This window comes from Oncorhynchus kisutch, linkage group LG29, assembly GCF_002021735.2.
Source record: "Oncorhynchus kisutch isolate 150728-3 linkage group LG29, Okis_V2, whole genome shotgun sequence".
In the NCBI taxonomy this organism is placed as follows: domain Eukaryota; kingdom Metazoa; phylum Chordata; class Actinopteri; order Salmoniformes; family Salmonidae; genus Oncorhynchus; species Oncorhynchus kisutch.
Window position 1 is genome coordinate 11987040 of NC_034202.2, and position 144179 is coordinate 12131218.

At 43.7% G+C, this 144179-nt stretch overlaps 1 protein-coding gene and 1 non-coding gene across 23 annotated transcripts; both read left to right on the forward strand.

The window, feature by feature from the left end:
• Positions 1-3802: 3802 nt before the first annotated feature.
• LOC109873668 (formin-binding protein 1) lies at positions 3803-101721 on the forward strand. Of its 22 annotated transcripts, none has more exons than XM_031809250.1 (18): positions 34047-34470; positions 39097-39212; positions 48227-48283; positions 48440-48587; positions 64171-64233; positions 65810-65914; positions 76081-76209; positions 76824-76970; positions 78522-78725; positions 81372-81467; positions 85357-85449; positions 88422-88436; positions 93885-93994; positions 94285-94417; positions 94768-94898; positions 95015-95169; positions 95384-95542; positions 97527-101721. In XM_031809250.1, exons 1-18 carry the CDS (start codon positions 34441-34443, stop codon positions 97532-97534), a joined length of 1899 nt encoding a protein of 632 aa, XP_031665110.1. In that variant the 5' UTR covers positions 34047-34440; the 3' UTR covers positions 97535-101721. The 22 variants fall into 22 exon arrangements, with proteins under 22 accessions (XP_031665104.1, XP_031665106.1, XP_031665126.1 ...); XM_031809255.1 differs by lacking the exons at positions 85357-85449; positions 97527-101721 and adding exons at positions 87728-87736; positions 88708-88743 and having other exon boundaries at positions 34049-34470; positions 95018-95169; positions 95384-95562; XM_031809244.1 differs by lacking the exons at positions 34047-34470; positions 85357-85449; positions 88422-88436 and adding exons at positions 3803-4089; positions 88708-88743 and having other exon boundaries at positions 81279-81467; positions 95018-95187.
• A 4245-nt stretch (positions 101722-105966) lies between these two features.
• Positions 105967-106094, forward strand: LOC116358359 (U6atac minor spliceosomal RNA). The gene has a single exon (XR_004206258.1). It is a non-coding gene; the product is annotated as a U6atac minor spliceosomal RNA (small nuclear RNA).
• Positions 106095-144179: the final 38085 nt, after the last annotated feature.

Consider the following 144179-nt stretch of genomic DNA (forward strand, 5'->3'; position numbering starts at 1 on the left):
CTCTGTTTCCTGGCAATAATCACACTTTCCCCTTGGATGCTTTCCGATCACATTTAAGGTCGTATTCAACTGGCTGTGTCCCAGCCTTAATCTTATGTAAATACCATCCTCTCTTCTGTCCCTTCCTGCCATCCTCCCCTCCCTGACTTTCCTCTGTACTAGAAAAAATGCCTGCCCTCCACTGCTCCTGCCATCTCTGCACCATCACTGTCCATATCAGAATTTTTGTATCTTCCTTGTTCATTGAAACTAAAACCTCAACATCCCCACTACTAAGTGCTTGTTTAGCCAGTAGATCAACTGCCTCGTTCCCCTCCACCCCATACGGGGTGGGGACCCAAGAAAATCTTATCTGTATACAAATTTGACTAATCCTACAATGGGTTTGTAGCACCTCATAAAGCAGGTCTTGTCTGCTACGTGAGCTAAAGGACTGGAGACTCATCAACACTGCACATGAATCAGAGCAAATAACTACTCTGTGTGGCTTGACTTCCTCCACCCACTGCAGGGCCAACAGTATGGCCATCCGCTCCACCGCATATATAGCCAGATGATCTGTAATACGTTTCCTGACTGCCACCCCACATTCTTGCACGACAAATGCTGACCCAGTATGTCCTGTCCTTGGATCTTTTGAACCATCTGTGTAAATGGCCACAAAATCCTGATACACAGTATCCAGACTTCTCTTAAACAAATCAGATGGATCAACACCCTCCATATCTTTCTGCAGTCTCTCCAAACACTTCTAGATTAACTACTGGAGGCGGGAGTAGCCACGGTGCATTTACAGGAATAGCTACTGTTGGACTAAAATCCCTTCAATACAGTCCCATCTCCTTCAACCTGGGTATTACCCACCCACCCAAAGCTTGTGTTCTGTTTTCGCTCATGTTCCCAGCATTCCTGTAAAATCCCTTTTGCAGAATGAGACACCCCATGTCCCTGTAGGTTGTCCCAATAATTCATTGCCAGCTGCTGTCTCCTAATCTGCAATGGCATATCCCCCATCTCCACCTGTAGTGCAGCCACTGGGGAGATCCGAAACGCCCCACTACATACTGTATGACATTTAGCCTTTCCAATGAGGCCAGGGCTAACGAACCATACGCTATACTGACATAGTCTATTACAGATCGAATCAATGCAGCATACATGGTCCTCAATGAGGAACGCCCAGCTCCCCACTCCTTCCTCGTCAGACAGCGCATCACATTTAGCACCTTTTTACACTTTCCCACCCCTCTCTCTGCCCAGGTCAGTCTACTGTAAGAGTATACCCCAAGGAACCTGAAGGCCCCCACACTCTCCAAGTTTCTCTCATATAACATCAAACATACCTCATCTCCCACCTTCCCCCTGGTAAAGAACACTGAGTTTTCTCTACAGAGAACCTGAATCCCCACATTAATGCCCACCGCTCTACCTCATCAATTGCTGCTGTACCTTCCTGCCTATGTATGGCACATGTCTTCCCCTCTTCCACAAGGCCTCAACATCTGCAAATAACGACATCCCAACATCTGGCTGTACCTGAGAGTAAACATCATTTATCATGATTGAGAACAACAGAGGACTAATCACGCTTCCCTGTGGTGTACCATTATCCACCAGGTAGCTGCCTGATAGAGACTTCCACACCATCACCTGGATAGACCTTCCAAACAGGAAATCCTTTATCCAGTTGTACATTCTTTCTTCTATCCCCATAACATCAAACTTGATTAACAACCCCTCCTTCCACATCATATCATACGCCTTCTCCACATCAAAAAAGGCAGCTACAACAGTCTCCTTGTTCACCTGAGCCTTCCTGACCTCTGCTTCTAAGCAGAGCGCTGGGTCCATAGTTCCCCTTCCCTTCCTGAACCGACTCTGATGTGGCGATACTAGCTCCCTGCTCTCCAGGAAGTTAGCCTCTCTGTAATCATATGTTCCATAATCTTACATTCCATAGTCTTACATACATGTGATGTTAAAGCTATTGGCCAATAGCTTGTTGGCCTCATTGGGTCCTTCCCTGGCTTCCGGATTAGTACCACTACTTCCAGCTGCCTTGTAGTTTCCCCTCCTCCCACACTGTGTTGTGCATCACCAAAACCTTATCCAGTGCCTCATCACTAAGATGGACCAACATAATATAGCACACCTCATCTTTTCCAGGTGAAGTTAACCCAGCCTTACCTATTGCCCTGTTCACCTCTGCCATGGTAAATGGTGCATTCAACGCATTATTTACATCCTCCCTCCTATCCAGCACTCCAGGATGTTCCTCTCTCTCCCCCTCTGCCCCTCCTCTGACACATTTGCAGAGCTATGCCTTGGACAAACGCTTTGGCCATCATCTCTGCCTTCTCCTCATCTGTTACTGCCACATCTTTCCCACTTGTTAACAATGGATAATCCCACTCCCCTCTGACCCCACTCATCCTCGTAATCATCCCCCACACTTCTCCCACAGGTGTCGCCCTTCCAATGGTGTCACAGAACCGACGCCAACATGGCCTCTTTGCCTGACAGATAGTTCTCCTCACCAGGGCCTGCTTACGCTGAATCAGATGTTGAAAGCTATGCATCCTTTTCAGTACTCTAAATGCCCTGTTCCTACTCCTCACCATTGGCCCACACTCCTCTGTCCAGCATGGGACTGCTTTCCTCCTCGTCATTAGCATAATGTTTTTTTATACGACTAAATTACAAGGTAGAATACTCTGCTGACACTGACACACAGATCAATAAAACAACGTTGTGTGATCCATATAGTAATACAACAAACCCAACCTCCATGCCCCAAATCCCCTCAACCTGCCTCTCTGAACAGATAACTTCTGATCCCCAGCAATAACCACGATAACCACTGCCAGTAGGAGATGGCATAGAAAGCTTTTTCACAAAAATACTTTAACACCAGGGAGCAGTGTTGTCTTAATGATTCATCACATTCATCCTGTTTCAGAACAATGCACCCAAATCACACTTCAACATCCAAGACAATACATGTAGGTCTACATTTGAAGTATTCTTTATGCCTCAAATCAAATCAAATCCAATTGTATTGGTCACATACACATGGTAAGCAGATGTTAATGCGAGTGTAGCGAAATGCTTGTGCTTCTAGTTCCGACAATGCAGTAATAACCAACGAGTAATCGAACCTAACAATTTCACAACAACTACCTTATACACACAAGTGTAAAGGGATGAAGAATATGTACATAAAGATATATGAATGAGTGATGGTACAGGACGGCATAGGCAAGATGCAGTAGATGGTATAGAGTGCAGTATATACATATGAGATGAGTAATGTAGGGTAATGTAAACATATAACAGTGAAATTGTTTAAAGTGGCTAGTGATACATGTATTACATAACCTTTAGAACTTCGATAAAGGCCATAATATGACATGGCCCATTATTAATAGGATGATTTGTTATTAGCGTTACTCCATTTGAGTATCATGGTTAATTAATTCAAAACACGGACGGTTGAGGAGCAAATCGGTGGCAGTCACCGCAGTGTAAAAATACATATCATAATGTGATTATCAATTGTCACACGAATCAATCCAATTCAATTAAAGGGGCTTTATTAGCATGGGAAACATGTGTTAACATTGCCAAAGCAAGTGAGGTAGATGATATACAAAAGTTAAATAAACAAAACAACCATCTGTGCCCCCCCCCCCCCCCCTCCCGCGCGCACACACACACACTCACACAACTACGCAAACTCTCGTGCGTTTTTCCTGAGTGCACGCGCCTCTGCCGCTGTCATTGCTGTTCCCGCCCTCAGCACGGAACAGCAGCACTACATACTCCGTTTGAAGATTATGCTGCGGCTTCTGGCCATTTTGTAGAAGGCAGAATGAGGAGGTGAAGAAGAAAAAAAATTACGCACTAGGAGGGAAGGACAAATTCGGAGGGCGCTCACGAAGAGACAGTCAGCCTGAAAGCAAGATAAAAAAAAGAAGATATAGATATATATACCCGCCTCAGTGGTTTACCATCGGTACACCCCGTCTGAATCGTGGATTATTACGAGGAAATCGCATTGGAACCATGAGCTGGGGGTCAGAGCTATGGGTAAGTACCAGCGCTTTATTTATTAGCCCAGATAACGGTCTATCAGTGGCTATCAATAGTAGGAAATATCCCGAAGACTGCTTGTAAACCAAGCCTGAATGTTTATTAGCTTACATTGCAACAACTGCTATAAAAGCCACACCATCGTTCCCAGTAGTCAATCAGCTCATTCCAACGAAGGCGAATTCAAATTGATCATGTTCCCTGCCTTGACTGACATGTAGCCTAGGCTATTGTATAGATGTGGTCAATATGTCCAGTTCTAACTGGGGCAGTTAGGTTTTCCAGACCGCTGTGCATGTGGCTGTTGTAGATTGTACATCATAATGATGATCTTCACTGAGCTATTTCACAATGCATCCAATTCAACACAATTCAACATAACACTAACATGCGTATCTGAAACACACCCCTTTCTTCGGGTTTCCAGGCAGTGCTTCGGCTATTTCACCGCTATTCCATTCCTGACCATATGAATTGGTCTCTCTTGTTATGAGAAAGCTGAACACATTGTAATAGCCTACATATTGACACATTATTCTATGTAAATGAATGCTTGGTGGTAGTGGGGTACCTGTAAACTCTGAAAATACCTAATATACTCAAATGCCTACATTGTGTGAATATTTAACATAAAAAGAGCAGCAGGTATATGATGGATTCTTATCAGTGCTTATGGATTTTGTTTTAGATTTAAGCGGCCTACACATTTCCTACATATGGTTTGTCTTGGCAACAGCGGAGAGTCTGAGTTGACGGTTGGATGTTGAACAGGATATACCAGGGCTGCGGTTTCTCAGAACCGACACTGACACAACTCACTTACTCACTGGGCTGTATGACAGTTAGTTCTCCTCTCATGTCTCACACATAGAACCAACAATCAAGCAAGCACCCTAATCAAAACTGGTTGTGCAATGCTGGATCGTCAAAACTCACTTGATTTAGCGAAACCAAACCATGTGATTGCTGTCTGTCCAACTTTATTTTAAATAAAGAGGAGGAGGAAGAGGGTGAGGAAGTTAAATAGAAGTAGGGGGAAGAGCTGAATACCACTGCAAATTCCACAGCTATGATACCACATTTCATCCACCCACTCATGTGCCCTGATACCAGAATTTGAAGAAAAATGTAAGCTAGTTGGTTGACCTACAACAGACATCAATCACTGTATAATAGCCTTGAAGAAAGGCTCTCACTTATTTCAGCTTGTCTGCTTTTGGTGCCCAAAAGAAAGCAACTTAATTCGATATTCGAAGAGGGGCTTCAGATGTGATGGATTCCAAGATACAGGCCTACAACAGACCACACACACAAAACCCAAATCCCGCATAATGTGTCATAAACTCCGGCATGAGAATGAAGAAGATTACAGGACTGCCACAGCTATTTTTACGGAGCCCTAATAAGCAGTCACAGCCTGTAGAATTCCTATTGTTTGCCTTTTGTTTCAGAAGTAGTTGTTGTGCTGTAAAATGAGACACTGGTTCCAAAGTTACAGTGTGGGATGCCATGAGAACCTGCTTGATTGCCTGCGTACTTCACATCTGAAACATGCTTCAATCTCAGTGATAGGAACAAGTGGGAAATCTTGTGTGTGTGCTTGCGCTAAGTTCCCTGCCTCCTACAGATGAAGTCCGTTTTAGCAGATGGAGAAACAGCGGGGTCTGAAGATGGTTAAATCTGGTACGTGTTTCTCCTCATGAGAGAGACGGAGGTAGAGAGAGAGGTGGGGAGAAGGAGAGGGCTACAAACGGGTCAGTTCTCCTGAGTTCTTCTCCAATAATTTCCCTGGTCCAAGTTTATGGAGAACACTTAGTGCTTCTGAGGCCTCATATTTGTGCCATGACATCAGCCCTATTTTTCTTACTACAGTTTAGTCATTTAGCAGACAGATGCTCTTATCCAGAGCATCCTACAGGAGAAATTAGGGTTAAGTAACTTGCTCAAGGGCACATCAACAGATTTCTCACCTAGTCGGCTCAGGGATTCGAACCAGCGACCTTTCGTTACAGGTCCAACGCTCTTAACCGCTAGATTATTGCTGAACCAAGATGCAGTGCTCTGCTGGCCAGATAATGGTGATAGATAATTGCCCCAGGGTGTTCCAAAACGCTTTCCTGTCTGCTTTCTTTCAGAAAAGCATACAGTGGTAGTGTTCACAGTGGAGGCGGACCGTTTGCAAATAATGTATTGCAACTACATGCTCAGTGCTTTGATGGGGCTGAATAAGAACCAGACACTCTTTAAACAATTTTTTTTACAACCAAACAGACTTCTACAGGTGTGAGCTGGGGATGTACTGTAGCCTAGTAGTGGTAAAGCTGCTAGTGTGTTCGGTGTCCCTTGCTGTCATGCAAAACCCAATTTAAGATTGGGGTAGGCACTGTCTTTCGCCCTTTGTCCTGTGGTGACATCTCTGTGCTGTCATTTGTAGAGCAAGTGAAGAGTTTATTTCCAAAACGCTATATCCACATTTTTCACAGCTCCTTTTTTCTTCTGAAATGATTGCTTATGGGTACCCTCATGTGTGTTTAAAATATTAGCGTTCTAGGATTTTTCATTCATAGATTTTAGATACAAAACACTATGTAAATTGTTTAGCTAGAATGGAATGTTCATATCCTGTATATTTGATTGTGATATGTGGTTGTCTCACCTAGCTATTTTAAGATGAATGCACTTACTGTACGTCAAACGTAAATAAATGTTTCACATACATATCTCATATTACTGTAGTGAATAAAAACATTTTTTTTCTAAATATTCATGTCACAAATGTATTATTTGTACATTTCGTTATAAAATGTTTTGTCATTTGTTACAATTTGATTGTAAAAAACCTAGCAGTACTACTTATATCTCTGAGAGTGAGGCGGATATATAGCATTTTGCAAAAAAAAACATTATTATTTGTCTCTCGAAATTAAACCATCAAGTGATAGATTTTAAACATTTAACAACCCCATGCCATAGTGGGGAAAATACACCAATCACTTTCATAATTTCTTTAAAACAATAAAATATTAATTCACCAGCATTTCTGAAAATGATTATATAGCGTTTTGGAATGAAACTCCTCAAGTGCATCTTAACTTACGTTTGTAGGCCTATGTCTAGAACCAAGATGACACGAGTGGACTACCTTGAGTGGCAAATAAATGTTTCCAGTGTTACGTTATTTATTGCTTTCTTCAAGGCCAGTTTTATCCATTTTAAATGATATGTGACAGAAAGGGAAGGAATGGTGTGTTGCCCCATGGGTCTTATCAAGCTCAGCTCGTGGTGTTTTCTGCCTGAGCACACACAGAGAGTGAGGAAGTGATATTTCAGGAAGTGAAGTCAGTGTCACAGTTAACAAGCCGTGTTTCTCAACCACTCGAGAAGAACATCACTGGAGAGAGTTATAGACCTAGTGGACAGACTTCTTGTGATGTGACGCTCTCAGATGTTTCTGCTGGTCTTGAAAAGAAAAGGCGGGGAAAGACCAGAATAAGCCTCTTTGCAGGCTAAATCATGTGGTTAGGTTACCTGTCGTTAGAGAGAGAATGTTCCATTTAGGTAGTAATGGTACAGTTTTGGTTAGTTGCTCTTTTCTGTTTAATTGAAAATCGTTCTTAGTTACTATCTGTTTTCAACTCTGGCTTCACTGTAACAAAGCAGCAGCTCCCCAATGCTTTTTTTGGAGTGGTTGTGAGAGTGAATTTGACACACAACTGTGGTCAACAAGAGTTGCTGTAGGCCTATGTGGTCATTCAACTTATTTATGTTTCTCATCAAACAGATACCTTTGGTGAGGTACTTGTGTGTGTCTGTCTGCGTGTGCGAGCCATTGCGAGTGAATAATACCAGTAATAGGCTACCGATGGGCTGACATAAGAGGCTTAGAGTTATTGCATTCCATATGAGTAGAATCACTTGTGGTAGTTTATAGCCTACCCCCACGTAATGATACTGGGGATGAATCTTGTCATGTCTAAATGAAAAGGAATAGGTCCATGGCTAGGTCCATCGCCGCATTCCTTCAGCTAGTTGTGATGTCGTCCATAGGCTACTCCTACACTGCACACAGCCTTCCACTGAGATAAAGGGAGTCTCAGTTAGACAGTTTATTGGAAAATCCATTCGGGTTCTCTCTCTCCTCTTGCATGAGGTTGACTTCAGAAATAATCTGATTTCTATTGACCTGCAGACAGGCATTTTCCACTTGACACAGAGAGCAGAAAGTTCTGAACAGTGTAGACCGAACTCAGAAGTGACTCAGTAAATCTAACTTGCATTCTATTGGCTCTTAGTTCTTTTGGACAAATCCTTTCTCTTGGCCTTGCAGCTCCGAATTCAGTGTTCTTATATAGTAGGCCTAGCTGTCGTTCCTCATTGTTATAATTGATGATGCAAAATGACATTCAAATAAATAGGCAGATTACTCCTACCTGTTCACTAGGTTTGCTTTGTTTTTGTTATGAATACCTTTTTCTCGGAGCTAGTACTAAATATAGGCCCACTGGTGCCATATTTAATATGTCATGTGTAGGCCTAATCTCTGTGGATCATTCTCTGGTCCAGAGGGCATGTAGTCTCTCCTGAGGTGTCTGTGTCCCTCTTGTAACCCAGCAGGAGGTATGAACACTGGACCTCTCCCTGCCTCTCTCTCGCTCTCTCTCTCTCTTTGTGTGCTGCCACAGATCTCTGAGACTACTCTGGGACACCCCGGTGGTGTAGGCAAAAATCTTCCCTGGCTTAATTTCATCAGCCTCAGATATGCTAATTGTTCTTTTTTTTGTTTGCGTAAGTTGAGTAAGGAGACCAGTATCTTGAGTATGCACAGCTTTAGCTTTAGTCTCTCTCTTCCTTCTCTGAAGCTCTGCTGCACACAAATGCTGCTATTGACGGAGAAAGTCAAGGGTGGTGAACTGTGATTGGTTCGCAGTGGGGACCGGGCCAGGAATACATTTTGTAACTACAGAAGCACTGAACTCTACACTGTAACACATTGCAGCAAGTTTGTCACAGTTAACGACTGTAATTCTATATTACAGTACAGTACTGTAAAAAGCAATGCATCATGGGGGCTCAATGGCATTCAGTTACACTGCTGTAGAATTACAATGAAACCTTGTTAGAGGCTATATTTGTTGCCCCCTTACAGTACCATACTGTTTTGTTTTGTATTTTTGAATCTAAAAACATTTTCCTGTAAGTCTACAGTATTTTACTGGCTATTGTGCTGCCAGTAATTTACTGTAATTCAGTACCACCCCCACAGAATACAGTACCATACTGTAATTTTGGAACACTTGGTATTGTTGTGGCTCATCAACACATTTGGAGGCGTGCCTTCTAAGAGGCTATACTTGTTGCACCCGTAAGTGAGAGTGCTGTACCAATTGACGTGATATGTGGTAGTAGTTCTACCTCATTAATATTAGGACCCAAACAACATCTCATGACCATCGGGGTGGTAGGGTAGCTTAGTGGTTAGAGAGTTGGACTAGTAACCGGAAGGTTGCAAGTTCAAATCCTCGAGCTGACAAGGTACAAATCTGTCGTTCTGCCCCTGAACAGGCAGTTAACCCACTGTTCCTAGGCCGACATTGAAAATAAGAATGTGTTCTTAACTGACTTGCCTAGTTAATTACATTTCTCTCCACATTTCTAAATGTAGGTGTGTAAGATGTTCACTGAACTAATTCTGCTTTGGGAGTGTTTCCTTTGTTTAGACTATATGTAATTATGTATTACAGCACCAATTAATAGTTAATAGTTGGTGTTTTATATCACTTGCACTTGTAGAGACCTAACACAGGCTTCTAAATTGGCAGTGAGTGCAGGACAAAACCGATCAAAAGGACATGGCTAAACACTCAACCATTAAAGGTTTGATACTTGCTGCCACTCTGATCTATTCACTATATTGCATTTCTTTATTTTTTTACTATTTTTACTTCTTTTTTGTATTACTATTTTCTACATTGTAGAATAATAGCAAAGACCTCAAAACTATGAAATAACACAGATGGAATCATGTAGTAACCAAAAAAAAAGTGTTAAACAAACAAGTTAAACAAGTGTTAAACAAATCACAATATTTTATATTTGAGGTTCTTCAAAGTAGCCAACGTTTGCCTTGATGACTGCTTTGCACACTCTTGGCATTTTCTCAACCAACGTCATGAGGTAGTCACCTGGAATGCATTTCAATTAACAGGTGTGCCTTGTTAAAAGTTCATTTGTGGAATTTCTTTCCTTCGTAATGCGTTCGAGCCAATCAGTTGTGTTGTGACAATGTAGGGGTGGTATACAGATGATAGCCCTATTTGGTAAAAGACCAAGTCCATATTATGTCAACAATAGGTCAAATAAGCAAAGCGAAACGACAGTCCATCATTACTTTAAGACATAAAGGTCAGTCAATTTGGAACATTTCAGTGCAGTCGCAAAAACCATCAAGCACTATGATGAAACTACCCATAACATTAATCTAAAACAGGCTATAAGCTACATGTGCACCACCAAGTCAGAACAGTAGGCTAAGTTATGAGGGGGAAAGGGACAAAATGATTAGGGTGAGGCACATGGGCTACTAACAGCTTACTACACAACATACACTCAGTATTACTTTCTTAGCTATGGTATGCATATCTCCCTGGCATATTACATCATTTATACAGCAGCATGCAAGAAATTTTTGGAATCACTGTTATGCTGTGCTCACTTGAACAGGAAGGTGGCGCGGCGGTCCTTCTTGTGGGCAAATTTGGTCATAAAACTGTGTCATCAAAGTCTGGCATTCTCTGGATTTATGCTGCTTTCAAGACAACTGGGATCAAGGTAGAATCCTGACGTCAGTGATCTTCAGGTCGGAGCTCTGCTCCACCTGCCCCGAGCGACGGATCGCCACTCAGCATGGCAACATTCCATGACAGAGGGGAGCCTAATCATTTACGTTCCTATAATCTTAATAAAGCTCTTAATTCAGTTACGCTAGAGGGATCATAGCAAGTAGACCGTACACATACTACACAGTACACTGCTCAAATCCCGGCTCTGAAAGGGAAGAACGTTCCCGGGGTTATTACTTTAACAAGTTCAACACTCCGTTTAGTTTTTCACTTCTCATAGGAGTTTGGCCAGGGTTAGCACGAGAAGGAGACAGACAAACACACATAGACATACAGTACCAGTCAAAAGTTTGAACTATTTGAACTATTTTCTACATTGTCGAATAATAGCGAAGACCTCAAAACGACGAAATAACACATATGGATTCACGCAGTAACCAAAAAAGTGTTGGAGATTCTTCAAAGTAGCCACCCTTTGCCTTAATGACAGCTTTGAGTAGGTGTGTCCAAACGTTTCATTGACACTGTAGATACTCTCACTTATACTCACACATTCCCATACACACATTGAGGCAGCTCTCACTCTCTCATTGACCGGCCAATGGAATCAGGGAGGGCGACACTGCTCAGAGAGCAGCAACTGAAAGGGAGTTTTTTTTTTTGGCTCAATCACAACTCCACAACAAGAAATTGAACACATTTCTGTGCCAGTCTTGGCCCTTAATAGCTGCATGTTTAGCTGACAGGTTCGATGGGGACAGCAGCAGCGGGGGAGCAGAGGGAGGAATGTTAGCCTGGGTCTAGTGGTTTAATTGTAGCCACATGCCTGTCTGTTGGCCCGACACCCGTTCATTTAATAGAGAAGGGGAAAGTGGTTTGTCGGGGACTCGAGGAGGCCCTTTGAAAGTACCTCAAGTTGCTTTTCTCTCACACTGTTTTAGTGTAGTGTAGTGGAGGGTTCCAGACTGCAGCCACAGGGCAGGGCTGGAGTCCCAGACTCACTGAGATTAATCTAAACCTCATGGGCTTTGTTTGTTTGACTGGCGCTCATGCATCGATAGTTGTAATAGATACAGACAATGCCGAGCTCTTGTTGGGTAAGTACTGAGTACAGTACTGGGCTGTGAATGGCCCAGGGTTTTAAAGTTTGAGATGTGGCTTTCCTCTCTAGTTTCCTGAGTTCCTTCTCCTCCGCTGTTCCGATCCACACACCTGGTCTGGCCCTGGATTCCCCCAGGGTCCCTGTCCCTTGCAATGTACCCCATGCTGTTCATTTGACATTCAGGGCACTTCCAGGGCTGAAACCAAAGCCTGCTTGTTTCCTCTCAGTGAGAGAGTCTTAATGGAAAAATCCACCCCTCATTCCTTTAATTTACAGTGTTAAATAACACTAATATTTGAGAACAATATTCTTTGTGAACAAATGTTTAATTTTGGCATTATAATAAAGTTGGTAGCAACATGTAAAATCATTGTGGCTCAAGTTCACTACAAAATCCACAATGCAATGCTCTCTCTATGGGCTGGATAGCTAGCTATCTAGCAAACGTAGCTACACTACAAGACGCAAAGTATGTGGACACCTGCTCATCGAAAATCTCATTCCAAAAAAATGGCCATTAATTTTGACTTGGTCCTGTCTTTGCTGCTATAACAACCTCTACTGTTCTGGGAAGGATTTCCACTAGATGTTGGAACATTGCTGCAGGGACTTCCTTCTATTCAGCCACAAGAGCATTAGTGAGGCCAGTCAAGTTCTTCCACAGTTACAGTTGACCGGGGCAGCGGTAGCAGGGCAGAAATTTGCCGAACTGACTTGTTGGAAAGGTGGCATCCTATGACAGTGCAACATTGAAAGTCACTGAGTTCTTCAGTAAGGCCATTCTACTGCTGATTTTCTATGGAGATTGCATGGCTGTGTGCACGCGATTGGTCGACAGTCTGCTGGGGGGAGGGGTGTGTGATACGCTCCTTCATTCATTGGATTCCTATCTCCTTTCTATAATATCTCTGGCAACTGCACCATGATATGCACCCTGGGCTAAAGAGGCAGACAAATAGGAGAAATGTGATTGAGCCTCCGTTAAATTAAACATTTCTCGAGGTAGGAATTTCGTAAAAACATGATCAATGGCTCATTCGAGAGCAATATTAACATTCCTAATGGGTGAACCTTTCCTTTAATGAAGTGGGAGGTCAGGGGACTGGGACCCTAGTGGGGGAGAGAGGCCCAATGTCCCCTTTCCCTGTTGGGACAGAGGGGGTTCCATACTCCTCTTCCTCATTCACCCACCTGCCGAGTGGCAGTGTTATTAATGTCTCCCCCTCCCCCTCCTCCCTAACTCCCTCTCTGACCCTCAAGGAGGCCTGAATAGGTTCACCGCCTGAATAGGTTCACCTCTAATTCTTCCACATGACTCCAAGGATGGAAGGAAGGACAAAGGAGAAAGAGCTCAGGAGCATTGAAAGAGATAAGGAGAACCAATTTTCTCTACAGGGGAGGAGGAGAGAAGGAGAAGAGTGAAGGGTGAAGGGGAGAAGGAAAGAGCGAAGGCATTAAAGGGTGTGCAGTGTTTTAGGGAAATAAGGGAAAGTGTGAGAAAGACAGGGAGAGAGATGTAGGGATATGCAGATTTTCCCCAGGCATGATATAGCAGTAGCCTAATGATTTGCATGATATGATGTGTTGCTTTTCATATTGCTTCTGCCTTTCTGTCATTGTGTGGTTTCACGGGATGTGCCTCCTCAGTTTCTCAGTCTCTTTCCCTAAAGGGAACTGCTCTCCTGAAACCAAACCAACTCAACGACAAGCTACACTAAAAGTAAACTTTTATTTAACTAGGCAAGTCAGTTAAGAACAAATTCTTATTTACCATGACGGTCGACACCAGCCAAAGGGTGCTGGGCCAATTGTGCACTGCCCTATTGGACTTCCAATCACGGCCGGTTGTGATACAGCCTGGATTCGAACCAGAGTGTCTGTAGTGATGCTTCTAGCACTGAGATGCAATGCCTTAGACCGCTGCGCCACTCGAGAGCTCCACAGGGGAGGAGGAGGAGGAGGAGAGAAGGAGAAGAGTGAAACGTTAAGGGGGAGAAGGAAACTACTCAAACACGTTTTCAATGACAAATAGCATAACCTTGGCTCTATGATTCAAATGGGTTCTGTTTAATCTGGTTTAGTCTACCACACACACTAAACTTGTTTAGGACAGGTGACGGAGTGTCTGGTCTCCCCCCACTCTCCCCTACTACTGTTGGGGACATGTTTTTGTGTGGCTCCCATCCCTGTGTTCCTATGGGAAGGACTGAGGTCTTCCTTCTCACTGTGCTGTAGGACCTGTAATCGTCAGGAGACGTCTCTGTCTTTGTAACCCTCTCATCAACACCGTGAGAGAACACGAGTGCAGCCTAATCACAGTAGCCCTGGCCACCTGTGTGAATCACCTGTGTGAATCAGTGTGTCACCTGAACCTGGTCCCCCCCCCACCCTCTCCGCCCCTAATGCTGTCTGTAATTTGATCCCCAGTAAACAATAATGGGGAACAAATGACTGTCATTTGTCATGTTTTGTGTCTGCTCCCTGCATACCTTGCTGTGCCAGAGAAGACAAAACGCAATGATCGCTCTCTTCCTTAACTTGTCACACACATCTCAAGGCTCATGAAACAACAACTCAGATTGTAAATTAGCTACTGTAAGTAGCCCAATCAAAACCTTAGATCCAGTCCAGTTAAGTTTTTGGCTAATGGTCTCCTTTAAATGGTTATCTTACTGTACTTTCAGTTGGGGATGAAAAGAAAACAACACGTCTTGATTAATGCATTATATCCTGATATTTTCACTTGCATTTCATAGTTGGGGTGAGTTGAAGATATGTGTAGGCCGGACTATGTGCTTATTAATAGCTTGCACATCTCTCAAGTCAAGTGGGTGTGCTCTACAGTCAGTGTTTTGTCTGTGACTGTTTGAAGCTACAGGCTTCAATAGTTAAAATTAAATTGAAACATTCACCACAGGTTTCCACAGTTTAATCAGTGATGTAGGCCTACACACGATGAGCCTAGATCACAAGCGCAGAGAGAGAAGTCAGAACAAGTGAGTGCTACCAATGTTTCTCTGAAGCAGAAGTTGACCCTGGGCCTCCCTCATGCAGATTATTGGCTCTTGCACCACACGTGTTGCTTAGCAACCTAAAACATGAACTGAATAAATATTTATCTGGTTTGAGATTGACTCTTGAGATGCAGGCAAGACGAAAACACAAACAAACCAAGATGTTGTTGACTTCACCGTTGATAGATAGTTGAGATGAACAGATGTTTTGGAACAATATAAAATATAAATCTAGCAATTTCTTCTTGCAAACTGTGTATGTTTGCTTGTCATATGAGAACAGGATTTCCTCCAATGTTCCAACTCATCTCTGCGTCAGACCACAGAATTGTCTCTCTCTCTCTCTCTTTCTCTCTTTCTCTCTTTCTCTCGCTCTCGCTCTCTCTCTCGCTCTCTCTCTCGCTCTCTCTCTCTCTCTCGGGGCAATGTGGAGGAACTAGCCCCAGCCCTGTCCCCATGGGTAACGGTTTGTGACACGTGCCAGACGGGTCCCCTCTGTTCTCTCCGTCCCCTGTCTGACAATGATGATGTCACAGTGTGTGCCCCACTTGCCAGGTCCCGGGTTAAACTCATCCATTTAGTGATGATGACCCAGGATATCTATGTTTCCCCCAGGCCTAATGTGTGGTCTGTGGTGGAGTCTATCTGCTGCTCTGGATCAAGATATCTGACATGATAGATCTATGCTCATGTTGGAAACATTCGATTGCTCTTGCCTAGAGTGATGAGAGGCAAAACAGGCCTAGACTTTTTACTCAAGATCTCATATCCAAAATGAACTTAACCTGCACTGTATCTAGGCAATAATGGTGCGTGGTTGTTTATAAAGAGGATTGATCTGTATCTAGTGCAGCCGTCATGGTTGATCACTCCTGACTCGTCATTGATTTGGCTCTCTCTCAGGGCAAAGGCAAATGACTGGCTGATGATTGCATCATTCAGTTCTAGTGTGTCGTGCATCCAACAAGGACGATCGCCGCAAGGTCGACCTATCCTATCTCATGCTGTCAGATGCTCTTATGGAGGACTTCTTCTTTGGAAGACAGAGAGACCGCATCACCATCCTCTCACTAATGTAGTCAAATGGTCATGCAAGTACAAGAGGTCGACCGATTAATCGGAATGGCCGATTTAATTAGGGCCGATTTCAAGTTTTCATAACAATCGGAAATCTGTATTTTTTTTATACCTTTATTTAACTAGGCAAGTCAGTTAAGAACACATTCTTATTTTCAATGACGGCCTAGGAATGGTGGGTTAACTGCCTCGTTCAGGGGCAGAACGACAGATTTTCACCTTGTCAGCTCGGGGGATTCAATATTGCAACCTTACAGTTAACTAGTCCAACGCAATAACGACCTGCCTCTCTCTCGTTGCACTCCACAAGGAGACTGACTGCCTGTTAAGCGAATGCAGTAAGCCAAGGTAAGTTGCTAGCTAGCATTAAACTTATCTTATAAAAAACAATCAAAATCACTAGTTAACTACACATGGTTGATGATATTACTAGATATTATCTTGCGTGTCCTGTGTTGCATATAATCTGACTGAGCATACAAGTATCTAAGTATCTGACTAAGCGGTGGTAGGCAGAAGCAGGTGCGTAAACATTTATTCAAACAGCACCTTTGTGCGTTTTGCCAGCAGCTCTTTGTTGTGCGTCAAGCATTGCACTGTTTATGACTTCAAGCCTATCAACTCCCGAGATGAGGCTGGTGTAACCGAAGTGAAATGGCTAGCTAGTTAGTGCGTGCTAATAGCGTTTCAAACGTCACTCGCTCTGAGCCTTGGGGTGGTTGTTTCCCTTGCTCTGCATGGGCAACGCTGCTTCGATTGGGGCTGTTGTCGTTGTGTTGCTGGTTCGAGCCCAGGGAGGAGCGAGGAGAGGGACGGAAGCTATACTGTTACACTGGCAATACTAAAGTGCCTATAAGAACATCCAATAGTCAAAGGTTCATGAACTACAAATGGTATAGAGGGAAATAGTCCTATAATTCCTATAATAACTACAACCTGTTAATCTTGAAGACTCATGTTAAAAGGAACCACCAGCTTTCATATGTTCTCATGTTCTGAGCAAGGAACTGAAACGTTAGCTTACTTACATAGTACATATTGCACTTTTACTTTCTTCTCCAACACTTTGTTTTTGCATTATTTAAACCAAATTGAACATGTTTCATTATTTACTTGAGGATAAATTGATTTTATTGATGTATTATATTAAGTTAAAATAAGTGTTCATTCAGTATTGTTGTAATTGTCATTATTACAAATACATTTTTTATTATAAATCGGCCGATTAATCGGTATCTGCTTTTTTGGTCCTCCAATAATCGGTATCGGCGTTGAACAATCATAATCGGTCGACCTCTAGTAAGTACCATACGTTTCAGTAATGTTTGATTTTCTCCTGTCCAAATACTCATTTTTCGCTTCACCTGGCTAACACGAGGAAGAAGATCGCCTCCCAGGTCCAGTAGGCATAGCTCCATGTTTCTTCCTCGTAGAACTTTGCATTATTTCCTCTGTACTCTAAACTCAGGTTTCACTACTGTTCTCCCTGTGACCTCAACGAGAGACCCCAGTAGGGAGCTTTGGAATGTACTGACCGGCTAATGTCAACGTTACGTCTGGTGAATTTAACGTCTTTTCCTCCGTAAATTGAAAAGAGAGTGGTATAGAAAAAAGTGGTGGCTGTTGTAGCTCTGCTAATATAAACAGACTTGCCAGTGCTGATCACAATCTTCTCATTAGAAACCCCTTTGAGAGAAATCTTGGAAGAGGTCTACGAATGAGCTCATTCTAGTGTAACACATATGACATGAACAGTGTGCCTCTCGGCCTGTCTGTTTTCTTATATCTCCGCCATCAGGTATTCAAATCGTTCCTGTTTTTCAATCACCGTGGGACAGCAGTTCATTATGCCAGGTGTTGTGTGGATTTTTTTTTCTTTTCAAAAGGAAACAGGTCCATTGATTGGTCCCCTGGGTAGAAGTAACTGTTGTTTCTTTGGAGAGGAAACAGACCTTTTGAAACAGGAAGTTGTTGCGATACCCTGATAGTTCTCCATCGTTTTGCAGAGTCCTGCATTGAGTCCTACCTTGCAGTGTAGACTATGTGTCTATAAATGTATTGTGAAGGATGTTAGGAAAATGACAGAGAGAGAATCAAACTGGCCACAGTATAATATGACAAATCCATCCACCACGTTGTCCTCCCTATCCAGTGATACAGAATGCAGGGAAGTGGTCCGAAAGCTATTCACAAACCTCCAGAAACAAATTAGTCTCAGGGACCAGATCGAGAGGGTATGCCACAAGTCACTCTCAACAGACGTGTTTGTAAAGGGCTCTACGGCTGGCAAGCATGTCCAGCGTTCCACTGATTTCACAGTAGAGATTCCTCCCCCACACCCCCTTTTATTTTGTCTTCCAACTGCACGGATTGTTGTTGAAAAATATGACCCGTAACCTAAAGCAGCAAATGCATACAAGAAAATTCAAGTAGAAAATAGAAGTCGTAACAACAAAAACAATAAAACATTAGATTTTTTTGGGGGGAGATAATATGCAGACCAGATGTGCTTACACAGTACATGAAAGAGCGAGGATTCTGTGCTTTGGAAGGCAGGTGCTTTTAATGGCCGTTTGATGTCAAGTGATTCCGATGATTTAACTGATTGGCCCAGGCCTATCTCTTGTGTCAGTTAAATGAATATGTATCTCACTGGCTGCTAGCCTAAGTAGCGGAGTAAGAATGAACTATAGCCTTTTAGGCAGATCCAGCCTACATTGCTTCACTCGCTCACTCACTCGCTCACTCACTCACTCGCTCACTCGCTCACTCACTCAATCACTCAAACTGTCACGGATCTAATCCTCTGAAGAACCGAAGAGATCGTGTGGTTCAGGGGGTTCACTAACAGCAATGCAGGGATTCTTTTTTTTGTTGTGAGGCGAGTCTGAATGTTGGTGAGGACATTCTAACGCTTGTCTCCTCAAATCCGTAAATTCGTCACATTAACTTTCAATTGCTGAATCAAAACTAATAGCCAGATGTCTGTCCATGTTAGATTGTACAGCAATGTAGAAGCCTCACCATCTCCCCAAAGTGCAGTCTCTGTAACCCCATGTGGCCCTAAGCTTTCATGTCATCGTCACTGCAGAACATCTTTGCTCTTCCATCCATAGCAGACTAATTAACCAGTATGTCCCTGACAACATCCATTCCCCCAGAAGGACCATCTGCAAGGGCATACCATTTCATCCCCGTCCACAGGCACATTCTCAGTCCGGGTGATAGATCTGTGAAGTGTCATACCTTCTATTTTTGGGTTTGAAATGGAGGAAGGTGCATAAGTAGGCTGACGTGTCTCTCTCTCTCTTACGTAAAACCTGGTTCTCATTTCCACAATGGCCTACTTTGATACGTACTCATGCATGCAGCTCGCCTCCGACTAGCCCCATGGAGGTACAGTAGAGTTGGACCACACAAACATAATGCAATCTTATCCCTCACTCCACATACCCACCATGCCTCAAACCATATATGGATAGACACGGTGTACTGCCAGATCATCCAAAAGAACTTGCCAGAGTGACAGCCAGGAGCCAGAGCAGTAGACGCAACCAAAACAGCATTCCTTTATTTGGTGGTTTAGGAAATATCTCTAATCACAACTGACTAAATGACTAATAAAATAGAAATGTCTCCAGTCCAGACTACATGAAACCCTCTCTGATGGTTGGAGAGAGAGAGAAAGGGTCACTTCACAAAAGGCTTGAGGGTTGTTTCCTACTTCACACAGAGTATGTCTATACTGCCCCATCTCTACACTTTAACCTTTATGGCCAAATTGTTGCCCTTGCCATTTCTGTCTGTGTTTATGTCTGTACAGACCATGAGGTCACGGCCTTTCCGGGCCTCTACGTGATGTAGAGAGAGGTACTATGTCATTAGTCAAAGATTTATGTACGATGTTGGAGTGTTGACTAAACGAAAACACGGGAACAGACACCATACACTGTTGTGTTTACCTGGAGGGTGTGCGTGCCTGCTTAAAAGACATGCGGTACAGGCAATCTGAGCCCCCCAAAATAGAGCGTTGGGTGTATAGTGGCTGGCAGGAGGTTGTGTTGAGGTGGATTCCTACTAGGGGGTGATTTGATCCTCCCCCTTGTGGTGTGAACGGACCCTGGTGGTCTTCCTGGACTGTGATATGAAGCAGTGCTAACTAAGATTGGGAGGGCCACGGTAAAACGAGAAGCCCTTCTACTAGAGTTACACTACCCTCCTTCCTTTAGCCTTCAGTGAAAGGCTATGGGCTATTTATGAACAGAGGTCTTTGGTGAGTCGTTCCGTGTCATTTCAGCAAGCCATGACACCCACCATCTCAGATTGTTCTGAAATTGTTTCTGGAGTTAGAAACAGGTATGATTGGCATTCCTGAACAATTATTTTGTAGAAATGTAATTGTATCTCAGCTAAACTAATTGATTGCACCCAAATTGGTAATTTCTTTCAATAAATATGGTATCCAACATCCGATTTGGACCAAACTTCTTCCTACCAATGAGAAAGACATGAGAAATCTTTCATTTTTTAAGCCACCCACGGAACCCACACCCATGCCAACCCCACCTCGACAACCAGTATACAGTATCATCAGTTCTCTATGTTTGACAAGTAGTAGGAAGCTGCAGCCTTAAGTATTGCTTACATAGCCCATACTATGTAACGTATTCCCTGTGAATCTAGTGATGTTTTTTTCCCCTCCCTGTTCAGAGCAATTAGTTATTGAAGCCGGTTGCATTATTTACCGTAAAGTAGTGTGAAAGTAACAGGTTCTGACCAATAGATGCCGCTGTTCATGCTATACCAGCACACTTGTTTATCAATTTTTGCATGTATACCTGCTGGAGCACGTGCTACGGGTGGGTGCTACTATGGTGACCAGTGAGCTGAGATGAGGCGGGGCTTTAGATGAGGCGGGGCTTTAGACGAGGCAAAGACTTATAGATGACCTGGAGCCAGTGGGTTTGGTGCCGAATATGAAGCGAGGGCCAGCCAACGAGAGCATACAGATCACAGTGGTGGGTAGTATATGGGGCTTTGGTGACAAAATGAATGGCACTGTGATAGACTGCATCCAATTTGCTGAGTAGAGTGTTGGGGGCTATTTTATAAATATACAGAGAAATATAGTATACAGAGAAAAGTATACAGAGAAAAGAGTCGGCCCAAGAATTGAACCCTGTGGCACCCCTATAGAGACTGCCAGAGGTCTGGACAAAATGGTCGGTGATCTGTTTGTTAACTTGGCTTTCGAAGACCTTAGAAAGGCAGGGTAGGATAGATATAGGTCTGTAGCAGTTTGGGTCTAGAGTGTCTCCCCCTTTGAAGAGGGGGATGACCACAGCAGCTTTCCAATCCTTTGGGATCTCAGACGATACGAAAGAGAGGTAGAACAGGCTAGTAATAGGGTTTGCGAATTTCAGCGGATAATTTTAGAAAGAGAGGTTCCAGATTGTCTAGTCCTGCTGATTTGTAGGGGTCCAGATTTTGCAGCTCTTTCAGAACATCAGCTATCTGGATTTGGTTGAAGGAGAAATGGGGGAGGCTTGGACAAGTTGCTGTGGGGGTGCAGGCCTGTTGACCAGGGCAGAGGTGGCCAAGTGGAAAGCAGATGTAGAAAAATGCTTATTGAAATTATCAATTATCGTGGATTTATTGGTGGTGCTCTTGTTTTCTAGCCTCAGTGCAGTGGTCAGCTGGGAGGAGCTGCTCTTATTCTCCATGGACTTTAGTGTCCCAGATCTTTTTGGATTTGTGCTGCAGGATGCAAATGTCTGTTTGAAAAAGCTAGCCTTTGCTTTCCTAACTGCCTGTGTATATTGGTTCCTAACTTCCCTGAAAATGTGCATATCACGGGGGCTATTCGATGCTAATGCAGTACACTACATGATGTTTTTGTGCTGGTCAATGGGGCATGCTTATTTAAGATGAATTGAATAAAAAAAACAGAAGGGGGAAATACGTTTGTTACAGGTTTTCCCCTTAAACAGGGTTGGGAAAGCACTTTTAAAGAATAACCAGGCATCTTCTACTGACGGAATGAGGTCGATGTCTTTCCAGGCTACCCGGGTCAGGTCGATTAGAAAGGCCTGCTCGCTGAAGTGTTTTAGGGAGCGTTTGACAGTGATGAGGGGTGGTCGTTTGACCGCAGACCCATTACAGACGCAATCAATGAGGCAGTGATCGCTGAGATCCTGGTTGAAGACAGCAGAGGTGTATTTGGAGGGTAGGTTGGTTAGGATGATATCGATGAGGGTGCCTGTGTCTACGGATTTGGGGTTGTACCTGGTAGGTTCATTGATAATTTGTGTGAGATTGAGGGCATCAAGCTTAGATTGTAGTATGGCCGGGGTGTTAAGCATGTCCCAGTTTAGGTCACCTAACAGCATAAGCTCTGAAGATAGATGGGGACAATCAATCCCCATATGGTGTTCAGGGCACAGCTGGGGCAGAGGGTGGTCTATAGCAAGCGGCAACGGTGAGAGACTTGTTTCTGGAAAGTTGGATTTTTAAAAGTAGAGCTCATATTGTTTGGGAAAACTCCTGGCAGACTTATTATGTAGTGATGTAATTCTTCACTGGAGTTGTCTGAAACTCTGCACACACACTGATGCCATCTGGTGGCCAAAATCTAAATTACACCTATACTCTTATCTGAATGTATGGCCTTTCTCTTGCATTTCAAAGACAATACAAAAAAAAATGAAACTGCATGTTTTTTTGTTTGTATTATCTTTTACCAGATCTAATGTGTTATATTCTCCTACATTAGTTTCACATTAACACAAACTTCAAAGTGTTTCCTTTCAAATGGTATCAAGAATATACATATCCTTGCTTCAGGTCCTGAGCTACAGGCAGTTAGATTTGGGTATGTCATTTTAGGCGGAAATATAAAAAAAGGGTTCGATCTTTTTTAACAGAATAACCACCATTCAGGAGGATACAGACAGATCAAGGTGCTATCTCGAACCTAAAAGGGTTCTTCAGCTGTCCCCATATGAGTACTCGTTGAATAACCCTTTTTGGTTCCAGGTAGAGGGTTCTACATGTAACACAAAAGGGTTCCCTTATGGGAACAGCTGAATGACCCTTCTGGAACCCTTTTTTCTAACAGTGTATGCTTAGATATGCAGAAAAATAAACATATTTTTGACATAGAACTAAGCACAATGACTATGGCTCATGTTTGCTGGAAATAGCCATCCTCACATCCTTTATGCCCCCTCAGATTTTGGGGGTGCATGACACCCCTGCACGTTACGATAGCTTATAACTGAAATGCTCTGAAGAGTTTCCCTAGGCTTGCTGTGGTCTGGGCCTGCATAAGCCTAGTGTTGTGGGCCTTGGAGAGGGATTGAGTCTTGCGTCTGAAATGGCAGCCTAGTATCTAATGTACTTAGTGCACTACTTTTGACCACTACTATGGTCTGAAGTAGTGCACTACATAGGGAATATGGTGCCAATTTGGATTCAACCACAGTGCTATCTCTGGACAGCTGGTCCTCTGGGCAGGGGTGCCATTGTCGTGACATTACATTCACTGTTAACTGCTCGCCCTTGCCCATTAAACACGCCGATGCTCAGCGTGAGTGCTAGTCTGTGGCAGGGCATGGAGGCTGCCAGTTGGCTGTATGTTTGGGGCTTAAGGTTGATTCGTTGATGTAAAGTAGTAGGACCACTAGCTAGCATGGTAAGGCCTACAGTAACAACAACACAGGGCCTGCACCGTGCAGCTGGGAAGATGTGGACTAATCGGAATCACCCTTCCATGTCACCCAGCCACCCAATGTTATCAAGGTCTAGCACAGGGTTGGGCAACTTCTATCCTTCTATCCTCAATTCATTATCAGGTCGGTAGAGAAAATCAGCAGGCTCTGGACCTTGTAGGGTAAGAGTTGAACACCTCTGCTCCAGAGGGTCTCTGTTCAGGATCTGATCTGGTCTGGGACCAGGGATGGGCAACTCCAGTCCTCAGGGCCTGATTGGTGTCACACTCCCCCCCCCCATCCCTAGAAAACACAGCTGTTAAACTAATTGCGTTCTAAACTGAAGATCCTGATTCGATTATTGGCGTTGGGTGTGTATGCTGGGGCTGGGGCAAAAGTGGGACACCAATCAGGCCCTGAGGACTGGAGTTGCCCATCCCTGGTCCCAGACCAGATCAGATCCTGAACAGAGACCCTCTGGAGCAGAGGTGTTCAACTCTTACCCTACAAGGTCCAGAGCCTGCTGATTTTCTCTTCGACCTTATAATGAATTGCACCCACCGGGTGTCCCAGATCTAAATCAGAGGTCCATAGTTGAGTTTGAGGGCTCTAGAGTATTGGAAAGCTGTATGGGTTCCAATTTCCTTATACAGTATGGATGTGTTCCAATTCCCTAATATATTATACCAGCAAGAGCCTATAAGCCTATAGTTCAGTATGCTTTAGGCTATATGTTTTTCCACCCACTCTTCATCTGCATAGCTCTATCACATGGTTGGTTAAATCCTAGAAATCTCTCTATTTTCACCGTTTTGCCTTTTATTCTAGGCAAAATGCGATTATGTAAGAAATAAGACTTTGATCTCTTTCAAAAATAACAAACTCTGAAAAACAGCTCTAAGAACAATGGCTGACGTGTGTTCATTGGCCCGGTGTAGTAATCTCAGAGAGAACGGTGACATTTGATTGGGTGGTGGGGTTTCTGGGTGAGGCGAAAGGGTTTGTAATCAGATTAATAACCACGTCAAAACCAGGTTTCTACTGAGTCATGTCATGAGTCGTGGGCATTCTGGGTAAAGGCTGGTAATGTTCTAGACTGGTTAGATTGGTTCTGGAAGTCTCTCTTCATCCTTGGTTTCTATCTTTGTCCCTTTTGGTTCTTTCATCCTTTTTTTGTTAGAATCTTCGGTCTGTTGGAGTTATTGTTGTGATCTACAAAGGCCATCTTGGTCAGAACGTGTATTATTTTCCTCCATTGTGTTTTTCACCTTCTGAAATGGATTAAAGTCCTTGTCTACCCTATACCATTCTCCTAAATTGGTGTGCAATGACCATGAGCATGTTGCGCAGGCGGAGTGAGTTCTTTGGACTCCTGGACACTGTGTGCTCGCCCAAAACAGACACGATGAAAACGGATGTGCTGAGAAGGGCCTCGGCGCCGAACCCGGGGATGGGTGCAGGGACGGGGTTGAGCCATGAGACCCAGCAGCTGACCCCGTCTGAGGAGTATCTGCAGACCCTACTGCAGATGAAGATTACCAGCTCTGTGAGTGTACATCAGTAACTGGTGATTCTATCCTCATCTTCAACATCTCCGTCACAGTTAGGAGACAGTTACGCACCTGAGCGCCACAGTCTGTACAATACCGTTAGTCGGAATTTAATCTGCAATGCATTACTTTAAAAAAAAATACATGATACAGTATCTGAAGGAACCTTACTTGGTTTAAATTAAATGTTGGCTATGTAACACTAGCACAAATCTACTGTCACTTGGTGTCAGTTGAACTTCGGAGCTCAGGGACAGGGCGTTTATTTGTCACATGGAGGCGGTTAGCCTAGTGGTTCGAGCGTTGCCAGTAACCGGAAGGTTGCTGGATCGAATCCCCGAGCTAACAAGGAATACATATGTTGTTCTGAGCAAGGCAATTAACCCACTTTTCCCTGGGTGCCGTGGATGTTGATTAAGGCAGCCCCCCCGCACCTCTCTGATTCAGAGGGGGTTGGGTTAAATGTGGAAGACACATTTCAGTTGAATACAATCCGTTGGACAACTGACAAGGACTTTCCCTGATGAGCAAAGCCCAAATGATTTCTGCTGTAAAGGCCTCAATGAATGAGTTATTACCACCCTTCCAGTTACAGTGACTCACAGCCAGGGATCTAAATTAACATGTTTTAATTGGTAGCACTGGTGCTCCAAACTTAAACAAGGCAACAATAAACATGTTGTTTCCCACGATTTAGGCAGCAACCCCCCCGCCCCCCAATTTGTGATTTATTCAAACAATTAAGTATTTTTTTCCCTCGCCGGAAATCCGCACTGATAGCTCACAATGGATGGGATGTCAGAGAACGGACTCGACTGCTTGATAGAGAGATGCATTGAAGTTTTCAGTTATTACTATAGCGCCTCCCTTTTGCCAATCAGTGTAATTTTGTGAATGTCGGATCTCCGTGGCGAGACACATCATTCACCCAAGATTCGTCAAAATAGGGCCAGTGGTGTCTGAGGTATCGTGTGTAACTAACGCACGGCGATAGATTCATAGTCCCACCCATTGCCAACGTTAATACATTGTTAGCTGCATCTGTATAGAATTACAGTGCCTGTAGATAGTCGACACTCTCTTTCAAAATGTTCACCATTTGTGAATGGGCGGAGCTTCTAGATCCTTATAGGGAACTTATTTCTCATGAGGAGATGCATATATGTACAGTGGCTGGCGAAAGTATTCACCCCCCCCCCCTGGCATTTTTCCTATTTTGTTCCCTTACAACCTGGAATTAAAATAGATGTTTTGGGGGGAGTTTGTATCATTTGATTTACACAACATGCAAAATATTTTTTTTATTGTGAAACAAACAAGAAATAAGACAACAAAAACTGAAAACATGAGCGTGCATTACTATTCAAACAGATTTCCCTCAAGAATTTCCCTGTGTTTAGCACCATCCATCATTCCATCAATTCTGACCAGTTTCCAAGTCTCTGCCTACGAAGAACATCCGCCTGGCATGATGCTGCTACCACCATGCTTCACTGTGGGGATGGTGTTCTCTGGGTGATTAGAGGTGTTGGGTTTGCAACAGACATAGCGTTTTCCTTGATGAACAGCTGTATATATACTGAGATCATGTGACACTTAGATTGCACACAGGTGGACTTTATTTAACTAATTATGTGACTTCTGAAGGTAATTGGTTGCACCAGATCTTATTTAGGGGCTTCATAGCAAAGGGGGTGAATACATATGCACGGACCAATAAACATTTAAAAAAAATTGAAACAAGTTATTTTTTTCATTTCACTTCACTAATTTGGACTATTTTGTGTATGTCCATTACATGAAACCCAAATATAAATCCATTTAAATTACAGGTTGTAATGCAACAAAAATAGGAAAAACACGAAGGGGGGTGAATACTTTTGCAAGGCACTGTACAAAATGTCATGACTGTAGCTCAAACGGGACAGGATATATGCTTGTTCAAAGTTTGGTGGGGAACAAAAAAATGCAGGAAATATAATGAGCTGAGCTTATAGGTCCTTATGAGGGTTGAATGTTTTTCCAGTATTTTACAAATGTTCCATCCCAAGAATAAATCACTGTTCTCTCGGGAAACCTGGTATTTCCCACCAAAACCGGAAGCCATTGAAAAGCATTATAAAGCATATAAAGGACATTCGGCAAGTATTCAGACCCCTTAACTCTTTCCACATTTTGTTAAGGTACAGCCTTATTCTAAAATTGATGCAATAGTTTGTTTTCCTCATCAATCTACACACAATACCCCATAATGACAAAATGTAAACAGGTTTTTAGAAATGTTTGCAAATGTATAAAAAATGTAAAACAGAAATACCTCACTTACAAAGTACCCTTTGCTATGAGAGTCGAAATTGAGCTCAGGTGCATCCTGTTTTCATTGATCATCCTTAAGATGTTTCTACAACTTGATAGGAGTCCACCTGTGCTAAATTCAGTTGATTGGACATGATTTGGAAAGGCACACACCTGTCTATATAGGTCCCACAGTTGACAGTGCATGTCAGTGCAAAAACAAAGCCAGACGGAAGTCACTCCTCAGTGAAAGGTCCGCTTGGAGTTTGCCAAAAGGCACCTAAAGGACATTCAGCCCTAGTCCTTATGGGAAACATGTTGCTTAAGAGGAGATGCAAATACTGTATGTACAAAATGTCATGACTGTAGCTTGTTCAAAGTCTGGAATTTTAGTCTGAAATCTAGTTTTTTTTGTTTATTATAAAAAGCTAAAATGTTGATACTGCAAGCTGAGATCTACTGCTCAGATTTAAGACTATGCAACAATAACCTATTCAAAACAGTCTGTAGCAATGAGGTTTGTGCATATTGGCTATGCTTGAATTGCCTTGCTGATGTTGTTCTTCTCAGACCATTTCCAAATTATATTTCAAAACTTAAGGTTTATGATCACACCGGAAATAGATCAGTCGTTGTATTGCTTGTGAGGCACAGCTGAGTGGGCATAAACTTTTTTTATTTTATTTCAATTTACTGACGATGCCTGCATCTGATGATCAGTCTCAGTGGAGGGAGGGAGGGAGCAGCCCTCTGCTCTCTCACTGTCCGCTGAGACTGACCATGACCAAAAAGGGGACACCGTCTTCCAGCTGATGGCGAAACTTGAGTCACTCTGCATTATTTTGGCCTCATCCACAAATTCATGTTACTCCTATGACCAGAGAAAGTGAAGTATTTCCACTAATAATAACAATGCAAGCCTTTTGATACACTCGTTCATTGCAGCTGCAGTGCTGGTTGAAGTGGAAGAAGGGAGAAGCTCGTTTTATGGCGTATAAAAGTGTTGAATAAAAAGGGGGTTGACAGAGCTGAATGAAAACGTAAACATGAACAACTCACTCATAAAAACAGCAGCTCTTTGCTGTATTCGTCGACAGTCTCTCTTTTAAACGTTTGGAACTCTCACAGTATCTATTTTGCTGTCCTCTCGAGGAAGCTGCAGACACTGTAATCGTAGGGCCATCTGATTGACGAGCTGTAGGCCTATAGGTGCACTGTAGGTGCCCGCGGGGTATGGCACTCGGAGGCAGCAGTACAGCAAAGCCTAGTCATAACAACAATTCTTCTTCTTCTCCCCTAGTCATTTTGATGTTCCCAAAATAAAATTCCAAGTAGCACAGATAAATATTTAGGAGCATATGCGACCACAATGGCCTCACTTTAGAGCCCTGCTAACAGCAGAACGCACACACGTGTGGACAGACACACCACGACTAGCCACGGTCGTGTTGCTATAAATATGTGCAAACAACAGCACTAACACACATGCTGATATCAGCACATTCAGACAGCTGCGTTTATGCAAAAAAAATTGTGTGTATACATATTTTTAGAGGGCCGCTTTGAATACTTTATCAACAGCTCAACTGGGTGGAGTAAAACTCTCCGACAGCTGAAACAAAAGTATGCTAAATATTAAAGGGAGAACTTACATTCTAAACGCCATATGGGCTTTTTATATTGCATGGGGAAGATCAGAGCTGGTTTTAGTCAGGGTGATGTGGAGTCATTGCTTGTGGTTCAGAACAGGCTGAAACGGCCACATCAAGAGAAGGGAAGGAAGGGAGAGGTCTAGGTTAATGATTACAGTCTTGTGTAAAGTCATTGTTTAGGGGGGAGTAGGGCAGGGGGGCGGTGGGGTTGAAGGGGGCACTTAAGGTGCTTTTGTGCCCTTTTTGTTCAGCAAGGCAAATGTTTGTGGTGATACTCACTGTCCAGTGGAGAGCTGTGTGTGTGTGTGTATTTCTGTGTGGTGTGTGTGTGTGTCTGTCCCCTCCGCCTAGGGGTTACTGAGTCCTCCAGTGGAGATTATTATTCCTACCCAGTCCAATGGACAAAGCCTCTGTGTGCTCGGGACCCAGGTCGGCATCTCCCACTAAATATTTGCCCTGGTGGTCGGACGCCCAATACTCGTGAGACACGCTGGAGTAGCCTAATGCATTGATAGGGCCGGGAGGAAACAAAACAACTATTTTGCAGAGTACAACTCTCCTCTCTGCTCTACTGTGCCTTTGTGTTGAGGTCAGACAGAGAGAGAGAGAGAGAGAGGGGAGATTGTTATATGTCATGACATTTGTTGGTTGTTTAGAATAGGAAAACTACTGAGCAATCATACATTTTCCTCTATGCTGCTGTAGTTTATTAGACTGGCAAGGACTAGAACTTGTTAGCACCAATTGGATATTCATCACTAAGAGCTAATGACCGATTGGGCGGGGCGGGGGGGGGGCTTTTACACAACCAACCGATCAGGGATTTATTGTTCATCAGAGTTTCTCATTGAGAGATATTCTTAGGAAGACCTAATTGAAACCCCCCTTTCACCTCCCACTCTTGTGAAGTAGATATGACATACAGAGATCAAAGATAATGCCGTATTAGGAAAGTACTTTGTCCCTGTTAGCTAAACAACGATGATGCTGATGACCGTTTGCTCTGTATGTTTAGTTTAAATAAGGAGTTGTAAGGACCACAAGTCCTAAGGACTTTAGGCTACATCATATGACTCGGTGCGTAGGTCCAGTAGTTCGGTATCTCAGCAACAAAAAGAACTGGGGCAGCTTTCCTCAAGATGCTGAGATCAGGATCGGATTCCTGATTATTATCCTGGTCTGTTATTTAGAAGAAACCAAATCAAACTACTGTTAATACTATGTGATACTTTTCAGTGGAATTACTTATGCCTCGTGACAAGGGCCGGGAGTTTGTCTCTGACCATGTGAACTGATCAGGAAAACCTCTGGGCCGTAGTTAGGCCTATAGCCAATCCATTTTTCCTTGTCAGGTCATATGATCAGGAAAGTCTCCTCTGAGCCCTACTCATAACATCTGGTCCACACTTCTGTCCTACGACACACTTCTATTCTATTCTACTGTGATGTGAAGGATCTCTGACCGAGACAATGACTTTTGTGCCCTCGTTAGTTATAGTCCCATTGTCTAGCCTGTCTATCCGTCCAGCAGAACATCTGTCCCCTCTGTCTCACCTCTGTTGGGACATCTGGTGTCCCCCTCTCTCTCTCTCCACGTGTGTCCTGTGGTATGACTATTATTTCTGGAGGAACAGTGGGAAACGATGCTACTTCTGGATGTTAATGTTTTCTGTCTGCATGATATATGGGGCTCCAGAGTGGCGCAGCGGTCTCAGGCACTGCATCTCAGTGCTAGAGGCATCACTACAGACACCTTGGTTTGAATCCAGGCTGTATCACAACTTGCCGTGATTGGGAGTCCCATAGGGTGGTGCATAATTGGCCCAGCGTCATCCGGGTTTGGCCGGTGTAGGCGGTCATTGTAAATTGTAAAATAAAAATTTGGAACAGACAACACATCAAAACTATGAATTAACATATGGAATCATGTAGTAACCAAAAAATAGTGTTAAACAAAACATTTGTTATTCTTCAAAGTAGCCACCCTTTACCTTGATGACATGATGTGTTTGAAAGCATGGTGTTTTGTAGACTCACTCCCATTTATGACATTTCTGTGACTATGCGATAATAAGCTACCTATGTGTAGGCCTATCTTTAGCACCTGGTTGGTGTGTGTGTGTGTGTGCGTGTGCATGCGTGCTTCCTTAAGATTTTCTGACCCACAGAAACATGTAGGTCCATGACTCTTGCTCACTTGGACAACTACTTAACAGGCTATTAGATAGCGTTCTCTTATTTCAGCTGACCTGTTCAACCTTAAACACGGGCCCCTCCCCTCTCTCTCTTTCTAATGGCCTATTGAATGCCTCTTCCCACTGGGCACAGCTTTCCATTTATTGTGAACACTGACCTGTAAAGAAGGGTTGGAGGTAGTTGGTTGTGGATGGGCAGGCTACAACATTTGGATTGTAACTTATGGTAAGGTATGAGACAGACTAGTCCTAGCCTGTAATGATCAGCAGGGTTTTTGAGTCTGCCCGGTCTACTACAGTCTTTCATTGGTATGAAAGGAAAATAGCAAACCACCAACCTAGAGTTAGGTGCCAATAAAATAATGGGAATCGCAATCTAAAAAGCTTATAGAGGAGGTTTCTCTAGATCTGGCTTCCTTGTGTCCTCTCTCCCTTCAAGAAGAGAGGGCGCTGTGTCAAACGTTTCATCAGAAGTTGTTGTCTTCTTCCAAGGCCTGTCGTGGTGAATCATCCTATGTTGGAGCTTACAGGGCCAGGGAGGGAGGGAGGTTCGAGGGGGAGAGAGAGAGCCTTCCAAAATATTTGGCAGTAGTCAATGATTTGCAGACCCTATCTAAGTGTTGTTGACCACCTTCGGGGGGCAGCATAATGGGGGCATTGTTACCCTCTACCACCCTCTGTAGTTGAAAAAAAAGTGTAGAAACTAGCCAGGTTATTGCCTAGGGGGCTTTATGCAAAGTCATTGCATTATTTTTCAGTGCCAACAGAAGTTATATTTTACCTTTCATTCTGTGTTAGACAGTAAGGGGCTAAGGTGAGAGGAGAAGGAAGAGGATGAGAAGAAGGAAGAGAGAGAGAGAGTGATACAGAAGGGTAGCAGAGAGAGAATCCTGGATAATACCAGGCGTGACACAGAAAGGTAGCAAAGAGAGAGAAGCCTGGATAATACCAGGCGTGACACAGAAGGGTAGCAGAGAGAGAAGCCTGGATAATACCAGGCGTGACACAGAAGGGTAGCAGAGAGAGAGAAGCCTGGATAATACCAGGCGTGACACAGAAGGGTAGCAGAGAGAGAAGCCTGGATAATACCAGGCGTGACACAGAAGGGTAGCACAGAGGTCGGGCCGAGGTGCACTCTGAAGCTTCATCATGTATTAGCAGCCCTGGAGAGATGACCAAACCAAACTATGGGATTAAATATAAAATAAGATTGCATTCCCCTGCATGCTCATGCTTGTCAACTGGCCTACCTACACAGAGCCATATAGTAGTATAGAGATATATAGGTAAGCAAAGGCCTATATAGCTAGGCATAGGCCTTAAATAAAATCCTTTGCTATAAGCTACTTTACCACAAACAAGCACATCTTTGTGCATTTTTGTAACATACTGTATAGCATTAGCCTCCTTAGTGCCTCCTTTGTTGTTCATTTCAAGCCTTCGCAGATCTCATAGAGGAGTGGGGTGATATAGCCTACGGTACGGTATATTGATTTGACTAAATATAATTAAATGGGCCGATCCGATGTGCAGTACAATAGTGGATCGGATAAGGCCTGAATCAACAAGTGTAGGAACGGCTGTGCCTGTCCCAGATCGCTGTGGAAATGAGGTCAGAGGTTACAGCTGATACAGAAGTGGGGCACGAGCAGGGGGCCATGGGATAGGAGGGGGTGAGAGGAAAGAATGAGAGGAGGGGATGAGAGGAGAGAGAGGGACTGCGCCCCATAGTCAGGATGTTTTCCTCGGGAATGAAACAATGGGACAGCGTGAGGGGTTTTGAACACGAAGGCAGATGCCGACAGGGAATTTCTATAGATTTCAGATTCAGAAATAGATTGAAACAATGAAGATGGAGTGTCTCATGAAGCCGAGCGCCCAAGTTTCTGATGAGCGAGACTACAAATGCTGTGACTGTCTGGCCCCCTGCCTCTTCCGGATTGTCTAAACACATTGTTTTGACGTGTCAAGGCAGTAGAGAATTGTGGTGATGGTTTTCTGTGATATCAGAGTGCACCTTCCTATACTCTCTGTCGTTTTCCTTGATATTTTGTTCTGATATGCAGTGTTATTCATAATTTATTAGCACTTTTTCCGCCTGTGGGAATCGCCTGGCCAGGGTGTTTTTTTTTCTCCCTTTCTAGTGGAAAGCCATTCGCTCCCTTTCTTCTCTCTCCTCTTTCTGAGATCTCTCCCCCTTTATGCGGTAGAACGTGTCTTCTTAGTCGTGTATTCAGACCACGTGTCACCATTGTGACACATCTTTTCCCAGAAGTGTCCCCCACTGTCCTGCCTTGGGTTGTCCAGCTAATGAATGAGGGGATGTCGGTCATCTGCATTATCTTTCATCAAAGTGACCCCTCCCTCTTTCTCCAGTCCAGTCCCTCTCATCCCATCCTTTTCTTTCTTCTCCACCTCTTTTACGCCCCTCTATCCCCCCCCCCCTCTCTGAATCATTCCTCCTCTGACATCCCACTGAGTTCATCTCACGCCTGACGGAGCATTTAGCTTGCATGCTCCCAGGCTACGGCTGGCCGCAGATGCAGAGTGTGTGTAGGAGGAGTGTGCGTATGTGTGTCTCAGTACTGTATCCCTCTCTCTTGCTCCGGGACCCCTTCCATTCGTTCTCTCAGACACACCAGGGTAGATTTTGGTCTCCTTGGTGAAAATAGGGGATAGGAATAGTGCGCTTGAACCTTTCGAATGGTCACTGGACTTCCTTGGTAACCCTTTCTGTGTACTTTCAATGGGACTGGATACCGTCAGTATTTTCTGGAGAATGATACCCTTTCCAACCGAACCACAGTGAGGCTTGACTGGCTGTTCCACTCTGGGCAGAGGAGAGTTGGACCTTGGTTGGATTTTGACGTTGGACAAGGGTGGATCCCCCCCCCCCCCTGCAACTATAGGATACCATGCTGCCTCAACTGCCTCAACTAAGAAGGGTAATGTGACTTAGCCTACGTATTTTGGGTCAAATAATACACTGGCAAGATATGCATTGGATCCCAGAGGGTAGAACGTGAAACATGAATTTCCAAAGTGGTCCTCCTACTTCTGTGGAGGGATGCGTGTGTGAGTGAGGGGGATGTTTGTGCGTGTTAAGTGCGCGGCGTGTTTGGATGCAGTGGGGGGTGGAGAAGTTCCGTATTATAGCACATTTTCATTTGGAGTACGCTCATTATGTGGTTGTATGGTGAGATCCTGTCGAGTGGCTGCTATCCAGTGTTTTAATTAACCAAACCCTGTGAGGAGATCTGCTGAATCTATTTGGCACAGAGGCTGGCAATGAGTGGCGAGCACCGCTTCAGGGAAGAAGGGATGAAGAAGGGAGCAGAGAGAGAGAGAGAAAGAAAGAGGAGAGCATGCTGCAGAGAGTGCGTGAGAGAGGGGGGAGTGAGGGATAAAGACAAAGAAAGAAAGAATATGATATGAGAGGAAGCTACACTGGCATGTCTTTTTATTTCAATAGAATAGCCAAATGTTTTACAATTCTCTTCACATGAGTGGGTCCACTGAGGGATGTTCGTGTGTAAACCTTCAACCGAGTACGTATATGCCTGCTACATCAGGTTAGTGCGGGGCAGGGAGAGAAGATAGCACGATGGAGAGGGATAGAGAGCTTGCGAAACAACTAGGATAAAAGTATGCCTTGTTTACTTTGAAGAACTACTAAAATAGTGATTGTGTCAGACAGCATAGGCGGCAGCTCTATGGAGATGAGATGATGACTTGAAATGAAATAATAAAGTTGTCAAATGAAACACATTTTAATATACACTTCAACTGATGTATTTTTAAAAAGTAAAGCAATGTGAATAAATAAGCAGTAATGGGAAGTCACGACCATCATGGGACTTTTATTCATAGTTTTTTCTTTTTTTTACAGCATTTTGCAACCCGCGTAATGCATAGCGTTTACAAAAATAGTGAAGACTGAAATCGAAACTTGATTATTTGTTAATAATTTAACCCGAAACTGAACCAACCTAAAAAAGCACTATTCGCTCAGCACTAATGATAGCCTACAGAAAAAAAGAACTGTCCCCCAAAAAAGTATATATTTTTTGGGCATCAAGCCCATATACTAAACTGCAGAACCCACATCCACTTCCTGTGCCAATGAGCTAGCTAGCTGTAGCAGCCTGGCTGTGTAAAACGATGGATTAAAGCAGCACAAAAGACACCCCCACTAAGAACGCTGTCATGCTAACTGGGATGGTAGCTCGGTCGACAGTTGGGGAATATCCTGCACCGAGGGATTCTGCTTTGGTTGAGGTGGACTACAGATGATGGGGGACTGTTGGAGCTATACCAAGGTGAATTTGTTACTGTCAATACTGTAAGTGGACGGTAGCTGTAGAGAAGCATGATTGCGCAATGTTTTGTGGTGCACTGGAGTGTGTTATCCTCTAATACAGTAGGGATGTTTTTTGTAAGCTACACACAAAACATTTCAAACATCTAAATACTACCAGATGGAGGTTATTTGGCTTATAACTGTTGTTGAACCCTTTTTGGTGATACAGTATAACCCTTTTTGGTGATACAGTATAACCCTTTTTGGTGATACAGTATAACCCTTTTTGGTGATACAGTATAACCCTTTTTGGTGATACAGTATAACCCTTTTTGGTGATACAGTATAACCCTTTTTTGAAGGTTCAGTAAAGAACCATCCTCAAAAGGTTCTAAATGGTGCTATAAGGAACCCTTTCCTAAGGTTCTATAAAGCGCCATTAAAAAAGGTTATGTATAGTGGCTTCCCGAGTGGCGCAGTGGTCTAAGGCAGTGCTAGCTGTGTCACTAGAGATGCTGGTTCGAGTCCAGGCTCTGTCGCAGATGGCCATGACCGGGAAACCTATGGGGTGGCACACAATTGGCATAGCGTTGTCCGGGTTAGGCGATGTCTCAGCAATATCGTCCGGGTTAGGGGAGGGTTTGGCTGGCCGGTTAGTCCTTGTCCTATTGCGCTCTAGCGACTCCTGTGGTGGGCCGGGGTGTACGGTGTTTCCTCTGACACATTGGTGCGGCTGGCTTCCGGGTTAAGCTGAGTTGTGTTTCAGAGGACACATGGCTCTTGACCTTTGCTTCTCCTGAGTCCGTACTAAAGGTTCTATATAGCACCAAAAAAGGGTTCCGTATGGGTACAAACCTTTTTGGGGCTATATAGAACAATTTTTTTGTGTTCTTTATAGAACCTTAATGGAGAATCTGAAAGCTTCTTTAGAAATCATTTTGAAGAACCATGCAGTTTAAAAAAATCCTGGATCCGCACCATATTTTATTGTTAAAATTCCATAGGTTTTGGGCCTCCCGAGTGGCGCAGAGGTCTAAGGCACTGCATCGCAGTGATTGAGGCGTCATTACTACAGACCCGGGTTTGATCCCAGGCTATCACAACCAACCGTGATCGGAGTCCCATAGGGCGGCGCACAATTGGCCCAGCGTGGTTAAGGGAGGTTTTGGCCGGGTGGGCTTTATTTGGCTCATTGCGCTCTTGCGACTCCTTGTGGCAGGCCGAGGGTCTGCAGGCTGACTTCGGTCGTCAGTTGAACAGTGTTTCCTCCGACACATTGGTGCAGCTGGCTTCCAGGTTAAGCGGGCAGTGTTAAGAAGTGAGGTTTGGCGGGTCATGTTTCAGAGGACGCATGACTCAACCTTTGCCTCTTGAGCCCGTTGGGGAGTTGCAGCAATGAGACAAGACTGAAATTGGGGGTAAAATACTATATATATATATATATATATATATATATATATATATATATATATATATATATATATATATATATATATATATATATATATATATATATATATATATATATATGTGTGTGTTGTGTTATGCCAACACATATTATATATGACTATGGCCAGTGATGGTGTCTTGTGAAAAACTCATGTATGGCCTTGTGTCAATTGAGAACGGCTGACTAAATCAGTCAGTGGTTCTCAATTTTTTCATCATGGCCCCCAGCTGTTCCAGAGGTAGCTCACTGGGTTTGACTTGTCAATTAACACAATAATAACACCTATGGAATATATATATACAGTGCCTTGCGAAAGTATTCGGCCCCCTTGAACTTTGCGAACTTTTGCCACATTTCAGGCTTCAAACATTAAGATATAAAACTGTATTTTTTTGTGAAGAATCAACAACAAGTGGGACACAATCATGAAGTGGAACGACATTTATTGGATATTTCAAACTTTTTTAACAAATCAAAAACTGAAAAATTGGGCGTGCAAAATTATTCAGCCCCTTTACTTTCAGTGCAGCAAACTCTCTCCAGAAGTTCAGTGAGGATCGAATACTTTCGCAAGGCACTGTATATATATATATATATATGTATATATATACAGCTACCCTGTTTGTATGCTATTTAGATTTTTTCCTGGCACGTGGTGATTTAGCTGAGTTTAGCTTTAATAACATCATCAAGTTTTTCTCTATTCTACACATACTTAGGCTATATGACAGAGGAGAGACGTTGCATGAAAAGGATTCGTGTGACTATCATATACCTCATGCTTCCTGTTCAACTCCAAGGTACAGATGAGTACAGTTAGGTTGAATAACTGAATGAATCTATGAATAATTTACAAGGCCATTGTGGGTTAGCCTTTCACAAGACACCGTCACTGGCCATAGTCATGCATTTCACTCTAGGCTAAAAGTAGCCTACAGTGAAAGTCCTTTTACTTGGAAGTGAAGAGGAGGCTGAATGTGTTTTTGTAAATGGTGGGGTCAAGGAGTTCGTCAGTGGAGGTGTTTCTGCTTGTAACCACTCGTGTACAGCAATACTACAGGGCGCCAATATCTCATTTAAGAGACTAGGAGGACCATGGATGTCGTACCCACACTATAAGCTGTTTAGAAGAAGAAAGAAAACCAAAACCCCACAACGGCACCCAATACATGAATTACACATATCAGACAGTCTATAAAGTAAGTCAAGCGTTGTGTCTGATTGGTGACTTTGGCTGGTAAAAACAGTCTCTTTGGAATCGGTACCGCTAGCTCCAAGAAGTACCAGACCCATAAGACTTTTACTAACAGACAAACAACGCTAAGTTAGAAAGGCTAGCTAGACCCACTGTTCAATGAAGTGACCTCAACTCTTTCTGTTTTACCCTGTTGCCTTATTAGAAGGCAGGTGTGCCAAATAGACTTGGATAACAAGTTAAGTGGCAGCAGCAACGCGAGAGAGTAGGTCTAATTGTCGACTGTAAAACCCTTGGCCTTTTGAGAAGGGGAAAATATTAGCACAAACAGTGTTGCCGTGAGTAATTTTGTGTAGGCAAGGTACAGCCATTATAATGGATACCTGGAACTGTTAAACCTCTTGACATTTCAAAGCAGCTGCCGCGTTATCAACACGCATGGAAAAGGTCATGTAGTCAACTTTTGGTCCTTGGCAACTACTGTAGTGAGGTTTGTGTCACTGCAAGATGGCTGCCCTTAACCAAATCTCAGAATGCTGCGTCAAAAACGTTAGAACTGTATTGGGATGTTATATTCATTCTTGCATCGTTCTCTCTCTCTCTCTCTCGCTCTCCTCTGTTTACAGGATCAGTTTGATAACTTGGAGAAGCATACACAGTCGGGCATCGAGTTTGTGGAGAGGTACACCAAATTCGTCAAAGAGCGATCGGAGATTGAAATCAACTATGCAAAGCAGATTAAGTGAGTTCTGCTTCTTTATTGCCCACTCCTTTCTAGGGAGTTTTTCCTAGCCACCGTGCTTCTACACCTGCATTGCTTGCTGTTTGGGGTTTTAGGCTGGGTTTCTATACAGCACTTTGAGATATCAGCTGATGTACGAAGGGCTATATAAATACATTTGATTTGATTTGATTTATGACCTTAGTCTAGGCCTCTGTCTAGATGTTTCACGGGTGAATGAAATGGATAGTACTCTTTAATAATGTAATCATTTCAGTCTCAGCCTTCTTCAGCGTACAGAGTATATAATGATTATAACATATAAGATATTTCACTGCCATTAAAAACAAGCATGTCATGCTTCCGCACAGGCAAAGTCAATGACAGTTTGACGATGTTCATCTCATTCAGCCTGCAGTGAGCACATCACTACTGTGTTGGTTTTAGTGAGGTCGTATCAGAGAGCCTGGCAGACTCAGCGATGTTAGCTTTAGTCAGGTGGAGGGCTAAATAAACAGAAAAAGGATGCCTGGAGCGTTAGTCTCTCGCTTTCTTTCTTTCCATCTCTCTCTCTCTCTAGCTGTCTGTTTCTCTCTCGGTCTCTCTTTCTTTGTTTCTCTCTGCGTCTCACTCTCTCATTTCTCTCTCTCTCTCTCTCTCTCTCTCTCTCTCTCTCTCCCTCTGGCACGATAGTGTTTTTCTCTCACTGTTTTCCGCTGGAGGCGAGAGGAAGTAAGGTGGGGGGCGGGTTGGGGGCATGTGTTGCCATAGTAATGAGGTATCATCATTATCAACCCCAGCCAGCGCTGACCCACATTTATTTTTTTCCAAACACGGGGGAGTGTCAGTCGTTTAGTCCCGCCCCCCTTTTAAACCTGCGCTCTTCCTCCCCTCAAATTCCATCAAACCACATTTTGGGATTTGGTTCCCCAGGAAGGAGGGTAGGGGTGAGGGGATATTCTTCCTAAGTCCTCTTACACCCCAACAACAAGCAGCAGGGATCTTCCCCCCAAATCCCTTATTTCGTTCCCTAGAGAGGGCCCATAAGAGGGCTAAACACTCTAAGTACTGACTACTGACCAACCCCCATCCAGCACCCCGCCTCTGCACCCCTAACCCCTAACCCCACCTCCTTCTCTTTCTAGATAAATCTTCCTTTACCAAGGAGATAATAGAACTATTAGTTCCTCACTCTCTGTTTGCATGCATAGCGCACACACACACATGTTCGTACACACACACACACACACACACACACACACACACACACACACACACACACACACACACACACACACACACACACACACACACACACCACATGCCCTAATTAGTTTCCATCTGTGTCGGACTTTGGTATCTGTAACACAGAGATAGTATTTTATGGAGCGGCCAACCAGCCTCACAACCAAGGACCATGTGTATGGCGTCGTGTGGACGAGCAGTTTGCTGATGTCATCGTTGTGAACGGAGTGCCCCATGGTGGTGGTGGGGTTATGATATGGGCAGGCATAAGCTATGAACAATGAACACAATTGCATTTTATCGAAGGCAATTTGAATGCACAGAGATACCGTGGCGAGATCCTGAGGCCTATTGTTGTGCATTCATCCGCCGCCATCACCTCATGTTTCAGCATGATAACGCACGGCCCTATGTCGCAAGGATCTGTACACAATTCCTGGAAGCTGAACATGTTCCCCATGGCCTTCATACTCACCAGACATGTCATCCATTGAGCATGTTTGGGATGCTCTGGATTGACATCTACGACAGAGTGTTCCAGTTCCCGCCAATATCCAGCAACTTTGCACAGCCATTGAAGACGAGTGGGACAACATTCCACAGGCCACAGGTTTTCTGATCCACGCCCGTACCTTTAAAAAAAAAGTATCTGTTCCAACAGATGCAAATCTGTATTCCCAGTCATGTGAAATCAATAGATTGGGGCCTAATGAATTTATTTCAATTGACTGATTGACTTTATATGAACTGTAAAAAATCTTCGAAATTATTGCATTTTGCGTAAGTATAGTTTTGTTCAGTATAGTTGAAATGCCCTGTCATAGCCCTTCTAGGGATAGCCTCTCCACTCCCTATTTAATATGGCTTTTGTGACTGACTGGGTTAGAACCCGTTCTCCTGCGTGTCACAAGACTGAGTTAGCCCACTTAGTTAAAGCCTATAAAGATAAGTTCATGTAAAGGACGACACAATGCTTGCTTAACGAGTACCCCTTCCCCCTGATTTAGCTCATACCGAGACGCAAACTCAGGACCTCTGCCTCGCAAACACGTGACCGCTCACCTGAAGCACTCCAACCCACCGCGCTATTGAAAATTGTGCAAGGAGCGACACTTCAGGCTGATAAGTGAGTTTCACAGATCCCTATCTGCTACATTCACCTCCTTAACTCACTCTACAGCGACCCCAGCGGTTGAACCAGCGCTACTGTAGATCTGAGTCCAGTGGCACCATTGCAATGGACGTCACGCTGCCTGCTTAGCGTATACCGCTTCCCCCTGATTCAGCTCATATGGAGACTCGAACTTAGGACTTCTGCCTCGAAAACACATGTGACCGCCCTCCTGAAGCATTTCAACCCATCGTATTATAAAAAAAAAAAAGGCCTACTTCAAATTGCGCAAGGGCCGATACTTTGAAATGATCTGCTACACTAATACAAGTCTTTGAAATCCAGCAAGGTGACTTGGCGTGGTTTGGAGATCCATGCTTATGTGATGAGAACCTTGCCTGAGACCTGAAGACGTGTTAGTTTGACATGTGTTTGTTTGTGTTAGACATAGTCTAGTTTCAAGCAGGGCAGACTGGCCATCTGGTATTTTGTGCAAATGCCAGATGGACTGGTACATTTTTTCGCCCATTGGGCCTGTCTAACATGTTTTGGCTAAGTTATTTGGCTAATAATGGGGGCCGCATGGAAAAGAATGGGCCGGTGTGTTCAAAATGCCAGGGCCAGGTTTTGGTCCCAGTCTGCCCCTGGTTTCAAGTCTACAGCAAGGGTAGTCATTATAAGATGAACATTTGACTCAGTTGAGACTGTGTAAGGCTGTTGAGCTAAAGCCTAGGCTAAAACCTAGCCATTGGTCCTGTGACTTGGAAGGATCTCTTCAAGTAGGTCAAAGGAGGGTGAAGTGTAACACAGGTGGTTCTGTGACCACGCTCGTGTGATAAGAAAGTTGCATTTTCTAGTGCACAGGAGACCTGTGTTATAACCCAGTCAGTCAAACTAACACATGTGTTCATGTCTCAGCCAAGGTTGTTCATTACATGGCCTCGCGGGCAGTCTGATCCCACGAGCTTACATGAACGGTTCGCTACAATCGTTAATCAGTCTGGTATTTACGAGGTTACTCATCACATGGATGGATCACCAAACCGCCTCTGTTGCACTCATTAAATGGAGTGCAACAGATCCTTCTGCTTCTGTTTGCCACAGAAAGTGTTGTGGTTGTGCAGTAGGCCCGATTTCGAACCCAGTCAGTTATATTGGTGTCGTGATCTCTGAGTATGAGGTTAAAGAGGGGTGAAATGTAACCCGAGACTTGAAGACTTGTGTTAGCTTCCTGGACTAATCCCCATGGGCTTCGTCTAAGTGGGCTAACACAGTCCTGTGACATGCAGGAGACCTGGTTTCTCACCCAGATGACCTACTGCTATCACAGAAAAATATGATTTGCAAGTGACAGAATAGATAGCCCTGTTTCTAAAGCTTTCAACAAGGTTATTCAGGTTTTTTTTTTTTACACGTGTATCCTTGGACTAATTAGTCTCCAACCAATCAATTTAGCTCGTTAAAGCAGATCGAATCTACCTGGATCACTCCTAGATCTAATAAACGCTAATGAAATTGGCCCTTGGATCATCTGCCCCTCGTCACACCTCTATGCTGGAGGAAGTTAGATTTATAGATTTTTTTATTCTCCTCGCTCTTTCCTGCCTCTCTTCTCCCCCGTGTGTGTCTCTTTTTCCTCTCCTCCCTCTCTTGAACCTTTTTTGAGGTTTTTCCCCCTCGCTGCTGCAATTCTGCTGTAGCTTGACCTTGTCCGTGTGAGTTCTGATAGAGCTGCGATGTCTGTTGGATCTTTGATAGATCTGTTCTATGGTCTCTGGGCCTGAACATGGCGACAGCTCTCTGCCGTGTATGAAACACCTCATAGATGGGTTAGCATCTCTGCATCCGCTATTAGAACGGACTCCTCGACAAGACAAACACCTCACTCTGCTCCGCAGATACCACGGCACCACAATGGTCGAAGAGAAATGGTCGGAAATTAGACCAGAAGCATACAGTGAGCTCAAATTATTGGGACATTGACTCATTTTTGGTTGTTTTGACTCTCTATTCCAGCACTTTTGGATTTGAAATGATACAATGACTATGAATGGATCGTGAAAAAGACATGCTAGCTTCTCACCATTACATTAACAGGGGAGGTTAGCATTTTTGGGGAGCTATGATGTTTGTGCGGACAGTCTGTGCGTTAACCTCATAGTCATTGTATCATTTCAAATTCAAAGTGCTGGAGTACAGAGCCAAAACAACAACAAAATGGTCACAGTCCCAATACTTTTGGAGGTCACTGTATTTAAAACCGTGCATGATATAGTGTGTAGACAGGCGGCATGGCTGACTGCACAATACACGGTGCACAGTACCATTATAGACCTACCATTTCACCAAACCAAACAGCATGCGCTGGTATAATCTAGGTTAAATCCTCCTCCACTGTACCGAATGGATAAACACGCACAATGTTTCATTATAGTACAGAAGGCTACAGTGCATTACGTTTCCTCCCCCAAGCACAGTAACACACATTGGCATAATCCACAGTACAGTAGAGTACAGTAGGCTAAGGACTATCATTGTGTATACTACTAAGAAGAATGGGGGTGTGGGTGGTACAAACACACTGTCTAGAGAAAATGACACCGTATCACCCAATATGGGGCACACACACACGCGCGCGCACACACACTGGTCTAATCCTTAAGTCCTATGAGCACCCCCTGTCTGTCTGTGTGTTGGTTAAATACTCTATGGAGGAGGAGGAGGAGGAGGAAAGCCAAATGCATTTTGAAATGACATCTGGCCATGAGAGACAGGCAGGGTAAAAGCAAGAGAGAAAATGAAGGAGAGCGGGGGAAGAGATAGATCTGCCTGGCAACAGAGCAGACACCATGGGAGAGTAGTAGGGAGTTGTGGTGAAGAGAGAGAGAGAGAGAGAGAGAGAGAGAGAGAGCGACAGTGAACGAGCAGACATGCTGTAGTGTTTTTACCACATCCATGATTTGTTCATTCCTTCTTTTCTTTTTTTACACATCCCATGCGTGGCATTTCAATGCTAGTACTGCCGAGGAGGAACACGTGCATGTCTCACTGGCAGAGTTAGGCCCACATGGTAGCCTAATAATGACCTTTGCTACTGTCAATGGCCATAACAGTTGTTGTACCAGCATTATTAATATTGCCTCTATTATATTGCCGCAGTAGCTTAGTCGTTGAAGAGGCAGCGGTCGTTTCGTATCTCCCCCCCGCCATTGACCATTAATATTAATGACCACGACGTCGCAGGGGTTCTGTTGATATTCTAGTGTTTCTATTGACCTTCATTGTGCTCACCATGTGCGACCTGACCTCCATTCCCCAAATGAGAGGGTTAATGGTACAAACATCAGCATAGTAAACAGCACACCATGCATGAGTGAGAAGGCCTAGCTACAATATAGCAGGGTCCAAACACACCAGGAAAGTCGTGAAGAGGGCACGCCAAGAGAGCATCCTGACCGGTTGCATCACCGCCTGGTATGGCAACTGCTCGGCATTCGGCTGTAAGGCGGCTGCAGAGGGTAGTGCGTACGGCCCAGTACATCACTGCGGCCATGCGTCCTGCCATCGCAGGACCTATGTACAAGGCGGTGTCAGAGGAAGGCCCCAAAAAGAATTGTCAAAGACCCAAGTCATAGACTGTTCTCTCTGCTACCGCACGGCAAGCGCTATCAGAGCGCCAAGTCTAGGTCCAAAAGGCCCTTTAACAGCTTCTAACCCCCAAGCCATAAGACTGCTGAACAATTCATCAAATGGCCACCCGGACTATTTACATTGACACACCGCCTCTTTGTTTTTACACTGCTGCTACTCGCTGTTTATTATCTATGCATAATCACTTTACACCTACCTACATGTACATATTACCTCGACTAACCTGTACCCCCTGTATATAGCCTCGTTATTTTATTGTGTTCGTTTTTATAAATGTTTTTACTTTAGTTTATTTAGTAAATATTTTCTTAACTCTTTCTTCAACTGCATTGTTGGTTAAGGGCTTGTAAAGTAACTGTATTGTTGGTTAAGGGCTTGTAAAGTAACTGTATTGTTGGTTAAGGGCTTGTAAAGTAACTGCATTGTTGGTTAAGGGCTTGTAAAGTAACTGTATTGTTGGTTTAAGGGCTTGTAAAGTAACTGCATTGTTGGTTAAGGGCTTGTAAAGTAACTGCATTGTTGGTTAAGGGCTTGTAAAGTAACTGCATTGTTGGTTAAGGGCTTGTAAAGTAACTGCATTGTCGGTTAAGGGCTTGTAAAGTAACTGCATTGTCGGTTAAGGGCTTGTAAAGTAACTGCATTGTCGGTTAAGGGCTTGTAAAGTAACTGCATTGTCGGTTAAGGGCTTGTAAAGTAACTGCATTGTCGGTTAAGGGCTTGTAAAGTAACTGCATTGTTGGTTAAGGGCTTGTAAAGTAACTGCATTGTTGGTTAAGGGCTTGTAAAGTAACTGCATTGTTGGTTAAGGGCTTGTAAAGTAACTGCATTGTTGGTTAAGGGCTTGTAAAGTAACTGCATTGTTGGTTAAGGGCTTGTAAAGTAACTGCATTGTTGGTTAAGGGCTTGTAAAGTAACTGCATTGTTGGTTAAGGGCTTGTAAAGTAACTGCATTGTTGGTTAAGGGCTTGTAAAGTAACTGCATTGTTGGTTAAGGGCTTGTAAAGTAACTGCATTGTTGGTTAAGGGCTTGTAAAGTAACTGCATTGTTGGTTAAGGGCTTGTAAAGTAACTGCATTGTTGGTTAAGGGCTTGTAAAGTAACTGCATTGTTGGTTAAGGGCTTGTAAAGTAACTGCATTGTTGGTTAAGGGCTTGTAAAGTAACTGCATTGTTGGTTAATGGCTTGTAAAGTAACTGCATTGTTGGTTAAGGGCTTGTAAAGTAACTGCATTGTTGGTTAAGGGCTTGTAAAGTAACTGTATTGTTGGTTAAGGGCTTGTAAAGTAACTGTATTGTTGGTTAAGGGCTTGTAAAGTAAGCATTTCACGGTATATTCTACACCTGTTGTACTCGGCGCATGTGACAAATAGCATTTGATTTGATCTACGCTCTTTACAAGGAGCACATGTGCTCCGAAGTTGAAAGATGTAGGTGCACACAAATTTATTTAGGAGCACAATGAAAAAATATTTGAAGTAATAAAGCTAGAATCCTTCATTTTTTGAGGTGTACAGGTGCTTCTAAAAAAATAAAAAAGTTCCAGGTCGCACAGCCAAATGTTTAGGTGCGTATGCGAGTAAAATGGTGGCATAGTGGAGCCCTGATATGACTCACCATTCACTGCCTGGCTTCCGTGCAGCACGCCTCATTGCTTCCTGATTCGCTCTGCATCTGTCTGCTGAAGTCTTATTGGCTTGTTGTGGTGTGTTGCCTTTCTAGGTGGATTCTTCTAATTGGTTTACCTGTTTTTATTGGCTGTCTGGTAGAGTCTACTGTACATACACTGAGTGTACAAACACCTGCTCTTTCCATGACAATGACTGACCAGGTGAATCCTGGTGAAATCTATGATATCTTATTGATGTCACTTGTTACATCCACTTCAATCATTGTAGATGAAGGGGAGGAGACAGGTTAAATAATATTTTTTTTAGGCCTTGAGACAATTGAGACATGGATTGTGTATGTGTGCCATTCAGAGGGGGAATGGGCAAGACAAAATATTTAAGTGCCTTTTGAACGGGATATGGTAGTAGGTGCCAGGCGCACCGGTTTGAGTGTGTCAAGAATTGCAAAACTGCTGGGTTTTTCTTGCTCAACAGTTTCCTGTGTGTATCAAGAATAGTCCACCACCCAAAGGACCTCCAGAAAACTTGAAACAACTGTGGGAAGTATTGTGGGAACTGTGGGAAGTATCAACATGGGCCAGCATCCCTGTGAGTCCATGCCGCGATGAATTGAGGCTGTTCTGAGGGCAAAATGGGCTGCAACTCAATATTAGGAAGGTGTTCCTAATGTTTTTCACACTCATTGTAGATTGAGTAACCTACTGTGTGTGCGTGCATGTGCGGAGTGCGTGCATGTGACTGTTATTAAACTGTGTGACATATAGCAGGTACAGAGCGATAACCAGAAATAGGCGCGGAGTTGAGCCGACTATCGCTAGCAAACAGAGAGTGAGAGAGAGACAGAGAGAGAGAGAGAGAGAGGCTGACAGAGAGAAAGAGACAGGGGAAAGGAAGGAGACAGAGTGAGGGTTAAAGAGAGAAAGGAAGGAAGGAAGCGAGAGAGACAGAGATTTTGCCCTGGCCAGGTCACGTGGTCTGGAAAATCTTCTGGCCCTAACCATAACCCCCCCCCTTTTCAGCATTCTACTAGTGCTGGCCTGTTCTATTCTACTCACTCGTCTCATGCATCTTCTTGGTGACTGATTGTGTATTCGCGCTCCCGAGGCCATAAGCATTATTACTGGAACAGGGGGATGGATGTGGAGGGGGGGGGAAGGGGGGGGGGGGGGGGGGGGGGCGATGGCATAAAGCACTCTGGCAGATTGAACAGTAGTGGAAGATCCATTGGCACAGTGACATGGACATCAGTAATGGGGGAGGCATTAGGGTATTTCAGCCCGCCTGCTGTCCTATTGTATCAACCCAATGGGATAGTATACACATGCTTAAAATAGTAAAAAGAATCCAACTTATTGTTACCCAGTACTGAAATAACAGACTACGGTTCTTCTCTCCTCACAGGAATCTTTCAAAGAAGTATCAACCCAAGAAGAACTCAAAAGAGGAGGAGGAGAACAAGTGAGTTTGAGACTTTGCAATGCGACCATTGCAAATCATTGATAGTTGATTTTTCTTCAATGAATGACATGACTTGAGCATGTTGTCATGACCCATCAATTGCTGTGTCAGCCCCTCCTCCTCTGACATCACTTTCTGTGACCTCTGACCTGTCAGGTACACGTCATGCCGGGCCTTCCTGTCGACACTGAATGAGCTGAACGACTACGCAGGTCAGCACGAAGTCATCGCCGAGAACCTGACCTCTCAGATCATCACAGAACTCTTGCGGTACCTCACGGAACTCAAGGCTGAGAGGAAATCGGTGAGACCACACTTCCTGTTTATATTCTGATGCCCTCCATGTACTGTATATTATTTTCTATTCTGTTCGACTCTATTATTTTATACGGTATGTGATATCTATCTTCTATTTATTTGTACCCATCCATTGATCCATCCATCAATCTCTCTGGTCTGTCTCTCAGTAGACTGGTCTGTCTCTCAGTAGACTGGTCTGTCTCTCAGTAGACTGTCGGTCAGTGAAGAGGCGACTCCGGGATGCTGACCTTCTAGGCAGTGTTGAAAAGAAAAATCCATATCTCAGACTGGTCAATAAAAATAAAAGATTAAGATGGGCAAAAGAACACAGACACTGGAATATGCCTTTTTCTTTGCAACTCTACCTAGAAGGTCAGCATCCCGGAGTCGCCTCTTCACTGTTGACGTTGAGACTGGTGTTTTGCGGGTACTATTTAATGAAGCTGCCAGTTGAGGACTTGTGAGGTGTCTGTTTCTCAAACTAGACACCCTACTGTACTTGTCCTCTTGCTCAGTTGTGCACCGGGGCCTCCCACTCCTCGTTCTATTCTGGTTAGAGCCAGTTAGTGCTGTTCTGGGAATGGAGTAGTACACAGCGTTGTACAAGATCTTCAGTTTCTTGGCAATTTGTCGCATGGAATAGCCTTAATTTTTCAGAACAAGAATAGACTGATGAATTTCAGTCTAAAAAAGGCCAGTTTTATTGCTTCTTTAATCAGGACAACAGTTTTCAGCTGTGCTAACATAATAGCAAAAAGGTTTTCTAATGATCAATTAGCCATTTAAAATGATAAACTTGGATTAGCTAACACAATGTGCCATTGGAACACAGGACTGACGGTTGCTGATAATGGGCCTCTGTACGCCTATGTAGATATTCCATAAAAAATCTGGCGTTTCCAGCTACAATAGTCATTTACAACATTAACAATGTCTATGTTATTTTAATGGACAAAAAATGTGCATTTCTTTCAAAAACAAGGACACCCCAAACTTTTGAATGGTAGTGTACATATGAAATGTGTAAAGCAGCATGTAAACATTATTCAAGTGACTTGTGTTCCATTATTAAAGTGACCAGTGATTCTATGTCTATGTATATAAGGCAGCAGCCTCTAAGGTGCCTGGTTGAGTAACCGGGTGGTACCCGGCTAGTGATGGCTATTTAACAGTCTGATGGCCTTGAGATAGAAGCTGTTTTTCAGATGTCCTTGATGATCTTTTTGGCCTTCCTGTGACATTGGGTGCTGTAGGTGTCCTGGAGGGCCCCCGGTGATGGGTTGGGCAGACCACACCACCCACTGGAGAGCCCTGCGGTTGCGGGTTGTGCAGTTGCCGTACCATGCGGTGATACATCCCGACAGGATGCTCTCAATTGTGCATTTGTAAAAGTTTGTGAGGGTCTTAGGGGCCAAGACAAATTTCTTCAGCCTCCTGAGGTTGATGAGGCGCTGTTGCGCCTTCTTCACCACACTCTCTGTGTGGGTGGACCATTTCAGATTGTCAGTGATATGTAGGCCGAGGACCTTGAACCTTTTTACCTTCTCCACTGCGGTCCCGTTGATGTGGATAGAGGCGTGCTGCCTCTGCTGTTTCCTGAAGTCCACAATCAGCTCCTTCGTTTTGTTGACGTTGAGGGAGAGGTTATTTGCCTGGCACCACTCCGACAAAGCCCTAACCACCTCCCGGTAGGCGGTCTCGTCATTGTTGGTAATCAGGCCTACTACCGTTGTGTCGTCTGCAAACTTGATGATTGAGTTGGAGGAGTGCGTGGCCATGCAGTCATGGGTGAACAGAGAGTACAGGAGAGGGCTGAGCACGCACCCTTGTGGGGCCCCTGTGTTGAGGATCAGTGAAGTGGAGGTGTTGTTTCCTACCTTCACCACCTGAGGGCAACGGTTCACCATCTATGCATGGTTTCTGGTTTGGGTAGATTTTAATAGTCAGAGCGGGAACAACATGCCCTATACACTTCCTGTTGAACTCAGTCACCGTGTCCATGTATATGTCAATGTTAATCTCAGAGGCTACCCAGAACATATCCCAGTGAGCATGATCAAAATAAACTTGAAGCATGGATTCCGATTGGTCAGATCAGTGTTGAGTATATCTTAGCACAGGTACTTCCTGGTTGAGTTTCTGCCTATAGGAAGGGAGGAGCAAAATGGAGTCGTGATCTGATTTGCCGAAGGGAGGGCGGTGGAGGGCCTTGTAAGCATCCCGTAAGGGGGAGTTACAGTGGTCGAGTGTTTTAGCAGCGTAGGTACTACAGCCAATGTGTTATAGAGCTTCGGTAGCATTTTCCTCAAATTTGCATTGTTAAAATCCCCAGCTACAATAAATTCAGGCCTCAGGATATGTGGCTTCCAGTTTGCACAAAGTCCAGTGTATTTCCTTGAGGGCCGTCGTGGTATCGGCTTGAGGGGGAATATACACTGCTGTGACTATAACTGAAGAGAATTCTCTTGGGAGGTAATAGGGTCAGCATTTGATCGTGAGGTATTCTAGGTCAGGTGAACAAAAGTACTTTAGTTTCTGTATGCTATCACAATCACACCATGACTAGTTAATCATGAAACATACACCACAGCCTTTCTTCTTCCCGGAGAGTTCTTTATGCCTGTCTGTGCGATGTACTGAGAACCCAGCTGACAGAGCCATGATTCCGTGAAATAGAGTATGTTACAGACGTCTCTCTGGAAGGATATCCTCGCCCTGAGCTCACCTACTTTATTGCCCAGAGACTGGACATTACGGAATAATATACTCGGAAGTGGTGGATGGTGTGCACGCCTCCTGAGTCGGACTAGAAGTCCACTCCGAATACCTCAGCCTCTGGGATAAGTTCAATTGCCCTGGGGGGTATGGACAAAGGATCCAATTCGGGAAAGTTGTATTCCTGGTCATAATGCTGGTGAGTTACCGCCGCTCTGATATCGAAAAGTTATTTCCAGCTGTATGTAATAACACAAAAAAACGTTCTGGGCTGATAATGTAAGATATAACACACAAAAAAAACAAAATACTGCAAAGTTGCTTTGGAGATAGAAGCAGGGCTGCCGTGTCTGTTGGTCTATGTTTGCGGTCAGTCTTGCTCAGACACACTTGCCCACAGGAAAGAGAGAGAGCAAGGCCTATCCCGTCGGCTTGCTCTATCTTGTACACTGAGGTCATAGTTGTGTCAAGATACTGTAGATACACAGCCAGCCACCTAAAGACTGGCCATTGGGCCAACACATGACTCTATGGGTGTGTCACAAATGGCACCCTATTCCCTATATATTGCACTACTTTTGACCATAGAGAATAGGTACCATTAGGGTTGCAGCCTATGACTCCTTTATATGGAACAAATCTCATCTATGTATATAAGGCAGCAGCCTCTAAGGTGCCTGGTTGATAGGCACCTGGTTGATAGGCACCTCATCTATCATTTAGAGGATATTTTTCTCTTATAAACTCCCTTTTAACACATTTGTCCTTCCCATTGTAAACATGCATTAACACAGTAGTAATATCTTAGTTAGGATTCAAGGAAAACAAAATAGAGGCCACCTTTTAGACATTAGTCAGAGGCAAGGGGAAACTACTCAACTAGAAAAAGAGCAGTTTGTCAGAAAAACTGTCACGGCCCATTCATGTCACGGAAGCTCTGCCAGGGAATACATCAGAGTTGAAAACTGTAAAGAGCTGCAGGGCGTCAGTGGCTGACATGACCTTTCCCACTGACCTCACTAAGCATGCGTCTACACACCACACAGTCAAGGACAAGACACTGTATGCCCTCCCTCTTGAGCTTCCCTTAAAAGACCACAGCAGGAAAACAAGGAACCCTGAAGGACTATTGATTCAGCCATTTTTTTCCTAAAGCTCAATTAGAACAACATAGAGATTGCGAAAACAGAGAGGGGGATTTCCAGGGAGCTCTTCTAAATGTCTCTTGAGTTTGTTTGAAGAAGAATCCTCAGGCCCTCAGGGTTTGCCCTGGTCTGTAGGCTTTGGGTCTGGTTTGGTCTAGCCGGGCTCGGCTCGGCCTGGGTCTGGCCTCAGGTCTGGGTCTCTGTCTGTCTATTGTCTTGTGTTTGGCCCCGCTCCCAAAGGATTGGCCCTCATGCACTAGAAATGTTCCCCTCAGACTGCCTGCAGGATGCTATTGCAACCGACCGGCACACTCGCGCACACCCTCCTTTTCCGCCTCCTCCGTCTCTCTGCTTTTCCCAGGGCAGTTTGCTCTCTTTTCTTATTCACCTCTCTTTTTTACAGTCTTTTATTACATTTCTTACACATACACACTCGTCACCTGGTAGTCCGTCATCCATCTTCCTGATCAATTTAATAACGTTTGGCTACAATCACAATGTTGCCTTGAGTACTGCCAGCTAGCCTCGTATCTAACTCTAAACCAACAAATGCCCACATCCAGCGATAGTAGCCTCTCTGTAAGCCAACATTGAAGGGGCTTTAAAAAAAATGGTTTTAAGGACAGTAAATTGTTTTTATCTGCATGATAGAGATGACTGATGTAATGTCTGCTTCCAAGTCACACTCTCAAACACAAAGATCCCCTGAACTCAGCTCACTTTCCAGCCCACTTTCCAGCTCACACTCTCAAACACATACAGATGAAGTCGGAAGTTCACGTACACTTAGGTTAGAGTCGTTAAAACCTGTTTTTCAACCACTCCACAAATTTCTTGTTAACAAACTATAGTTTTGGCAAGTCGGTTAGGACATCTACTTTGAGCATGACACAAGTAATTTTTCCAACAATTGTTTACAGACAGATTATTTCACTTATAATTCACAGTATCACAATTCCAGTGGGTCAGAAGTTTACATATGCTAAGTTGACTGTGTCTTTAAACAACTTGGAAAATTCCAGAAAATTATGTCATGGCTTTAGAAGCTTCTGATAGGCTAATTGACATCATTTGAGTCAATTGGAGGTGTACCTGTGGATGTATTTCAAGGCCTACATTCAAACTCAGTGCCTCTTCGCTTGACATCATGGGAAAATCAAAAGAAATCAGCCAAGATCTCAGAAAAAAATGGTAGACATCCACAAGTCTGGTTCATCCTTGGGAGCAATTTCCAAACGCCTAAAGGTACCACGTTCACAATAGTAAGCAAGTATAAACACCATGGGACCACACAGCTGTCATACCGCTAAGGAAGGAGACTCGTTCTGTCTCCTAGAGATGAACGTACTTCGGTGCGAAAAGTGCAAATCAATCCCAGAACAACAGCAAAGGACCTTGTGAATATAGTGGAGGAAACAGACACAAACGTATCTATATCCACAGTAAAACGAGTCCTACATCGACGTAACCTGAAAGGCCGCTCAGCAGAGAAGAAGCCACTGCTCCAAAACCGCCATAAAAAAGCCAGACTACGGTTTGCAACTGCACATGGGGACAAAGATGGTACTTTTGGGAGAAATGTCCTCTGGTCTGATGAAACAAAAATAGAACTGTTTGGCCATAATGACCATCGCTATGTTTGGAGGAAAAAGGGTGAGGCTTGCAGCCGAAGAACACCATCCCAACCGTGAAGCACAGGGGTGGCAGCAACATGTTGTGGGGGTGCTTTGCTGCAGGAGGGAGGGACTGGTGCACTTCACAAAATAGATGGCATTATGAGGGAACAAAATTGTGTGGATATATTGAGGCAAAATCTCAAGACATCAGTCAGGAAGTTAAAACTTGGTCGCAAATGGTTCTTCCAAATGGACAATGACCCCAAGCATACTTCCAGAATTATGGCAAAATGGCTTAAGGACAACAAAGTCAAGGTATTAGAGTGGCCATCAAAAAGCCCTGACCTCAATCCTATAGAAAATTCGTAGGCAGAACTGAAAATGTGTGTGCGAGCAAGGATCCTACAAACCTGACTCTGTTCCACCAGCTCTGTCAGGAGGAATGGGCCAAAATTCACCCAACTTATTGTGGGAAGCGTGTGGGAGGCTACCTGAAATGTTTGACCAAAGTTAAACCATTTAAAGGCAATGCTACCAAATACTGGGGGAATGTAAACTTCTGACCCACTGGAAATGTGATGAAAGAAATAAAAGCTGAAATCAACTATTATTCTGACATTTCACATTCTTAAAATAAAGTGGTGAACCTAACTGACCTAAGACAGGGAATTTCTACTACGATTAACTGTCAGGAATTGTGAAAAACTGAGTGTAAATGTATTTGGCCAGAGTGTATGTAAACTTCCTACTTCAACTGCAGATCCTCTGAATGCAGCTCACTCTCCAGATACCAATCACCTGAATTCTGATCACCTGTTCACACACCTGTATATCATTTACACACACTATTCAGTTCAGTTCTTTGCACCCCATCATTGTGAGGTGTTTTTTTTTGTTACACGTTCTATTCAGAGCTCTGTTTATATCCATATTAGTCCTCACGTGTATCATAGTTCTTGGCCATCCTCACTAACAACGCCTGCCGATCTCACAGACTACGTTATTAGCCCTTTTCCCTGCCTGTACTGTCACCTTTTTGGAGCCCCTGTGTATGACCTTCTGCCTCTCCCCGGACCCAACTACCTGCCTCCTCCTGTGGTCCTTTGCAAATAAACACCTGCTGCACCCTGCGCTTGAAGCCAGCACTCTGTCTCCCATCGTATTCATTCCAACTGACTCTGTTCTCCAGTATTCAGCTACAGTTTCTTATTATTACCTCTGTAACTAACCCTAAGTCAGTCAAACCCTGGTTTATTGGCCCATAGAGACACTGTCTGGGGCTCGATTCTGGCCCTTTGTTCAATGTTGTCCTTATTTCCTTATTGGTAAGAATACCACAGCATTTGGAAGTGGTTGTTTGTTGTGCTACCAGGTTGTTAGCTTGTTTGTAGAGTGCTGTAACCTGGTGGTCAGTCTGTTTTTAGCTCTGTCTAGCAGCCAACTTCCTCGTCGTTGTCATGCCAAACGCAGCAGAAACCGACTGGAACAGGTTGTTGTACAGAGCACCTGTGTTGTGACGGTGTTGTTGAAAATAGAACGTTATGTCTGTGCATGACGATAACACGCGAAGCCCGAGAGCTACACATGCTTATTCATAATTTATGAGCGTATCTGTTTACTAGTTTGCTTGTAGTAACATAGCATTGGCTATATGAAGCATCAGAAGAAGCAGTCTAGAATAGAAATAGGTGGCCTTCAGAGAGACCCTCTACGCTAAGCGTGTGGCCCAGAGTAAGTAGCCTAATATGTATAGATACTGGACTGTTATTTAGCAGTGAGAGAACGGGAGTAAGTTCTGCCTCTCTTTTTTAATCTTTTGGACACATGCAAGTATTAACACAGTCATCAGTATCTACTGTAGCCATTTGTTTTGCTGTAGAAACAGACTGATATCTGCAGACATAGACAGACAGAGGGATTATAGGATGGCTGAGTCAGTCTTGTCTACGGATGTCCCTTCTGGGGGCTTACAGTGGCCTACTGGCCTTTCAGTGGGACAGCACAGCGCAGGTGTAATCGATCTACAGCACAGAATGATAGGAGCATTAAATGAATACCTTAACCTCCATTAATTCCACAGTTATGGAGCTGGGTTTTGGACTGGAGCTGGGTTTTGGACTGGAACCCCCCATCTCCTCTCCCCTCTCCCTCCCTCCCCCTCCTCTTCATCCTCCCATTTCTCCCTGTTTGAACCCTCAGAAAGCCCAGCTCTGGGGGACAGGGGGAGGTGGGGAAGGGGGCACAAGATGTGAGAGGGAGGTCAGTCCTCCTCCTTCCCAGATGCTTCTGAGCTTACGGTATATGGCAGACTCTCCGCTGGGAGTCAGGCCAGGTGGGTCTGGTTTATGTAAGTGGCTGTATCCCTCTTTTTGGTCTTAGTGCTGTAGTAGGCCCCTAGAGGTAAGAAGAGTCACTGCCGCCTGAAAGTAGGTGCTGCACACATACACACTTTTACATACAATTAGGCTAAATACATACATTGAAATATGTGTTCATTGAGTCATGTAGAGTGGGAGATTTGAGTGACACATTTGAGTGAAGCATGCTGGTCTAGAACATTAATGCTGCCATAAAAACACAGCACAGTCCATATCCAAGGGTGGATGAGGCTAGCCAGATGACAACACATGGTGTGTATAGAGCAGGCAGGGTTAATATGGGATGAGACGGCTAAGTCTCTGAGGCCTTAGTACAGTTGCTGAGTTTATGCTGAGGAATCATTAAGATGGTCACTCAGCAACAACACACAGCCTGCCCTGAGTAGCAGACCTGGGTTCAAATACTATTTCAGGTATTTCAATTAGTCTTCAATACATTTCAAAACAGGTTTATTCAAATAGCCTTTATTTGAGAAAAACAAGTAGTTGAGTATTAGAATGCATTTGGAAAAACACTTGGAAAGTATTTTAAAATAGTAAAATGCTCTGACTCAAATATACTCCCATACTTTTAACCCAGGTATTTGAAAATAGTATTTTAAACCGTTTTTGAAAAATACATTCAAGTACAATTTGGTTTACTTTTTTTATTTTTTATTTTTTTCAATAAATAACCATTCAAAGACTCAAATAAAAGTACTTCTTTTGGGCTGTGTATTTGAAAATACACAGAACAAAGTATTTAAAATAACAAATACTCAAATACACATGTATTTGAACACCGGTCTGCTGACTGTCCTCTATGTACCTCCATGCCCTGCCTCGCTCAGAAGGCTTTAGCTGCATGCTGTAGCCTAATAAGGGCCTGGAAAGACCTCGTAATGTTAAACGCTGTTAAACGCTGTCGAGAACATCTGGGATTGCTGATTAGTTGGACTACTTGTAGATGTCATGATGGGCGTCTGAATGGTATTTTCATGTATTTCTGTGTTGTTATATGAAGTAAACATGCTGGCAGTAGCGCTGGGATTAGATGATTAGTAAGTACGCTTGTAGAGGTCTTGATAATGGGTCTCTGATGATTTTATCAAATTAATTGCCTGATCTGTTTAGGCCTATTTAAAAAAACAATAATAATTGCTCTAGCAGTGTGTTTGAGGATTAGGAGGTTGCCCAGAAGTTCTAACCAGACCACAATGTGACAACTGTCCACATCGGCCATCAAATATAAACAAAACCAACTGTTAGAGATGTGAAAAAACGATTGAAAGAATCTGTTGAAAAACTAAAAGGGAAAAACAAAAGGGTCATAAATGTCCTTGGCTAGCTTGGCGAGGGATACAGCTCTCATTCATCATGGGAAGAACTGTGCAGCTGAGTCGTTGAGAATGTTTCGTATCTGGAGCTGGTCTGGAGGCTGGGACGGTCTGCTTTGCTCTGCCTGTTACTACATTCCTCTCCCGTTGTGTGGAAAGATAAATCAAAACCAAAGAGAGGAGGTGGAAGAGGAGGGGAGCAGAAGGAGGATGAGGGGAGGAGGAAGAGGTGGGGGGCCGAGGTCTCCTGTTCTCTCCCCCCAGACAGACCCAGACCCCAGTCATAAATGACCGCTCCTCACTGTGACTCTATACTGTCTGAAGTGTCCTTCAATGAGCTAAACACGAGGGTTAGTGTTTCGCTAGGTTTTCGTAGCGTCTCATATATGTCTGTCTGTGCAGACACACAGGTGGATAAATTGTGGGTCTTTATATCCGCCAGTCAGAGTTAGTGTGTATGTGTGTCTTCGATACGGTTAGCTGCACTCGGGTCACTAATTCTCCAGACCTAACAGTGAAAAATGTGCACCTGCGCACTGATCATAATAGCTGGTGCCAGAGAGACACAGAGAACCCAATAATACACATCTGATCCTCTTGCCCGGTCCACCTATTCCACTCCAGTCCCACAGCTCCCACCATAATACATATCACTCAGAGAGAATGATGATTGGACTCATGAGCTTGGCATGGTGTGTGTGTATGTGTACACGTGAGAGAGAACCAGGGAGAGAGAGAGAGAGAGAGAGTGTGTATGTGTGTATGTGTGTGTGTGTGTGTGTGTGTGAGAGAGAGAGAGACTTTTTTAAAATCATTTTTAAATCCCCTTTATTGGGTCAAGACCGTACAGTGCTTGAATATTCAATCTGAAATCATGCACCACTGTGCTCATGTGTACCAGCCTGTGAAAAAAACAGCAGTTTGAGAGGGTTTAAGAGAACAACTCCAGATCCCACTCATTGCCCAATGTATAATCATCCGCTGTCCATTTGTCGATTGGCCGCTTGTATAGCGATCACCAACAGTCTTTTGGGGAAGTGCCTGAACCAAACAACTCAGCCCACCTCATTGACTTCACCCCTTCCAGAGAACGTGCATTCACACCTGTTGTGTACATCACATTCTTTCCAACTGCCTTGAACTCCCCAGTTCTAGGGTCATGAATGACAGCAGCAGACCCTCGCCCTCCTGCACTGCCCACGCAACAGCAGCAGTGACATTCAGGGCGGGGAGGACTCACTCTTGGCCCTCAGTCCACTGGTCAGAATGTGTGCTGTGGGACGCAAAACCTTGATAGATTGCTGGAAAGGACTCACAGACCACCTTTCTAATCTGCTTTAGCAGGCGGGATGATGACCGGCTTAGATATGAGATATGATCTTATATTCTGCACACAACAATGCTACAGGTCTACCATAAAAATAAAAATAAACGTTTTCAAATCTCTCTCTCTCTCGAACTGGCATGGATCTAAAGAGATTGTGTGGGTCAGGGGGTTCACAATTTTTTTGTAAGGTGAGTCCTAAATGTTGGCGTGTGAGAGAGAGAGTCTTTTCTTTTCTGTACCAGGAGCATAGTGCACAATTCCTTTGTCTGGGAGAAGAACACGTGTCCAAGTAAAAGGCTACCAACTGAACCTGGCATCACATGAGACACTTCATCTTACCGATCTTTTCAAATTCTCTTCTACCTGACTTGGACTCAACCCGCATTCTTAATCATTATCCCAAAATCTAGGCAACCAGCAAAGATTTTGGAGAAAGTCAAGAACATGGTAATTTAGACTGAGGGGAATACAAGCCAAAGTGCATGTTTGGAACATTAATCAGCCTATCAATAATGCATGTTTCTCTGCCAGTCTCCCGTCCTCTGAATGTGAGAGCCTTCAGAGCTTCAGGTCATTGACCTGTTGAAATGCCAGCGGGCTCCTTGGCAGCCCCAAGCCCCGGCAGTTAACATGTTGCTGTTCTGAAGAGTGGAGGAGAGGGGAAGGAGAAGGGGAGGCTATGTGAGAGGGGAGATAAGAGGTGTGTTCCCCTCCCCTGGTGTGGACCATACGTTCTGGATGGACCGGGGCCAAGTGGATCACTGCAAGGCAGTCCAGTAATTTTAAATGGCCAGATAGTGCTTCTCAGTGTCTGCCAGTCTATGTTGCCCATACAGATGCACATGTACAATCTTAGGGGAAAAAAGGTGCTATCTAGAACCTAAAAGGGTTCTTTGGCTGTCCCCATAGGAGAACCCTTTGAAGACCTCCTTTTGGTTCCAGGTAGAACCCTTTTGGTTCCATGTAGAACTCTTCCCATAGAGGAACCCTTGGAACCTTTTTTTGTTTTGTTTTAAAAGTGTAGTATATGTTCTCATCAGACTAGACCTGCAGCATCTTTATTGCAGATGGGTCTGAATCAGAAACACGAGGCAGACTCTTTTTGTTTTAGATGGTGCCCATGCCTCGTAAAGATGTCCAGGTCAGAATCATACACTTAGAAAACTCGTTTTACTTTAGGCTCGCTAATGTTTTCATATGGCGTCCATGCATCGTATCGCCATATATCTCTGCCACATACTGTAGGACTATATATTCCATCACAGCCCTCCGTACTACAGTACTGAAGCATTGGTTGTTCTCAAGAGTAGTTTGTTTGGGGAGGAGTGTTAGTGTCTCAGTTTGTGTCCCATATGGCACCCTATTCCCTATGAGCCCTGGTCAAAAGAATTGTACTATATAAATGGAATAGGGTGTAATTTGGAACACAGCCTCAGTGTGGTTTGTTTATCTTTGATGTGATGGAAGAAGGGTTGATTTGAAACGACATGGAGAGTTGGCTGTCTTCCCCCTAAAACACAGTCTCCGTTGCCTTTGCTTTCGTAAACTTCCCTCAGAAATGTTGTCATGGAGAAACAAATATTTGCTTCACGGAGAGAGTTGGACATTAACAATGTCACTTGATCCGGTCCTTTCAGTGTCTTGTGTCTTGTGAAATGACTTGCCGCCTGCCTCTCTGTGTGGCGACCTGAGGAAGTAAATATTATTCTGTCAGTTATGATACATTTACAAACATGTTACCTTTTAAAGGTTTGGGGAGTGAGACACTTGACTACACCACTGGACTCCCCAATGCATTTTAAAGGGTAGGAAGCATGTAACACCACAGTGTGGTCAAAGATGTATTAACTTAGTTGTAGTCACGGTCTGGTTACCTGTAAGTACAAACATAGTTACCTTTTTGGGTTGTTACAAATGTATATAACGGGTGGCTGTAATCCTGAATGCTGATTGGTTAAAACCGCATTCCAGCCTGTGTCTATTCCACAAGTTACCACCGGCTAAATCTATGAAGTTAAAATGCCTATTTACTCTGTTCCATCTGACTGCGCAATCCACTGTCCGATCAGCCCAGCCAGGCAATTTATAAACTTGATCTCCACTATAAAAAGCATCTTGTCACGTCTACTCCCGCTCCCCCTCTCCAACCCTCGATGTTGCCAGTTTACTCATTATTACGCACACCTGCCACCGTCGTTACGCGCACCTGCACCTCATGAGACTCACCTGGACTCCATCACCTTCCTGATTACCTCCCCTATATCTGTCACTCCCTTTGGTTATTTCCCCAGGTGTTATTGATTCTGTTTCTTTGTTTCATGTCTGTACGCTACTCGTGTTTCTTGTTTTGTTCCGGTATTTACTAAATTCACTCCCTGTTCTTGCTTCCCCATTCTTAGCGTACACTTTACACATGTAGACATTTTCTCACTTTTAGACTAAGATTTAGTGTTCAACAGCGGAGATTTGTATTAACATTGTTGTCTGTCTCTCCGACATTTGCAACATTGTTTCAATATTCAAATTCGATCTCCACCTGTCCCATAGTAATGAACGTGTCGGGAGTTGGGAGTCGGGACGAGACAGACAGACTGACAGGCAGGCAGGCAGGCAGCATCTCTCAACCAGTTGAAATCATGAATCAGTTGGCCACATTTTTATGAATATATACAAAGAAATGTCAATTGAAAAAAGGTCAAACTAAACTAAGTGCAGCTAGTTTGCAGTCTTTCCAGCTTCAGTTTGAAGTGATTGTGTTAGCTGTGTTGTTGGCTAGCTCCTCTGAACAACAGTGTCCTGACGAGAGAGCACATTTTCTATGCCAGGCGAAATCGCGCCTCATTAGCTCATTGTTATGGATGTATCCAAATAAATGTCACCTGAAAACAGCTTAAAACGATCGCAAATGCAAATACTGTTGTTATTCTGGCTGCGCTGTTTGACGTGACTGTAAATTAGCTGTAGTTGGCTAGCTAGCAAGAAAGAGATAAGAACGCTCCCAGCCAGTATGGCAATGGAACATTTAGAACAAACGACTGGGTCGCATCCATAGATACAGGACAAAGAAACTGCATTGGGACTTTTGATGTTTATCCTAATACAAATCCATGTGTTACATGTGGTTACGTTTATGCTACATACCCTTTAAAGTGGCTGACACCATTGTGTGGGTGAGCCATTCCCTTTAAGAACTAAAGGACTTCCTCTGAAACAGTTTGAGGACTTCTTCCTTTGACAGCTTCCCCAAAGATAGTCATGGTTTTACCAGTGAGATAGGGAAGTGAGAATTGAGATTCCCAAGGTCAACCCAGTTCATTCATAAAGCCTAGACATTGATAGACATGTACTGTAACTATTTAATTGGGGAGACGTTAATTCTTTGTTAATTTCTTGTCATGTGTGTGTGTGTGTGTCTATGTGTGCGTGTGTAAGTACGTGTGTCTGTGTGTGTGTGTGCGCGTGTTTGTTGTGTGTGACATGCATGCATTTGTGCCTGTCGACGTGTGTGTGTGTGTGTGTGTGTGTGTGTGTGTGTGTGTGTGTGTGTGTGTGTGTGTGTGTGTGTGTGTGTGTGTGTGTGTGTGCGTGCTGAGTACAAGAGTTACTGGCAGAGGCCATTTAGATTAGAAGCACTGACACGTCACTGAAATACAATCGCTGGGATTTTCATTCTGTGTAATAGCCTGTGTCCTTTATTGAACGCCTGGGGTAGATATTCAACACAGCTACTGAGGCTGAGACCAGCACAGACTGCTGGGGATAGCTCTCTTTCATTCGTTGTTGATTTCAACTGCTTCAGGAGCGATATATTATTAGACCTTTATAACTGATAACGCAGATTTTTATGTCCGTTTATTAGTCTTTCTTTTTAACATGTTCAATGACAATCCAGAGAAGAAGTACTCGCTTTTTTATATACCAGTATACATTTTTTTCCACTAAGAGGGCTGCAGAGAAACGTGCTCTGTCTTTTGGCCACGTGTGGTCTCAGTCATCTCCTTCTCTCATTCTTTCCCTGGAGGGGGGAGGCCAAGTGGGGCCTGTTAGAAAAACACCCAGCGTGTTTACTGAGCGTGCCCAGACCAACAGCTGCCATGTCCTCCGTGCGCAATATGCCACGCTTGGCAAGGCTGGCACTGGCAGCCATCTTAGAATATCTCTCTCTGTATCAATCTCTATCTGTGTTTGTCTGGGTATGTCTATGTCCTTTCCTGCTGCCATTTTATATCACCCTGTCTTTCCTGTCTATGCCAACATTCATTCACTCACACACACACACACACACAAACACACACACAGTCCATGGTCATGCCTCAGTACAGCCTAATTGTTTTCTGGTCCTCTGGGCTCTGGCCACCCGCGTTACATTGGGGGGGGGGGGGGGGGGGGGGGGGGGGTGAAGATGGGTGTCCTATCCCAGGCATGGTAATCATCAGTAGCTTGCTCTCCGCCTACCTGTAATATGTCACTAGTGTGACTCTCCAGTGCAACACTCTAATCCTCGGTGTTTCCCTGCCCGGTTCCTCGAGTACTCCCAGACAAACACACCTCTTTCAACTCATTGAGGGCTTGATGATTGGTTGACAAGTTGAATCAGGTGTGCTTGTTGTCCATGGTTACAATACAAAATGTGTACTGTTGGGTGTACTGGAGGACCAGGGGTTGGGAAACACTGCTCTAATTTACCAACCAGCTTCTGTTTTGTTCTGCATTTTTTTCATTTTTAAAGTAACATTATGTTGTATGTTGTAATGAGAATCTCCTGGTGTTTCACGGCATGCATCCTGAAAGAAACATCAACCACCCCTCATTTCATCTGCCTTCCTTCTCTTTCATCAAGGGCAAACTCAGCGTTTCTCTCCCTCTATTTCTTTACCCCCCCCCCCCCCCCCCTCCCTTGATTTCTTGATCCACTGCCCTTGTAGATATGAATAATAAGCAGACATTGTTATAATAATAATAATTCTCTCTCTCTCTCTCTCTCTCTCTCTCTCTCTCTCTCTCTCTCTCTCTCTCTCTCTCTCTCTCTCTCTCTCTCTCTCTCTCTCTCTCTCTCTCTCTCTCTCTCTCTCTCTCTCTCTCTCTCTCAGCATTTCCATGATGGACGTAAAGCACAGCAACACATTGAATGCTCGTGGAAACAGCTGGAGTCGGTGAGTACTGTGTGCAGTGTAGTATTACCGACTAGAGTATTATAGTCAGAGTACTACTACAGTTATGACAACGCAGTAGTCATAGTGTGCATGCAGTTGCTACATTGCAGTATGGTAGGTGGAAAAACTGAAGCCCATTACCTGGCAGTGAGAATGGCAGCTAGTCAAGTTTAGTGGGTATTGAACTGTTGAATAAAAATCACTCGGCAGGAATTTACACAGGAGTATACTCGTAAAATACAGCCGTAATACAGCCATTCCATCCCAATGAGAAACTAAACCGAAACAATGGCCCTTTTATTGGGAATGAGAAAGAGTGTCGAGACTAGAACAGCAGAGCTCAAAGTTTATCAACGGTCATAACTGCATCTCAGATTGAGATTTAGATTAGATCAGATTGAGAAGTGAAGTGCAGGTGGGGAAATTGTGTGGTGCCCTATGCTTCCTGGACAAGTGGGATTTGTATCAAAGGTTTCATTTATACTAACATTTGACCATTGGCCTTGTTAAATGCACTGCCAGAGACTGGTCAGAATGCATGGAAGCAGATTAAGATATTCCCTCATTAACAGGTCCGACCGAGGTTTTCAGAAACACGGACACTTTGTTATCGAGAACCTCTGATCTCAGAACAGCTGTGTTGTGTAGAGTTTCAAGGACACTGCAACAAATGATTGTGCATTCCTGAAGCATTTTTCCTGGACAAGCCTAGAATAAAGGGTTCTCTCCAAGCTGATCTCAAGTCGTGAAGCAGGAGAGGCCAACAAAATGAAGGCGTGGAAGAAAGGAGTGGAAGGAGTGTCTATGTGTTTGTTTTCTCTGTAAAGGAGAGCCTATCCCTGTGATATTTTTTTGGAGCCTGTGCAGGACATTCCCTATCACGGTGTGGTTGTCCTTTGAGGGAGTGAGAGGAAGAGAGAAAACAGAGAGAGAGAGAGAGAGAGAGAGAAAAAACAGAGCGAGGAAAACAGATGGAGAGAGAAGGAGTGAGGGAGAGAAAGAGGGAGAAAACATAGAGAGAGGAAAAAATATACTGTATATAGAGAGAGAGAACATGGCAGCTCTCCTCCCTCTCTGTCCTCAATGTCCCCATTGTGCTTTGAGCAGCTAGGCAGGGATCAGAGTGCACCCTCACAGAACAAACACTAATTGTTCAGAGCAAGGGATGGAAGAAGGGATGGTTTTGAGCACAAACGGCCACCATGAACATTTATTTAATCTTCAGACAGACTTGACTTTGAGAGAGAGAGAGAGAGAGAGCCTCTGGCTGTGTCAGAAGCCGCATGTCCAATGTAGGATAACTGACGTCTATGGCACACAATGTCTCATTTGCAACTATATGACGTCCACTCTGTGTGACGTCAAATCCCTCTCCATTCTCCCAAGTTTCCAAAGGGCAAATGTATATTAGCCTATATTATTAGTGAGCATGTCTAGGCCATACTGTATATGAGTGAATATAATATACTACAGTAGATATATTGCACCGACTGAGGTAATGTTATATTAGTGAGTTTATCTAGACCATAATATGTATGAGTGACATCTAAATTAACTGTGTGACTTCTCCCCTCAGAGTAAACGGCGGTTCGAGAGGGACTGTAAAGAGGCGGACAGAGCCCAGCAGTACTTTGAGAGAATGGACGCCGACATCAATGTGACGAAGGCAGACGTGGAGAAGGTATGTTCTGTCACTGCTCTCCCGCTTACCACAAACCAATCACAGACTCTCCTGCTTAACACCAACCAATCACAAACTCTCCTGCTTAACACTAACCAAACAAATGCAGATGCTCACTGCTCTCCTGCTCTACACCCGACCAATCCCTCTCTTTGTACTGTACCACGCCCCCCCACCCCTCTCTCTCGCTCTCTCTCTCTCTCTCTCTCCCTCTCTCACCCACCCCATGAGGGTGAGGCATCAGTAACAGTTTGTTTCGCTGCAGGGCTTTCTGTACAGGCTGGCACTGTCTCTCTCAGTCAGCAGCAGCACAATGACAGTGATCTCCCACTTCTCACCACGGCTGATAGCAGAACTGACTGAGTCCTCATTATCACTGCTGGCCAGGCCAGAAGCAGAGTAGCCAGTCACTGTGGCCTGCCTGTCTACCGTGTCGCTTGGCAGCACAACCAGCTTTGTGTCCGTGTGTGGGTTGAGGGAGGGGGGGGGGGGGGTTGTGTGTGTGTTTGTGTGTACATTGTTGTCTCTATCCAAGCCTCCATCCATGCGTGCTGGGAAAAGTAGTATTTGAGTCGTGTGAATGTGTTGTCTGTTTATCTGTGTTTCTGCTCTCCCTGGCCAATCTCACCAGTCACCTCAATTGTGGCCTTTTTATAAAAAAGCTTTTGGGGCCTTGTGTCGATGCCACCTCATGTGTCCCGAATCATCGGTCGGGAATCGGGATAGCCTCTGACGTCCTTGCCTTTAACCCACACAGTGCCGCCCACGCCACGCCATGCTTCAAGGCATCATGGGTCACCACCGCCAGCATCCCGGCGTGTTGCTTCATCAGCAGTCCGCCCAGCAGCGACCCAGGCTCAGAGCTCAGAGCTGACATGGCTCAGATCCGATTATGATGCTAATACAGGCCTGAACAAGAAGCCTCTATGTCCCCACTGAGACTGACTCACAGCCAAACAGCCACAATGGGTGGGCTCAGACCATTGGCTCGGACCAGAGCAGCACTGTACAGAACTGGACTGACAGGAACTGAACTGAGATACAATATCAGCCCTGATTCTCCCTCAACAACAAAAACAGACCACATAACCAAGTCTGGGAAACGAGTGGCACTGTGTATGAGTCCCCTATGTTTTTGGAAATGATCTCTCAAGAAATTCCCTGCTTGGTTATGAGAAACCAACAAGTCTTTTTTTATTTTTTATTTATTTCACCTTTATTTAACCAGGTAGGCTAGTTGAGAACAAGTTCTCATTTGCAACTGCGACCTGGCCAAGATAAAGCATAGCAGTGTGAGCATACAACAAAGAGTTACACATGGAGTAAACAATTAACAAGTCAATAACACAGTAGAAAACAAAGGGGGGGGGTCTATATACAATGTGTGCAAAAGGCATGAGGAGGTAGGCAAATAATTACAATTTTGCAGATTAACACTGGAGTGATAAAAGATCAGATGGTCATGTACAGGTAGAGATATTGGTGTGCAGAAGAGCAGAAAAGTAAATAAATAAAAACAGTATGGGGATGAGGTAGGTGAAAAGGGTGGGCTATTTACCAATAGACTATGTACAGCTGCAGCGATCGGTTAGCTGCTCAGATAGCTGATGTTTGAAGTTGGTGAGGGAGATAAAAGTCTCCAACTTCAGCGATTTTTGCAATTCGTTCCAGTCACAGGCAGCAGAGTACTGGAACGAAAGGCGGCCAAATGAGGTGTTGGCTTTAGGGATGATCAGTGAGATACACCTGCTGGAGCGCGTGCTACGGATGGGTGTTGCCATCGTGACCAGTGAGCTGAGATAAGGCGGAGCTTTACCTAGCATAGACTTGTAGATGACCTGGAGCCAGTGGGTCTGGCGACGAATATGTAGCGAGGGCCAGCCGACTAGAGCATACAAGTCGCAGTGGTGGGTGGTATAAGGTGCTTTAGTGACAAAACGGATGGCACTGTGATAGACTGCATCCAGTTTGCTGAGTAGAGTGTTGGAAGCCATTTTGTAGATGACATCGCCGAAGTCGAGGATCGGTAGGATAGTCAGTTTTACTAGGGTAAGCTTGGCGGCTTGAGTGAAGGAGGCTTTGTTGCGGAATAGAAAGCCGACTCTTGATTTGATTTTCGATTGGAGATGTTTGATATGAGTCTGGAAGGAGAGTTTGCAGTCTAGCCAGACACCTAGGTACTTATAGACGTCCACATATTCTAGGTCGGAACCATCCAGGGTGGTGATGCTAGTCGGGCATGCAGGTGCAGGCAGCGACCGGTTGAAAAGCATGCATTTGGTTTTACTAGCGTTTAAGAGCAGTTGGAGGCCACGGAAGGAGTGTTGTATGGCATTGAAGCTTGTTTGGAGGTTAGATAGCACAGTGTCCAAAGACGGGCCGAAAGTATATAGAATGGTGTCGTCTGCGTAGAGGTGGATCAGGGAATCGCCCGCAGCAAGAGCAACATCATTGATATACACAGAGAAAAGAGTCGGCCCGAGAATTGAACCCTGTGGCACCCCCATAGAGACTGCCAGAGGACCGGACAGCATGCCCTCCGATTTGACACACTGAACTCTGTCTGCAAAGTAATTGGTGAACCAGGCAAGGCAGTCATCCGAAAAACCGAGGCTACTGAGTCTGCCGATAAGAATATGGTGATTGACAGAGTCGAAAGCCTTGGCAAGGTCGATGAAGACGGCTGCACAGTACTGTCTTTTATCGATGGCGGTTATGATGTCGTTTAGTACCTTGAGTGTGGCTGAGGTGCACCCATGACCGGCTCGGAAACCAGATTGCACAGCGGAGAAGGTACGGTGGGATTCGAGATGGTCAGTGACCTGTTTGTTGACTTGGCTTTCGAAGACCTTAGATAGGCAGGGCAGGATGGATATAGGTCTGTAGCAGTTTGGGTCCAGGGTGTCTCCCCCTTTGAAGAGGGGGATGACTGCGGCAGCTTTCCAATCCTTGGGGATCTCAGACGAGATGAAAGAGAGGTTGAACAGGCTGGTAATAGGGGTTGCGACAATGGTGGCAGATAGTTTCAGAAATAGAGGGTCCAGATTGTCAAGCCCAGCTGATTTGTACGGGTCCAGGTTTTGCAGCTCTTTCAGAACATCTGCTATCTGGATTTGGGTAAAGGAGAACCTGGAGAGGCTTGGGCGAGGAGCTGCGGGGGGGGCGGAGCTGTTTGCCGAGGTTGAAGTAGCCAGGCGGAAGGCATGGCCAGCCGTTGAGAAATGCTTATTGAAGTTTTCGATAATCATGGATTTATCAGTGGTGACCGTGTTACCTAGCCTCAGTGCAGTGGGCAGCTGGGAGGAGGTGCTCTTGTTCTCCATGGACTTCACAGTGTCCCAGAACTTTTTGGAGTTGGAGCTACAGGATGCAAACTTCTGCCTGAAGAAGCTGGCCTTAGCTTTCCTGACTGACTGCGTGTATTGGTTCCGGACTTCCCTGAACAGTTGCATATCACGGGGACTATTCGATGCTATTGCAGTCCGCCACAGGATGTTTTTGTGCTGGTCGAGGGCAGTCAGGTCTGGGGTGAACCAAGGGCTGTATCTGTTCTTAGTTCTGCATTTTTTGAACGGAGCATGCTTATCTAAAATGGTGAGGAAGTTACTTTTAAAGAATGACCAGGCATCCTCAACTGACGGGATGAGGTCAATGTCCTTCCAGGATACCCGGGCCAGGTCGATTAGAAAGGCCTGCTCACAGAAGTGTTTTAGGGAGCGTTTGACAGTGATGAGGGGTGGTCGTTTGACTGCGGCTCCGTAGCGGATACAGGCAATGAGGCAGTGATCGCTGAGATCCTGGTTGAAGACAGCGGAGGTGTATTTGGAGGGCCAGTTGGTCAGGATGACGTCTATGAGGGTGCCCTTGTTTACAGAGTTAGGGTTGTACCTGGTGGGTTCCTTGATGATTTGTGTGAGATTGAGGGCATCTAGCTTAGATTGTAGGACTGGCGGGGTGTTAAGCATATCCCAGTTTAGGTCACCTAACAGAACAAACTCTGAAGCTAGATGGGGGGCGATCAATTCACAAATGGTGTCCAGGGCACAGCTGGGAGCTGAGGGGGGTCGGTAGCAGGCGGCAACCGTGAGAGACTTGTTTCTGGAGAGAGTAATTTTCAAAATTAGTAGTTCGAACTGTTTGGGTATGGACCTGGAAAGTATGACATTACTTTGCAGGCTATCTCTGCAGTAAACTGCAACTCCTCCCCCTTTGGCAGTTCTATCTTGACGGAAGATGTTATAGTTGGGTATGGAAATCTCTGAATTTTTGGTGGCCTTCCTGAGCCAGGATTCAGACACAGCAAGGACATCAGGGTTAGCAGAGTGTGCTAAAGCAGTGAGTAAGACAAACTTAGGGAGGAGGCTTCTGATGTTGACATGCATGAAACCAAGGCTTTTTCGAACACAGAAGTCAACAAATGAGGGTGCCTGGGGACATGCAGGGCCTGGGTTTACCTCCACATCACCCGCGGAACAGAGAAGGAGTAGTATGAGGGTGCGGCTAAAGGCTATCAAAACTGGTCGCCTAGAGCGTTGGGGACAGAGAATAAGAGGAGCAGGTTTCTGGGCATGGTAGAATATATTCAGGGCATAATGCGCAGACAGGGGTATGGTGGGGTGCGGGTACAGCGGAGGTAAGCCCAGGCACTGGGTGATGATGAGAGAGGTTGTATCTCTGGACATGCTGGTAGTAATGGGTGAGGTCACCGCATGTGTGGGAGGTGGGACAAAGGAGTTATCAGGGGTATGAAGAGTGGAACTAGGGGCTCCATTGTGAACTAAAACAATGATAACTAACCTGAACAACAGTATACAAGGCATATTGACATTTGAGAGAGACATACAGCGAGGCATACACTAATCACAGGTGTTGAATTGGGAAAGCTAGCTAAAACAGTAGGTGAGACAACAGCTAATCAGCTAGCACAACAGCAGGTAAAATGGCGTAGACTAGGCAACGGGGCCAACAGATAAAACAAACAAGCAGAATGGAGTACCGTGATTTATGGACAGTCCAGCGTGCATCAGCTATGTAGCCAAGAGATCAGTGTCCAGGGGGCAGCGGTGGATGGGGAAGGGAAGCTGGACTGGCGAGTGTTATCCAGGTTAAAAAAACGAACAATGACTAAATAGCTTGTAGCTAGTTAGCTGGTTAGCTTCTGGAGGTTCTTGAGTGTGTTCTAAAAATAAATAAAAAATAATAGCGATTCCGTATCACATTGGGTGAGGCAGGTTTCCGGAAGGTATAAACAAATTAAAAGTCAAAAGAGATAGAAAGTAAATATGGGTCCGGTGGGCGTTTGGGACGCGGCGATTCAGGCGGTTAGCAGGCCTGTGCTAACAAGCTAACAGTTTGTAGGCCCGGGCTAGACAAGGTAGCAGTTAGCGGACCGGAGCTGGACAAGCTAGCAGTTAGCAGGCCGAATTAGCAAGCAGGGAGATAGCGAGGGCTAGAGAGTTAGCCTTTGGGGGACGTCGCGATGGGGTGAGTCTGTTTATTCCTCTTCATGCGGTGACATCGATAGACCGGTCGTGGGCCCGGGTATTGTAGCTCAGGAGTATGCTACGGTGGTAGCGCAGGCCGGGCTAGCTTCAAGCTAAGTGGGTGGAAACGCTAGCCAGGGGTAATCATCCGGGGTTGCGGTTTAGCTAGATAGCTAGTTGTGAAGATCCAGCTTATTTGGAAGCTTAGGTTTAGCAAAATGTTTTTAAAGGGATAGCTATGTAAAAAACGAAAAATATGTAAAAAACGAAAAATAAACAAAATATAAACAAAATATACAGGGACACGACACGACAGGACGACTTACTGCTACGCCATCTTGGGGATATGCAGTAATAACAGGGATGTTTTTACTGCATGTGCAGATTGATGTTAGTCAACGTAAAATTGGTGCCACTCTATATATAATGTTATGGTAAGGGAAGGCAACATAGCTCTTGGGAGTCTTGTATGTAGAGCTTATCATTGCCAGTGGATTGTCTGATACATTAACATTCCACTTGTGGTAAACAGGCCCAGACATAGATAAGCACGAGTCTGTAAGTACTCACACTCACACCCCCACACACAGTACACACATTGCTGTGTTCTCCAGTTGTGTGTTTTTCTATCTAACGGAACACTGCAGCAGTGTTAACAGGTCCTACATTATTCCTACATAGTATCTGTTGCGTGGGTGTTTTTGACTCTGACCTCACTCTCCTCCTTTAACATACTCCGATTCGCTTTCTCTTCCGAAGACATGGAGAGAAATAAAAACGCAGAAATCGATAACGCTTTCATTTCCTCTTTTATAATACACCAAGCTGACTTTGGGACGTTCATTTTAAATTTTTCCCCTTCCTTTTTTATTCTTTTTGTGACATAATTTCCCGGCATCTGCTCTTTTACACTGTGCCGTCTTCTTTCCAACATTTACTCAGCCTTTGTCTTGTTGCTGTTGTCGTGGCAGACCATAAGCGGCCCGTTATCGTTCTGATCATAGTGTCAGATGGGGAAAATGTGTGTCTTTCTGTTTCGGTCTGGGAATCGGAGAGCTGGGGTGGAATGGTGCCTTACTATTTTAACGTGACCTGTGTTCCTCAACTCTCTCTCTCACACTGGCACATAATATCATCATGGACACAGCATTGCAAACACGCTGAGATCACTAGTACAAAGTCGTGTACCAAATCCATCACTTTCTATCACACACAGAGTGATTCTTGTTATCCTTGAACAAATCTACTCTGAAACAAAAGGTGCACATCTCACACACGTGCTTACGGGTTTGACATAGAAACACTGGATTCTCATCAGGTTTTCATTACGAAACATATGAATAACCTTCCACCCGCGAGGCCAAAGAGGGCGCTTTCGGTCACTGACTTAGGAAAGGGCTACCCCAGGCCACGTAAGAGGTCTGCTCGATGATCCTGGCAGACAGTTCAGCCGTGTGAAACCAAAACGCCTCCATGTGTTCTTGCTCCTACTCTCTGAAGAGACCGATTCCCTCCCTCGGTCATTTTCGAAGACCTTGGGAGTGTTATGAAGGCATGACATGTCACCACCCCAACCATGAATACGTTGATTTGAGTTATGGTGATGGTTGGATCACTCAGTGTTGGATTGTGTTTTTATGTGTTTATCTTGTGGTATGTTATCACAAGCACTGCCGAGAGAATTCGGTAATGCGGAAACTGTTGTAAATCTTAACCTTAATACACTCCTAACTATGTTTAAGATAATAGCAGTATTCCACATGGGATATATTTAGACTAGGGAAATCCAAGGCTGTGTAGTCTAAGTTAGGACCATATCTCAGAGCGGTCGGTAATAATCAGAGAGACTGGAGTTTGTTGAGCTGGGGTTCTTGTGGTTTTAGTAAGCAGCTGGCGCAAACCTCACAGCTTCCTGTCTTCCACTGATGGGGAAAAAAATACCACAATTACGGTTTGGCTGCTTCACCGCTTAGATCTAGACACTGGCAGTGTATGGCTCTGTGTGGACCCCGTACTTTCACTGAGTCTCCTATGGAGTGTTGTCTTAGTTGGAAAGCACTGACGATGGTAGAAAATAATCTCTACTGCTCGGTGCCCCTCACGCCTCAGTACTCTAAAAAGGCACGATAGAGGCCTACCACTTGTAAATGATGGACATTTCAGTGGGAATTACAAACATTTAGAAGCCTTTTTAAAACTCCAATACACTGCTTTGCAGGAAAAATTCTCAGCAACAAAAGAGTGATTCTGTATTTGTTTAGCTACTGTGGTTAACAATACCAGTGTTAAAGTAGCCCTAACGTGACGTTGTTACCCTGTTCTGGCACAGCTTTGTGTTGATTTACCCATCATCCACGTACTTCCCCCTTCTCTGGATGAACTCGTCCTCATTGGTTGAGGACATGTAGCAATGACTCAGTGGTGGAAAAAGTTGCCAATTGTCATACTTGAGCAAAAGTAAAGATATCTTAATAGGAAATGACTCAAGCAAAAGTGAAAGTCACCCAGTAAAATACTACTTGAGTAAAAGTTTAAGTCTTTGGTTTTAAAATATACGTAAGTATCAAAAGTAAATGTAACTGCTAAAATATACTTTATATACTATAAATCATTTCAAATTCCTTTCCTTTCAAGAATTAAGCAAAGCAGACAGCACCATTTTCTTGTTTTTTAAATTTACGGATAGCCAGGGGCACACTCAAACGCTCGCGCAACACAAGTGAAGCATTTGCGTTTGGTGAGTAGGGATGACCAGGGATGTTCTCTTGATAAGTGCATGAATTTGACCATTTTAATGTCTTGCTAAGCATTCAACATGTAATGAATAATTTTGGGTGTCAGGGAAAATGTATGGAGTAAAAAGTTCATCATTGTCTTTTGGGATGTAATGAAGTAAAAATTTAAGTTGTCAAAAAATATAAATAGTAAAGTAAAGTACAGACCCCAAAAAAACTACTTAAGTAGTACTTTAAAGTATTTTTACTTCCGTTTTTTTACCCCTCTGCTAGGACTAAACTGGGTCCTGTTCAGCAGGAAGTGGCTAACACTTTTGTGTGTGTATTTTTGTTGTTGTTATTTATTTTCCTGCCATACCTTGAAGCGAAGTTCCCACAAGGTAGGTCCACACTGGGCAGAGCATGTGTTTATATCTGTGGGAACGCACACACACACACACCGTCTCGAGTCTCGACCTTGTTTCTCAACATACACACAGGTCACCCCCAAAAACACAATCACCTGTTCAAGCCTTGCTAGTGACCACACCGACTCTCATTGAGCACTGTCCTATATCTGTGACAATGTCCATATGTCCTCTCAGGTATATCTGTATAGCTCTGTATTGTAGTTTTTATTTCATTTTTTACCTTTAATAACTTATCTTTGGTGTCTTTGTACCGTTTTCTTTTTTTTCTGTGTAAGAACAGAGAATTGATATCTCAGTCACTCGATATGTGTAAACTTCTGCTTTGCTTTATCCTCATACCGTTCACATGAATCCACATCTTGCTCGGCTTATGGAACTATGCAAGCAAAAGCATCTAGAAGTTATCTCTGTCCATTTTCTTCTTTTCCCAAAACACTCACACTACCATTACCACATTTTCGCCTGTAAGGTACATTGATGTGTGTAAGACATTTCAGTCTCGGAATAGCTTTGAAGTCTTCTACAGAAGAGGTGGGAGTGGCGTGTGTGTGTATCACAGAGGTACGTAGGTTAGCTGCTGTTTACTTCCTAGAGCGTCGACAGGATGTGAAAGGGGCTGAGAGGTTTTGTCATCAGTCGTGTTGCCATGGTGGTGTGTGCCTGTCCTTCCGCACACCTGCCTCTCTCTTACACGCATTCACGGGCCTTCTGTATAGGTGTGGTAGCGAAGAGGTTGTGTCCTTCCCCATTAGCTGGCTGTGTGTGTAACTCTGGTTAATGTGTGGGTGGAGAAGTCTGGGCTAGACTGTGTCTCTGTCCTCCAAGATGTGTAGGAGGAGGAATGGGGAGATGAAACCTCTCCCACCTGTCTGTCCCTCTGTCTGTGTGTGTGTGTGTGGGGGGGGGGGGGGGGGGGTTAGGGTTATGAAACTGGACGCTGTCCTTCTAATGCTCCTGCTAGGACTCTGAGATAGGAGACTTTGGCCATGTCCCTTGACATGTTTGTTTTGTCGATGTTGGTGGTTTATCAATGACAGATGGCATGATAATCAACATGACAGATGAGATGACATAGATCTTTTTAGTCTGTGGTGAATTCCATTCCTCCCATTCAAGGGTTAAGTTGGGAGTATTTGTCGCTCCTACGGTTCTTTCCTGTTCACGTGTGTGTTTCTCACTCATCCCCAATGGCTGCTGCCGCTACTGCTACTCCCTCCACAGACCTGCACCTGTGATAGTGTGTGCGTTTATGCTTGTGTGTATGTGTGAGTAATCTCTCTGTATGTGTGTGTGTGTGTGTGTGTGTGTGTGTGTGTGTGTGTGTGTGTGTGTGTGTGTGTGTGTGTGTGTGTGTGTGTGTGTGTGTGTGTGTGTGTGTGTGTCATGAGGCCACCAAGTTCATTAAGTGTGTGTGTGTGTGTGTGTGTGTGTGTGTGTGTGTGTGTGTGTGTGTGTGTGTGTGTGTGTGTGTGTGTGTGTGTGTGTGTGTGTGTGTGTGTGTGCGTGTGTGATGTGTTTGTGTTTGTTGTCCTCCTCAGGCGCGGCAGCAGGCTCAGATGAGACACCAGATGGCTGCTGACAGTAAGAGTGAATACTCCAACTTCCTGACCAAGTTCAACCAGGAACAGAACGAGCATTACTACACTCTCATCCCCAATATATTCCAGGTAATTCATTACTACACTCTCATCCCCAATATATTCCAGGTAATTCATTACTACACTCTCATCCCCAATATATTCCAGGTAATTCATTACTACACTCTCATCCCCAATATATTCCAGGTAATTCATTACTACACTCTCATCCCCAATATATTCCAGGTAATTCATTACTACACTCTCATCCCCAATATATTCCAGGTAATTCATTACTACACTCTCATCCCCAATATATCACACACACACACACACACACACACAGGTCCAGAGTAGCTCCGAGTGGAAGAAGAAAGTATTTCAATTCTCGTATGTCTCCCTGAGAGCCAATGGAAAAATGTGGAGCACCTCTAAAACCACAGTCCTTTTCACTGGATAGAGAACATTAGAGAGACAGAGAGTACATTTTCAGACCTATGGAAGGTTCTTGAAACCACTGCGCTCAGAACTTTTGGTGGGGCATTGACCCGACGTCTTCTGACCTATATGTCTTTATATATCAGTCTGTTTAGTCCTACCCCCTCAGCAGCATAGTGTGGGACAACTTCAGGGCCACTGTGAGCAGGTGTTCGTAATAGCATTGTCATGCGTGCTGAACATGATGTATTTGTGTGGGTGTGTAGAAACTCCAGGAGATGGAGGAGAGGCGGATCGAGAGGGTGGGTGTGTCCATGAAGACGTACGCGGAGGTGGACCGCGAGGTGCTGCCTATCGTAGGGAAATGTCTAGACGGAATGACTAAGGCTGCCGAGTCCATTGAGCCTAAGACTGTGAGTACACACACACACACACACACACACACACACACACAATTGTGAGTTTAGTACTGTACCAAGTCACAACCATGTGGGTGCTATGTGTTGTTGATGGTATTCGCGCCTCACCAGAGTCCAGGCTCTTTGTATGACTAAATTCAAAAACACTGGAGGTATGTGCCTCGCCCATCTGCCTCAAATGCTCATCTGCTCGGTCATAGTAGAGCCTGGGATTACAACTCTTTTCCCTGGAGCCCTGTCACCCACTCACTCACTCAGCCACCTGACTCAACCAATCACCACTGAGCTAATTTAGACCCTGTCTCCTGACACTCCTAAAGTTAATGGTTTCAGAGAACGAGCTGGGAAGCAGGAGCAATAATGAGAGAAAGTGGGAAGTGAGAGAGAGAGAGAGAGAGAGAGAGAGTGAGAGAGAGAGAGAGAGAGTGAGAGAGAGAGAGAGTGTGAGTGAGTGAGATGTGAAGGAGAGAGAGACAGATGTGAAGGTGAGAGAGAGATATGTGAAGGAGAGAGAGAGAGATGTGAAGGAGAGAGAGAGAGCGATAAGGTTCGCTTTGAGAGCGAAAATTCACAATTACACTCATAATTAAACAACTGTCTTTGCCAACCTCCTGTCTTCGCCAAGGGGCTCTCTCTCTCCTCTGTCTGATGGAGAATGTTGCTAAGTTAAGTATCACACTACATCATGGCAGGAGGGAGCAGCTTTTCTGGATCTGGCCAGTTTATTGTCTGCACACTCAAAGTTAACTAGCAATTCCCTACAAAACTGGGAGAAGATGAACTGATGCACTTAACCAGATAAAACACCCATGTTGTTATTTTATCTCAAGTCATTGATGCATGAGTCATTGATATTGGCCAAAACAATTAGATTTTTCAAGCATTCAATTCAGTATGCTAAGATGGCGGACCATATCTTAGTGCAAGCAATAGAAAATCATCAGCTTTTGATGTGTTTGTGTGTGGGTTAGAGAAGGAAGGGGAGATGACTAAACTAAGGCCTGTGCTTTTGCCTGTTCCAGGAAACAAAATAGGGATAACAGAGGCTGATGACCTCTAACCTTTGACCTTATCAGTATAGATAGGCTAGAGATCAAGACCTCACAGCCTGCTGATTAACGAGCTGCTTCCTGACTGTCAGTCCCTGACGTCTGGTGTTTTCACCATAGCTCCTGTGTGACAGTTCCAGGTCGTTCCCCTCTTCCTCAGTTCAGGCTGTGGAGCCTCCCCGACCTCCGGTCACCCCCTGCATCCATCTTGATTGAGCCGAAGTAATGAACTGATAACAACAACTGGAAATAGTACAATAACAAATCAAGTCTTCCTGGTCGAGGACATTTCTGTCCTATGCTATTTCTGGACTTGGTTGAGGAAAACACAATCTGGTTTTAGGAATAGAAATAGAGTGAACAGAATTGTTTCTTTTAGATCAGTGTTTCAATACTGTCTATCTTTTCTCCATCCAGTCATATCCAAATGTTTGCTTAGCCATAAGATCTGAATTCCCCCTACTATCTCTCTCCCCACTTGATCCCACCCCACCAGGACTCGAAGCAGGTGGTGGAGTCGTATAAGTCTGGGTTCGAGCCCCCGGGGGACGTAGAATTTGAGGACTATGGGCCAGGCCAGTCCATGAAGAGGACGGTCTCCGAAACCAGCCTGTCCAACTCACGAGGAGAGGCCAAGGAACGACCCAGCGGGGGCAAGAGCAAGGGCAAACTGTGGCCTTTCATTAAGAACAAGAACAAGGTAACACACACACACACACACTCTCTCACACACCTACTCGAAGGTCAAGCCTAAATTTGGGGGGGGGGGGGGGTTTTACCTCACTTCATTCTCCCTGTACAAGAATAAAGGACAAGAATGTGCATTGTTTTTGGCCATACTGTCTTTAACAGGGCTTCGATAATTGTCAGAGACTTCAGGGGACATTGTTGTAGGTCTTGGTGTTACTGTGTAGTAAATAACAGTAAAATGTGACTTTAATGTTTCATTTGGGTTGTCATTATAGTTCTGTTGGGTTGTTATTTATTGTTCTGGTCATTTTGGGATTACAGTACGTTAGTAGTGTTGTCAGTGTTATTATTTGCCACCCTTTACCCCCCCCCCCCCATCCCCCTGCTGGTTACTCACTGGTCATCAACATCATCCTCACTGTCGTTGAGCCACCAACCAACTCTTAACTTTAACGTGTTAACATAACAACAACAACCAACTAATGCATCCTCCATAACTGAGTCCCACCCCTCCTCCCTTCCACTCCCTCTCTCTGGGCCGGACAGATTAACTCACTCCCCTGCACACGGACCGTCTGTCCTGTAGCCTAATAACAGTCTCCTTCATTGACCCTCCTCTTACATCGGGGGGGGTCTGTCTGGAATGGCCTCTTCTCCCACAGCACAGCCCCTTGGTTCTGTATGGCTAGGCTGTCTAACACGGGGCCATTTGGGATGAGGGTCTAAGGTTGGAAGTGGCACCATTCGTACCTAATGGTGTCACTTCGTGATAGAGCTAGGGTGTGTGTGAGCGTCTGTGGCGTGTGGGTGTGCATGTCACTCACTAGTGCCGACTCCCTGCGGTTTGAGCATGATGTGTGTTGTTTGTTTGGTGTTCGTCCTGTTATATTGTAAGTGTGTTATATTTATGAGACTCTAAAGCGTAAGGGACAACTAATGACAGGGTGTTTGTCCTTACCTTTTTTTGTGAGGCCATGCACGTACTGTACCCCGAGAGTGTTAAGGCGTCCGGATGCTTCCCAGCCAAAACAGTTTGAGCGTATATTACGATAACATTTTGTGACGTTTTTTGTATGTTTTTGGTCTTCGGCAAGGTATGTTTTTCTGCTGTTCGTGCACACAATATTTTTTCTTGAGGCAAGCCCAAGTTCGGAAGCCGAAGTCTACGCCCCTTCGCCGGTGATTGGTCAACAGTAGGGATTCTTCAATTAAGTCATTCAAGGAGAGACACCTCGTTTTCGTGCACATTTTTTCACTCGAGAAATACTGCACCAAACATCTGAGATGTAAAATTGCGCGACCAGGAGCTCCTCTGCAAAAACGTCAAAATTAATGACAGATTTCTTTCAGTTATCTTCGATTAATTCTGACTATTTTGAGAAAGTGTATACTGGCTACGGCATCCCAAGAGGGACAAACAGTCCTATTGTTTTTCAAGCCAAGGTCTTAAAAAGGGAGTATACGAGCACATTCGTTCAAACCAAAGCATCCTGACGCCTTTAGGGGAACAGAATGTCCTGGAAGGACAAAGACACACAGGGAATCAGAGAGGTGCGGGTGGCTGTCATAATCGACCTCTACGCCTTTGGCGCCCGGGGAAGTGTGGGTTAACTGCCTTGCTCAGGGGGCAGAACAACATATTTTTACCTTGTCAGCTCGTGGATTCGATCTAGGGACTTTCCAGTTACTGGCCCAACGCTCTAACAAGTAGGCTACCTGCACAGTGAAAACATGTGAGACTTGTATCAGAGCAGAGCCGATACGGAAGACACGTGTTAGATCCTAGCCCTTTGCTATCTATAGAATATCTATGTCCAACTAGAACTCCTCTCTGAATTAAAAGAGCAGCAAACCATTTACTTGATTTATTTACGTTTCATTAACTTTGGTTTTAAAAGATGGGTATCCAAAGCGCTTTCATGCATGTTCTCTCACTGAGTATCAAAGCAATCTGTCAGTACAAATGGCAGATCTCTCTCTAGCTCCCAAAGGGCTGATCGCTCATTAATTGAGCGTTAAGTGGTTTGGGATTGCAGGAGTTCGGTTTCTGTGATTGAAATTCAGCCGCTGTCACATCTCGGAGGATATGGTGAATTTCTAGTCCAAGAGCTCGCATGTGATGACGTTTCCCCCCCCAAAAAACCACTTGCTACAAAATGGAAGCTTGCATGTGCTTCCTGTAAAGCTGTCTGTTTAAATGTGTGGCAGCTGCAGCACCTTGCAATAACACTCTATTAACACTTCTGACTCACTCTGTTTAGAAATGTTACGGCCGTCGCTTGACAAGTTGTTTTTACTTCACGTTTGTTTGTCTGACAAGATTATACCACATAACAGCTGGTTACTTATGACACTGGGTTTGTTTGTGTTTGATATCTCTTTTGGTTGTCTTTGTTCCCGTTGGGTTTTTCTGTTACCTGTTTTTAACATTATTTGGGCCCTTATTTATCTCGTTTTGTGTTCCTCCCTCCTTCCTTTTTTGTCCTCTTGTTTTGATTCTGCCCCTTTTCCTCCTCCTCCTCTTCTTCTTGTCCTCCGTCACGGCTCCCTCTCATACTGGTAGCTTATGTCCCTGTTAACGTCCCCGCACCAGCCCCCCCCTGCCCCCCCAGCCTCCAGCCCCCCCTCACCCTCTGCTGTTCCCAACGACCCCCAGTCTCCCAAGCAGAACAAGGAGCCCCTCTCCAATCGCTTCAATGAGTTCATGGCCTCCAAACCCAAAATGACTTGCCTCCGGAGCCTGAGGCGAGGGGTAAGTGTGTGTGTGTCGTGCTGTGAGTGTTTGTGGTTGTGTGTCTGTGAGAGTGTGGTGTGTGTGCGTGTGCGTGCGTGCATGTGTGTGTGCTCGCCTGTCTCTGAGCTCTGTGGCGTCGCTGTATGGGGGAGGTTATACTCCAGTTGGCATCAGGCCTAAATTCTTCAGGTATCTCTTAATAATCTGTAATTGGCTATCGATTAGATCTTCATGATTTCCCAGTGTGCCAGAGATAACATCTCAACCTTACAATGAAATTTGCTGGTCCAAATCTATTTAGGACAACTCTGTCTATCCTCCAGCCTCCTCCATACGGCGTTCTGCCTGTGTCTGTATCTGTGTTACGCTTCTCTAGCATGCTTCCATAGTTCTGCGCTAGCGGAATCACATATTCAGTCGTCTGTCTGTCTGTCTTTCCAGACATAAACTCATGAACTCTCCAACATGTTTCCTCAGTCTCCACTTTGAACTCTAAAACTGCTTCACACACAATGACAGTGTCACCAGAGCTCCCTCCCAATGACAGACATGTGTAGGTATCCTACCACATTGTAGCTCTCCTTGGAAAGTCGCCATGATGATGCAATGAAAGAAAGCACAAGTAGTACATTTGCTAGGTGTAGTAATAGGGAGAGTATAAGCAACTGGAAGAAGTTTTGTTTTTTAGTCAAGAAGTACTTCCTTCCTTCCGCCTATCTGGGTCAAACTGAAAATCAGTAACAGTATAACGTGTTAAGATTATGCACAAAGTCAAAAGTCACAGTATATTGTTTGGACGTTGCGCTGGCCGCTATTGGCTGATTGAGTCACTGAGTCTGTCGGGCCTGGCCTGGCTTGCAGCAGGGCTTTTTTAGACGGCCCTGGGGTTCGACACACCCTCTTTATCTGCAGGCACACACACACGCTGCAGCTATGTGGTGTCATGGCGAGTTTCTATTCCTAAATCAGCCAGAACCGTGATCCCTGTCCAGGTCACGCCCACGGGGCCGACAGAGCTCCCTCTTGACCTCAAGAACGTGCTTAGCTGCTCACGTGTTCCTTCCGGCCTCAACTAATACAGTTTGTTTATGTTCGTATCTTTTGAAGGGCAACAGTTAGAATGCACTAGAGCCATATATTTCTCATAGCCCAGCCCACAACCTATGATGTCTGTGAAATAGTAGTAGTAGTGTAATTAAAACAATGTTCTCTCTGTGATAAATGATTGAAGGTCAGGAGAAGGAGGAAGTAGGGCAAATCTAGCAGGAAGTGAACATTTCCCAAACAGGAAGTGGAGTAATGGCCATTTTCTAAACTGGCAGGCCAGGGTAGTTCTATATCTGAAGCATTGTTTTCTGTTAATGTTGCGGATTCAAATGAGTTCATTCCTGTATGACCTTTCTGTAACATTTGAATGAAGTGAAGGGAAAGAAAGGAAAAAGGTCAGGTTTTTGTTTTGGTCGGGCAGGGCGATGTATTGAGCACGAGATTGCCTATGTTTTAAGATTTATAGTGCTAAATATGAATCTCTCAACATTCTCTTCACTCCTTTTCATTATCCATATGGATGAAGTATTTCTGTTGTTTTTGTATGTGTATATTAACGTTGTTAAGAATACTCGTAGACATCAGTTTTGTGTTAAACTTTCTTTTCTTTTAGGAACTCATTTTAAAAGCAGTAGAGAAGTCAGTTCAAACATGAGCCGTCTGCTCTGCACAAGCTGGAACGGGCGACCATATTGCCTGCCCTGCTTAAACAGCTGCTGTGCAACTGCACAGCACCTCAATGTCATAGTAATCCACAAGGCCTCTTAAAGAAGCCCTCTATCACTGGTCACACGCATAGAGATCCTATTAAATGACTAGAGGTGCTATGTCAAACCCCTCAAAGTTCCAGCATGGTATGAAAATGGCAGCCATACATGCGGTAAAGAGGTGAATCGTACTCGACCAAAATAATGGAAATGCCCTGGTAATGCATGGGGGAAGATCCTGAATCTCCTCATTGCCCCACAGGAAAATGAACCTACAGTTAGTATGAAATACACATATAAACAATAGCCTATGTTGAAGTAAAAATTGGAGTAAATTACTTGTATGGATGTCAACCCCAACACATGTTCATGCCATCGTCACCAATCAACTGCATTACAGTTAAAAAATATCACCACTGGTTTCTGTAGGGAAAGGGGGATACCTAGTCAGTCAACTGAATGCATTCACCCGAAATGTGTCTTCCGCATTTAACCCAACCCCTCTGAATCAGAGAGGTGCAGGGGGGGGCTGCCTTAATCAACGTCATCAGCGCCCAAGGAGCAGTTGTTGTTGGGGGTTAACTGCCTTGCTCAAAGGGCAGATGGGCAAATTTTCCCACCTTGCCGGCTCAGGGAATCGAACCAGCAACCTTTTGGTTACTGACCCAACATTTTTAACCGCCAGGCTACCTGCCGCTCAGGTATGCTAGCTATGCTACCAGCTTATACGAATGGGAGTTAGCATTTAACAGCCATGTCTTTCAAAGCCTGAAAAGGGACAGCTTCTAAATGCTATGCAGCGAAAACTGCCCAAAATCTAAAAATCTAACTGAAGTCAGCACATTGTGGGCCTGTTACAATACATAAAATCCGGACGGATTTGACATATATCCACTTTGTTAGATCAGATTTGTTGAATGTGGGCCAATCTGGCGTCCTTCTTCTACCACCCATTGACCTCTTTATGGCATCCATTATGGTCAAGGAGAAATCCAAACCAGTCTAATTGGAATGAATGGCACTAGAGGGATAGGTGATGCATTTCCTGCTTTTACTTATGAAGGAAATTTAAAGTAAGGCATGTGATAAATTAGTAATTGTGTAATAGAATTATTGTCAACCTAAAATATTGTCATCAAATTAGAAATACAATTTACACAGGTTTCTAAAAATTGCCTGTATGAATAGCCTCTAAAATATATATGTAAATAGACCATAAATGTCCCAATGTCTATGTCCTATCATCAAATGATTTCAGCCTGGGTATGGCTGTAGGTTGACTGCATTGTTTGTATGGAATGTTATATTGACAGGTAATTTGAAACTTTTTTGAAATCATTCCACTTAAACTGGCTGGCTGGCTAGCTAACAAACATACTGGGCAGATAATCTTCAAATTCATTGTTTTACACAATATCTCATCACAGCATTGGCTGACCAACTCCCTTACCAAAATGGCTGACCTTTTGTACCGTCATAAGAAGATTCATGTCCGCTGTAGTATTCTAATTCCTAATTCTATGGTCACACGAACCAAGTTATTTGTCAATCGTAGTACAGCACTACACTGCACAGGTGCTATTAGTGAGTGAAAATATGAATATTATCATTTCAATAAACCTCAGTATTGACTGAGCAAAATATTAGTTATGAAATGTGATATCTTTGACAGGGCCAATGGCTTTGAGATAGCCAATGTCCGTTTTCTTTCCTTATGACAGGTTATATAACATGTGATATGAGTGTGTATTTTAATGTCATGCTAGTTGTGTCTGTAGGTTGGGTTCTGGGTTCAGTCTTTGGCCAACAGCTGCACAGCAGAGGTATGCTTTACCCAGCATCCCCCAGTGGGAGGGCTTGTCATTCCTCAGCCCTCTGGGGCCAGCCCTCTGATCCAACGCCAGATATACAGAGAGAGAGAGAGAGAGAGAGAGAGAGAGTGTGTGTGGTGGATATAGCAAGGATAAATGATGACAGCATCATCAGTGTGAGTCAGAGAGTGTTTCTGTGAGAAAACACAGAAAGAAAGAAAGAGATGGATGAAGTCACTGTGTGTGTGTGTGTGTGCGTGCGAGAGTGAAAACCCATTAGCCTCATTAGTAGCCCTGTGCTAATTGATGAAGCTGTGTTGTTCTCTCTCATAACCATGGCAGCAGCCTCCTACTCGCCCTCTCTCGCTCTGTTATCACAAAGACTGGAGGACTCAGGGCATACCCACGTACGCTTTCGAGGCCAGACAATATGTCGTAAGTGTGTATGTTGGCCGATGCGTGCGTGCGTGCCTTAATTAGGAAATATGTGTGTGTGTCTCAGCCATGTGCAGCACAGACAGTAGTCTCATATCATGATGATGCACTGACAGTATATACACTACCGTTAAAAAGTTTGGGGTCACTTTGAAATGTCCTTGTTTTTGAAAGGACATAAAATAACATCAAATTGATCAGAAATACAGTGTGGACATTGTTAAATGTTGTAAATGACTATTGCTGGAAACGGCAGATTTCGCATGGAATAGCCTTCATTTCTCAGAACAAGAATAGACTGATGAGTTTCAGAAGAAAGGTCTGGCCATTTTGAGTCTATAATCGAACCCACAAATGCTGATGCTCCAGATACTCAACTAGTCTGAAGAAGGCCCGTTTTATTGATTCTTTAATCAGAACAACAGTTTTCAGTGCTAACATAATTGCAAAAGGGTTTTCTAATGATCAATTAGCCATTTAAAATGATCAACTTGGATTAGCTAGCACAAAGTGCCATTGGAACACAGTAGTGATGGTTGCTGATAATGGTCCTCCGTACGCCTATGTAGATATTACATAAAAAAAATGTCAGTTTCCAGCTACAATAGTCATTTACAACATTAACAATGACTACACTGTATTTCTGATTAATCTGATGCTCATTTAATGGACCAAAAAAAAGTGATTTTCTTTCAAAAACAAGGACAATACATAGAAATAATAATTTATTTCCAGTCAGATACAGTTGCCATTTTAGATATTTTTGTTTCCTTCTAAATGAGGCTAGTGTCTGTGACTGCCTCACTGTATTTCACATGGCCCTTCTGCCCTGTCGTAAGACCACACTATCCAAATGATCAGAACCAGGGATGACCTCATTTCCTGTCCCACATCTCAGCTTGTGGCGCTTTCTGTTGCAACACCACCAACCCCAGAATTGCATTGGACTCCTGCTGCAGTGCACATTTTTGGTAGGGGTCAATTCTCAAAGTGTCACAAGCACGACCCTTAAACTAAGGAAGTGGGATTGGAGCGTGGTGAATGATGGGTCTCCCCACCATTTGCTCCTTCATCTTGTTTTCTGGGGTTCACAACATTGGGTTGTGGTGCTCATTACACTTTTTTTTGGTGGGGTTTAATCTACCCAGAATTCACCCCTCCAGCGCATCCTTCTATGTGCTGGCACCATAGCCTATCTGTATACCATGTACCTGTATCTACCCATCTGTCTGAGACGTCTGACACGTCACGTTTTGACCCTATACACTCAGCTACAACAGATACTGGGGAACAACAGACCTCCCCTGTCTATTACACCAGCAACGGAAATACCACAGTGAGAACACTTGTCAATGTCGAGAGGGATAATTAGGCACGATGGGGAGGCTGATCGAAGGCCCATTCCAGGTGAATGACTTGATTACAGGACCAAAGGGAGTATGGCCTGGCCTCATCATGGCCCCCCCGAGTGCGGCCTTTGAGCTGTTAACTGGATTACAGGTCGTTCGCTGTAGCTGGAGCGACCCAGTGTGTGTTAAAAGTATCTCTTTCCTTTGTTTCCTACAAACTACGCCCTCATAGTAAGTCATTACAAGGATTAAAGCTGGAGCGACCCAGTGGGTGTTAAAAGTATCTCTCCTCACAATAGGCTCTAACGATCTTTAATAGTGCAATCACTGTATGTGCAATTAAACCGAAGCAACCTCTTACATTATGATTTTTCCAGTTCTCTTTTTCTTCTTCTATCATTTGCCTTAAATTGTCCTTTAAATCAAACAAATATAATTAATAATGAATATTTGATGAACCAAGTGGTTATGGTTGTAGTTTGACCTTTGATAAAGAAGGCTGCTACTAGCTCCTGATTACTTGTGCTCATGGGCATGTATCCTGCCTGCTATAGCTTTGAATCTATGAGCAACTTCTCCCTAGTCTGAGTGCCAGTCTGTTTGTGCTTTCTTGACAACTCAGACTGGCCCAAACAGAAGGGCACTTAGGCTCACCTCTCCCATGAGTGAATGTCACTGTTTGAAACATATCGTCTCTATGTGAACATGCGAACTGTCATCATGCTTTACTGTGACACACGTAACCACTGCCCCCTGCTGTTAAATGCTGGGGGGGGGGGGGGGGGGGGGGGTACAGGGAGAACAGAGAGGGGGGTGTTATCATCCATCCTCTGTCCTCCTGTTTTCCTGCAGTGGGTGTCTCGACTCACCTCTCTCTCTCTGTCTCTCCTTCTCTCACTTGGCTCGCTCTCATTTGCCGTCCTGTGCAGTCTAGACTTGTGAGTTGGCTTCCTTGTCATCACCTCAAGTCATTTTAAAACCCCCCCTCTTATTTTGTCATTCATCCCTGAAACCTGACGTTGAACTTCACCAGACGAGAGAAGAGTTAACTAGAGCCATACGTTATATCGGGAGATAGTCCTGAGAATGACCGGTTATTGTCTTGGAATAGCGTCTCGCTGAGGTATTGCAGACTTTGTTTTTTCCATTGTAATCAGAACAAACTGTGGGAGCGTCCAAACGAACCAGCATCTGCAAAGAGCCTCAGACCTGTTGCACCTCACGTATCTGATCTGCCGTTTTTCACAAATGATGATGGGTCTATGCATTTGCTGTTCAGTTTGTGAAAGCTCTGGTTATCACCTTGGTCAAGACGAACATCTTCGAATCCAATGACCGCAGCAATCTACCATATACAAAGCATCCAAGACTTCTACCTTCCCCTTTCCAGGTTTTCAAACACCCAATTATTTTCCTCATATGGTGAAGTTTGGCTAAGGAACTGCTTTTTCTTCTCAATATCCATGTCAACAACAAACGACATGCTGTGCATGTGCATGCAGTACCAGGAGGAACCGAAATGGACAATTGCTATGTGTTATTCTGCTGTTGTCTGACTTTTATCTGTTCTCTTTCTCTCCTGCTCCACCTGCCGTTTCTCTCGCCTCTCTTCTACCCATGAAGCTTTCTCTCAAGCTGGTAAGCATGACCGTAACACTGCATGACCGTAGTGGCGTGAACCGCATTCTGAGCATCGTGTGCACGTCCACCTAGCACCACGACGTGGTTGAGAATTCTTTTGTGGCCGTTGTTTGTTGGCGTTTGGTTCCTGTCGTCCGTTGTCTTTAATTTATTTAGTCATTTTGTTGTGACATGAGGATGGATTTTGCTGATACAGACCCGTGTTGTTTTGTGTGTATTATTATTGTTTGTTGTGTCTCTCCCCACTGTGCCTGTGTGCTCTGTGCAGATCACACTCAATTCCCACGTCCGGAATCTTATTGAGGTGATCAGAATTACAGTTAATGTTTTGTTTGTCCGTCAGACCTGGGTTTTCGAATACTATTTGAAATCGTTGAAGTCGTTTTCTTTTAGTTTCATCGCAACAGACAAGCTCAGTCAAGTATTTGAAAGGATTTCAAATAGTATTTGAACTTAGGTCCGTCCGTCTGTCTGTCTACTAGTTCCATCCCCTTTGATTTGTCCTCATACTCGTTAGATGCAAAGATGGATGATTCCAATAGATGCATCATAATCATAGCTGATATCAAAGATATAGGGTAGATACTGTAAAATCAAAGATGTGATACATGCTGATTTTGATAAATAGTCATTAACAGTGTTCTTAGTATGCACTTTGCAAGCCTCTAAAGATGATGTTTTTCAGCCTTCGCTGCCAAGCTCAGAGTGGTTCTGATGTAGAAATTAATGGCCCAAAAAGAGCTAAACTAAAATGTCCAGACGATGCCGAGCCTTCCAGGAATACCAAGTATTTTCCACTGAAATGCAGAACAGATGGGAACAAATGAAATTGAGCTTTTTTTTGTCTCAGTCAGGTAGAAACTCAGAGATACTATTACATTACTAGAGGGGCTATGTCATAAACCCTCAACGTTCCGGAATGGGGTGAAAATGGCATCCATATGGGTCAGAGAAATAATCAAAACCAGTCTTATTGGAATGAATGGCAGTAGAGGCATAATCCTGGAAAATAAAAGTAAGGCATATATATCAGTAATTGTGTACTAGAATTATTGTCAACCTAAAATATTGTCATATAATTTATAAATACAGTTTATACAGGTTTTATACCAATTGTATGTATGAAATATATGTAAACAGGCCATAAATATCTGAATTTTGGTTTTCAATATCAATACTTGTGGCATTTACAAGTTGTCAAAGTCTTATCGTCAACTGATTTCAGCCAGTGTACTGTATTGGCTGTGGGTTGACCACATTGTTTGAATGGAATGTTGGCATATTGGCTGTTTAATTTGGAAACATTTATGGAATCATTCCTCTCAAAGATCAATTCTGTAAATGCATTATTTTACACAATATCCTATCACAGCACTGGCAAACCATGGTTGACAAACTCCCTGACCAAAATGGCCGATTTTTTGTCCCATCATTAGAAGGGTCATGTCCATTCTAATATTATAATTCCTAATTCTATGTAGAAACGAACCTCTTCCCGAGGCTCAATTGCTGCAGAGAGAGAGAGAGAGTTGGTGGTGGAGGAGATTAGGTAGAATCTTATTTCAAATTCCATCTATGGCAGTCTTCAAGTCCTCTGCATCAGACTTCTACATTGGAGCCCTGTGGGAATTTTGATTTGATAAATCATAAACTACAGAATCCACTGCCTCGAAATAATTGCTGTAAATCTCCTTAGTCAACCCCAATAACATAAGCCACGTGATGATCATTAGTTCATTACTTTGTGTGTAGTAGTAATTATTGAGTGGTCAACATTGACAAATGCATGTCAAACAAATCCTTTGGGAAGAGATTAGAAAGGATCGAGATCAGTTGACCAGTGGTTAAATGTAATCAAGTAGATATGCAAATGTATATCTGAGTGTGAAATGTATGTTGAACAGGTAAGTTTCTGGGTAAAGATACACAACATGACCAAAAGTATGTGGACACCTACTTGTCGAACACCTCATTCCAAAGTCAATGGAGTTAATATGGAGTTGGTCCCCCCCCCCCCCCCCCCCCCCTTTGCTGCTATAGCCTCCACTCTTCTGGGAAGGCTTTCCACTAGATGTTGGAACGTTGCTGCGGGGGAATTGCTTCCATTCAGCCACAAGAGCATTAGTGAGGTCGGGCACTTATGTTCGGCGATTAGGCCTGGCTCGCAGTCGGTGTTCCAATTCATCCCAAAGGTGTTCGATGGGGTTGAGGTCAAGGCTCTGTGCAGGCCAGTCAAGTTCTTCCACACCGATCTTGACAAACCATTTCTATATGGAGCTTGCTTTGTGCACGGGGGCATTCCCCAAACTTTTGCCACAAAGTTGGAAGCACAGAATCATCTAGAATGTCATTGTATGCTGTAGCATTAAGATTTGCCTTCACTGGAACCAAGGGGCCTAGCCCGAACCATGAAAACAGCCCCAGAGCTTTATTCCTCCTCACCAAACTTTACACTTGGCACTATGCATTGGGGCAGGTAGCATTCTCCTGGCATACGCCAAACCCAGATGGTGAAGCGTGATTCATCACTCCAGAGAACGTGTTTCCACTGCTCCAGAGTCCAATGGCGGCTAGCTTTACCACTATAGCTGACGCTTGGCATTAGGTTTGTGTGCGGCTGCAACAGTTCTTGTGCTGACATTGCCTCCAGAGGCAGTTTGGAACTCAGGAATGAGTGTTGCAACCGAGGACAGACGATTTTATGGGCTACGCGCTTCAGCACTTGGCGGTCCCGTTCTGTGGGCTTGTGTGGCCTACAACTTCGCAGCTGAGCCGGTGTTGCTCCTAGACGTTTCCACTTCACAATAACAGAACTTACAGTTGACAGGGGCAGCTCTAGCAGGGCAGACATTTGATGAACTGACTTGTTGGAAAGGTGGCATCCGATGACGGTGCCACGTTGACAGTCACTAAAGTCTTCAGTAAGGCCATTCTACTGCCAATGTTTCTCTATGGAGATTGCATGGCTGTGTGCTCGGTTTTATACACCTGTCAGCAACGGGTGTGTCTGCAATAACCGAATCCACTAATTTGAAGGGGTGTCCACATAATTTTGTATATATTGTGTCTCACCTGTATAGCACCTTGTCTCATGAAAGAATTATCGCCTGTGTGGAGTATTTTGTTTTTACATCAATCAACAGCAAGCAGGCTGTTCTTTATTCTAGTGATCAACCATTTGTATAAATCATGTAAGTATGAATTTGAGCATGAACCAGACAATGTTGCATGTTTTCTGGTTGGGTAAGTGTTGTACGCAGTGCAGCTAGATGAGGTAAGGAAGGTCATCGCCATGGTAGCCTGGCCTGCTGCTGTGTTTATATTGGCTTTCTCACCAGTAAACCCCAGTGACCTCTGACCCTTGACCCCTGGCGAAGTAGGACGTTGACCTTTGTCCCATTTATGATACAAGTATTGCTGTCTGAGCCTTAACATATCCAGTCCAAGCACATGATCAGATAAATACCATGAATACTATGGCTAGTCAAAGAAGCCAATCTGAAAGCAATATATAAAATGTGAGGAAAGCAACAATGAATCCCATTTGAATTGCTAACAATACAATGACAGTTAATTAATGTATTATTATCCACAGTAGCGTGCCGTGGTTCTGGGGCCTGGGCCTTCAGTGAAGTCCTACACAGTCCCACCCGAATTAATCCACCTCTTATTTCCATCATTATGATGCCATGGCTCTAGACACTATACATTTAGACAGAAACGCAGTATAACCAGGCGTTGCGTCACCTTGAAATTGACATTTTTATTCAGAGAATTGCAGGGGAAGAGTACAATACCTTTTCATTGTGCAGCTTCGTTGCCCTGCGCGCTTGTTCGTTGGGCTGTAGATCCACTCGGGTGTCCCCAAAAGTTTTCAAAAGCACCATTGCTTGTAAGTGCCCAGCCGTACTTTGGTGTCTCGTTGCTGCCTTGGTTAGACAACTCAGGTTTGCAAAGCCAGTTGTGGCTCCAAACACCAAATCGATCACTTGCAAATAATAGGCATTCCCAGCAGTACAGTTTGCAGTGCTTCTCGGAGCCTGTGAGTCATTCATAGTTGAAAGTGGCGAACGAACCCCTTTCCCGCCTGTGACAGCCTTTGTAGCGTCGGCGTCTACCTCTCCTGACAATTTCTTGAAAAGTTTGTCTTGAGAATGGCGTTATAATTATGTCCTTGACCAAATCGATATCTTCTCCTTCCGCCATTGTGGGTTGAAAAACAGCTTAGTAGTACGCAAATTAATTCGTTGATCAATTTCAGTTTCCTAGTTCTGAGACCTGCCCATATAGGACCTGCCTCTCAATATTGGTAATCCAATCAAAAGACATGCACGCACTACGCCTGCTAGCTGTCTCCTGTGTAACACTGGAGCCAGCCAGCAGGCATACAATAGCCAACTCTAAAGCTGATAGGTTGACACAAAATTTTAATTTCCATTCACTTTAAGCTACAAGCGCCCGCACTGTTGATTCTGAAGGCCTGAGGGCAGATTTTAGACCCCTGGCAACACATGATGGCTGAATATGATTGGATAAAAGATCTAACATAAAGACCAGCCCTCCAAATCTCAACCTGGGGCTGGAAGCAGTGCAACCAAGAGGAATGCTATGAAATGAAGAGTGTAACTCTTACTCTGGGGAATAATTTAATACATATTTGTGGGAAAATATATTTAAAAAAAAATTATATTCTGATGATGTTTAGGCCAGCAGAGAAGGCCTTGCTGGCCCTGACGGCCCACCACTGATTATCCATTGTATTGTATTGCTGTACAGTGATTTGTGACACAATAATTACCTGTGTATGTAAGAAATATAACCAAATAGTACCACCAAGTGGTGTATCTATGAACTGCAGTATATACAGGACATATACAGGCAGCTTACTTTGGAAAGTGGAGCTGGCCCAATTGAACACAGAAAACAGAGAGAATGACTCATCATCAGAGATGAGTCATCAGAGATGATCGATATTTATTCTATCCAGGAAGCTCCTTCATTAGGAAATGCGATCCTCTGCCCTTAAATGGCCCCACAGTTTCCATTTCAGATACACTACCTCCTTTTACGCTTTTCTCTTGGTAGTTATGGTGATACTGAAATATGAACACCGAAAATGTGATTTGACTGGATATGAAGTAATGTGATGCATCCTAATATCTTTTCAGGCTTGGGACTGAATAGGTTAAAGGTGGTTGAATGGCTCACAAGTACACAGAGAACCCCCCTAAGGATTCTGAAGGATTCTAAGCACCTGAAGGATTCTGGTGTTACATAGAGATACTGAACATCTGAGAGGGGTGTTAGAATATGTTATACTGTATATTCATCTGTTTAGAGACACGATGTAGAATGCTCCTGAAACTCACTTTGTCCACAACTTTTCTTCCTCTCTTCCACTATCTCTCTCTCTTTTTAATGTTTGTATTTATCTCTCTCCATAAGGGCTCTGGACCAGAGGACTTCAGCCACCTGCCCCCAGAGCAGAGAAGAAAGAAGCTTCAGGCCAAGATAGACGACTTAAACAAGGACATCCAGAAAGAGATGGACCAGAAGTAAGTGTGTGTGGGCGTGTGTGTGTGTGTGTGTCTGCAACATAAGCCTCAGCCATATTTGTATGGAAATTATGTCCTAACTCCTTCATAAAAGCTCCCCCAAGTCTTTACTGTCAGTCAGACTTTTTATGGACCAAAATCTGCCCAGTAAAACTTTGGGATGGATATTAATACTCAGGGGTAGATTTAGGGGAAATGTGGTTGTCTTGATCAGCTTTAGACTAGGCTATCTATTTGTCGGAGCATGTCTTGAGTATTCATGTGTCACTCTCTCTTCCTCTGTCCGTCAGAGATGCCCTAACTAAGATGAAGGGGGTGTATGAGAAGAACCCTCAGATGGGTGACCCTGCCAGTGTGGACCCCCGCCTAGTAGAGATGGCAATGAACATCGAGAAACTGCAGTCCGAGGTGCAGAAATTCGAGGTGAGTCATGAGTAACCCTCTCGAACTATCCCAGATAGGAATGTACTGTATTTCTAGATGCTGGAGGTACTCAGTGTTGTTAGTAGCATATTTATCTTGTTTGGCTTTGCTAAGGCAGTACCTCATTAGATCAAACAGTAAAGTGCTCCAGAGTCCTGACTTCTCCTTTTCCTTATTTGGAAATGATGCACTGCCTTGGCGGCCTCTATTTGTTATGGCTTGGTGTAATAGAGAAAGGAGCCTTAGTAAGAAGGATATATCTGACTCTGGACTGCACTGCACTAGCAAATCTCATCTCACAATCCTAACGTAAGTGTGTGTGTGTGTGTGTGCGCGCGCGTGTGTACCAGGGATGGCTAGCTGAGGTGGAGGGGAGGTTACCATCGAAGAGCGATCCTCCCAGGAGACAGAGTGGTCTGTACGAGACACAGAACAGCAACAGCAGCACGGTTGCCAACAACTGTGCACAGGACAGAGAGAGGTACAGTAAACACACACACACACACACTCCATTACTCAACACTTTGTAGTTTGTTACTGTAATGTTGTGTTGTGAGGTTGCTATAGTTACTGTGTGTGTGTGTGTTGGTCCTTGAGCAGCCCGGATGGCAGTTACACAGAGGAGCAGAGTTCAGAGACTCAGGTCAAGGTGGCCATAGCCAACACTCCAGAGTTTGATGATGAGTTTGACGATGGGGATGAGGAGACGCTGCCCACTATCGGCACCTGTAAAGCCATCTACCAATTTGAAGGTAATACACCTTTAACAGGTAATACACCAATCAGAGACAACAACACGGGTAATGTGGGCTTGAACATCTATTTGACTATTTGAGAGATATGCAACAATAACACTCTTCCACCTTGTTTTGACACTTTACTGCCTTTCTCTCTCTCTCCCCCCCTCTCCTTCTCACTTTCTCTCTTTCTTATTCCACCTATTTTCCTCCTCCTCCCCTCCACTAGGTCATAATGAGGGGACTATATCAGTGACAGAGGGAGAGCTGTTGTATGTGATAGAGGAGGATAAAGGTGATGGCTGGACACGCGTCCGCAGAAACGAAGAGGAGGAAGGCTACGTGCCCACGTCTTATGTCGAGGTCCTTTTGGAAACAAACGCCAAAGGTGCTATGACGTACATTTAACTGAAGGGGTTTTCTTTTGGGGCCGAGGGCATTTTATTAATTTTTTCAGGGGGGGGGGGGGGCTCGGGGAGTACACTCCTCCCACTCTCTTCCACTCTGAATGATGGACCAACCAGAAGTCTCCATGTGCCTCTGTCATGATTACCATGTAGCGGAGACCGGTCCCATGCACTGTGGTGTTGTATGTGATGGGTATCTCAATGCATTTGGGAGACAGGATAGTTTGAAAAGAGGTATTGGCTGTTTTTGGTGTAGGGCAAAGTTATCCCTAGACACTGATCTTGGGTCATTTTTTTACATTCCCCACAATAATGGTTAAGATCATGATTGGGGGTGGGGAAGCTGATCCTAGATCTGTACCAAGGGGGAAACTTGACCCCGGAGCGTTCTTTTCCCACTGGTTCTGAGAGAATTCTCTCCTCGTTACTTCTTGTTTGCCAGGAGAACTTTCTGTCGTTACTTCCAGTCAACTCGATGGGAATCAGGGCCGGTTGTACGGACGATATCAATGAGTGCTGCTGTCTTTTTTGTTCTTGACATGCTTGCAGTCATATTTCCCCCAAAATGTTCTTATCACCTGACAAAGGTGTATTTTATCATATAGAAACTGGCCTCAAAGGTAGACTAGAGTTGTGGTCAGGATGAAAACCAAAAGGCAAAATGTAAGTGCGTGTGTGTTTGACTACAAATGTTGATGGTCTTAACCACTGAATCATATTCCCACAGAGGCCAGTAATCGAGGTGATATTTGGAGAGAACAAAATATTATAATACACTTTTTTTTTAGGTTAAACCACGGGATCGTGTGTGTGGGGAAAAAACTGCTTGCTGTCCCCAGTAGTAAAGCATGCTAGATTGTACAATGTAGAAATATGCAAATTATTATTTGATTCTGCTGTAAAAAACAACAAAAAACATATGCAATCATATTTTTTTTTTGTACTGTGACAAATGAATGTACCGAATCACAACGCTTCACCCCCATACATAGGACTGCATTCTGTAGCTCAGGAGGCTATTATAGCGCTCAGTGAATATCAACTCATCTATCCTGGATTGTCTCACTACTCTACTGTTAAAGATGCACGAATGTCACAGACATCCAAGGAAGGGGCTATTTTTTTTTTCTGGGCCTTTATTTTCCAGAACGGTTGTAGAGGAATTCAGGATTGAGAATGAGCTGTACCATTATTCTCTCCCTCATTCTCGGTGAGAACATTGTGAGAACGGATTTTTTTTGTTGTGTGGCTGATTGTAACATCGGTGCTTGGTTGCCAGATCATGCATGGGTTTTGATTAGCACCTCGGTGCAGATGAGTCCATTTGAGAAGCATGGTCTGTGCTACAGTATGGTGTTGAAACTGTTTTATGCCACTAAAACATCCAGCCATTTCTCTTTTAAAGATTACTGAAGTGTGCAAACGTAGGGCCAAAAGGCATGCTGGAAGAGACTCCAACTTTGTTGTCAAATCTCAAAAAGCTCAACAAATATGCTTCCGCAACTCTTTCTCCTATACCGGTGAAAGTAATCCCTTCTCTGACAGTGCTATTAACACAACCATTTCATCACCCTGCTAAATGGGGGTCCAAATGAAATGTGAGGCATGTTATGGTGGTCGTCATTTTCTCTTTTTTTCCCCCTTTTTTTTTTTTACGTAACATGTTTTGTTGCATGTTACAAGCTTAAGTGTCTCTTTTCGTTTTTGGGAATGATAGATTCACACCAGACTTAACATTTAGAAACAGTATCATAAAAAATATGACTTTTAAGGTACAGCAACTAATAATAACGCCAGAGAACAGTATTATTTCCTTTCAAAGGCAATTGCAAAGAATAGTTCTTCTTCCACCTCATTTAGTATGTGAACTACATTTTCTTTCCCTGAGATCTCTCTCTCTCTAACGTGTTCTTTTTTTTTCTTCATTTTTTGTTTGTTTGTTGTTTTTTTTCTTTCAAATTGCAGATTCCTAAAAGTGTGAGAGGCTGGCTCAGAAATGGCAGGGCAAGCAGCCTCGGAGACAGAGCAACCACATTCACGTTCCTTTTATTGTCATAGAGTCAGAAAGAGAGAGAGACATGACCGAGACAAAAACGGGAGATCGATAATTGATGCATCTCAATTTCCAACCCGATACATACGTAGAGTTCTCTTCTTTTGCAACAGTTTCTGACCAGAAGAAACAATAATAAGCATCACAATTTTGCACCCGTAAATCTTTTAATAGTCCATTACACATTTATAATTTTGCTTCCGTTGTCGCTGCAAAGCTTTGCCTCTCGATGTACTCACTCAGCTTCCGCTACGCGGCGTTACCATGGCGGCTGTTAGCTCTCTCTCCTCAAATCCCAACCCGCTCCCATGCCACCCCTCCCCAAACCCCTTCCTAAAGCACGGCAGGGTGTGGTCAGAAGCAAGACCAGCTCCCCCTCATGGAAGAGGGGAAGAAGCAACACAATCTCCCCCCACAAACCCGCTTACACCCCACCCCACCCATACCATCTCACCTGACCAGACCATCAGACAGGAAGGCTGGAGAGGAAGCCAAACCGTGTCCCTCCAGTCCACCCTTGCATTCAAACCAATCAGGTGGATACAGTTGCCGTATCTCTCTCTCTCACTCATTGACTCAGAGCCATCATCATAGAAGGAACCGTCCAGATTCAGCATCACTTGGAGAGCCGTGGAGTACCCATGGAAACAACGCAGTCATTCCACTCTCTCAGACCGCAACTCCATATTTTGCAGGTTTCAAATGGACTAAAACATGGACCGATTGGTCATCTTACTGTATTGTGTGTATGAAAAAGCTTCATTTATGGTGTGTGTCTTCTGTGGTGTTTGTCAGTATCATGTACATCCTCCATACGTGACTGGGGAAGGGACAGGACTAGGAGCTCCAGGACCGAGAGGGGTTGGGGTGGGAAAGAGGACAGGTTCACTTTACTTCATCTCACCTGCACTCTCTCCCTACCATACTATCATGTGTTGTTACTGGCATCCACTCAAAGTGGTGGAAAAAGTATCCAATTGTCATACTTGAGTAAAAGTAAAGATACCTTAATAGAAAATTACTAAATTAAAAGTTAAAGTCACCCAGTAAAATATTACTTGAGTAAAAGTATATAAGCATTTGGTTTTAAATATACTTAAGTATCAAAAGTAAATGTCATTGCAAAAAAAAAACTTACGTATCAAAAGTAAAAGTACAAATGATTTCACATTCCTTATATTAAGCAAACTAGGAGGCACTATTTCTTGTTTTTTAAATTAACAGATAGCCAGGGGCACACTCCAACACTCAGGCAACACTCAAACAAATATCAAACGAAGCATTCTTGTTTAATGAGTCCGCCAGATCAGAAGCAGTAAGGATGACCAGGGATGGTCTCTTGATAAGTGAGTGAATTGCAACATTTTCATTTAAGTATTCAAAATGTAACGAGTACTTTTGGGTGTCAGGTAAAATGTATGGAGTAAAAAGTACACTATTTTCTTTAGGAATGTAGTGAAGTAAAATTTGTCCAAAATATGAATAGTAAATTCAATTACAGATATCCCAAAAAATTACTTAAGTAGTACTTAATAAAACATTTTTTTACTTTGAAGTACTATACACCACTGATCTCGTCTGCTCCTCTCTCTGGCCACACCCCTCCCCTCCTCAAACCCCTCCACCGCAGGTGGCAGATGCTGGTCATTGGCTACGTTGATGGCCATGTCACAGCTTAGGATGGGGCTCCTCTCGGGCAGTGTGTGCAGTATGCATGCATGCCCTGTCTCCTCTTTGACTCGCCACCCTACAGCTCGGCTCCGGGGGGGGGGGGGGGTTGCCCATGTCGCTTTTTATTCAGTTAACTCACATTGCCTGTTACGCTTCTTAACCTGTTTGTCACCTTTTGGGTTCTGTGCCTGGGCTTACTAGCCCAATACTAGCGCTTCCGTATTTTGTTTTGTTGTTGTTTGACTGTTCCTCGTCTCTGAAAGCATGTTCACCTACCTGTGTTTTTTTTTAACAGTGAGTGTGCTCTCCCTCACAGTGACTCCTCCTGCTCAAAATCTCAGCTAAGAACATTTTGGATTCCCAAAACTTCTGTTTCTGAATGATTTTATGCATACAGTACATGGTTATAAAATGTAATTTGTCAATTTGTTATACTGTATGTAATGTTGTTTGCTGACATTGTACATGTTTGAGAAGTGTGTCGAAGGCAAGTGGTCGTTAGCTTCCACTAGCCTCATCCTGTGGATACATACTGTGCTGTGTAACGTCTCCACTGTATATCCTACCCAACAGACAGAATGTCCCCGGAAGAAAACTTGAGGATTAGTTAAATGTCTCATGTAATTTGCATGGTCCACTTACTACTGTATATGGAAGTATTGTAATACTGTGATCCACACACACACTTTCTTTCCCACAAGGTTGTGTGCGACTGAATATGAGACGAGACAAACTTCATTTTGGGCCTTAACTAGTTTAATCCATAGACTTAGATAGACATCGCATCATTGTATCTGTCCCATTATGGCATCTGTGAGGGCATGGGCAGCCCATTGAGGCCATTGAAGTAGTCAATTTTCTTCTACCATGAGTTGGCAAACAAACTGAAAGGGTGCATATTGCCAGCTGGAGTGTGTATGAACAGGTTTAAACAGGTTTAAAGCCAAGGTTGGCAATTTACTGCCACCTGCAGTTCTGGAATGTTTGCTCATGCGTATACTTCATTGGCTGATCCCTCCTGGTGACCTGGATGGAATTATGTGATCCTTCCTTAACCCATAGGAAGTCCCACCCAGTTGACTACTTCAAAATGGTAAAAGTCCTCAATGGCACTGCCCATGATAAAATGGGCTTTTAGGCACTAAAGTCCTCTATCTCTCTCTATGGATTTATCCTACCACTTAGTGTAAAGACGGATGTCATTCTATTATCTGTGGTATGTTGAATAGGTCAAGATGTCTCTTGTTTTCTTTTTTTATAAAGGTTTGGTAGGGGGGGGGTATTTTGTATGTGGCAGTCAAGGTAGATTACCCATAACATCTACAGAGATGATGATGTCCACTGTTTCCCTCTCTCAAAGGCACATACATTTTTTTATTTTGTTCATTTTATTTATCATTCTTTTTTTTACCAATTTTGGGTCAATGAGATTTTAGCTTTTTATTTTGTAGCTAGTTGTTTCTTTAGCTGGAAAACTGTTGCACCTGAACTAAAAACCACCTATAATGATGAAACCAGTTGTTTGATCTGCCTGAAGTCACTGCAGACGAAGTAATGAATAACAAATATTTGTTTTGTCTAATGAAGCCGTTAGTGATGGCACCCTATTCCCTATTTCGTGCACTACTTTGACCAGGCTCAAGAGTGTCTTGAAACTTTTCTTTATTACAATATTACTACTCAAGCAACATTTCAAAGGGCAGCAACTGAAATTGTATCAATGCAAACCATGTATATTATCATTAGAACAACAAACGAACAGTGATCCATCATCATTTGGAGTCCCTCTTACTTGTCATAATATAAAAGCAGCGCAAATCTATAAGTTCTTTGGCCGAGGATCAGGTCAGGTCAAAGTCTCCTTTTGCTATTCCCATCCGTCCATCTCTTATTTGGATTATTGTGGATATTGATTTGGCAGTTGTTTTGTTTGTGAGAAGTGAAAAGGCAAAACTGATTCCCATGCAGACCGTCAGAAGGTGCATATCTGTAGTGCGCCGACAGACAGATAGAGCCACTCAGAAGCGAGCCAGTATAGAGGGGAATCTGCTTATCTCCTCTCCTGCTAATACTGGACTCGGATCATCCTAGACCTTCAGCCTGGCCCCAGTGCACCTGTACAGAAGAAATGGCTTGTTGGAATTAGAGAGAATATATATATAAATATATAAATAAATATTGATTCAACTAAGACAAAAAAAAGGAAATAAACAGTCTATTTTTAAGGTTTTAACGATTAAAAGGACCTACCGTTACTTTTTTTCTCTCTTGCTTTGCTAAGACTTTGTTTTATTGTTTTTGTTTTGTAAAGTCTGCCAAATGGTGTGTTTCGCACTTTTTTGTTGTTTGTGTTCCATTTGGTATATGCTTGCATTTCGGAGCACTGAATACTTTGTATTGTGTTAACTGTGCCAATTAAATACATGTTGAAAATAACTGGTCTTCGCTGTGGTCCGGAGAACAACACTGCCACATTGTGCAAGGACAATTTGAGGAGGGAAGTTCCATTATCCATCATTTGTGGAACTTCTGATGCTCTCCAAGTCTAAGACTGGCGTTCGTTCTGCTGTCAAATAGCCCCACAAATGCTCCTCTTTCCATCATGTTTGGAAATGCTGATGGTCCCTCACTGTCTACCTTTTGTTTCAGTGATTATTAGCAGGCTAATGTTGACACTTTGTCATTTCTGCCCAGTTTAGTAGTTTAGTCATTCAAGTAAGTTTTTTCCAAGAACAAACAACCTGGGTTAGAGGTTAAAATGGAATAAACTTGACTAGAACTGAATACAATTGTGACAATACCAGGTGAATCACCTGAGAATGGGGAGGGTGTTAGCTTACCTCAGCGAGGTCCAGTATAACCACAGGTTGCACAAGTCCACGATCCACCACAGACGACTGATTAAACTCAAGTCACACACTGTCCACTGGGGGAGAACGTGTTGGTCAGAAGAAAAGTAAAACTATTGACAGTGAAATCGTCAGATGACTGGCGTATTACTTGCCTGGTATCATCACCTGTCGTAGTGAAACCATCTGGGAAAAGAACAGAACCCTACCAGTGAGAAAGATTAGATAACCAACACATGCAGTATAAAGACTTGCGTACAATCAAATGTATTTATAAAGACCTTTTACATCAGTTGTCGGGCACACTTTAAAATACTTGCGTATCAGTGAAGATAAACATTAGAGAAAGAGGAGATGACAACAATGCCGTTACACAAACGGAGCATCCATACACCTACTACATGAAGTAGCAGCAGTTCAGAACGAGAATAAAACAAGACTACAAGCAAGAAACCGATAGAGTTGAAGGAGTCGCTGTTCAGGCCTCTGACTGTACCTCCACCTGCCAGCGGTCTAAGCACAGGCCCCAGTCTCTCCAGGGTGAAGTAGGGATGGTTGGACAACTTAGGGTTGGAGAGGCTCTGTCTTGGGGCTTGCCTAAACATTAGACTGTTATCATGGTTACTCCATGGATTTTCTGTCTGACTGAAGTCGCACAAAAAAAGACAGTCTCTACAAGACAGAATGTGGAATAAAATGGTATTTACACTTACTTTACCGGTTGTACATGCTGCTGGTCCTTTTGGTGGTAGGAGTTGGAGAAATCCACAGGAAAGTGTTGCTAGGTTCTGTCGCTTGTATTTTCATTCTCTTGGCCCATTGAACATGACGCACAATATGTAAACAATAGTAGAATGTAACCGAATGTAGTATGAGTCGTTATATTTGAGGTGATACACGTATCTGTTATGAGGAGTTGTAGTGTCGTCCAATAATCACTCTATTGCGGCATTCTAGACCTCAGCTGAATCTGGTAATGACTGGTGTGGCTGTTGAACAAGTTGAGGAGACTAAATTGCTTGGTGTTACCTTAGATTGTAAACGGTCATGGTCAAAACATAAAGATTCAATGGTTGTAAAGATTTAGGAGAGGTCTGTCTGTAATAAAGAGATGCTCTGCTTTTTTGACACCACACTCCAAAAAGCAAGTTCTGCAGGCTCTAGTTTTGTCTTCTCTTGATTATTGTCCAGCTGTGTGGTTGAGAGCTGCAAGGAAAGACCTAGTTAAGCTGCAGCTGGCCCAGAACAAAGCGGGACGTCTTTCTCTTCATTGTAGTCAGGGGGCTTTTATACAGTTGAAGTCGGAAGTTTACATACACCTTAGCCAAATACATTTCAACTCAGTTTTTCACAATTACTGACATTTAATCCTAGTAAACATTCCCTGTCTTAGGTCAGTTAGGATCACCACTTTATTTTAAGAATATGAAATGTCAGAATAATAGTAGCGAGACTGATTTATTTCATATTTTATTTCTTTCATCACATTCCCAGTGGGTCAGAAGTTTACATACACTCAATTAGTATTTGGTAGCATTGCCTATAACTTGGGTCAAACGTTTCTATAGGTTTGAAGTCAGGGCTTTGTGATGGCCACTCCAATACCTTGACTTTGTTGTCCTCATTAAGCCATTTTGCTACAACTTTGGAAGTATGCTTGGGGTCATTGTCCATTTGGAAGACCCATTTGCGACCAAGCTTTAACTTCCTAACTGATGTCTTGAGATGTTGCTTCAATACATTCAATTCCAATACTTTTCCTCCCTCATAATGCCATCTATTTTGTGAAGTGCACCAGTCCCTCCTGCAGCAAAGCACCCCCACAACATGATGCTGCCACCCCCGTGCTTCACGGTTGGGATGGTGTTCTTCAGCTTGCAAGCCTCACCCTTTTTCCTCCAAACATAATGATGGTCATTATGGCCAAACAGTTCTATTTTTGTTTCATCAGACCAGAGGATATTTCTATATATCTTTGTCCCCATGTGCAGTTGCAAACCGTAGTCTGGCTTTTTTATGACGGTTTTGGAGCAGCGGCTTCTTTCTTGCTGAGCGGCCTTTCAGGTTTTGTCGATGTAGGACTCGTTTTACTGTGGATATGTATACCTTTGTACCGGTTTTCTCCAGCATCTTCACAAGGTCCTTTGCTGTTGTTCTGGTATTGATTTGCACTTTTTGCACCAAAGCACGTTCATCTCTTGGAGATAGAGCGTGTCTCCTTCCTGAGCGGTATAACGGCTGCGTGGTCCCATGGTGTTTATACTTGCTTACTATTGTTTGTACAGATGAACATGGTACCATCAGGCATTTGGAAATTGCTCCCAAAGATGAACCAGACTTGTGGATGTCTACAATTTTTTTCTGAGGTCTTGTCTGATTTATTTTGATTTTCCCATGATGTCAAGCAAAGAGTCACTGAGATTGAAGGTAGGCCTTGAAATACATCCACAAGGACACCTCCAATTGACTCAAATGATGTCAAATAGCCTATCAGAAGCTTCTAAAGCCATGATATCATTTTCTGGAATTTTCCAAGCGGTTTAAAGGCACAGTCAACTTCTTACCCACTGGAATTGTGATAAGTGAAATAATCTGTCTGTAAACATTTGTTGGAAAAATTACTTGTGTCATGCACAAAGTAGACGTCCTAACTGACTTGTCAAAACTATAGTTTGTTAACAAGAAATGTGTGGAGTGGTTGAAAAATGAGTTTTAATGACTTCAACCTTAGTGTATGTAAACTTCCGACTTCAACTGTAAATACTATGCATGCCAGTCTCTCTTGGCTAAGAGTTGAAGAGAGACTGACTGCATCACTTCTTATTTATAAGAAACATTAATGTGTTGAAAGTCCCAAATAGTTTACACACTTACCCCACCAGACATGCCACCAGGGCCACCAGTCTTTTCACAGTCCCTAAATCCAGAATAAATGCAAGAAAGCGTACAGTTTTATATAGAGCCATTATTGCATGGAACTCCATTCCATCTCATATTTCTCAAATAAACAGCAAACCTGGTTTAAACAACAGATAAAGCAACACCTCTCCCCTATTTGACCTATATAGTTTCTGTATGTATTGATATGTAGGCTACGTGTGCCTTAAAAAATGTATGCAGTTCTGTCCTTGTCTATTAATGTTATTTCTGTATTATCTAATGCTTCATGTTTTGTGTGGAACACAGGAAGAGTAGCTGCTGCTTTTGCTACAGCTAATGGGGATCCTAATAAAATACAAAATGTACAAAAAAATACCAGTTAGTTGAATATTACATTTTACAATCGAGGTATAGACACGTATAATACCTCATATACCAACGAGACGTATACCTCGATATGAGACATATGTAACGCTTCATACTATACACATCATTGCTATCAGCTGACAGAGGCTGGAGGGGAGAAAACCACAGCGAACTACTACCAAACAACATTGTTAGTCTTCGAGACAAGGGCGAAAGTAGGTAGACAACTAACGAAAATCAGACACCTAGTTGTTTCATAGCGTATCGTTTGTTTTAAAACGATCTGGCTCCAATTCGAAAATATTTTGTTGACTTCCTGGATTGAAAAATAACTCAATGTCATTGGCCCACACTGAAAATATGTAAATAAATACAATGCATTCTGGGAAGGTTATATTAATACAACGAATAAAACGTATATAACCACTGATTTGGATGTTAGAAAATATTACACGTATGGGGACATAATACGTTTTACTGTTATTGTATATTTGCCCAAAATGTCAGATTCAATTTTACCAACCGTGAACGAGAAGTTGATATTCTAGCAGTGGCTTGTATAGCGATAATTTCCACATACGTTTTTGTGTTGTATGAAAGGAGAGAAGGTTAGCACTCCCCTTGACAAGGATGGAAGAGGCCCTAGTGGCCTTCAACACACATATGGTTAAGGCATTGCCACTTACTTCGTGGCATCTTCAACCAAGTTTTTAATTGATACGTCTCTTGAAATTAATTTAATTGTCACAGAAATATGTACTTCACACACACACAAAAAGACATGATAAGAATTATGTACCATTATGCTTATTAGGACTGTTATTTCATTGGCTGCTTTTGGTTTGAAGAATTATCCATTTGCATTAATATTCACAAAATGAAGTTGCTACTCATGCCTCAAAACATAAGAAAACAGATAACAGCACGTAACACTGTACTGCAGATGAGAATGCTTCTTAATTACATACTGAAATCTTTGTGTAGGTTTTTTCAATTTATTTATCCGTTATTTTACCAGGTAAGTTGACTGAAAACACATTCTCATTTGCAGCGACCTGGGGAATAGTTACAGGCGATGAATAAGGCAATTGTAAACTGGGGATTATTAGGTGACCGTGATGGTTTGATGGCCAGATTGGGAATTTAGCCAGGGCACCGGGGTTAACACCCCTACTCTTACAATAAGTGCCATGGGATCTTTAATGACAGAGAGTCAGGACACCCGTTTAACGTACCATCCAAAAGACAGCACCATACAAAGGGCAGTGTCCCCAATCACTGGCCTGGGGAATTGGGATATTTTTTTAGACCAGAGGAAAGAGTGCTTCCTACTGGCCCTCCAACACCACTTCCAGCAGCATCTGGTCTCCCATCCAGGAACTGACCAGTACCAACCCTGCTTAGCTTCAGAAGCAAGCCAGCAGTGGTATGCAGGGTGGTTTGCTGCTGGCTAATGTCCAGAAGAGACCAGAAGAGGGCAGTCATGTTCTACCAAAGACAGAACAAGATCAATTCCTGCCTCAAACCATATCCCTCATAAAGGTATGCCTGGCCAGCGGGTGAAGTGTCTGTAATAAAGATTGCTAAAATATTTGCCTCTGTCTCTGTGTAAGACATCAGGGCCCTCTGCCCAGACCACAGACCACAGCAGGACACCTCGGTGTGTGTGCGTGTGTCTGTGGCTCCTGCATCAGGCAGGCAGACTGGTGAGATAGGTATTGCAGCAGTGTATGACTGGGTTCTCTACTGCTCTAGCTCTATCTAATATGTGCACCCTGCTGAAACCAGTATCAAACCTTTGTCATCAATGACTTTGATAATATTTTGATGTTGTAGCCAGCAGGCCTGGAGGCGGGTAGTAGCATGGACTGAACTGAGAGAGTTCCGGGCTACTGAGATATTAAAGTCTGTGCCAGTATAGAGGTGAACAAGTTCTTTGGGCTTTGTTATATTAGGTTTTTGTCATGTTCAATTTCAGCTCTAGAGGAAGACATGAGGGGCCCGTAACTCTAACACCCTGCACCGCAGAGCTCAACCGTGTTGTGTGTCATCAGTTCCAGTCCCTCCTCAGTAATTCTCGATCATGGGAGCCCTTTTTCACAGCCAAGACTGTTTGCATGATTTCCATTGAAATGAGTATGTGCACTTCATGAGAACCGAATGAAAAGAAATGCAGTCAAAACACAGACAGCATCGGTGAAGAGTCAGGAGTCAAGAGTCCCTTGGACCACTGACAACAAACCCCACGCTGTCAGGTAGGCAGGCCTAAACAAAATTACTAATGTGGATAGACACAAGTATCCACATTAAATTAAAAAAATAAAAAACACTTAAAATCCATGGTGTTTGTTCTATTTGTTTTTGTTTTGTTTTCATTCAATTAGTGAAAGAACGGCATTTTTTTAACCATCTGTACTTCATGGTAAAAAAAGAAGAAGGGGGGATTCATTTTGAAAAGCAGGGGGCGAAAAGGGAAAGATGTGAGAGTAAAACGTAGGTCAGCAGCAGCTGGGTCTGTTGGTCGATCGGTCCTCTTCTCCATCTGGAATAAATATGTCGTCACCGCCGCTCTGCTCCCCTCCACGCAGCTAGCTGAGGCTGAACTGAGCGCTGAGGTACTCCTTGAACCGGGGCTGTCTGCAGCCCAGTGGAGCTCCATGGCTTATTCAGTGCTGTGCTGGTCCCAACAAAAAGCCCCAAACGCTGTCCAACTCCCCTGCATCAACATCATGACCATGGTCAACTGCCAGCTGGCTTTAAGACCTTTACATGGTCAACAACAGTCTATTAAAAAAGGTTATTGGGTATAAGGCCTACAATATTAACGATTAAAAAAGGTTATTGGGGATAAGGCCTACAATATTAACGATTAAAAAAGGTTATTGGGGATAAGGCCTACAAGGTTACAGAGAAGCAGTGTAGAATAATAGACTAATTATTGAGATGAATTATATCTGCCTCCCTTTGCATCCATTTGTAGATAGATAGGCCTACAGTATGTGTGTGAACAATACATGCTTTCACAGCTACAGTAGCCTAGCTGGTGGTCGTAAGCCATCTCTTTGTGATGTTATCCATTTACAATGCAGGCCTGCCTATGTTTTATGACCTAAAGTTTAGGATGAACTTCTCACTTTCCTGCAGGCAGTGGGCAGTCACTCCGCCTATAATTTCTCTCTCATTTGCTGGGTGCTTATTAGTAGGGGAAGGAAAGGTGGAAGCAGAGTTGATCTGGGGAGAAGGAGACTGAAATCTGTGTGTCACAAACCTTAAACCCCCAAGCAACCAGAGAGATATTCTCTCTCTCAATTCAATTCAATTCAATTCAATTCAAGGGGCTTTATTGGCATGGGAAACATGTGTTAACATTGCCAAAGTCTCTCTCTCTCTCTTTCTCTCTCTCTCTGCTGCATGCATGCATTCTTGTGGGATCGAATGAACTTTGCGGGTGTAAAGAGTAGAGTTTCCTGTCACAGTATTTTCACATGAATAGGATACATGGGGTCATGTTTGGTTGCGCAGCCTAGCCATGCAAAGCCAGCTCCTTGTCTGAACAGTTTCCTCATAGCTGTTCTACTTCACAAAAACATTTCTGTATAGATTCACTGGAAGTTCATTGATAAACCTTTGAAAAATCCTGTCTTAAGAGAGAGAGAGGGAAAGACTTGCAGAGGTGCAGTGTTATAATTTGGTGATCTAATTTTGTCCAACTATACTGAACAAATATATGAACGCAACATGCAAAGTGTTGGTCCCATGTTTCATGAGCTGAAATAAAAGATCCCAGAAATGTTCCGTATGGGCAAAAAGCGTATTTCTGTCAAATATTTTGCACAAATTTGTTTACATGCCTGTTAGTAAGAATTTCTCTTTTGCTAAAATAATCAATCCACCTGACAGGTGTGGCATATCAAGAAGCTGATTAAACAGTATGATTATTACACAGGTGCACCTTGTGTTGGGTACAATAAAAGGCCACTCTACATTGCGCACAGATGTCTCAAGTTTTGCTGACTGCCAGAATGGCCACCAAACCTGTTGCCAGAGAATTGAATGTTCATATCTCTACCATAAGCCTCCTCCTACGTAATTTTAGGGAATTTGGCAGTATGTCCAACCGGCCTCACTACTGCAGACGAATGGCGTCATGTAGTAAAGCAGTTTACTGATGTCCACGCTGTCAGCAGAGTGCCTCATGGTGGCTGTGGTGTTATGGTATGGGTAGGCATAAACTATGGACAACAAATGCAATTGCACAGAAATACTGTGATGAGCTCCTTAGGCCCATTGTGAGGCCCAATTCCCAGTCATGTGAAATCCATAGATTAGGGCTTAATGAATTCATTTAAATTGACTGATTTTCTCACAGTAAAATATAAAATATTGTTGCATGTAGCATTTATATTTTTGTTCAGTATATTTCAAAATTTCCCCAATGTTAAACCAGTTGGGGAACGTTCTTAGAATGTAACTATGTTAGAACCTTTAGAAAACGTTCTGTTCCATAGGGCCTCACACAATTGGCCCAGTGTTGTCTGGGTTAGGGGAGGGTTTGGCCTAAGGGGGCTTTACTTGGCTCATTGCACTCTAGCGGCTCCTTGTGGCAGGCCGGGCGCCTGCAGGCTAACTCTAGTTGTCAGTTGAACAGTGTTTCCTCCGACACATTGGTGCAGCTGGTTTCCGGGTTAAGCAGGCGGATGTTAGGGAGTGTGGTTTGGCGGGTCATGTTTCAGAGGACGCATGACTCAACTTTCGCCTCTCTCGAGGCCGTTGGGGAGTTGCAGCGATGAGGTAAGATCGTAATTTAAATTAAAAATGGGATAAAATAATAAAATACAAAAAACAACAACATTCTGTTAAAGTAATGAAATACCAAGAATATAACTTTTTTTTGTTCCTTAAATGTGCTGAGAATGTTTCATAGCCAACCAACTTTCCTGCACCATTCCCAGAAAGTTGTGGGAAAGTTGTATGCAAAATAACCATAGGACAACCACGTTCTCACCAAGCTCTAAGAAACATATGGTTCTCGGGGTGTTATGTGCTAGCAGTGGAGAGCTATGTCCTGCCAAGAAATGTGCTTATTTCCTGAAAAACATCTGGAAATGCTAAGAAAAATATATTGATGAAAAAATTGAAAAGGGTACAATGTAAAAATTATTCATTTTGATTGAATTCTTCTCAAAAATCACCTCTTGTTGGGCCAAAGATCAGCAGCTGGCATTTGGCTTGTGAGAGGGGCAGGATTATTGACTGAAAGTGACCATGGGGTTATAGCCCAGACAGACTGATCCAAGAGAACTGAGGCCAACTCATCCCCTCTCCTTTTCTTTCTTGATCACTTTTCATTTTCTAGTCTCCTTTCTCCTAGTCTTGTAATCATTACCCAGCTAGCACATTTGGTTCCTTGGAAGTTGTGGGAATGTATGTTTTTTGGTTTCACAATGATTGTGGGAACAGAGCCATATATTTCCTGAGTGGTGAAAATGACTGTTTTTTTAAACATTCTGAGAACAGAAGTTAAAATGTTGTCTGTTCTGGGAATGTTTTACTCTGGTTCCTTTAATGTTTTCCTGGAAGGTTTTATTAACACTCTGAGAACTGGAAATTATAAGTTATTTGACATTTTTTTATAACTTTAAAACGTTCACTGAATGCCTCCCGGGTGGCGCAGTGGTCTAAGGCCCTGCATCGTCGTGCTAGCTGTGCCACCAGAGATTCTGAGTTCGAGCCCAGGCTCTGTCGAAGCTTTACCGTTGAATGCTTACTTTACAAGCCCTTAACCAACAACGCAGTTTTAAGAAAAATAATAGTGAAGAAAATAAATAAACTGAAGTTAAAAATAAAAGAGCAACAATAAAATAACAATAACGAGGCTATATATAGGGGGTACTGGTACAGAGTCAATGTGCGGGGGTAAAGGTTAGTTGAGGTAATTAAGGTCATATGTACATGTAGGTAGGGGTAAAGTGATTATGTGTAGACAATAGATAATAAACAACAAGTAGCAGCAGCGTAAAAAAAGGGCCCGCCTTTTTTTAAGCTGTTCAATGCAAATAGTCCGTGTAGCCATTTGATTAGCTGTTCAGCAGTCTTATGGCTTGGGGATAGAAGCTGTTAAGAAGCCTTTTGGACCTAGACTTGTAGCTCCAGTACCAGGTGAGAGAACAGTCAATGACTAGGATGGCTGGAGTCACAGCCTGGTATAGAGGTCCTGGATGGCAGGAAGCTTGACCCCAGTGATGTACTGGGCCATACGCACTATACCCTCTGTAGCGCCTTGCGGTCGGATGCCAAGCAGTTGCCATACCAGGTGGTGATGCCACCAGTGCTCTCGATGGTGCAGCTGTATAACTTTGTGAGGATCTGAGGACCCATGTCAAGTATTTTTAGTCTCCTGAGGGGGAATAGGCGTTGTCGTTCCCTCTTCACGACTGTCTTGGTGTGTGGACCAAGATAGTTTGTTGGTGATGTGGACACCAAGGGACTTGAAGCTCTCAACCTGCTCCACTACAGCACCATTGATGAGAATGGGGGCATGCTCTGCCTTCCTTTTCCTGTAGTCCACAATCATCCCCTTCATCTTGATCACGTTGAAGGAGAGGTTGTTGTCCCTGCAACACACTTCCAGGTCTCTGACCTCCTCCCTATAGGCTGTCTCATCGTTGTTGGTGATCAGGCCTACCACCATTGGAGTCGTGCTTGGCCACACAGTCATGGATGAACAGGGAGTATAGGAGTGAACTAAGCACGCACCCCTGAGGGGCCCCCATGTTGAGGATCAGCGTGGCAGATCTGATGTTACTTACCCGTACCACCTTGATGTGGTTACTCTCCAATGCCATTGGATGAGTCCAGGAACATATTCCAGTCTGTGCTAGCAATACTGTCCTGTAACTTAGCATCTGCGTCATCTGACCACTTCCTTATTGAGCGAGACACTGGTACTCCCTGCTTTAGTTTTTACTTGTAAGCAGGAATTAGGAGGATAGAATTATATTCAGATTTTCTTCACTTTGTTGCACATAGAAATGAGGTAAAATGGATTTAAGTTTCCCTGCATTAAAGTCCCTGGCCGCTAGGAGCGCAGGCTCTGGATGAGTATTCTCTTATGGCTTTTTACAGCTCGTTGGGTGCGATTTTAGTGCCAGCATTGGTTTGTGGTGGTAAATAGACAGCTACAAAAAATATAGATGAAAACTCTCTTGGTAAATAGCGCTAAACAGCTTATCATGAGATACTCTACCTCAAATGTGCAAAACCTTGAAACTTCCTTCATATTTGATTACGTTTTTGACAAATAGACACAGACCCCTTGTCTTACCAGAGGCAGCTGTTCTGTCTTACCGATGCATGGAAAAAGCAGCCAACTGTATATTTTCCATGTTGTCTTTCAGCCACGACTAGGTGAACCATAAGATATTACAGTTTTTAATGTCCCTTTGGTAGGATAATCTTGAACAGAACTCACCCAGTTTATTCTCCAATGATTGCACGTTGGCCAATAGGACAGATGGTAGAGGCGGGTTACTCACTCACCGACTAATTCTCATAAGGCACCCCAACCTAAGTCCCCTGTATTGGCATCTTCTCTTCATGTGAATGATGACTCGTTAAAGAAAAACCTTTGTCCAGTTCGAGGTGAATAATCACTGTTCTCATATCCAGAAGCTCTTTTCGGTCATAAGAGATGGTGGCAGAAACATTATGTACAAAAAATGTTATAAACAACACGACAAAACACACAAAATAGCACAATTGGTTAGGAGCCCGCTAAAAGGCCTTCTCCCCCAGTATTTTAGGAAACGTTCTGTTAAAGTAATGAAATATTTTTTTTTGTCAAGTTCCTTAAATGTACTGAGAATATACCAAAGCCAAGTAACTATCCTGCACCATTCCCAGAAAGGTCCAGGAAGGTTGTATGCAAAATATCCGTAGGACAACCACACTCTCACCAAACTCTAAGAAACATATGGTTCTCAGAACATTATGTGCTAGCTGGGTAAGTAGTGTTTTCTAATTATGAATTTCCCATGTTCCTATTACAATTAATATGTTCTCTACCAGGCCAAACATGGGCTGGCTAACCATTTTGAGTCTGGGGTTGCATTCAAGCCATCGAACTGTCTTCGTTTTGTGCAATGTAATGATACTTATTGAATAGAAGGAAATTTAATTTGTCTCAATCAAATCAGTGTCATATGTCATGATTTGACTTACAACGTTAATCTGAAGACTGTTATTTATCTAATCAACTAAATATGTTTAATTGTTACCCAATTAAATGAATCATGTAACAATTAACTCATTAGGATCTGCGGCACCAAGAGAGCGGTTCTATAAAGAGTTACCATCTCCCAAATTAAACTCCAACGGTTGTTACCTATCACATCTACAAACAGTCAACTTATTAATCATAACCTTGTATCATATCATCATTCTGAACAGTCGTGACCTCCTTGCATCTGCAAAAACCTGGGGCTTACTTACGATTCAGTACTACACAAATTGGTTTCATTATTTGTTTACTAGCTAACTAAATGGTAACACAGGATAGACATACACACTTAATACGTTAAAAACAGGTCCCTAGCGGACTGACAACCTATATGGCTGCTTGTTACAAAAGACATGGAGAAGGGGGCAAAGAGGTACAGAGACATTTGAAAGGAAACACTTTGAAGTTTGTGGAAATTTGAAAGGAATGTAGGAGAATATAACACAATAGATCTGGTAAAAGATAATATAAAGAAAAACCAACTGTTCTTTTGTATTTTTTTTGTATCATGATCTTTGAAATGCAAGAGAAATGCCATAATGTATTATTCCAGCCCAGTTGCAATTTAGATTTTGGCCACTAGATGGCAGCAGTGTATGTGCAATGTTTTACACTGATCCAATGAACCATTGTATTTCTGTTCAAAATGTTGTATCAAGACTGCCCAAATGTGCCTAATATGTTCATTAATAACTTTTCATGTTCAAAATTGTGCACTCTCCTCAAACAACAGCATGGTATTATTTCACTGTAATAGCTACTGCAAATTGGACAGTGCAGTTAGATTAACAAGAATTTAAGCTTTCTGCCAATATCAGATATGTCTATGTCCTGGGAAATTGTCTTGTTATTTACAACTCATGCTAATCTCATTAGCCTACGTTAGCTCAACCATCCCATGGAATGGACACCTATCCCAAATAATTTTTAAAACACAGGGTAGCACCATGCCATAGCCGGAGGACAGCTAGTTTCCATCCTCCTCTGGGTACAATGACTTCAATACAAAACCTAGGAGGCTAGTGGTTGTCAACCCTTTCCATGGAGTTACAGAGTAATTATGACAACTTCCGGAGAATGTCCTCCAACCTATCAGAGCTCTTGCTGCATGAACTGACATGTTGTCCACCCAATGAAAGGATCAGAAAATTAATTTAGCACTGAAAGAATAAGCTACAGCTAGCTAGTACTGCAGAGCATGAAATGTGGTGAGTAGTTGACTCAGAGAGAAAGACAATAGTTGAACAGTTTTGAACAAATACATTTCTTAAAAAATGAATTAGAAGCAAGAGAGAGAAAGAGAGAGAGAGCTAGATATATTTTGCTGTATTTTTTCCCCCTTACTTAGCTAGCAAATGCAGCTAGCTGGTTTAGCCTACTCAAACACCCGGCTCAAACAGGGATGCCATGTTAGCTAGCTGGCTATGGTTATCCAACTCTTGAACTTTTCCAAGTCATGGTAAGCTTTTGGTTGTATTAATTATTTTGACACCGGGGCCCGCTGGTGTAACTGCTAAACTGCTTGCTGACTGTACACTGTACTGCATGATTGTAGCTGGTTTACTAATGCCTTAGTTCTAGTAGTTAGCTATGTTGACTATGACGTTAGCTTATATGGTGACAACGATGTAGGCTGTTTGTAGAGGTTAGCAGTTACGATATGAGGGTTTGGCTTGGAAAGGTTTTTTCACCTGGTCACAGACAGCTGATGTGTTATTCACTAAAGTCCACAAGCGAAGGGAAAACGTGAGAGGAGAGCGAGTAGATGCAAGAAGGAATTATACAACGATCAAAGGGATCATGCTGTTTGTACTGTATGTGGCTGCTATGAAAGTAAACTGTGTCAGGGGTGTAATCATTCCATCGATTCTGTTGAAAAATGTTTCTTAATTGGAAGCAAACGGAATGAAACTGGGATAAACATACCTGAATTTGTCCAATAGAAACTCTCGTTTGCAACTAATTGACTAATGATTACACATTAGATCAGCTAGATGCAGGTAAGAGTGTGCAAGGCGGCATTGCATGTGTCAATGCCTGTCGCCTTGATTACTCCAATTTCTCTCGACCTATGCACCTATGCTGTAAACTTTTGTTAATAGGCTAGGTTGTACTGTAGCAACCTCATGATGGGTATAGGGAATTCTGACCTATCTATGTTACATTGAGCTTTGGTAAATGGAATATGAAAGTCATCCAATATGCTTTAATAAGAAATAAGGCCATGCTCCCAAAAATAATAATCATCCTCCCTCATCTTAAACGGCACCGACCGCCACTGGTACGTATGCTCAAATGCAATAACACATGGGCACACACACTCTTATTCCATTCCGTAAGCCATACAGTGCATGTGCCAATATGGAACATGACATTGGGGAAATGAATGCCTGCTGCGTTTTCCGTCGGGTTACAATGAATGCCAGAACGTTGAGTGAAAGGAATATGTTTGCCACAGCACAAAGGAACCCTTGTTTGCCTAACCACTCTTTGTGGTCTTAATGGACATTTTTGGAAGGGCCTGTTTTTTTTTGCTCCTCATAAACTGTGAGTTTCTACCATGTGTGACAGCAGCAAGATGGACCGAGAGGACGGACACTTCGGATCATTTGACTATCTCTGACTCTTCAACAGCCAGACCACCCCACAGGACTCTCATACTGGGAACACCAGAGATAGGTAAACCAATCACGTGGAGCCAGTATGACCAATGCTGAACCTAGGATGACATAGTGCCTAACCTAGCAAAATCCCCAACATATGCACACAGCACCACTCACACACAAATTTGCGCGTACATACACAGACACATGCACACTTGCATACACGCACACACACGCACACCTATATAAAGCAAAACTATGATACAAATACTGTATGTGCCCCCACCGCAGCACTTCGTACAAATCAAGATATATTGCTTCCTGTTCCCTAACGCTCCCCATGTATGTACTGTCTTTACCCACTCTTCATTCTGTCTCTTTCTCTCTCCCCTCTCTACCATCAACTATTTTCTATTCTATATGTTCTCTCACTTTCTCTATTTCACTCTCACTCAAGAGAAGATCGCCAAAGATCACAATTGGCTTTAAGAAAAACCTCTTCTTTTCACGATGTCTCCTTTTCTTTCTTTCTGTCTTTCCCTTGTGTGTTCTGTTACTGGTATGATTCCTAGTTAACCCCTGACAAGGCCCCGATTGGCCAAATACACTTTGTGTACAGGATGTGTCCTCCAACCAGATCCCCCCCCAGCCCTGACCCTACGGTGATGGGGGGAGCCAGGAACCACTGATCCTCATTGGTTAGATCCCAAATGGAAGTTCAGATAGAACTTTGGACTCCATACGTTGTCTTGGGCTGTGTTTTTGAATGTAATACTATAGCAAAGCAAATATACTGTATGTCTGAACTCTATCAACCATCTTTTCACTCATCAAAGGAAACTGGGATTGCTGACAGCCTGTTTGACTTGACTATTGCATTATTAACAGGGTAACAGATGTAGTTTTTATAATGAAGCCATCACATTGATTGCTTCAGCTGACATTGAATTATATCAACATTTCCTCCCTTCAGCACTAGAGACCTAAAAGTAGTGTTGGACATAGTTCGGTTACTGTCCGTTTTCCAGGAGGGCGGAGGCTAGGGTGGAGAGTGGAGGGAGGCTGTGCATGCTGTGTAGTTGTGCATAGTGGATCCTAGTTGTGGATAGTGGAGGTCCTATGGGAAATCATGGTTTAGACCCCAGCCAAATGGGTCAGCATTACAAACAAGCAGGCTGTTTATGAAAGGCAGCTGCTAAGGGCGGTTTCTTTATTAGCATCACAGACATGGATGGAGAAACAGCTAGCATCCTCAGTGGACATTCCTCCCCTGAGCTGGTGCTGGAACTGTATACGTATAATATATATCTTACTGTCCAGGGGAGGATGCTGCATTCCCATGTTCTTAAGGTCCATGTAGGGCTGGGCCTAAAATACGCTAGGCTACACAGCAAATTTACAAGCGTTAAAATCTTGGTGTTTAAGGTACCAAGTGTTGTGAGTGTTATATCTGAGTGTTGATTCTAGTGTGGTTAACACGAGTGGGATGGAAATTGACACCGCATGCAGTGAATAAATTAAGTGCTACTTTAATCACAGTGGCATCAACACTGCATGGTGTTGTTGTTAATCGACTGTGTTGACTTAATTTTGGTTAACCTGCTGAGTGAAAAATATGTGGGAGGGACCTCATTATCATTCTTCCCAGAAGGCTCCGTTGAAGGTTGATTTTTAGAAGTTTGTTTAATATCTATGTTTCCGCATTCACATTGGTTGATTCGCTGATCTTACACTATACAAAAATAACTTACATTTTTCTAACCTAATCCAATCTGTAAGGGGATGGATTTATTGCACCCGTAACTGAAATGGTTGTTCCAGTTTAGATGCTTTAGGTAGTCTAATATTGCAATTATTTTGCCATAGTAGGTACTCTGAACACAGGTTGTGGGTAATAGACTATTTCAATTGTTGGATTCTGATAGGAATTACGATCAAATTGTATTTGTCATATGTGCTGAATACATCAGGTGTTGATTTGACCATGAAATGCTTACTTACAGGCCTTTTCCCACCAATCCAGAGTTAAAAAGTAAGAAAATATTAAAATACAAATAAAAAAGGACATAGTAACACAATAAAATAATAACGAGGCTAATAACGAGGCTATATACGAGTCTAATAACGAGGCTAATAACGAGGCTATATACGAGGCTATATACGAGGCTAATAACGAGGCTAATAACGAGGCTAATAACGAGGCTATATACGAGGCTAATAACGAGGCTAATAACGAGGCTAATAACGAGGCTATATACGAGGCTAATAACGAGGCTATATACGAGGCTATATACGAGGCTATATACGAGTGCCTTCAGAAAGTATTCATACCCTTTAACTATCTTCGACATTTTGTTGTGCTACAGCCTGAATTTAAAATTGAGTAAATGTTTTTCTTTTATTCACTGGCCTACACACAATAACATATAATGCTAAAGTGGAACAATGTATTTCTACATTTTTACAAATGAATTAATAATGAGTAATAGTCAATAATCAATAAGTATTGATTATCAATAAGTATTTAACCCCTGCATGGCCTTCAGCCGAAACGCGTTGGTTTTTAAAAACTTTGTTTCTATTGAACATGCCATACTAATAAAGGCATTTTAATTAATTATATGAGGAGTGCCTTGGTCCTCCTTTCTTTTTGATGATCAATTTACCCCTTTTACCATAGAGCACCTTCTATCTACCAAAATGTACCATTGTGTACCTTAGTACAATACTTAGCTTCCCTTCCTCCTCTTTCTACAAGTATTCAACCCCTTTCTTATGGCAAGCCTAAATAAGCTCAGGAGTAAATATTTGCTTAACAAATCATAAATTGCATGGATTCACTCTGTGTACAATAACAGTGTTTAACATGAATTCAAAGTTATTGACCGTCTCCACCGTGGCCCCTTTGATGAGGATGGGTGCGTGTCCAGCCTGGTTCCTCCTGAAGTCCAAATTCAGCTCCTTTGTTTTGCTAACGTTGTGGGAGAGGTTGTTTAGCTGGCACCATGCCATCAAAGTGCCTCCCTGTAGGCTGTCTTGTCGTTTTTGGTAATCAGGCCTAATACTGTTGTGTCGTCAGCTAACTTGATGATGGAGTTAGAACTATGTGAGGCCATGCAGTCGTGGGTATACAGGGAATACAGGAGGGGACTGAGCACGCACCCTTGTGGGGCCCCCGTGTTGAGAATCATTGTCGAGGAGGTAATGTTGCCTACCTTCACCACCTGGGGTGGATTAACTGTTCAGCAGTCTTATGGCTTGGGGGTAGAAGCTGTTCAGTAGGCTTTTGGTTCCAGACTTGGCGCTCCGATACTGCTTACCTTGAGGTAACAGAGACAACAGTCTATGATGGCTGGAGTCCTTGATGATTTTTAGAGCCTTCCTCTGACAAAGCCTGGTAAAGAGGTCCTGGATGACAGCGAGCTCAGCCCCAGTGATGTATTGGGCCGTTGACACTACCCTATGTTGTGTCTTGCGGTTGGATGCTGAGCAGTTGCCATACCAAGCGGTGATGCAGCCAGTTAAGATGCTTTTCATGGTGCAGCTGTATAACTTTTTGAGGATCTGAGGACCCATGCCAAATCTTATCAGCCTCCTGAGGGGGAAGAGGCGTTGTCGTGCCGTCTTTCATAACTGTGTTGGTGTGTCTGGATCATGATAGGTCCTTAGTGATGTGTACACCTAGGAACTCGAAACTCTTGACCCACTCCACTACAGCCCCATCGATGTGAATGGGGGTATGCTCGGCCCTCGGCCCTCCTTGCAGGAGAGGTTGTTGTCCTGGCACCACACTGCCAGGTCTCTGACCTCCTCCCTATATGCTGTCTCATTGTTATTGGTGATCAGGCCTACCACCATTGTGTCGTCGGCAAACTTAATGATGGTGTTGGAGTTGAGTGTAGCCATGCAGATGTGGGTGAACAGGGAGTACAGGATTGGACTAAGCGTGCATCCCTGAGGGGCCACCGTTTTAAGGATCCGTATGGTGGATATGTTGTTGCCTACCCTCACCACCTGGGGGCGACTTGTCAGGAAGTCCAGGATCCAGTTGCAGAGGGAGGTGTTCAGTCCTAGGGTCCTTCCTTCATGATGCACTTGAAGGGGACTATGGTGTTGAACGCTGGATCTTGGTTGAGATGGGTTTTTTGGGGCGAGGTTGGTCTGGTGGAGTGCTTGATGGTCTGTCTGTGTCCTTCTGTTGGGGGAGGAGGCTGGCAGCAATTGGATGGAGTGGCAGTTTTGGTGGCCGCTGCTGTATCCAGTGTTGGCGAAGGGGTTGGTGCTGGGACTGAAAACTGGGAACTGTGCTGGGACTGGAAGCCATGGGTTGGAGCTCGGTCTGGTGTTGGAGGTGCTGGTTCAGGATCTGGGACTTAGGTTGGTGCTGAGTCTGGTGCTTGGACTGAGGGGTGGGAACCAGGAATCGGGAACCGGGAGCCGGGAACCAGGAACTGGGGATGGTACAGGTGCTGGGTCTGTAGAGGGGAGGAAGGAAAATCTGAGGAGCATGCAGACCCACCAAGGAGCCCTAGACCCAGAGGTCAAAGGTAGTGCTCGCCTGTGGCCTGCTCGCTCCGGGTGAAGGTCGTGCTGGATCTGCAGAGGGGAGGAAGGACAACCTGAGGAGTGGACAGACACAGAAGGAAGCCCTAGACCCGGAGATAAGTGGTGGCACACCCCTATGGACTGCTTTCTCCGGGTGAAGGTTACATCTTTGGTCCCTCCCCTGCGCCTCTTCTTATGGCGTTGGTACTGGTACTGGTGCCAGTTAAAACTGGTCTTAACTGAAGCAGCCATTTTCGTGCCCCAATTCAGACGTTGTCTTCGTCCAGGACTTAGCAGCTGACTTGAGGGTGGTGAACCTACTTAACCAAACTTGTGTCATAGTCCTGGATGCATTCATTATGAAGCTGTACTGTACTTTGTACCTTTGATTCTGTGTCTGAAAGTGGAAATGCTCTAAATCTACTAAACAAGGCCAAATCTTGGAAATGTCTGAATTCTGACCAAAACTGTTCTACTAACTGGGTGGTCTTGACTTTCAATGATTCTTGTGGCCTTGGGTGTTTCACCAGGCGGTTCAGGTCAGACGGCACAAAGCCCATAATTCTCTGGAGAACTGCCCTGCTGAGGACAAGGGGGCAGAGGGAGTAAAGGCTAGTCACAGCAGCGCTTCTACTCACCTCAAGGTGGTCCGTGCACTAGAGGAACAGCACCAACTGCAATCAAGTCACTCTTACATGCACTGTCTGCTAGTCCATCGAAATAAAATAAAATAGAAGAGAGTAGAGAAAGGGACGCAACCCCAGAAAATCTCCACCGCACATGCTTGTGCATAAAGAAGAGAAACCAGAGTGCTGATCCTTAACATGTGTTGACAATACAACAGAACAGATGAACCGGAATGATATTTACTCTCACGTGTGGCCAAAAACAACTATCTGCAAGCCATGCCCCTACACAGCCACGCCTGCAGTCTTCTGATCTGACCCGGTGGATCATAGCTCAATAACCCAGCATCAACAAGCCAACTTAAAGAAAACAATGGCTTGTTTGTAACCCAACTGGCTGGGTCAAAATAACCCAATGTGTGTTCTGTCCAATATTTACCCAAATTGGGTGTTTTTAATAACCCAGGATTGTTTTGAGTGAAGGCTGTAGTCACACTCCATGCATACACTCAATGACAAACACTATGGGACCAGTCCTTTGGATGTGTTTTTAAGTAACTCAGCGTTTGGTATAAATCATGCACTGGTACATTAGCAAGAAATAAGTGAGAAACGTGAGTGCGTGCAACTTTGTGTAAATGAGAAATCATCCCTACAGTATGTGTGCTTTATGTTTCAATTTACTGTTGTCCTTATCAATGCTAGTTTCTAGTTAGGCCTCTTTCTCAGTTTTAGAACTGCGATCTGTTTCCCTCATCTTAGTTCACATGAGGGTGGAGAAGTCTACAGGCTAACTTCCAGCCCTTAACTACTAGACATTGACTTTCAGGGCTGTATCCTGTATGCTATTTTAAAGTCCCAGCAGCTAACATACGGCAACATATGCCGTAATTAAAACGTCAACACACTACAGGCGGCACCACATACTCCTCTACATGCCACAATTAAAACGACCAGCCATATCTCTGTTGTTGAAGTTATTGCGAGGTACTGCATTTTCTTTGGAGATTGTGTTGGGTATTCACCAGACTCAGGGAGGGACAGGCAGCTATAGAACCTCATGCTGTTCCTCCCCAGACAGGCAGTCACATTCCCCTGGTGTCATCAGACAGGTCAGCCACACGCTCTGACACAACCTCTTTTTCTCTCCATCATTTATTTATGCAAAAAGTCGCCTAGCAACCTCTACAACACCAGACCCCCACCTCACCTCCCTCTCCCATCATACATCTCCTTCTTTCTCTCTTGCCCCCCCCCCACTCTCTCTCTCCTACCCGCTGTCTTTCTCTTTCTCTCCCTCTATCTCACTCTCTCTCCCACTTTCTCTCTCTCTCCCCCCCATCTCCTTCTTTCTCTCTTGCCCCCCCCCACTCTCTCTCTCCTACCCGCTGTCTTTCTCTTTCTCTCCCTCTATCTCACTCTCTCTCCCACTTTCTCTCTCTCTCCCCCCCATCTCCTTCTTTCTCTCTTGCCCCCCCCCCCACTCTCTCTCTCCTACCCGCTGTCTTTCTCTTTCTCTCCCTCTATCTCACTCTCTCTCCCACTTTCTCTCTCTCTCCCCCCCACCTCTGAATGTGCCATTTGCAGTTGACCTATTTAAACAGACCAACATCTGGTGCAGCCTGACTGTTGCCTTTGGGATATCCAGGTACCATTGGTAGTCTGGGGAACTTCCAACTGTCTGAGTCACAGACTCTTGCTCATGGAACAGACGAGGTTGACACACACACACTCACTCACACATATATATATATTTTTACACACACACACACACACACACACACACACACACACACACACACACACACACACACACACACACACACACACACACACACACACACACACACACACACAAATTTCTCCAACAACATGTTTTTTCATCTCTCTCCCTGTACTTCAGGGAGAGAGAGGGTCAGATGGGGGATAACCCGACAGTGTGTGCGTGCGCTTGTGCGTGTATGTGTGTGTGTGTGTGTGTGTCAGCCTAGTCTGTGTAAATGTAAATGCCTGTTCCATGAGCAAGTGTCCGTGACTCAGACAGTCCTATCCAGCGTACTAATCAGAGCAAGATAGCTCTCTCTCTCTCTCTCTCTCTCTCTCTCTCTCTCAATTCATCATTGTTCAAGCAGCCGCTTGGCTCTTTTGGAACTTATCTACTCTTGACTCTTCCCCTTCTTCCTCTCTGTCTGAAACCAAATGTTTTCAGTTGAAAAATAACAGGATCAGAGCGCGCTGCCTCCGGTCTGCCTTCCTGACATCATCCAGCAGAGCACACATCTGGAACCTTTACACTCTTAGTGTGTGTGTGTGTGTGTGTGTGTGTGTGTGTGTGTGTGTGTGTGTGTGTGTGTGTGTGTGTGTGTGTGTGTGTGTGTGTGTGTGTGTGTGTGTGTGTGTGTGTGTGTGTGTGTGTGGGGGGGGGAGACGGGAGATGTGGGAACTGGAGGAGAGGAAGGGGGGTCTGTGACACATCGGCAGCTAGAAAGAGTGGGGGAGAGAAAGAGAGAGGGAGAGGAAAGAGAGAAGAATGAGAGACAAGAGGGGAGAGAGTTGGTGTGTTTAGCTGAAAACATAGACAACGAAGAATGCAGCCTAGGCAAGAGAAAAAAAAACTGGGCAAACACATTCTTGGCTAAAACACTCATGTATTTAGAGCTTTCGATCTTTAAACAATACATTTGACATTTTGACACTTTAGTCATTTAGCAGACGCTCTTGTCCAGAGCAACAGTAGTGAGTGCATACATTTTCATACTTAAAACAAAAGCAGTTTTCGTTAGCCTTATCATTCCAGCTGAGAAACGTGATGTTAGATCTATTCTTAAGGGGTATATTCTTAAAGGAATGCTGGGAAGTGTCGGTGTGGTGGAAGAAGTTATCCCAGTAAACATGACCCCATTGGCCCCATGTGGGTATTCGTGGGCAAGGTGGGAACAGGCTAGCCCACACCAAGCCCACATCAGCCCAACACGGGCCAGCACAGACCAGCCTGACGCAGGCTAGCCCACACCAAGCCCACATCAGCCCAACACGGGCCAGCACAGACCAGCCTGACCCAGGCTAGCCCACACCAAGCCCACATCAGCCCAACACAGGCCAACCCACACTAATCCCACACCAGACCAAGACAGACCAGACCACACCAAGCCGAGCTAGAGCCGGGGGCTCATTAGAATATTTGGGTGTGTGGTTTGCACACAATTATTCTTCTGCAACCGTTACTGAGAGTGTCGTTCCAGTTTAAATGTCCTCTTATGGGATGTCCATATTAACTTGTATTTGTATATTGCCAATAATATTGTATTATTCTATGTCTAACTTGGTTGTCTTTCTAATACCATGTTTCTTAAATCCCTTTAAGGTTTAACAATTATGCAGTTCATGCATTTCATTTCATTCCTATTAAATTGCGACGGTGTTTTCGGCCCAATGTGGGCATCCTATATGGGCCAATATTTTTTGCCCGCATTGGGCCAACATCGTGCCAATGTGGGCATGCTTGCTGGGAAAATATGGGCTTACTTCTGGCAAAGTGAAGGCTGCCCTCACCAGATATGGGCTTCCTGCTTTGGGACCGCATTGTTCCAATGAGGGCATGTTGGCTGTATCCCATTTCTGTCTGTTTCTTCACTCTCTTCCTGAGTGTAACATTCTCCACTCTAGCCTTGCCTCCGCCATTCGGAATGCATTAGGGTGATATGGCAACAGTGAAAAGGTATACACCTAGCTGTGTGTTCCCACAGCCTCCCAGACTGCTTGGTTCCAGGTCCAATATGATAATAACCCATCCACCCTTAGAGCTTTTCTGTTTGATTTGTTTGCTTTATCCTATATTTCCTGTATTAGTTTTAGTGGAACCCAGAGCAGGTTTAGTTGTTTATAGAATAAGAGCATCTCCAGCTGGCCTGTAGGGAGGGAGCTGGCTAGTTCCTATTTTCACCACTAGAGGGCACTCTAGTTTCCTTACAGCCTTCTGATCAAACTGATGGCATATGAATGCTTATTGGGGGCAAATAGTATAATGTACAGTCATAGAGTTTCTAAACCCAGAGGCGCAACAATGCAAACATTTCCGGGAATGCTTAACGAAACAGATCAAGCAGACCAGGCTGGGGTTTGGGGTTTGATTTGACGGCCTGCACATGCAGAGTTCGGCATGAGACGACCGTTAGAACCGATTACGTGTTTCTGCGCATGAGCTTAGCTAGCCAATGTCACCATGAATGTGATCGGAGATTTCTATTGCAGAAGCAGTTGATGCCTATCTTCACACTATACTGTCTTTGGTACAGTTTTCGGGCAGAGGGTGTTGGATCAGCAATGGCTTTAATGAAAGCCAGAAGGACATGACGTTGGATCGAAGTGAGCAAGTAGACAACCTGTACCAATACACAGGTTGACATTGAAAGACAGGAAATGACAGAGCACTGAAAGATGTGAGTGGCACAGATGAAAGAGCGAGAGAGATGTTTGCCAGATGTCTCTGTTCGGGTGACTACAGTATTACCAAAGATGAGAGAGAGAGAGAGAAAGAGAGAGACAGATGTCTCTGTTCGGGTGACTACAGTATTACCAAAGATGAGAGAGAGAGAGAGAGAGAGAGAGAGAGAGAGAGAGAGAGAGAGAAAGAGAGAGACAGATGTCTCTGTTCGGGTGACTACACTACTGCCAAAGATTCTATACACCGTAGAAAAAACAAGTCCTTGGATCAAAAAAATAATAATAAACCTTCAACTGGTTACAAGTAAATGAGTTAGGATTTCTCAATTGAAAAATATTACGTTGTTGAAACCAAGTATATGATTGAACTGTTTTATTTGATTATTACCAAACCTAGCGTAGCACCCCATATTATCTGCATATTCGACACTATTTAAGAAATATATTACCTTCGACAGTGTTATTTTGTGATCAAGCCATCAATGTTTTATGATTATTGGTGTGGTAAAAATGTTAGCTAACGGGTTAGCATGTTTGACAATATGTCCCGTATTATCGGCCTCCTTACCATATATCTGTTTCACTTTGTTCAAAACACAGACACCAACCTCGTATCCAGTAAAAAATCAAATTACTTGCCTGTCAACTTTTCATTGCGTAGCCTGGTGCGCCCGCCTGTAGCGTAGCCTGGTGCGTAGCCTGTAGCGTAGCCTGGTGCGTAGCCTGTAGCGTAGCCTGGTGCGCCCGCATGTAGTGTAGCCTGGTGCGTAGCCTGTAGACTGCAAAGTGTTTTTTCACCAACATCTTCTTCAGTGTTGTAACCAAATTATTTGTCATTATTTGTTTTACAGACTAATCTTATGTTTTGAGAAAGCAGATACAAGTTTAATACGAACATATAAATGGGTATGAATAGTTTAGGAAAAAAGTTGGATATTAAATTATGTTTGATCTGTCGTGCAGTCGAATTTTGCATTGTACAAGTAATATATATACACATTTTGTGGGACACGCCATTTGTACATACACATTTGTATTTAGTTCATTTAGCAGACAACTTTTAACACAGCATATTACCATTGCAGGGTGAAAGTGTGCCCAAAAAATGGCAAACTATTTAAAAAATGGTAAAGAAAACTACTTAGCATTTTGAAAATACAAATTACATCTCTCGAAAGTAGCTTGTTACAAAATACATTGGAATGTAGTTCAGCCCAGTGTAATAAAATTGACAGAATACTCAGAAGTAGTTGAAATACACATTTCAAATACATGTAACAGAAATACTGCCCATCTCTGTCTGTGGTATTACTCAGTTAGGGGAGTTCCTTTCTCAACATTGGTTTATCTCTCATGAACTACCTAGACTAAACCACATCTCCTCTCTCCTCATTTTTCATGTGATTCATCCATTTCTTTCTCCCCATCTCGTTTGTTGTTTACCTTTCCCTCCTTTCTTCTCAGCTCTTATTTTTTTAACCTCTTCTCTGCCATTTTATCCTCTCTTTACTCATCCATTCCTCTTCCATCCACACAGCTCTTCCACTCAAATTTCTACTTCCATTTTCTCACAATCCTTACTCCCTCTTTTCCACAATGCTGTCTGTCCTATGGGCTGGTTTGGGGCCAATTTAAATGACTGCAATAATTAATCTACACAGATTTCAAAGAAAGAGGGAGGAGAGTGAGGTACGAGTAAAGTTGGGATAGACGTTAATTAGAAAAGAGAAAGATGGATGAGAGAGAAGGGATAAAACAGCAAGACAGAGAGTTTAAGAAAGAAGGGGGTGGGACAAAGTACAATGGTGGGAGAGAGGGAGAGTGTATGGAATGCAGTCTCCCCAGAGAGCACACATGTGTAAGGTTAGAGATTCGTGGACTCAAGCCTCTCTCTCTCTCACACACATCTCTGTTGGAACAGAGAGGCCTGCAGCACAGCCAGGCTGCAGCACAGTCATCTCCAGCAGGGCCTGTAGAACACACTGGACCCTACAGTATGTTAGAACAATACCACAACTTGCTCCTCCTGCAGCACTGAGCACAGAGCCAGGGAGCACAGCCACTGCAGACCCTGACACTGGAGAGGACACTGTCTAGCCACTTTATCCAATGGAGTTCTTCTTTCCCTCTTTAAACTTTTATTTTCCTCCTTTCGGCTCCACAGTTTTCTCTCTAACTCCCCCGTACTCGGTGGAACTGAACTGTCATCATGGAGTCTCATTCAGTCTCTCCCTCCACCCCATCATTCCGTATGAGAATGTCCCAGAATGTTTGGGTTTCATTTCAATCTCTGAACCTCCGAATGTCAGTCAGAACCCCCAGACGTTTTTCCCTTCACAGCAGAAAAGTGAGTCACAGTGATAAATTCCAAAATGTTATGTTCTGGCGGATTCTCAAGGGAAGCCATTAGTACGTTTTACTGTGCGTACTACAGTATAAGCTCAGTGGAACTGGATTCACATTTGATAAATGTAACAGCGCCAGGATATCATTTGATATAAAAACGCATACATTTTTACCGCACAGAAGCAGAGATTAGGCCTATGGCCTGCTGTTTTTAGGGAAAACCATTAGCTGACAATAGCTGACTCTACCGATCCCCTTATCTGTCCTCATACGGCGATAGCCAGGGGAAAGCTCAGCTTGAACATGACTACTGGTCCAAATGAGCGTGAACGTTTTTTGAAGATCTCTGGCTGTTTCTTCCTTCTGGTGTTTTGCGTGTCTCACATTTTCCATGTTATTGTTTTTTCTTCCTGGGGAGTAATGACTCTTCAGTCACATTGTAGTTGGACTGTGCTGTGGTCGTTCAAACACTTCAGGCAGAGTGTGGCTTCTGAGGGGTAGATATGATTTTGCGTCACGCCAGTTTCTGGGCTAAAAAACTGTCGTTCTCCGTGCTCATGCTGGTTGTCTTGGATTTGGTTGTTCTTCATCGTAGCTAAAGAGAACACGTTGTATGTACATGGTTACTCCATGGTATTAATATTTGTATTTGTGCACAGCTGGTCAGGCAATTTTACATTCAATTTCTTCCCACTGGGCAAAAACTGATTGAATCAATGTTGCTTCCGCATAATTTCAACCCCTAATTTCAACCCTGTTCCTGTTCTGGTAGGCTAACCTAACCAACTCTGGACCCTAGTTGTAGTATGATATAGTAATTAATCAGCTTTAAAAAATGGTTGTATTTTGGGTGATGATCTGACCAGACAATTCTTCTAATCAGGGTCATATGGTTTAAAATTCCTGGCCATAGGGAGGATGAAAACCTTAAAATCCTGTCAAACTGCAGCAACCTCGAATAAATAACACAAGCCCACAATGAGTAACACACGGGACGAGACCCGTAATCATCTGAGCAATCCACAATGGCACGAAAGCCAAAACACACAGCACAGGTGCTCACACGCACTAACGGACATTGTAACAATAATTGACAGGACACTGGTAAACTAAGGGCACACTTACACAATTACTAATCAGTGGGAATAGGGGCCAGGTGTGCGTAATGACATTTCCGGAGGGATCCGTGACAGCTGAGTCTGTCTTATGCAGGGTTGCATCGTGTGGCTGTTGCGTCTGTAATTAAAAAGTTATTCATACAGTATGCCATCACTATTGTGTTTATTGATTAATTCCAGTCAATAATTTGGGATTAAAAAGGCCATAGGTCCACCCAAAGTTTGAGTATAAACCAAATTTGATCAAATTCACATTTTCCCAGAACTCAAATAAGTGGGCTCATAATAAACTATTAATAATCTTATGTTTCCCCAAGAACGACAACATGAATAGCATACAGCTGGCAGGTTTTACACTTTTTCGTCAGGATACTAACAGATACTTCTGGTAAGACAATGGGTGACGGTTTATGTATATTTGTAAACAACAGCTGGTGAACGAAATCTATGGAAGTCTCAAGGTTGTAGACCACACTGTTTACCAAGAGAGTTTTGATATATATTCTTCGTAGCTGTCTATTTACCACCACAAACCAATGCTGGCACGAAGACTGCACTCAATGAGCTGTATATGGCCATAAGGAAGTCGCTCCCCAGAGGTGGCACTTCCGCTAGCAGAACCCCTCACCAATAGCCAATGAAATTGCAGGGCGCCAAATACAAATCAACAGAAATCTCATAAATCAAAATTCTTAAACAATACAAGTGTTAGGAACCATTTTAAAGATACAATTCTCATCAATCCAGCCACAGTGTCTGATTTCAAAAATGCTTTACAGCGAAAGCTCCACAAACGATTATGTTAGGTCACCACCAAGTCACAGAAAAACCCAGCCATTTTTCCAGCCAAAGAGAGGAGTCACAAAAAGCACAAATAGAGATAAAACTAATCACTAACCTTTGATGATCTTCATCAGATGACACTCATAGGACTTCATGTTACACAATACATGTATGTTTTGTTCGATAAAGTGCATATTTATATCCAGAAATCTCATTTTACATTGGCGTGTTATGTTCAGTAGTTCCAAAACAGGAGGTGATTTTGCGGAGAGCCACATCAGCCCAAACCAGCCAAAATAAATATCTGCCATGATGCGCAGTCAACATTAGTCAGAAATAGCATTAGAAATATTCACTTACCTTTGATGATCTTCATCAGAATGCACTCCCAGGAATCCCAGTTCCACAATAAATGTTTGATTTGTTTATGTCCATATACCTCCTTTTGTTAGGGTGTTTGGTAAACAAATCGAAATGAGCGTGCAACTTCCAGCGGAAAGGTCGGACTAAAATTCCAAAAAGTTATATTACTGGTCGTAGAAACATATCAAACGATGTATAGAATCAATCTTTAGGATGTTTTTATCATAAATGTTCAATAATGTTCCAACCGGAGAATTCCATTGTCTGTAGAAAAGCAATGGAACGGGAGCTACCTCTCATGTGAATGCGAGTGACTGAGCTCGTGGCTGCTGGCAGACCTCTGACTCATTCCCCTCTCATTCAGCCCCCCTTCCTAGTAGAAGCATCAAACAACATTCTAAAGACAGTTGACATCTAGTGGAAGCCTTAGGAAGTTCAACATAACCAATATCCCACTGTACTGTATCTTCAATAGGGGCTGAGTTGAAAAACTACAAATCTCAGATTTCCCAGGTTTCTCAGGTTTTTGCCTGCCATATGAGTTATGTTATACACACAGACATAATTCAAACAGTTTTAGAAACTACAGAGTATGTTCTATCCAATACTACTAATAATATGCATATACAGTGCCTTGCGAAAGTATTCGGCCCCCTTGAACTTTGCGACCTTTTGCCACATTTCAGGCTTCAAACATAAAGATATAAAACTGTATTTTTTTGTGAAGAATCAACAACAAGTGGGACACAATCATGAAGTGGAACGACATTTATTGGATATTTTCAAACTTTTTTAACAAATCAAAAACTGAAAAATTGGGCGTGCAAAATTATTCAGCCCCCTTAAGTTAATACTTTGTAGCGCCACCTTTTGCTGCGATTACAGCTGTAAGTCGCTTGGGGTATGTCACTATCAGTTTTGCACATCGAGAGACTGACATTTTTTCCCATTCCTCCTTGCAAAACAGCTCGAGCTCAGTGAGGTTGGATGGAGAGCATTTGTGAACAGCAGTTTTCAGTTCTTTCCACAGATTCTCAATTGGATTCAGGTCTGGACTTTGACTTGGCCATTCTAACACCTGGATATGTTTATTTTTGAACCATTCCATTGTAGATTTTGCTTTATGTTTTGGATCATTGTCTTGTTGGAAGACAAATCTCCGTCACAGTCTCAGGTCTTTTGCAGACTCCATCAGGTTTTCTTCCAGAATGGTCCTGTATTTGGCTCCATCCATCTTCCCATCAATTTTAACCATCTTCCCTGTCCCTGCTGAAGAAAAGCAGGCCCAAACCATGATGCTGCCACCACCATGTTTGACAGTGGGGATGGTGTATTCAGGGTGATGAGCTGTGTTGCTTTTAACGTTTTGCATTGTTGCCAAAAAGTTCAATTTTGGTTTCATCTGACCAGAGCACCTTCTTCCACATGTTTGGTGTGTCTCCCAGGTGGCTTGTGGCAAACTTTAAACGACACTTTTTATGGATATCTTTAAGAAATGGCTTTCTTCTTGCCACTCTTCCATAAAGGCCAGATTTGTGCAATATACGACTGATTGTTGTCCTATGGACAGAGTCTCCCACCTCAGCTGTAGATCTCTGCAGTTCATCCAGAGTGATCATGGGCCTCTTGGCTGCATCTCTGATCAGTCTTCTCCTTGTATGAGCTGAAAGTTTAGAGGGACGGCCAGGTCTTGGTAGATTTGCAGTGGTCTGATACTCCTTCCATTTCAATATTATCGCTTGCACAGTGCTCCTTGGGATGTTGAAAGCTTGGGAAATCTTTTTGTATCCAAATCCGGCTTTAAACTTCTTCACAACAGTATCTCGGACCTGCCTGGTGTGTTCCTTGTTCGTCATGATGCTCTCTGCGCTTTTAACGAACCTCTGAGACTATCACAGTGCAGGTGCATTTATACGGAGACTTGATTACACACAGGTGGATTGTATTTATCATCATTAGTCATTTAGGTCAACATTGGATCATTCAGAGATCCTCACTGAACTTCTGGAGAGAGTTTGCTGCACTGAAAGTAAAGGGGCTGAATATTTTTTCAGTTTTTGATTTGTTAAAAAAGTTTGAAATATCCAATAAATGTCGTTCCACTTCATGATTGTGTCCCACTTGTTGTTGATTCTTCACAAAAAAATACAGTTTTATATCTTTATGTTTGAAGCCTGAAATGTGGCAAAAGGTCGCAAAGTTCAAGGGGGCCGAAAACTTTCGCAAGGCACTGTATTAGCATCTGGGACTGAGTAGGAGGTAGTTTACTCTGGGCACACTTTTCATCCAAAAGTGAAAATGCTGCCCCCTAACCCAAGCAGGTTAATGCAGGGAAACTTACATTGGTTTTACCTAATTTCTACCAGCATGCTAAAAGTGCAACCAGAGGGAGAAAAAAAAACTTTTAAAAAAGTGGTCAGATGAAGCAGATGCTAAGCTACAGGACTGTTTTCCCACTGTAGCACAGACTTTTCCTGGATGTTCCAGGATTCTTCCGGTGGCATTGAGTACACCACATCAGTCACTGGCTTCATCAATAAGTACGTTGATAACATCATCCCCACAGTGACTGTACGTACATTCCACAACCAGAAGCCATGGATTACAGGCAACATCCTCACTGAGCTAAAGGGTAGAGCCGCCGCTTTCAAGGTGCGGAACTCTAACCCAGAAGCTAATAATAAATCCCGCTATGCCCTCCGACGAACCATCAAACAGGCAAAGCGTCAATACAGGACTAAGATGGAATTGTACTACACCGGCTGCGATGCTCGTCTGATGTGGCAGGGCTTGCAAACTATTACAGACTCCAAAGGAAGCACAGCCGTGAGCCTACCAGATTTGAGGCAAGTAGCCGATGTTAGATCTTTAAACAGGTCAACATTCAAGGCCACAGGGCCAGATGGATTACCAGGACGTGTGCTCTGAGCATGCGCTGACCAACTGGCAAGTGTCTTCACTGACATTTTCAACCTGTCCCTGACTGAGTCTGTAATACCAATATGTTTCAAGCAGACCACGATAGTCCCTGTGCCCAAGAACGCTAAGGTAACCTGCTTAAATTACTTCCGACCCATAGCACTCACCTCTGTAGCCAAGAAGTGCTTTGAAAAGCTGGTCATGGCTCACATCAACACCATTATCCCAGAAACCCTAAACCCACTCTAATTTGCATACTGCCCCAACAGATCCACAGATGACACAATCTCTATTAAACTTCACACTGCCCTTTCCCACCTGGACAAAAGGAAAACCTATGTGAGAAAGCTATTAATTGACTACAGCTCAACATTCAACACCATAGTGCCCTCAAAGCTCGTCACTAAGCTAAGGACCCTGAGACTAACACCTCCCTCTGCAACTGGATCCTGGACTGCCTGATGGGCCACCCCCATGTGGTAAGGGTAGGTAACAACACATCCGCCACGCTGATCCTCAGCACGGGGCCCCTCAGGGGTGCGTGCTCAGCCCCCTCCTGTACTCACTGTTCACTCATGGCTGCATGGGCAGGCGCGACTCCAACACCATCATTAAGTTTACCGATATCACAACAGTGGTAGGCCTGATCACAGACAGCGATGAGACAGCCTATAGAGAGAAGGCCAGAGACCTGGTAGTGTGGTGCCAGGACAACAATCTCTCCCTCAACGTGATCAAGACAAAGGAGAGGATTGTGGACTACAGGAAAAGGAGGACCGAGCATGCCCCCATTCTCATTGACAGGGCTGTAGTGGAGCAGGTTGAGACCTTTTAGTTCCTTGGTGTCCACATCACCAACAAAAATATCATGGTCCGAACACACCAAGACAGCCGTGAAGAGGGCACGACAAAGCCTATTCCTCCTCAGGAGAAGATTTGGCATGGGTCCTCAGATCCTCATAAAGTTCAACAGCTGCACCATCAAGAGCATGGTTGCATCACTGCCTGATATGGCAACTGCTCGGCCTCCGACCGCAAGGCACTACAGAGGGTGGTGTGTACGGTCCAGTACAACACTGGGGCCAAGCTTTCTGCCATCCAGGACCTCTATACCAAGGGGTGTCAGAGGAAGACCCTAAAAATTGTCAAAGACTCCAGACACCCTAGTCATTGACTGTTCTATACGCTGCCGCACGACAAGCGGTACAGGAGCACCAAGTCTAGGTCCAAAAGACTTCTTAACAGCCTCTACCCCCAAGCCATAAGACTCCAGAACAGCTAATCAAATAGCTACCCAGACTATTAGCATTGCCCCCCCCCGCCCTCTTTTACGCTGCTGCTACTCTTTGTTTATTATCTATGCATAGTAACTTTAACTCTACCTACACGTACATATTACCTCAACTAACCGATGTCTCCAAACATTGGCTCTGTACCGGTATCCCCTGTATATAGCCTCACTGTTGGGATTTTACTGCTGGTCTCTAATTATTTGTTACTTTTACTTCTTAATATATATATATATATTTTTTTTACTTATCTATTTTTTACTTGACACTTATTTTTTCTTAAAATTGCATTGTTGGTTAAGGGCTTGTAAGTAAGCATTTCACTGTATGGTCTACACAAATGCAATTTGATTTGATTTGATTTGATTTGGTGGTTAGCTAATCATTAGTGTATGTGTGCATGTAGCTAGCTAACATTAGTTATGTATTTAGCTAGCTAACGTTAGCAAACACATTTTTTTCTCTAGCAGCTAACTCTGAGTAAGATTACCTGCAGTCAGATGCTACCTAGTTAGCAAGGCGGAAAGCTGTAGCTTTCCTGTAGCTTTCCTGTAGCTATCCTGTAGCTATCCTGTAGCTATCCTGTAGCTATCCTGTAGCTATCCTGTAGCTATCCTGTAGCTATCCTGTAGCTATCCTGTAGCTATCCTGTAGCTATCCTGATATCTTCGCCAGAAAGTGTTTGCTTGTAAAGGCCCTTGTAAGAGTGGTGCGCCAGCACAAACTGTTTCTGCCTTGATACATTTGATTACTGCACCATTTGTATTAGCTACACTCTTAGAAAAAAAGGGTTCCAGGGTTTTTGGAAGAAAGGGTTCTTTGATGATTCTTTGGAAGGAAAGATGATTTATTTGGAAGAAAGAAGGGTTCTACATAGAACCGTGTATAATATTCCAAAGCATGCTCTATTGAGGCGAGAATCTCTGAATTTGTTGCTTTATGTGCATTGATTGGTTGATTAATTTGTTCTACACAAAAATAAATATCATTTATTTCTAAACTAATCCAATTTATTTAACCACTCAGGACAGGGAGAGGCCACTAATTATACAGGTGAGTGTACAACAAAAGTCTTTAGTGTTGTAATGATATACAGTGTATGTGTACTTATGACAATGTTGTTGACTCTGTGTGTGTGTGTGTGTGTGTGTGTGCGTGCGTGCGTGCGTGTCCAGGTGCTACAGTTGCTGTGCCAGGCGTGGGCAAACCCCAGTGCCAACCCTCTCTGGAGCTACGCTCAGGTATCACCCCCCAATAATGGATTTCAGGAGACAGCAGAGGGAGCATGCCCCTATCCACATCGACAGGACCACAGTGGACAAGGTGAAAGATTCAAGTTCCTCGGTGTACATATCACTGACAATCTGAAATGGTCCACCCACACAGACAGTGTGGTGAATAAGAAATGTGGCTTGGCCCCTAAGACCCTCACAAATGTTTACAGATGCACAATTGAGAGCCTCCTGTAAGGCTGTATCATGGCCTGGTATGGCAACTACACCAGGGCTCTCCAGAGGGTGGTGCGATCTGCCTAACGTATTACCGGGGGCTCATTGCCTGCCCTCCAGGACACCTACAGCACCTGATATCACAGGAAGGTCAAAAAGATCATCAAGAACATCAGCTACCCGAGCCACGGCCTTTTCACCCCACCCTCATCCAGAAGGCGAGGTCAGTACAGGTGCATCAAAGTTGGGCCCGAGAGACTGAAAAATAGCTTAAATCTCAATGCCATCAGACTGTTAAATAGCCATCATTAGCCGGATACTCAACCCTGCACCTTAAAGGCTGCTGCCGTATGTACATAGACATGGACTCACTGGTCACTTTAATAATGGAACACTAGTCACTTTAATAATCTTTACATACAGCTTTACTCATTTCATATGTATATACTGTATTCAACTGTATTTTAGTCAATGCCAATCTGACATTGCTCGTCCTAATATTTATATATTTCTTAATTCCATTCTTTTACTCTTAGATTTGTGTGTATTGTTGCGATTTGCGAGATACTACTGCACTGTTGGAGCTCGGAAGACAAGCATTTCGCTACACCCGCAATAACATCTGCAAAATATGTGTATGTGACCAATAACATTTGATTTGATTTGAACACGACATCACAGTATTAGGTCAAACGATCAGAGCTGTTCACACTACCTTCTGACCTGTCCGCCTCTGGGTTGTGTTCATTTGAGAAATGGAAAACATTTCCCTACGTGAAACGTCAATAAGTGTTTTGTTATGGGCAAATGAACACGACCCTGATGTCCTTCCACCTGTCAGAGCTGCATGCCGGAAGAGTCATCTGGACGGCGGCTTAGTGTGTGTGAGTCGGCATGGTGATGAGGGAGTGTCTCCGCTCCTGTATGGACATCAACGGAGCCAACCTCAAATTCGAGGGACAGTACAGTATGGCACCTCCCCCAAGGTTTTGGGTGCATCAATAGCCTGAAGTGGCTCAATGTCAATATTTTCTGTTCTCTGCTCATTCTGATCTGAAAGAACTGGACAGGTGAAAACAAGTAAGAAAGTGCTTTCACATATCTGCTGTTCAGATCACTCCAAATGAATGAAAGGAGATAGAGGAAGCCACTCTAGACTACTGGGGTGCACCACTACAGTATGCTTTGGCTGCCTTGCTATGAGTTTAGGACCCAGGTAAGGGTGTGTGTTAGGTGTTGTGTTTCTCTCTCTCTCACTATGAAGAGACCATGGAGCTGCTCTCACCGATGACTCCACTGTCTGATGAAGAAACAGAACCACTTGATAACAGATTGGATCTTCCTCAAGAGGTCAAATGGCAGACTGTACTTTCTCTGGCAGCACCATCCCAGGCTGCTTCAGTGGACCATAAATCAGATAAGAGATAGCAGTATCATAATCAAACCCATAACACTCTTCTTATATAACTACATTCATGAACATAATGTTGCTTGTGAGACTGAAGTTTTATATTTCATTCAAATCATTACAACTTAATGAGTCTTCCCATGGGCAGTTAAGAAGGTATGGCATAGAGCTCGCCAGCTTATAGTCCCAAAAAACGGAAATTTGTTACCTCTGTTTTGTTCAGTCATTCCTGTGGGGAAGATGAATGGTGAAATAATAGGGTTTTGTATTAAACAACAAAAATAAGGGCTAAGGTTATAGTAGATTTAGGAGATCTAACACGTTTTGGTCTATGAGATAATATCAGTCAGTTAACATGAACTTTGTGAATTATGAAGCTTTTATGTGCTTTTTTGATTACATCCAGTGGGGAGAACAAGTATTTGATACACTGCCTATTTTGCAGGTTTTCCTACTTACAAAGCATGTAGAGGTCTGTCATTTTTATCATATCATCACTTCATCTGTGAGAGACGGAATCTAAAACAAAAATCCAGAAAATCACATTGTATGATTTTTAAGTAATTGATTAGCATTTTATTGCATGACATGAGTATTTGATACATCAGAAAAGCAGAACTTTATATTTGGTACAGAAACCTTTGTTTGCAATTACAGAGATCATACGTTTCCTGTAGTTCTTGACCAGGTATGCACACACTGCAGCAGTGATTTTGGCCCACTCCTCCATACAGACCTTCTCCAGATCCTTCAGGTTTCGGGGGTGTCGCTGGGCGCATAGGTACACTTCAACTGTGAAAGACGGAATCTAAAACAAAAATCCAGAAAATCACATTGTATGATTTTTAAGTAATTCATTTTCATTTTATTGCATGACATAAGCATTTGATCACCTACCAACCAGTAAGAGTTCCGGTAATCACAGACTGGTTACTTTTTCATTAAGAAGCCCTCCTGTTCTTCACTCATTACCTGTATTAACTGCAACTGTTTGAACTCGTTACCTGTATAAAAGACACCTGTCCACACACTCAATCAAACAGACTCCAACCTCTCCACAATGGCCAAGACCAGGGAGCTGTGTAAGGACATCAGGGAAAGAATTGTAGACCTGCACAAGGCTGGGATGGGCTATAGTACAATAGGCAAGCAGCTTGGTGAGAAGGCAACAACTGTTGGCGCAATTATTAGAAAATGGAAGAAGGGGGCGGAGCTAGCATGTTGGAGTGAACGGCTGTGCGTGAGAGGCTCCTGCAACTTTTTTGCGAAATAATCTAATTTAACCTACTTTATGGCACTTTTTTACAACAAACGTTTCTTTCTAATACAAGATTGTAACTTTTTACATGAAAATGCCGAGTAATAAGCGACCAAAGGACAATAAATCCACAGCGGAGGCCTACTCCCCACTAAACAACAAGACAGACATGGCGGGAGGCACATGCAACAACGTGACACTTACAGAACTTACCCGGGCTTTGGGGGAGCTACGTGTTGCTATAGCTGAGGATCTTAAGGCCACTATAGCTGAACTGGACACCAAAATCGAGAACATCATTCGAACGGTCGCTTCGCATGGCCAGAGTATTGTGGACCTTGAGAATGCTTCTGAATTCAACGCTGGTAGGATCGAGGAGTTAGAGAAGCTATGCACGTCATTGCAGGATAGTGTGCAGAGGCTTTCTGTGAAAGTGGTGGACCTGGAGGGCCGATCCAGGCGTAATAACCTTTGCGTTGTTGGTCTGGCAGAGGGGTGCAATGGGATCGGATGTTTTGGATTCGGATCCCCAGCTGGACCGTGCACATCGCTCCCTTGTCCCAGTGCCTGGACCGGGCCAACGTCCTCGCCCAGTAATCATCTGTTGTCACAGTTTCAAGACCAAGGATCTTATCCTGCGTGAAGCTCGAATGAGGGGCAACCTGTCACATAAAGGGCATCCATTCCGTGTCTATGAGGATTATGCGCCCGATGTGGCAAAGCATCGCGCCGACTACAGAGATGTCATGACCAAACTCTACAAACTCCATCTTCGCCCAGCCTTGCTCTTGATCACTGACACCTTCGGATGGATATACTTATATTCCCCCACTTTTGTTTTGTTTCGTTATTTATTTTACAATCCTTACATTATTCTTACTACCATACCATTTATTTATTGCTTGCAGGGGACTGGGGGTGATGGTTGGGAGGGGGCAGATGCAGACACCTGGTTAGCAAGTTGATGTTTTGTGCCGTTCTGTCTTGTGCACGCCCAATTTTCCAGTTTTTGATTTGTTAAAAAAGTTTGAAATATCCAATAAATGTCATTCCACTTCATGATTGTGTCCCACTTGTTGTTGATTCTTCACAAAAAAATACAGTTTTATATCTTTATGTTTGAAGCCTGAAATGTGGCAAAAGGTCGCAAAGTTCAAGGGGGCCGAATACTTTCGCAAGGCACTGTATATCAGAACATCCCAGTATTCATACCTAAATCCTTTCATAAACAACTGGACTCAATTATCAATCCTTTCATCTGGGATTATAAAACACACAGGATAGGTAAAAAACACCTCTGTTAATCCAAGATGGAAGGAGGATTGTCTCTCCCAAATGTTATATTTTATTACTGGGCCGCTAACCTCCGCGTTGTTACGTTTCTGCTGGATGACGCACTTCCGGCATCCAGCTGGCTTAGTATGGAGCGTGAGGAGTGTCACCCCTTCTCTATTGGCGCTGTGATTTTGTCGCCTGTCAATCTGTAGATGTCACTTTATTGTAACAATCCTATTATACATAGCACAGTTCAAATCTGGAAGCAAATTAAAGTCCACTTTGAGTTTAGACCAATGTCATTCATGCTCCCTGTCGCCAGGAATCCCTCCTTTGCCCCTTCTAACCTTGATAACACCTTTGAGCGATGGGGAGAGTTGGGGATCAGTACCATAGGGGATTTATACATAGAAGGGACCTTTGCTTCCTTTGAGTTGCTGAGGGAAACTTATAATCTTCCCAGAAGTAATCTTTTCAGATACCTACAAATTAGAGACTACGTTAGAAAACACCTCCCAACATTTGGGAATGCTAAACCTTCCATATTTGACAGATGCATAAAAATATGCCCCACCTCAGATAAACTGATATCGCGTCTATATGATGCTTTTCAATCTGTTAGCACACCTTCTACAGATGCCATCAAGGCAAATGGGAGGAAGAACTAGGGACTGGGAAGAGTGGCAGACTGGGAAGAGAGCTTGGAGTATATCAACACATGCTCCATTAATTCCAGACATCGTCTCATACAATTCAAGGTATTACACAGATTACACTATTCCAAAACTAAACTGCATAGGATATTTCCTGATACATCCCCTACATGTGATAAATGTCAGGCTGCGCAGGGTACACTACTCCACTGCTTTGCCCTATGCTCTAGCTTGCATGGCTATTGGTGTGGAATTTTTGGGATCCTCTCTGAAGTTTTGGAGACTTCAATAGATCCAGACTTCTGATAATCCTGGGAGTATCAGATTAACCAACCCCCAAAAACAACTAATCTCGTACGGTCTCATTTTGGCAAAAAAACAAATCTTGTTGTTTCGGAAAAGGAGGGAAGCGCCCTCTACCAAATTATGGCTCAGTGAATTGGCAAACACTGTACACTTAGAAAGAATTAGATATATTCTGAACAATAAATGATCAACATTTGATCAAATCTGGCAGCCTTTCCTCTCCTCCTTGGATGAGTCGGCGCTGTGAATTTGTACTTATTAACGCACTCTCAATTGTAATATTTTAATCTACCTTTGGGCAGCATGTGCTGGCCCTGCCACCCGAGCAGTTGGGGGGGGCATCTTCCCTCTTTCTTTCTACGTGTCCTTGTTTTGTATGTTGTGTTTTGTATTATTTGTTTTGCACCCAGAACTCTGGGTCTTGTTGTTCCTGTATGCTCTTTTATGTTTAGATAAGAATTGTATACCTGTCTTGTATACATATACACCATTCTTGTGTGTGTTTAATAAAAAATATTTGAAACAGAAAATGGAAGAAGTTCAAGATGACGGTCAATCACCCTTGGTCTGGGGCTCCATGCAAGGTCTAACCTCGTGGAGCATCAATGATCATGAGGTAGGTGAAGGATCAGCCCAGAACTTCACGGCAGGACCTGGTCATTAACCTGAAGAGAGCTGGGACCACAGTCTCAAAGAAAACCATTAGTATCACACTACGCTGTCATGGATATGAAGTATGAAGTTTGCCAATGACCATCTGGATGATCCAAAGGAGGAATGGGAGAAGGTCATGTGGTCTGATGAGACAAAAATAGAGCTTTTTGGTCTAAACTCCACTCACCGTGTTTGAAGGAAGAAGAAGGATGAGTACAACCCCAAGAACACCATCCCAACCGTGAAGCATGGAGGTGGAAACATAATTCTTTGGGGATGCTTTTCTGCAAAGGGAACAGGACGACTGCACCGTATTGAGGGGAGGATGGATGGGGCCATGTATCGCGTGATCTTGGCCAACAACCTCCTTCCCTCAGTAAGAGCATTGAAGATTGGTCGTGGCTGGGTCTTCCAGCATGACAACGACCTGAACACACAGCCAGGGCAACTAAGGAGTTGCTCCGTAAGAAGCATCTCAAGGTCCTGGAGTGGCCTAGCCAGTCTCCAGACCTGAACCTAATAGAACATTTTTGGAGGGAGCTGAAAATCCGTATTGCCCAGCGACACCCCCAAAACCTGAAGGATCTGGAGAAGGTCTGTATGGAGGAGTGGGGCAAAATCCCTGCTGCAGTGTGTGCAAAACTGTTCAAGAACTACAGGAAACGTATGATCTCTGTAATTACAAACAAAGGTTTCTGTACCAAATATAAAGTTCTGCTTTTCTGATGAATCAAATACTTATGTCATGCAATAAAATGGAAATTAATTACTTAAAAATCATACAATGTGATTTTCTGGATTTTTGTTTTAGATTCCGTCTCTCACAGTTGAAGTGATGATATGATACAAATTACAGACCTCTACATGCTTTGTAAGTAGGATAACCTGCAAAATCGGCAGTTTATCAAATACTTGTTCTCCCCACTGTAAGTTCGATAAAATACACAAAACATAACGTTAGCTGATGAAGATGATCTCATAGCAACAAAACACAATAGATATCCTAAGCTTGTGCTTACCACAGACCTTATAATCAGTGTTTATCCAAAACTGCCATTAATTTCCCCATACAGTGCCGTGCAAAAGTATTCCCCATCGCATTTTTACAATTTTGTTGCATTACAACCTGTAATTTAAATGGTAGACTTCGATCTTAGTCCTGTATAGCCTGTTTGATGGTTCGTCGGCGTGCGTAGCAAGTTTTCTTATTGGCGTCCGGACTATGTCCTGCTCCTTGAAAGCAGCAGCTCTAGCCTTTAGCTCAGTGCGGATGTTGCCTGTAATCCATGGCTTCTAGTTGAGATATGTACAGTGCCTTGCAAAGGTATTCATCACCCTTGGCGTTTTTCCTATTTTGTTGCATTACAACCTGTAATTTAAATGGATTTTTATTTGGATTTCATGTAATGGACATACACAAAATAGTTAAATTGTTAGATTACTTGTCAGATTTTACTGCACGGACAGATCTAGAAACCTGGGGACTGTAAGAAAGAGATTGGGTTTTTGGGGACTTCGACAGATGACTTTTGAGGGCAAGGTTTTAATCATTAAAGCTGTGATTTTTACCTGTGCTTTTATTAATCGGTTCTGTTTTTACCCCCCTGCGAACAACTATTTTAGTGCTGGAATGGATGGTCTTTCAATTCCTGTGGTTAAGCAAGTGGGAGAGGCTGAAGAGGGAGGTGGTCAAGAGGCCCAGGTCCAAGGGGGGGAAAGGCTTGCCTGACCACTACTTGTTCCTGGGCAGCCAATACACAGTGTTACATCTCACTCTTGCCACCTCCCCGGTCAACAACAAGACCCAGGCCCTCACACGGTTCTGTCTGGGATCTTACCTCAGGACTCTGAGGCTGACCCCAGTTGACCTGCGAGCCCAAGTATCTTTCCTGCTCCCCACACACTACGTCCAGCTCCAAAAGGTTTTAAGACATTTTAAACTGGAGAAAGAGACAGTCACGGTTTTAACTAAACATCGCTCTCTTTTCTCTCTTGTGCAGGAGCGGGAACCAGTGTGTCCAGTGCGTGGGCTTGCTCCAGGTGAGCCCACAACGTGGCCCATCCTGCTCTGCTGGACCAGCACCGGGACTTGTCCTGGAATGGTCGCCCATGGGATCCTCCTGGTCAGGACCGTTATGCACTCCCGTGGCATGGCGAGGACACCCACGTTCCCCCGACCAGGCTGCGGCCAAGATGAGTCGGAGAGTCACTTGCTCTGGGATTGGAGAGCCTCCAGGGACATGTGGAAGGAAGCAGGCCCCCTGATCTCCTCATGTCTGCCAGCAGGGGAAGACCTAATGCCCCAGCTCATGCTGTATGGCGTGAGTCGAAGGCCTATTCCACCGAAGGTCTTCACCAAGCTTTGGCCCCCTCTCATGTGTCTGAAGGATGCACTGTGGTCCTCCCACACCCTGCTGGTAGCGAAACGAGTAGAGACCACCCCGCAGGCAGTGACCATGGTAGCCACGGAAACCCTGGGGTGGT

Excerpts from the sequence above, each read along its gene's own strand:
- LOC109873668 (XM_031809244.1), top strand. The coding sequence starts at position 4,066 with ATGAGCTGGGGGTCAGAGCTATGG. Across the intron at positions 78,726-81,278 it reads TCATTAAGAACAAGAACAAG|CTTATGTCCCTGTTAACGTC; the intron begins GTAACACACACA and ends TCATACTGGTAG. Across the intron at positions 95,188-95,383 it reads AGGTAATACACCTTTAACAG|GTCATAATGAGGGGACTATA; the intron begins GTAATACACCAA and ends CCCCTCCACTAG.